Genomic DNA, 105,561 nt, shown 5'->3' with positions numbered 1-105,561 from the left:
TTGTCAGAGGCACGCACCTGGGAAGCGGCGGAAGCAGGATGCTGTCAGTCCGGCCGTAGAGCCTGTGTCCCTGGGGCAGAGCGTCTCGAGGGCCTCGAAGGGAGGCCGGCTGAGGCCCAGGTAGGGCGGGCCTTCTCCACAGGGCAGCCGCCCCATGAACGTGAGCCCACTCCAGCTGACCTTCATGTGGTTAGCACGGTCCCAGAAAAAGAGAGGCTGCTGATTTTCAGATGCGGGCCTCACATGCCCCGCTCTGCCACGGGATGCAGCCAGACCAGAAGAGAAACAACACTGCCGGCTGGACAGCATCTGCTGTACGGTGTGGACGCGCTGCAACTAAAAAGAACGATGAAGAGTCTCATGTGTTGATGTAAAATGACGTTTACGGTGTACCGTTGAAGAAGGCAAGTTGCAGATCATGATACACAGCATCATTTATATGTAAGAACAAGACAAGACCATATATTTTTATATGTACATTTATACATATGGAGATACACAGAACGCATTCTTGAGTTACATAAGCCAGGTAGAAGAGCAGATACTTCTCAGGAGGGGAGTGGGATTGAGCTGGATCAAGGGGTGTTTGCTCTAGCTATAGTTAGAACTTGTTATCATGGGGACGGGCTGCATTAATACATTATCTGTGTAACCCATCATTTATGTCGTCTAAAAATATATAATTTGTATATTTAGAAACAAATTTAAAGAAGAGAAGGAAGAAAGCAATCTGTTAGAGTGGAGTGACCTGCAGTGTTTGGGCCCTGACTCCTGTGTCCTTGGGCAAATCACCTTCCCTGACAACGGCGGCTTCCTTTTCTAGAATATGCTGTCAGTAATCCCTCCCTGCAGGCTGCCGTGAGAGGCCCAGGGACCTTGCTGGGGAAATAGAAACTATAAAGTGCCCGCAGTGGTGAGCTCCTGGGACAGAGGAGCCCATCCAGATAGTGGTCCAGGTTCCAACCACAAAATGTGGCAAAGTCAAGTTGCCTTCCACTGGAGCCACTCCTCCTCGTCTGCACAGCCCGGGGAGGGTCTGAGATACAAAAGAGGAGCGCTAGCTCTGGCTCACACCGCTCTTTCTCAGGGTGTGCAGTTGCTGGTTCCTCAGTAGCCCGAGAATACTGGCAAGAGTAGGAATGATCGGTGCGGGAGGGCCTTTCCTCCGGACCAGTCATCTACTGAATTCCTCCCTTGTTTAGAGACCCAAAGTGAGGCTCAGAGCGTGGAAGGGAGCCAAAGAAGACACTAAGCAAGTGTCGGGCAGGGCTGCACACTGGAATAGGCAGGTCCCGGATTCCTGTCCAGGCCCCAGGCTGAGGCAGGAGGGTACTTCCTAGGCAACAGGAGGGCTTGCTGCTTGCACCCCTGCTTGCTCCTACTCTCTCCCAACACCGTGCCCTACATGGGAGAGTGGAGTAAACAGCCTGGTACCGAACCTTGTGCCCACGGTTAGCGCTGCAGGCTTGCCGGTCCCATTGCCTGTGGCCGGACTCCCGCCCTGGGGCCTGGGGCCTGGGGCCTCTCGGCTGAGGGCCGCTCTGCTGCAAAGCAGGAGAAATTTGGCTACTTCTCTTGCTAGGATTTTATGAGGATTAAGATAATCTAGGTAAAGCACTTACCACAGTGCCTCGCAAAAAGGAGGTCATTAAATGTTAGCTTCTCTTATTATTGCTACATGATTATTACGATTATTATTATTAACAACTTAGCTATGTTCTGGGATGAGCTAAAAAAAAGGAGAGGAAGGGAAGGGAGGAACAATCTGAATCAAATATAAGAGCAATGAAAAATATCATCAGTTTCACTTTCCTTCTCTCTGTGGTTCCAAAAGGTATCGAATTCCACTAGTGATTTAACCACATTCACGCAGAAAGTTTGGAAGATCCTCTCCGGTGACTTCCCTCGCAGCCCTTCCCAGCATCAGGAGCCCCTGGACCCGCCAGCCCTCCAGCACTCAAATCAGTTCCCTTGTAAACACATAAGCCCTGGGCTTAAGTTAGAACTTAAAAACCTTGTTTTCATTTCTTTATCTCTATGGCTGCTTTCTATTTTTGGCAAGTGATACTGATTTTCTATTCTGGGATTGATATAATGTTTCTCAAATGTTTATCGAAGTGAAAATTTATTGACTTAAACGAAAATATTAAGTAAATTGCAGTATAGGCAGGACACATATTTGGGGAAGATCCTAACAGTGGCCCTTGGATGCATGTTGGAACACTCCCAACAATCCTACTGACTCAAGAGTTTCTCTATTTTGTGGCTGAGACAAGCAAGACAAGAGCTGGTTAAGGTCCAAAGCAGCACGCTGTCCCAAACCCAGGCCTTCAAACGCATCCCTGATTTGTTTAAATTTAAGCCAAACACGCGACCACAGTTTTCTAGACTGAATGAAAAAGAGATTGCAGATTACGGCTAGAAAAGGTAAATGCATTAGTCTTTTCCACCCACAAGACCCAGAGTTTACAAGGAAGAAGTTGACCAGAGCAGAGCAGAGTAACAGAAAGACAAAAGCAACACTGATCTCTCCCCGGAGAAAACTGCAACACCAAAGAGAAAACGGGCAGACAGCACAGCACCAAGAAAACATTACTTTGTTCTTACTTGAAGACAAAATTGAAGGCAGTTTAGTTATAGCCACTCCCAGCCCGTCCCTGGATCCCCGGATCCCCTCCTTCATCCGCTCTACATCCCCCTTCTTTCCCCCCACCGCCCCCCGTTTCCCAGTTTGCTTCAGGACAGAGCAAGTGAGCAGCGTGAAGTGGAAATGGTGGTGAGCTGAGAAGGTGAAATCTCAGGAAGAACGGGGTTGTCTACAAACACATACTTGGGGGTCAGTTGAAGAAGTTGGTTTTGGTCTCTTTCGCTCTCCAGCTGCTGACCAGGAGCTGGACAGGGAGTTTGGGGCTTCTACCCGCACAGACCTGTGAGCTGGAGAGTCATGTGGAGAACAAGCACAGCTGGAGCGCCTTGATCCCAGGCGTGGGGTAGTCTGGCTGCAGCGCCGGCACCCCTGTGATTGTCGAGGCTGACCTGGCAGATGTGGCCAGAGGCGTACCCCCCCACCAGAAGCATCTCTTCTTGACACTTGGGGCTACCTGGAAGAGGGTGGCCTTCTCAGAGAAGACAGCAGAGTAAGTCTCCTCCTTCCTTAGACAAGCTCTATCTACATCTCCTCCTTCTCCGTCTTCCATACACATGCTCTATTACCTGGACTCCAGGAAGCCAGACCTCTAAGTAATGTCAGGCTAGCAGCTGTCTAGACAGAGCGCCTCTGGTCCTGTCCTATAAACTTCCAATGTGCTGTTGGGTGCATCACCCACATCATCCCAGCCCTGGTCCAAAGCGAGAGCAAAGTTTGCTTGTGAGGACTTGTCTGCAAAGGAGACCATCTTCTTGACAACGGCAAGGGCTTCTAGTTCCTCAATCACTACTGTTTCCCTGGCCCAGGGTGCTTGTGACCTCCGCAGACACCAATCAGGGGCTGGCCCACAGAAGCGTGTCCCGAGAGTCCAGAAGAAGATGGCCTGAGGATATGGCAAGATCTCATTTTCCCACACATGCTATAATCTGTGGATCCCTGTTGAATCCAAGCTCCCACTGAATACGGTAGACCTACCACGGAGAAATCATATTTTACACAAGCAGATAAGCTTGCCAAGCTCCTGGGAAAAGAAGCATTTCATAGGGAACACATCTTACTGGATGTATGCACGTGTGTATGCATCTACGTACTCAGTAGTAGATACTGTCAACTTTGGGGACATTCAACAAAGCTTACCAGTTGCCTCAAAGCATTAAACCTCTTCCTCCTCATGATGATCTGGTTCTCATGATCTCTTAGTCTTTCCCTAAGAAGTTCTTTGTGCTTTGAGATCAGAGACCTCATTCAGACAGCACAGGAAGAACTCTAGAGCCCCGAATTTACTCAGCTCTGCCTTTTTCATGGAAAAGTGTAGAAAGAAAATGCAACTGTGAGGAGGCCTGTTAAACCTCTCTGAGAGGGTCCCATACCTGGGGTGACCAGCCAGCTTCCTTTGCCTGGAACTGATGGGTTTCCTGGGATGTGGGACTTGCAGTGCAAAAAAACAGAGTGTCTGATTATCCTTCCCACCGTTTCTGGGGATGGAGAGAAGAGGGAGAGCCAGTGGGTTCTGCTTCCAAGGATAAAATCGGTGGTAAGGAGGCAATTGTGGCTTCTGGGATGACTTAGGAAGGAAAGTGGGGTCAATAGATCAAGCACAAAGGCAAGGAGAACTGGTGAGGCTAGAAACTTCAGGCACATCTTTATCTTGTAACCTCCCCCCCTCCCCACCCACATTGCCTGTTCCCTGGGCTGGGTCCCTAAGAACCAGCAATCCATCTTTGCAATAGGATTTTTATCAGCAGTCAAAAGAAAGGCAACTGGAAGAAAATTTGCCCTCAAGAGTTTCAACCTGGGGGGATAATTCACCCCAAGACAAAATGATTTGCTGGTAGCTTTGACATCAGGGGAGCATCTCCTGAGGAGCTTGGAGGAAGTGAGATGCTAAAAAAGATGCAGAAAAATGGAGCCCCAGCAGCTTCACAGGCAGGGGACAGGGAATTTTCCCAAGAAAGTAAGTTGGTCTGTGATTATGTCTTCGCCCCAGCGAGCAAAGTGCCGGGCCCGAGACCAAGCACTGCCTCAGCACAGGGCCCTGAAAGCCCCTAAAAGGTGTCTTATTGGAGTAACTTCATTTCCTCACCAAATATGAGTTGCAAGACCATCCTTAATCAGCATTCTCAGTAAAGGTGCAGTTCCTTCTCCCATTGTCATGGAAGGAAAATGAATCAAGATTCATTCCACGTGACCTCAGAGCCAGTATGCCAATGAGAAAAATGTCATCTCTAAACACACACACACACAAATTAGACCAATAGTAAAGATGCCTTTGGGTAATGGATCTAAAATCAAACCCTGAGCAGTTTCCAAATCTATCCCCAAGAAAAAAGAAAAGAGAAACGTTCATATCTATCAACCAGAAAATATTGATGTTTCACTCGTCAGCTCTTTAGTGCTTCTGGACAGACATCTTGGCATTGATATCAATCTGACTTCATTACAAGAGCCTTGATTAATTCACCCACTATTGCATGTCCAGAGGATGGCCACAATGGAGAGGAAATTGGAGCTGTTTAGATTGGAGAGAAGACTTAAAAGGGTGGGTGGATGGCAGATCAGTGTCTCTCCCAATATCTAAGGGCTCTCAAAGGGAATAGGGAGCTAACTGCATGACCCCCGATGGAAGATGGAGCCGAGACAGGATTGTGTTCCAACAAAAGGAAAAACTTTCTTATAATTAAAGTTTCCCTACAATAGAAGGAACTGCATTAGGAGGTAGTGAGCTCCTATCCCTGGAGGTGTGCAAGCAGAGACTGACCAACTTCCAGGGATGCTATGGAAGATGCTACTCCTGCATTGGATGGGAGGCTGGATCTGAGGATGCCTGAAGTCCCTTCTCAACTCTGAGATCCTCCATATTCTGGCCTTGGTCCTGTCCAACACTGTGTTCCATGTAGCTTCCCTGGGCCCTCGGCCCCACTGCTTCATGCCTCACTGGTGGTGAGGAGGGTCAAGAGAGATGCCAGGGAGTCCTGTTCATGCGGACGTGAATGGGAATGAATGGCTTAATCATGAGCCATGTTCTCAGTCAGAAGCATGATTCCAAGGATTCTGGGTCATTGTGTATGGGCAGTTTCTCAAGTTCCTGGTGATGTCCACTGTGCAGAACTGTGTACCTAGAGAGGAAGGAAAGAAAACATGAGAACTCTACAGGCGTCCTTCAAATGCACCGAAGAGAGTGTTCCCACTACTGTTGACTTCCTTTCTACTGTCTGTTTCTGAGAGCATGGTGAGGTGGGGCTGGGCATCAACCATTTGAAACCTTTGTGAAATCTTACTATGCAAACCAATTGAAAGCAGCAACTCTGGTTGAAAGCTAAAAAGGAGCCTAAGCGTTCTACCCATCGAACTTCCTCTAAAGACCCTGAACCCAACCAAAACCCTGGGGTTCCAGAAAAGATTCGAACTATTGATCTAGCCAACCCACTGAAGGCCTTCTTCCATAGTATTCCCGAAGGAACTTCATGCAAAATCTACATCAAGAACTGAATCCAAATTGCTCATTTTAAAAGTAAGGAACTGAAGGCCTGGAGGAAATGACAGGCCCAGAATACGCAAAGAGTTAGTGGCAGAGTTTGGACTAGAACCTAGATTTCTTCTTTCCTCCCAACAAAGCCTAAGGCTCTTTTGTAATCATCAAAATGGACTTTATGTACTACCTCAAGCACTACGTACACTAAGTTTCCTCTACCAGGGAGGGTTCTGGATCCAGTACTATCAAAGTGCTGAGATTCGTAAAGTACTCAGGGTCTGAAAGACATAGTCACTGTATTCGTTTCTTTGATTCCTTTTGGTGACATTTGGGAGAGTAAATCAATTAGATGAATCAAACAGCCTGTTGACTCTAAGCATCACAGTGAAATTTCCTACTTGACAAGTGTTTATTATTTGTCTGCAGGATCACACAGTTGCACTCATATGTTAACTGCCTTTAAATCAATCTCAGTTGCAAGTGGGTCTTATCATCAGTAGCCCAGATTCCAGCATCTGGCAGTTATCCTTACGAAATTTCTACAGAGTTTCGGAGCGCTACCACTTCCCTAAGGCCAATGTCAAGCCCATTCAGTAGAACAAATAAACACATGCCAGTTACTTGGCATCATATGTTGACAGTCAACTTGGTGGTGATTTCTCATGAATTACATTAATGCTTTGCTTTGAATTATAATAAATTGTTGCTGACTTGTATTGATCGATTGGTATTTACCAGGTACCGTACTAAACCCAGTCCAGCGTTACCTTATTTCATCGTCACAATAGAAGATAGTATTATATTCATTTTGCAGTTGAGCAAAATGACACAGAGCTTCAGTGACTTGCCCAAGAGAATAAAGGTTAATATGTGAAGGTAAAGTCGGTCAAACTCTATCTGATGCCACTGCCCAGGTTCTCACACAACCCATGGACCAGGTACGAACCTAGAACAGTGGGTCTCAACAGGGACAACTGGGAGACATTTTTGGTTGTCCTGGCGAGGGCAGCTAGTGGGCAGAGACCAAGGGTGCTGCTTAGACACCGTGCAATACACAGCACAGTGTCCCACAACAGAGAGTTACCTGGCCCCAAATGTCAACAGTGCGAAGACTGAGAAACCCTGATCTAGAATAAGAAGTCCTCTGAGCTGGCTGGAAGCAGAAGGTAGCTGAGGAAGAGAGACAAGGTGAAGGGCGTGAGTCTGACCTCTCCCAGAATTGCCCACTGTAGCTGCGGCTGGGCTTGAGGCTAGCGGAGGGCATGGGACTTGGAAAACCACAAGCACCTGCTGGATGAGCGTTGAGAAGAATAGACTGGAAATGGCTCTAGAAAGGAAGAGGGCATACTTATAATGATGGTGACCAGGGAGGGTGCCCCGGGGAGGTATGTGACTAAAGACCTCGGGAAGTCAGTGTTCCAGCTACGGAGTCATTAATGCTCAGCCTCAAAACTACTCTTCTACGCTTGGCTTTGAAGGATGCTGCGAACAGTGTCAGCTTTGTACGGGTCTCCGGTCGGGCTTCTCCAACAGGGGGCGCTGCAGGAGGATGGCATCCTGGAAGAAGGAAAAGGGCCTTGCTCCTCCTGCGGCCACCATCCCAGCCAGGCTTCTTGAGCCCGGCAGCGGAGTCCAGTTGGCCGTCTTTCCAACTCTTGCGAAAGCAGCTTCATGGCAGCCCCTCAGAGATGGCAGCGCTGGCTGACAAGTGCCTCCTCTCCGGAGGTCTGCCTCTCTGGTCCGGGGGGTCCCTCCTCTACGTTTCGGTTTCGTTTCTTTGTTTGTTGCCTTGTCCCCTCAACCCTGAGGTAGCAGTAGCTTCAGACAGAGCTCACATGACTGAGGAAGTAAGATGTACTCCAGGCCTCATTTTCTGTAATTACATACATTGTTTTCATTGGTATCATTTACTCGTCACAACTCTAAGCGGTACCTACTCTGCTTAAACCCATTTTATAGATGAGAAAACCGAGACTCAGAGAAGTTAAGCGATTGATATAAGGCCACAGTGTCCACGATGCCCACACTCTTGACCTCAAAACTCTTAACACTCCTGACCCTTTTCCCTGACTGGGGCCAATAAGTTCCTTTCACAGGCCATCAAGGGCACCTTCTCCTACACCAAGTTCACATGAAAAGGGTGTCCTGGTTGAAAAGGCAAACTGATACATCCGATCACGTAAATGTGCTTTCATGGAGTATAGGCACGCCTGTCCAGCAGCCATTCCTCTCTCCCAAGCATCAGCTTCTCATGTGCCAATGAGCAGATTGTTCAGGAATGACTAGAGAAGAGGTGTGGAACTGGAGGGGATATTGCAAGTGGAGGTTCCCTTTTACCCAGAGCACAGCTGAAGGGCAGCAGCTTTTTGAGAGATGGGGGGTAGACAGAAGGGTATGCTTTCTAGTTACAACACCTGTGGGGTGGGGGGTCCTCACCATGGTGTGGTGGGTGGGACACACAGGATGGAAGAACCGCTCTGAGATTTCAGTGGCAGGACTGTCCCCAGTGTGTCCCCAATGGAGTCTGGCCCACAGAGGTACTCCCTGGGCTTGGGTATGCATTCCCGAGTCTCTATGAGATATAGATCTTTAAGTCAGTGTTTGCACTTTCATAGTATATGACGGGTATTTAAGCAGATCTGGGGTGATCTGGATGGCTACCCTATGAACTCACACCGCCTTGTGAATTCAGATCACACATTTGCGTGAGGTCCACCCTCATGTAGCACTGACAGTGGCCAACTTTATGCTGTGTTTCTTGAAGTAGGATGCATGAACCTCCAGCAGTCTATAAGCATATTCATGGGGATCTACACATCCTCAATTTGAGGAATAGTGGGGAAAAAGAAAGCACACGATACTTTAGACAAACCGAACAGCATTCAAACTCCGACTCTACCATCTACTGGGTTGTGTGACCTGGTCAAGGAGATCAGTTCCACCTACTTCACAGCTTCTTTGTGATGATAAAATTACCATCTCGAAAGGGCTGAGCAAAGGGCTGGATACATAGTAGGTACTGGTATCTTCACTGTTAAGGAAACCAAGGTTCAGAAAAATGTGACTTTCCCAGGGTCCGAGAAGTACGACACATGGGATGTTTAAGAATACAGACTCTTAATGCCTGGGTAAAGCCCGGCTCTGACACTCACTAACTCTGTGAATTACTACAAATGTTCTGGGTTGTTGCGAGCATTAGATGAGATAATGCACACAAAACTCTTACTAGATTAGTGACGGCCAAGTAGTAAGCACTCCATAAATATTTATGAGTACTGTTGCTCCTTGACATTGGATGTAAAACTTGAAGCCAGTACTTGATTGCGGATTCGGTGCAGAAATCCATTCTTTAGTAATCGACCAGATGTTTGTTCACTTAGCAATCGATCACAGAGCTGAAAGAAAACTTCATGATGGCTTTACAGATAAAGAAAGAGCCCCAGAGACAGCCCGTCATCTGTCAGAGTGGCAAAAGCCTCTCGGTTCTGTTTGGTGTAAGATCTTCCTTGTCGTTTCGCAGCTGTGCCGGTGGAAGGCAGACCCCAGATGTGTGGGTGTATACCTGGGCATTTTCAAGCCCAGATGAAAAAACTCACCGCTGTTTCCCAAGCAACGGCGAGGCAGGAGGCAGCTCCCTTCAAGCGGGGTTGCTTCCCGCCTGTAGCATTAATTTACTCAAACATGAAGGGAGCCACATTAGGTTTGGTAATTACCTGAGTCTACAATTCATTCACTGAGCAATTAGCATCGCACTTAGAGCAGCTTGGATGCCATAATTAGTCGCATAAAATAGCCCCTTCTGCCTGCCCAGCCTGGCATTGTAAGGAAATGATTAGACTTTATTCCACATCACCCCAGCCGTCCCCAGCATGGCGGTGCTCACATGGGGTGCCTGCAAGATGTTTTAATTATTAAAATATAACGTGCATGGGTTTAAAGGGATTCAACCCTAAAGCAGAGTTTCCCGAAGTTGGAGCCCCATCACCTGGGAACAAAGACCTCACATTGGGTGTTTTCTTGAGGCTGGGAGGAATGAGACTTTCAAGTCTTAGGCGTTTATTCATTCGGCCACTTGTTTATTTAAAAACATATTTTCAGTGCCTACCACAGTCTAGGCACTGGGCCATGCCCCGGAGACAGGAGGGTGGTGAAGACAGTCTGCACAGTGTCTGTCCTCCTGGAGCCCGCAGAGTGGTGCAGGAGACCCACAGTCAGATGCAAAGTCACAGCCACAGGAGGTGTTGGGACAGGAGGCATTTGGGCTTGCCGTGAGCGCTTGTCACAGGGACAGAGGTGAGGCTGGGCGTCAGGGTCCCATAGCCCGGGAAGAGATGGAGATGAGAACTGAAGGGTAGGTAGGGGTTAAGCAGGCAAGGGGAGGGGGAGGCTGGCCAAAAGACGGCTGCCACAGGGCCAGGTGAGTGCTTCTCGAGTAGAACAGGCTATATCAGTCTAAGATGAGCACAGGGACTCGGTGAGGCTCAGCACACCCTGGATGGCTTCACTCAGCCACAAGCCACAGAAAGCTGTGAGCAGAGCAGGTGCACGAGGACTTTCTGTTTGGAAGAACGTTCTAGCTGTGGTGTATAGAATGGACTGGAATGAGGTTGGAGTGGGAACCCAGAGGTAAATTAGGAGGTATATCAGCTTCCTATTGCTTCTGTACAAATAGCCACAAATTCATTGACTTACAAGAGCACAAATTAATTACCTTACAGTTCTGTTGATCAGAAGTCCAATATGGGTCTCACTGGGCTAAAGTCAAAGGATGGGGTTGAGCTGCATTCTTTCTGGAGGCTCTAGAGGAGAACCCCATTCCTTGCCTCTTGCAAAGGCTGCCTGCATGCCTTGGTTTATGGCTACATTGCCCTGCCCTCTGCTTGCATCAGCACACCTCCTCCACTGAAGACCCTCCCGCCTCTCGACGTAAGGGTGCTTGCGAGTACAGCGCCCCCCCACCCACCTACCTGCCCCGGACAATCCAGGATAATCTCCCCATCTCAAGATGCATAGCTCAATCACATCTATAAAGTCCCTTTGGCCATGTAAGGTAACAGATTCCCAGGATTTGGGGGTTAGGATGTGGTCCTCTTAGGACAGCCATTACGTTACATGCCACAGATGATTCTCAAGGTGTCCAGAGGTGGCTCAGAGATATTGGATGGGACCAGTGGGGGTGTTGAGAAAAAGTCAGAGTCAGGATATATCTTGAAGGATCCCCTGATGCATCAGCCATGGGGGCAATGGGGGAGTTTGAGGCCCAGCATGAGCGAGGCAAAGGCGTGGTGGCAGGACAGAGCACAGAGTGGTATGCTTTGTTTGAGGAAGGGCGGATGTTCTAAGAATATATCCTACATGGTGGGTGAGGGTGCTGGGAGATGAGGCTTAAGGGAGGGTGAGGTGGCATTATTGGGGGTCTTAAAAGCTGGGCTAAAGAGGTTGGGCTGAATCCTTAGGTGACAGAGACTGAGATGAATACTGGCTGCACCGTGGAAAGTGGGAGGGATGACCAGGGCACTGAGACCAGCGTGGAGGCTCCTTCCTCCAAGAAAGATGAGGTCATGAGCAAAGGCTAGTAGCAGTGGAAGGAGAAAGAGAACCTTACAGAGAGTGATGGGAAGGACGCCATCATGGATTGCATGTGGGGACCCACTGAGAAGGATGTCCCAGTGAGCCTGAGTTTAGGGGCAACTAAGTGGATGCCATTCACGAGAGGGCCCTGACCACCCTGAGCCTCTCTTCTCTGCTAGAGACACCTCCAGTTCCTCAACATTCCTCACAGATCAGTTTCTACTCTCCTCAGCTCCTTGGTTGTTCCACTCTGGACTAGCTTATCTTTGCCACTTGAAAACAGGTATTGCAGGTGGGTAAGGGACCTTGGCCTCAGGCCCTCCCCTTGGTTATCAGTGGAGTCAGGATCAAAATCCACATTATGGTCCAGGTGTCCATTTCTATACAGGTATTTATAACTATTCCAAAACAGGGAGTGTTTCCTTTAAGTGGGTTCCCCTCACACCCCCACCCCATACCTTCAGGGGCCCGCAATCTCCCAAATGTGCTTCTTCACCATAGGATGCAGCTGTGGCATCAGCCCTTGTTCCCCCACAGTCTGAGGAATGATCCCCACCCCTGCAGCAGGCTCACCCTGGTCATAGTGGAGGCCAAAGCTAGAGCACTCTTCTTCCATCTCCAGAAAAGATGTGATGTCAAGACACTATCAGGCTCTTACTGCTTGAACGGAGAATGGGTGGGGCTGTCTGAGGGAGCCAGGTTTGACCCGTGTGTTCATAGAAGAGAGAAAGGTGGTCCAGAAAGAGAAAAGAATGAAGTTGATGTGTAGTGCAAAGCAGGCCAGAGATTATGGCCTCAGAGAGATGGAAAGAGGACTACTAATCCCTGAAAGCACCCCATTCCTTATTTTAGCCCCAGTGAAAGCCAAGAAACTTCCTGCTCTGGAGATCCACGAGCTGTCTCCTTATCTCTCCAATCTCTCTTTGTTTTTCTTCAGGAAGCATGAACGGATTTACAGCCTGTGGTAGACACTATGAATTATGTCCTTTAAAGCATGTGCCCATACTCTCTCTTTCTGACAGAGCATGTCTCTTAGTGGAGGCAAAAATGCTTGATGCATTGCAGCTAAGGGCTTGGCCTGTGATCTTCTCCTGGTAGATAAGACCTAATGGTCTGCTAGGGGAGTCTGCTGAAAAATGTTTTCCTCCTGAATAAAACACAAGTGCAAGAAGAGTCTGCCTTATCTTCTAGCATTTGGTTATGGCTATGGTTTTGTGAGGAGGATGCAGTGTTTGGAGCTGTTGCAGCTATTCTGTGACCATGAGAACATCATCCCAGGATGAAAACGAACAGGTTGAGAATGGCAGAGTGGAAAGATAAAGAGCATCTGTGTCCTCCATGCTGCTGTTGACTCAATGGATTAACCTAACCTGAAACTACCCAACTCTGGACTTTCTATCTTGTATAAATGACCTCTTACGTTAATTTTAGTTAGGCATTCTAGAATGTCCTTGTAGGCAAAAGTGTTCTAAATGATGTAATGTCCGTGCTCCTTGTCTTCCATGTCTACAGTCACTTCCCAAATTCTGCCACATTCCAATCCTACCCATCCTTACAGACTCAGTTCAATGTCCACCAGGAGGCCTTCCAGAAGCCTTCGAAACTATCCTTCAGCATTTATTGTCTGTAGAAATACAAATTATCTGTTAATGTCAGGTGCCTGGACATATCTCTGGCCTCCTAACACTCCTGAGAGGCAAGGTCCATATCTTATAAGAGGTAACAATCTTTTAGCCCTCTGTACCAGACCCTATGCTAAGTGCTTTGAAAATCTTATTGCATTTAGTGCTTACACTGACTCTATGATGTCAGCGCTGTTATTTTATATATCTCCATTTCACAGATGAGGAAACTGAGATTTGCCAGAGGTCATTCGGCCAGCAATGGGCAAAGCCAGAGGTCTGTAGATTTGCCAGAGGTCATTCGGCCAGCAATGGGCAAAGCCACGATTCAAATCCACACGTGTTAGAATCTGAAGCCCTTTTTGCTATTAGCACTTTTCAACCTTATTCCTTCTTAATCCTTGCTGCAGAGCTCACAACACCTCACACAGAGTGCAGAATATCATGGAATCTATAGAAATGGAATGAAATGAATGGATTACAGAATGAGACAATCCTCCCCGACATTGCCTGGCATTTGTATTGATCACAAAAGACGTTGAACTCTTCTGTCCCTGGTCCTCACTCGGCTCTGTGTGTTGCACTGCTCAATCTCTGCATCTGTGATGTGCTTTCCATTCTTTTATGTTCCATTCCATAGCTCCTGGGGGGGGGTGTGTGGTCCTTTCCACATTTGGAAATGGCCCTGCTTGTAGGTAGTTCTGGTTCTCAATCTCTCCATGGGTAGGAGACTGAGAAAGCCACCTTAGCACGAAAATCACATCATGGGCTGGGGTCGTTCTGTTGGAAACACCCTGGCAGAGAAGATGGGAGTCTGAAGATGAAGAAAGGGATATTTTCCAGCTGGTAGAGGACCTAGGGTATTATGGACTAAATGCGTCCCACCCTAAATATGTCCATAACCCCTGATGGGATGGTATTTGGAGGTGGAGCCTTTGGGAGATAATTAGGTTTAGATAAAGTTTTGAGAGTGGGGCCTCCATGATGGGATTAGTGCCCTTATAAGAAGAGGAAGAGAGACCAGAGCACTTTCTCGCTTTCTCCCTCTTTGGTTCTCTCTGCCATGTGAGGACTCAGTAAGAAGGTATCTGCCTGCAAAACAGGAAGAGGATTCTCACTGGGAAACGAATCTGTTGGCTCCTTGATCTAGAACTTCCCAGCCCCCAAAACTGTGAGGAATGAATGTTGTTTAAGCCACCCAATATATGATAGTTTGTTATGGCCGCCCAAGCAGACTAATAGCGGAGATCTCAAGGAGCCAAAGAAAGAATGCGTAGGGAGGGAGAAGGAAACAACAGGATGCGTTGGAAAGATAGGACCTTTTGTCTTTAAGTGACTAATTCAGAAAAACCTGAGGCATCAAGAGAAAATAAATGAACTACCAGAGGGGTGTGAATTAGTGGGAGCTTCTGTGAGTCTTTTACTAACAACATGTCATTTGTCTAGAGATCAAGCATCCAGTGTCGTTAACTATCCAGAGACCTGATTGAGAGGTTTTTGTTTGTTCTTTTTTAAGGCCTCTGAATCATCAGAGTAGTTGTCACAAATACGTTGGCTTCTCTTAGCCTTCCTTGGTTTTTCACTCAGAGAATATTTACACCTGGTTTGTGTATAACTCTGGAGAGCTTGGTACTTCTTCCACCCACGGCAGAGCAGAGCTCACCAGCGGGGGACAGACTGTCTGCAGGACAAAAGGACAGTGAATGTGTGCAAAGAGCAAAGAAACATAAGAAAGTCGACAGAAATCGACCCAGTGAAACCAACAGGGGCCATTGGTGCAGATGAAAACGTTTCAATCGTCTCTTTAGGCCATGACTATACCAGGGTGGCTTAACAAAGGAAAGTCAAAATCACAGCTTTGAATAAAGTGGCTCAAGATCTGTTTTGATACTGGGGAATCCAAATAAAGTCTGTAGTTCCGCTGCTAGTATTGGGAAAATGCTAATCTTTCCAGCTTTGATAAAAGATCCATGGTTGGGTAAATTGTTAGCATTAGGGGGAAGCTGTGTGAAAGGTATAAGGGAATGTTCTGTAGTATCTCTGGACTGTTATTCTACAGATATAAATGTGTTTCCAAATAAAACATTAATAAACTACTACAAAAAACTCCCCTCATCCTGATTTAGTCACAATCACTTGTTTAAGAAAGATGAAGGGTGGGGTGCCTGCGTGTGGCACAGTCTGTTAGGTGGCCGACTCTCGATTTCAGTGCAGGTCGTGATCTCGGGGTTGTGGGATTGAGCCCCGTGTTGGGCTCAAACTCAGTGCGGAGTCTTGAGATTCTCCCTCCCTTTCCCTCTGCTCCTCACCCCGCTCGCCCTTGTGCTGTCTCTCTCTCTCTCAAATAAATAGATAAATATTAAAAAAAAAAAAAAAGATGAAGGAGTTCACCACTTATAGCCAAGGAGAGACAGCACGAATGGGGACCTGGGACTACCCAGATGACAGAAGCTCTAGGACCACGATTTCACGGGTTGAATCGAGCTCTGGCAGGTGCTCATCTCCCAGAGGCCTTGGGAAGCCTATGCTCCCAGGACAGGGAAGAAGCCTCAAACAAAATCTAAAAATTAAAGAATATAAAATGAAATAAACCTCCCAAACCATATGTATCCCTGGCCTTCGGATCAATAGCAATCAGGGTCCAGAAGGAGCTCTGGGCGTGGCGGGCGTCTGCCAACAACTGTGATGTTTCCATGGCAGGTGATGTGTCCATCGGACAAGCTGGCCCAGTGAAGACAGAAGAACAGGCAGAGACCAAGGACGTTGTGTAGGAAGAAGTGACGAGACAGACACAGACAGACTCATAACACAGACAGTGACAGACTTACAGAGCACGTTCAGAGTCAGACAGGAACTGGTCTATTGCAGAAGAGCAGGAGGAAGCTGGAGACAGAGGGACAGCCACTTTTAGTTGAAACGGAAAACAGCCACAGAGGAGGGAGAGCCAAGCAGAAGTTGAGAGAGAAAAAAGAAAGAAAACACAGAAGTGAGTGGACAGGTGATCTTAGCCTAAAGGAATATTCCAGTAGCCTCAAAGTGCCTGTAGGGGAGGATAAAGTGGGGAACATACTTATTGCCCAACATGGTTACGTCACACTGTTTGTCTAGAAAGCACTTCTCTAGCTGGCATCTCACGCGGGTCTCACAGCAGCCTGGGAGGGTCACTGTGCAGGTGGCCACCTGGATTTACCAAGGAAGGACCCAGGCATAGAGAGCTCAGTCTCCTGTCCACAGGTACCCAGCAATGAAGACAGCTGAAAGCCACCCTCCTCCCTCCTCTTCCTCTTCCTCATCACTAGCTGCCATTTCCCGAGTACTTATGGGGGCCAGGTCCTATCCCGCATTGTTATGTGAATGAGGAATGATCCCACGTAATAGTCACCACCACTTATGAGGCAGGGAGTACTGCTCCCATTTTCTGATGAGGAGCTAAGGCTTAGAAGCAATCTGACCAAGATAATCTGGTGAGCCAGAGGGAAAACATGACTTGACCCCCAGGCTCTCTGACTCAGAAGCACACACCTTTAAACTGTGAGAATCAGGAGTCTCTAAGCCTCGCTTCTAAAATCCTGGACTGCCTGTGTCCCCACCCCCCAGGCAGATTCTGGGCCAGGCAAGCAATGAGGCTCTTTTTTTATTGAGCTCTGGGTCCCATTCCAAGAAGGAAGAGCCGTCCGTGGCTCCCTCCTGTTTGCCAGAGACACCCCCAAACCCCTGTACTAGAAACCCCACCCGAATATCTATCCCCTTCAGGGCTCTAGGCTCTAAAAGGCTCTCTTAACTCTGCCCATGTCTTCCCTTAGCAAACATCAAATTCCACTTCAGATGAAACAAGAGGCCAAGCAGAAAGCCAGGATCCTGCAGTTGGGATTTTTAAGGGCAATCTGATTAAAATAATTCACCATAAGGTTAAAAAGCACAGAACATACCCTCTTCAGCTCTCCTCTCTCTTCTTTAGCTCATCTCCTATGATATGTCTCCATCGAAGAATCTTTGAAAATATCGTTGGGCATATATGGCCACTTCCTCCATTCAGCTATCTCTGACCATCCCAATATGATAATCCCTTTCTTTCTTGTAAACAAACACAGCGCTTCCTGCTTCTGTAACTTATTTGACAATATAAGCTGCCTTGTGACAGTCCTTGATGTAGCTTATTAAGTGCAACCTGTATGTGCATTGACCTGGAATGTTTCCAGATAAATTACAAGCCTCTCGGGGCCACTTCCTCATCTTACTGATCATTATTAGCTAGGCAATGCTGATTGAGAGTCAAACGTCCAGAATTCTAATCTCAGCTCCACCACTCAGTAGCCCCTCAACCTTAGACCTCCCTATGCCTCAAGTTCCTCATCTGTAACACAGAAATCACTGAGCAAAGCACAGCAAGTGTTAACTGAAACAGAGCATGCTCATCACGTGCATGGTGCTCAGTAAATATGAGCTGGCACTACTCTAAGCAAACTTTAAGTTAATGACATGATTAAATGGCAACTTGGACCCCCAACTTTTTCTTCCTTCAACTGGTTCTCTCTAGCCCTTCACTAGCGCCATGACACGCCTCCGAATCCTTCACTAACAAAGCTCTCTAAGGGTTACCGTCAGAATATTCTGAATATTCTGTGAAATTCTTCAGTTTCAATAATACACATGCTGGAATGAAAATTTGAGAAACTCGGAAACTTTCATTAGGCCATAAATAATCATTTGAAGACTTAAATGTCTGGGTATCTGTTTGCCTGACATACTTCCCTGGAAGTCAGACTATCAGAACCCAGCCGTTCAAATACTGGAAGCCATGGTGTGTTTTATGCAAGAGGACCCGAAACCACTCCTTCACTCTGGGTCTTCCACCCCCAATTCTGTGCTTCCAAGTATTGGTGTAGGGCTGGGATTACTCACAGCATCACAGAACTATAAACTATTACAAATAACTAATACTTGGGGGGGGTGTATATGCATGTGTGTGTGTGTGTATATATATATATATATATCCTCAATTATTTAATTAAAATTTTAACTACTCTTACATATTTACTTTTTATTTTTTTTATTTTAAAGATTTTTATGTATTTATTTGTCAGAGAGAGAGAGCACAAGCAGGGGGAGCAGCAGAGGGAGAGGGAGAAGCAGGCTCCTCACTGAGCAAGGAGCCCGATGTGGGACTCGATCCCAGGACCCTGGGATCATGACTTGAGCCGAAGGCAGACGCTTAACGACTGAGCCACCCAGGCGTCCCACTCTCACATATTTACTTTTTAAATGCAAGCCACATACTGCTTTTCTTCTCTATAACCCTTAATGAGTCCAATGAGTGAACTTTTGAGAGTGCAACGTGGGGGGAAGTTTATAGACATGTCTGAACATAGCAGATTGTGGCCAAAAAACAAACAAACAAAAAAAACCAAAAAATTTTTCTTGTGAAAATCTTAGAATAGAATGTAATTCTTAACAAACACGTTTTTGCACGGCCCGATCCTTAGAAATGGGAGATGTGATTAATTTTACACCCTGAAGTAATGTTAAGATGAAATTTAAAATATTAACAGGAAATAAAAATTTAGATTTTCAGAAATTTTATCATTTGTACTTAAAGACCTTATGGACTGTCCCCTGTCCATGTCACCCTTGCTGGATTAACAATACAGTCTTCCGGGGACCTCTCGCTGTTTGCATTCTCACTGGCTGGACTGATCGCATAAAACCACGTCCGATAGAGTCTGCTTTTATTTACAGAGATTGTTCCTTATGTTTGTACTGCAGATCATGATCTTACAAAAACCCTTTCATATCCATTATTATTTTGTACTCACCACACACCCATGAGGTGGTGTGAAGATCTGAGTGAAAAATACGTCACTCATTGCCTTCCTCTGCCCAGACAGCAGGGGAGACTTTATTTTTTTTTATTTTTTTAAAGATTTTATTCATTTATTTGACAGAGAGAGACACAGCGAGAGAGGGAACCCAAGCAGGGGGAGTGGGAGAGGGAGAAGCAGGCTTCCCGGTGAGCAGGGAGCCCGATGCGGGGCTCGATCCCAGGACCCCGGGATCATGACCTGAGCCGAAGGCTTTAAACGATCACACTAGACCCCGCTCACTGGTCAGGCTCACCTTCCTTAAGTTCACGCATGTTCAGTCCAGGCAGGGCCTCAGCCCCGAGCTTGCGACAGACACAGGAAGCCGCACGAGGCGAGCTGCCTTGGCGGCCGTTCGGAGGGTGACGTGGCCGGCCGGGCACTGGTTGGTGGTCAGCCAGCGGCCTGGCAGCAGGTGTTAAGAAGCTCAAAGCGGAGCAGACAAGGCTCGGTGGCAGACAGGGAGAAGCGGCCTGGCCGGGAGCTGGGATCCGGGAATCATGGCTCAGAGCTGCACTCCTGTTACTCTTAGAGGAACGCTTACTTAAAAGGGTCTTACTCACAAATACTGAGTTAATATCCCGACATCATTGCCACAGGCTCTTACGAGAAGACTCCATCTGGCTCAACACAGCGACCCACAGGGCTGCCTTCCCTGGGCAGGGAGGTCATCTCGTCCTCCTCCTCCTCCGTCTGACGTTCTATGTAAGTCTCCGGGACAACCGGTGGGGAACAAGTCGCACGGCTGTTTCCAGAGCACAGGGGCTGCCGCGAGCAGAGGCAGGTCATTAGCTCTCCCTCGCGGGCCAACGCCCCTCTACAAAGCGCACCTCCAGTTCTTCTGCCCTCTGCGCCAGGGGCAACGCGGAAGCTCCTTAAGGGTCATTTGCACGACTGTCCACACCGTCCAACAACAGAGTCTATTTGCATCTACGGCCTTAAAGAGAACCTGAGTCAACGCTGAATTACAGTTGATGTTGGTCGGAAATGACAAGGACTCTTTCCATGAGCGAACTTTGAAATGCTCCCTAATGGTATAGTCATGAATTCACTCTCAGGCTATAGACCACTACGATCTTAACAACCTGCTTTACACATCACTCCAAGGGCGTACTTTTGCTCAAATGTGTTTTGGCTTTTGCCCAAACCAAATAAAATACAGTACTCATCTGACCACACCAGCTCTGTTGTCAAAAATGTCCTGGCCCCTCCTCTCATGCTTCCCCACGGCAGGTACCTCGGCTGGTCCCTAGTGGCAGACTGAAGTCTGGCACATTCTGAAGCTGGCTCTGTCCTGGATGGAACTATTGGGAGGGTGCAGGCTGCTGTTGATGGATTTCACTCTCTGCAGCATAAACAATGAGGTCCTAAAGGGGGGCTGTGTTTGTTTGCTCAGGGCTTTTTCCATTAGGCTTGGTCATCAGCAGTTGGCTGGTTACATATGCAATCCTAAGATCAAATGGCTGGAATCCAATTATCCCAGCCTCCTGTCTGCAGAGCCTTGCCAGGGAAGAACACAGTAATGTCTGCCTGTCTTGTCAGGCTCCCTGGACTCAAAGTATATCATTTGGAGAAAACTAACAAACAACAGATCCTCAGATGTTTTATGAGACAGGCAGCATGGTGTGGAGAGAGGACAGGCTGGTCCAGAATGCAAAATCTACACTCGTCCTTATTCTCCCTCTTCCGGGCTCAGCATCTATCCCTTCACTTCCCTGAGCTCCAGTTTCTTATTTATTAGCAGGGGATCCTAACACCAACTGCTGCGTTGATGGGAGCTTCTGGTAAGATGATGTATGCAAAAGAGCTTTGAAAACCACAACAGTGATGGGGATGAGAGTAACGAGGGTAGCTGACATTTACTGAGTGCCTTCCATGAGAAGGGCACCGTGCTAGGTGTTCAAGAGAGGCTGTCTCATTTGATACTCTACAAACACCTTTGGTATTGACAACGTTGGTGATGACAGTCATATTGATTTTAATAGCAATGGCTAAGACTTCTTCAGTGTTTACCCTAGACCAGCGTCCAGTCTCAGCTTGGTATGTAATCCTGCATCATGAGCAATAAGTGCTATTATCACTCCTTCCCGACATGTGAGGAAAGTTAGAGACAGAGGTTGGCGAATCAAACACAGGCATCCCGATTCTAGAAGAGGAGTCATAAACTTTTCCTATACTAGGGCTAGACGTAAGTATTTTAGGTCATCTTAGTATCATAGGGCTGACTTCCTCAGGCAGGGAGGTCCTATCGTCCTCATATAATCTCTGTTGCATACCCTTCTTCTTCTTCTTTTTTTTTTTGTTCTTTTTCAGTTTAGTTTTATGTTGTTGTTGATTTTTGCTTGTTTTTATACCCTTTGCAAATGTAAAAAGCACCCTTAGCTCAAGGGTGATAAGAAATAGGCCAATGGCTAGATGTGGCCCACAGTAGTTTGCTGATGCTTGCTTTAGAAATAATTTTACTTTTCCTAATAAAAAACCCTAAAGCTCAAGTGTTTAAGTTCCTGAAGTTCGTATTTGAATCCAGTTTGTCTGCTTCTGGAAACTGTCAACAGCTTTCATGGGTGCTATTAAAATGTAAGGTATTCTCACTGGGTGAGGGATGCTGTACTCATCCCAGTGACTTTCCAAAGAGAACAGTCTTTTTCCTCTTGGAACAGACTTGGGAACAAGCTAGCAGTCTGAGATTTGGCAGACCCAGAGCCAAGTACAGTGCCCGACACACAAATCTCCACTGAGTGAAAGAATTCTGACTTCGGAATGGATTCAGTGATTCCCCCAAGGTCTCAGCCATTTGCTCAGACTCTTCTGGACCTTGCCTTGGAGTCCGTAAATGAAGGCAATGACACACTCCTTTATCTAGCTCAGGGGGAGTCTGTAGCAGTTTATGAGAGAATTGCCACAGAGCTATTTGGGGGAAAGAAAGATGTTCCAAGAAGAAATATGATCTTTACGACAAATCACTCGACACACGACAGTGGTACTGGAGGCTGTATTTACAGCTTTGAAATAAATATCTCACCAACTGGAGGCAAGACAGGAAAAAGACTCTATGATGTCACCAAGTCAATATTGTCATATCCACCAACACAGCCTCGCATTAAGCAGGGATTTTCATCCTGACCCTGGGTTTCTACTTCAGAGAATAAATGAGCTTCTTGGAAATGTATCTGACAATCTGTGCATACGTCCAGATCTTTAGGGGAAAGGCCAGAGATTTTATCTGGCTCTCAAAGAGTTTTATCGTGCCCTAAATGTTAGAACTATAATACATTTTTGCAGTGTAGTTTACACGTGATGAGGAGAAGGGAAAGATGAAACTTTCTGATGCATAGTGAACAGTATTTGGTTTTGCAGATGACCTTGTCAATATGATGCTTCGTTAAGCTCTCAAGATGCCCATGTAGGGTCCTCCCCAAAGCAACTCACCAGTTCTCCACTGGCACTGGTGTGTGGGTCTGCACATCCAGCCAGAGGGTTAATCACCAGTCCAGGGTGGCTGCAGTGAGGGTCACTCATGGTAAAGCAGACCCACCACGCAGCAAGAGAGTCTCCTCTACTTTTTATTCCGCCCCAAGATAGGGCTCCCAGAGACCACCATAGCAAGCCCTGAGGTTTTTCTCCCCATTATTAGCGCCTAGCAGAATTTTATTAAATAGCAGGTGTTTTATAAAAGTCTATCTGAATGAAGTTCAGGGTAATAATGAAATTGATAGCAATTACTCCTTACATTCCTAGGATGATTAATAAGGTTGTTTCCTTTTATATCTCTTGAGATACTATCTTAAGTACACTGTCTATATGCACTGGTCGGTCTTTGTCAATTAGAGGGTGTTTTTACTTGCTATTGTTTGTTGTTGGTGGTGGTTTTATGCTGAGATCCCTGGTTTGGAAATTTCTGTTTTGTGTGCAGATCTGAGAGCATCCTTCCTCAGGGACTGTGGGTTTAGCTCCAGGGAATTAGGTTCTATGGACCAAGACGAGGGTGGCCTGGATTAGGCTTCACAGACAGGGTCACCCATGAACTTTTGGCTTTAACTAGGGTGCGGTGGGAGAAAAACACAGTGGGCTGCAGCAGAGCAGGGAACGGCCACGTAAGGACCTGACCATTGGAGAAGGAAGTGGGACTTGGCCCACTGGTACTCGTTCTGTTCTGAGGTGGGACTGTGTTGTGGGCATGGACGACATACCGATGAGCAACTGGGAACCACTTTAAGTTTCTCAGGAGCGTTGTTGAATATGGAAAATGTTCAGCATATGGAAAATTGGGAGGGGATGTTACTTTATTTTTTGTTTTTTTTAGTTATTGTATGTATGTGTGTAATTTAAAAAACACATTAGCCTAGACAGATGTAAAGGGAAAAGAATTAGAAAACAGTGTAGTTATCTGGTATGAGGGAACAGGGAATGACAGGTGGCAGAGAAAGGGAAGACAAGATAAAAGACTTCTCAAAGGAAGAGAATTTGGAAACTGAATGTAGGAGGCATAGAGGGTAAAGAAATAAGGAATGACTTCCACCGAGAGTATTGGAATAATGATGATGATGATGGTGATGATGATCATGATGGTGATACTTGGCATTTGTTGCCCAATCCTATACATTTTAGCATATGGTTTCTTAACCTCACCGGACTTAGCACTTTTTGCCTGGCTTTCTAGTTTTAGGGACTGTATCTTTTCCCACCTATTAACATGGAAGCCATCCAAGGCCAGTGAACAACATTAATTTATTTCTCTCTCTTCTGGAAGCATAAAAACCCTTCTCAAGTGAATAAAAAATATTTGGTATCTGTGCAATAGGCTAGGGCACCTGTTTTGGGAGAAATTTGAGGCTCAGAGAGGGAAGTGGCTTGCCAGAAGCCACTCAACTGGTGGCAGAATTCCAGGGGGAATCAGAATCCATGTTTTTTTTCCATCACACAGCCTACCGCAAGTGAAATCATCAGCCGCAATAGGAAGGTTTGAATAGCAAATAAATGCCAGGAAATTAGAAAATAAATAGAGACTGCTCTCCACAGAAAGGGCTACTATTAGATGAGACAGAATTCTGGAATGACTTTGGCCTTTTACTTTTATAAGCTCAATGTTTCCGGAAGGCTCTGTGTTGAGGAGAGGAGATGCAGTAATAAGGGTGAGCCCAGTAAGACTACTCTTTCCTGGTTCCTTCCATTGACTCACATCCCCTTGACCAACTGCCCACTCTCTGGCTGGATGGGACAAGAAGTCCCACCAGAAATGGTGCCTCGGCTCAACCAGTAAGGGGCTTTTCACTTGAAATTAGAAAACCCTAGCTCAACTTCCCTTTTACAAAGCCTTAGTAATGGATGAATCACAGGCTCTTCCGTGGCAAGTTCTGAGGATGATAAAGAGACATTGTCATAGGCTTTGGAGGGAAGAATGTGGGGTGAAGAGGGGGTCAGCCTGTATTCTGGCCAAGAACTTCATCATTAAGCAATGGCATATGAGCCCCCATTTAGACCCTGTTGACCAGAGACTATATATGCATGATTACCATGCTAATTCAGGGGACTGAGGCTGGAATGAAATGACGTAAGCCCCTAATGTCATTCAATACTGAGAAGGACTCAACTGAAATTAAATTATCTGGTCTCAACCAAGTTTTTTTTTAAAAAACACAGATAATGTCTGACCTTTCATCCAAGGCTCCAGACCAATTTAAATGACTATCCATCCAGGCTACAGGTTACCCACATGTTGTAAAATGTCTTCTGATTTCGGAGGGAGTGTCTCTTCAAATTTGATGGCCTTGCTTCTGTCTCTTACCTTCTACACAGGCAGGAAAATAGGGTAACGATCCTCAAGACAGGCAGATCTAGGTTTGTGTCCTGGCTCGGCTCATTATTATTTGTATGACGGCTCAGGAGCTCAGTGTCTCAGGACCTCGTTTTATTTATCCACAAAATGAGGGTTATCACATAAAATAACCATGAACATAATAATAATAAAAACTACCAATTATCTGCCTGGGGGTATTCTAATTGTTAGCATATACATAGTTTAAATTTAAATTATACAACCCTGTAAGTTTGGTAACATTAACGCTATTTTACTCCTGAAGAAATGGAAGTTCAGAGAAGCTAATTAACTTGCCCAAACAAACTGACAAGTTGGGAAGCCAAGATTCAATCCAGCCAATACTTTTTCTGAAGGTTGAATACGATACGTAAAGGGCCAAGGAGGCACTGCCCTATCTTAGGTGCTCAAGTTGAGTCTCTTCACCTCTTGGCAGGGGGAGTGTGACTATTGCCTAGGAAGCTCATGAACTGGAGCAGATGAAGAGACATTTAGGTGTTCCATAATAAGACAACAGGGTGACATCTCGGCTTCCTGGCCCTGCTCATCACGTTGTACATTCTCCGATTCTGCAACCAACTCCCACATCATCTGCATCTTCTCCTGCATGGGGGTCACAGCCTGTCCCTTTCCGGGTCCCACGACTGACACAGACACACCCAGCACCGCCATTCTCACCACTGCCCTGCCCCTGGTGTCTCAACACCCTTTCTATAGGACTCTCCATGTGGCTTCGGAATTTCACATTTCACGGGATCCAGAGTAATAATAGTAACAGCTCCCCCTCAGCGAGCGCTTCCTGCATGCCTATGCTCTACTAGTTATGGGCTTCCACCCTCCCGGGGCTCACAACAACACTCTGGGGGATGCGTCATCATTATCTCTGTGCAAGAGAGGCTCAGGTAGTCAGGAGCCTGCCCAAAGTCACCCACAGTCAGCACTTGGTAGAGCCTGAATCTAAACCCATGTCTCCCTAATGACAAAGCCCAGCGCTTCTCAAAACTTAAGCCAGAAAGGGGCAGCCATGTAGCAAGTCCGTTAGAAAACTGAGGGACGAGGACACAGATTCTGCCATCTCTTGAGCACGCCATACCACATCTTAGCCTGAGGAACTCACTGTGGCCATCCCACACCCACAGTCCGGCCCAGCCATCAATCACTCTGTGCTCTGTGCTGTCTCAAGAAATGTCACTATCGGTGACATGGTGGCCAGGGTTCTCTAGTAGGTCACACGGCTGGAGCAACCTCAGTCTGATTCCCCACTGCATTCAGCAAATACAAAACTTTAAGCTTAACTTCTTTTTCAAGAGACAGACACGAACCAAAAGAGAAAAAGAAAACCTTGCCATAAATCAGGGAAATAATGGTATTTTAAAACCCTAACCCTTTTGCTCCTTATAAGAGATATGATAAACATCTTGATTTTATTCAAGACTGTCACAGAGAAATTCTCCTCTTATCAGAAGGCTGCAGCTTTTGCAGTGGGTGGAGGGTTACACGGCCGAGCGGGCGCGCGATTGGGAGAGCGTAGCATGGACTCTGCTGACAACGAAAAGCTCCAAATTCTTCCAAAGGAGCAAATTCAGTGAATTTGTTGGACAGCTCCAGGGCATAAAAAACTTGTGTTGGGCACGAGAACAAAAAAATGACCCACAAGGAATTGGCCACTCCTCCAGGAGCTCAAAATCCGGTAGGGAAGCTCAGAATGTACATAATTAATGAACCATAAGGAAAAGCATAGGAGAAGAACAAATAAAGTGCTTTTGGGGTTGGAATAGGTCAAAAACCTCATGCTGTTCTGGAGGCTGGAAAAGACGTCTAGTAGAAGGTGTCCTCTGAGAGGGACCATGTAAGGGAGTTTGGGGTCCATGCGCCCAGAGGAAAAAAGAGCGGGACCAACAGCCTGACCATGAGATGCAAAGGGGAATGCACAACATGCTGTTTGCTTTGCTGGGATGCAGAGGAATGACTGGAGATAAAACTACACAGTAGGCTTAGAAAAGTGATGCGGGGCCCAGCATCTGGTAGGCAGTGGAGAATCCTTGCGGGGTTCTGATCAGGGAAACAGTGTGTTTCAGAGCTGAACGCCCGGTCCAGATGAGGATAACATCAGTTGTAGAAGGATGATGTCAGGAAGGATGGAGATAAGGAAATGCATGAGGAAAAAAAAAAAAAAAAACCTGATTATCTAACCAGACCAAATTTCCTCTTATTTCTGATACAATGAATAGTTTTCATAGGAAACCACTTTCTGGCTGGCCAAGAATTGGTTTTTACTTCTAATTAGATGGTATCTGGAATTAGCTTATTTAAAATCAATGAAGAACCACTGAATAAGTGCATCTTTATTTGTCTGGACAGCAAACACTCCATGGAGAAAGAAGGGAGGCAAAAGGGAAAAGGTGTACAAGAGAGGGATTCGTCGGTTTCAGGGATGGTTCTTGCTGCTAAAGAGCAAAGGCCTTGGGTGGGTCAGGCTCCCTCAGCAAGTGACGTGGGGGAGAAAGGCTAGCCTGGGCAGGGTCTGGGTCCCACTTCCAGCTCCCAGGAATCTCTGCGTCCTTTGGGAAATACCAGGTTAACTTCTCAGCTCCGCTTCTCCATCAGTACAGTAGGAAAATGATACTTACCCCACAGGGTCTCCTATAAAATGCTTCCCACCACGCCAGTACCTAGTCAGTAACTTGACTAATAACATCTAAAACTACTGAATCGCTATCAGCTTTGACTTCCTCCACTGACCCCATTTCCTATCACGTTCCACACATTCACTGAGCACCAGCCACACACGCCAGGCTTATTTCTGTCTCAGGGTCTTTGCATGCGCCGTTCCCTTTGCCTGACATCACATTCCCCCAGATCAACACATGACAGACTCCTCTTCGGCATTCTTGTCCCACGTCACGGGGCTGACCTCCTTGAAGCTTTCCCTGACTCCTCCAGATAAGGTACACACCCGTGCCCCATCTCTATGTTCTATGTTCTTTACGGCACTGGCGAGTATCTACACTTGTCTAATTCATGTACTTTTGTCCCCTTGTTTATTTTCTGGCTCCTGACGGGAGAACAGACACCTTGTCAGTGGTCCTTATTCATGGGCCTCTGGCAACAGACCCCTGCCTGGCACATAGTAGGATTTTGAGAATTTTCTCTTTCTCTAAAGGTTGTAGCACTGTTGGCAGAATTAATCTATAGAAACACGTAGAAAACGCAGTGAATACTTAATCACTGGCAGTCCCTATTCCTTGCATGGGTCGAGAGAACGGCTGACTCCAAAGTGAAGAAAGACAATCTGGAAGGAAAGCAAGGAAGGGGACAGGGGTCTGAGGCTAAGTCAGTCGGGTTTCTGAGGTTCGTTCTTTGCCGGGACACAGTGGATGCTTCACAGGGGGTGGAGTCTCAGATTTTCCTTTTAGGATAGAAGTTTTAGGCAAAAGAGGTTTGAAAGTAAGTGGACCGGCGTGATTCTGAGGCAAATCATCTGGAGAATTAGTTCACAGGAGTCTTATGAATGCTTTATAAAAATTAAGGAGGGGGAAGACCAAGCACCATCATAGATTTAGAAGAAAAAGCCCAGCCCAGTGATGCCTGGGTGGCTCAGTCACTTAAGCGTCTGCCTTCAGCTCAGGTCATGATCCCAGAGTCCTGGGATCGAGCCCCGCATTGGGGTCCCTGCTCAGTGGGAAGTCTGTTTCTCCCTCTGCTCCCCCATCCCTACCCCCACCTCATGCTTGTGCGCTCTCTCTCTCTGAAATAAATAAATAAAATCTTAAAAAAAAAAAAGGAAAGAAAAAGCCTGGCCCAGCTGCTTCGGGTTTTAGGCTGCAAAGAAGGCTCCTTCCAGGGATGTAATTATTATATTAGAATGGATAATACATTACAACATTATAATATTACATATTATAATCACTATATTGTCATTATTGTATTATAATATTAATGAGCAGAGATGGGGGATCCAAATCTACCTGTTCCCCATCCTATCGTATGTGCGATGGGGTTCCCAGGAAATTTGTGTATGAAGAAAGGATTTTGATTTGAAAACCTAATTCTTGTCCACCCCCTGCATTTTATATATGAGATGATGAAGGCTCCAAGGACTAAACAGAAAAGTTGAGATGAGTACCGTGTCCTGAATGCTGACGGCATCTTTCCATTGCCCCATACTCAGAAGAGATTGAGCCTGGATTTCACAAACACTTACTCTAGGCCTAACATCCCAGGGGCTCCAGGGTAAGGGAGCTGGACTCCAGACTCTTGGATGATTCATGACACCAAAAAAGGTTTCAGTCAGGAAGCACATGCTTAATGACCTCTGGATATAACGCTGTCCAGCTGCCTTGAATGGTTCCTATAGTGCGTGCCCCCTGAGAGTGGCTGGGCCAGACCCTTCCCCATCCTCTGCTCTTAGGATGACCATCTTAGATGCATCCGTCCTAGGGCATGAGGCCCTAACGAAGGTGGCAGACAGGCAGACAGGTAGAAGCACACTATCTAAGAACCCTGGGCTTCTGGCTTTACCTTTAGGAGACCCTGATGCTGGAAACAGAAAATTCTCCAGCTTCAAGCACCAAAGCTTCTAAGAGATGGGCTGGGCTACCAAAGTTACAGAGAAGCTCCACAAAACTGAGGCATGGGATTGACTTTGGCATTTTATTGTATATTCAAAATTCAGTTATTAGTTTTGAGACTTAAGATTTCCGTCAATATATTATTTACATAAACATGTACAGAATGCATAAATAGAAACAGATGTGTAATTTATCAATATTTGTCAATAAATAGAGAGAATTTATTTATTACAAAAACAAGTCTGTGTTGGTTCCTGTTTTTTCCAGAATGCATTCCTGGGAACTGCATTAAAAGCAGATCATCATAAAGCCAAGGGTATTTTCCATAGAGACAAATTAGAATGAGGGATCCCAGTACCTTCAAAGCTTAAGCCTCAAATAAATCATAGGTATAACTAATAATTTCATAAAACCAAAGATACAACCACCATTAAAATTTGCAATCCTTTGAAATTATATAATTAAGTTCCATGTTCTATATAACAGGCACACGTGTACATTACATGTTGATTACACAGGACACTCAGTGCATTGTAAACAGTAAGAGTGACCCCATTCTAATTCTACTTCACTGAAAATGTAAACAAAATTTAGGTGGTGACTAAATAGCATTAAAGCATAATTAACAATAATTTACACTGGCTATCAGATTAGAAAAAAATTTTTAAATTATCTGATTCAATAGCTCAGTAGATTCTTTATGTAACAGCCTTGTCAGCTGCTCGTTCATAATTAATTCATGTTTGAGTTTTTTATTTTCACAGAATTTTTATTTTCACAGATAATTTCGAAGACCCAGGTCTTCTTTCTCCAAATAAATGTTTTCATGGCAAAAAGGCATTTGAATTTTTGTCATGTGACTTCAAAATTTCATGAAAGCGAGGCTCATTCTTACCAAAATTAGCTTGTGGTCACCATCTCCCTCCACCGACTCCTTTAAGACCAATATCCCATCAAATGAGAATGTTTCTGCTAAATAAATTTGCAGTGAGGGTGTATACAGTAACCAAATGAGGAGGGGTGGATTTGGAAGAAAGAACCCCTAAAAGGTGCTCCCTTGGTATTGTTTTTCAACATGGGGAGCTCTTTCTCTAAATTGGTTCACATCTTGGTGAGGAAATTCTTCCTTGGGAGCCCAGGAGCATGCAAAGTAATCCAAAGTAATACTAAAAATACAAAATGGCATTTTAGGATTTACAGGATGTTTTCACAAAAATTACCTTATTTATCTCCACAACAACTTTGCGAAGTAGGCAAGAGGGATTCTTTCAGAGGCCAGAGAGGTTGAGGGTCCCACAGCGAGTCAGCAATGATTCACTGCCCATAGCACTTCTCTACCACGTCCATCTCTCCCTCCTGCTCACAGAGGTAATGGGTAGCATGTAAAGTGGAGCAGAGAGTTTGGGGGTCATCGCCAGGTTCAGGGCCTTGGGACTCAGAGCTTTGCTGCTCCCTCTTTTGTATTGAGAAAAGACCATCCTCAAGACCGTGGTTGCCCCCTAAGCCTAAATGTAGTCGGCAGAGAACAGGAACTTGAAAAAGCGGAGGAGATTGGTCTGGCCAGAGTCAAGGTGCCAATTAGGACTCACATAAACTGTCTTCATCCTGGATGAGACTAGATCCCCAGTTCAATCTGATCTCCACTGACGGGCAAAAGTTCCAGCCTGGACAGGGAACATTTCAGCGTCGTGCAGTATTTCTCAACAGCAGTCAGGAGTACTAAATAACATTTCTCTTTAGAGGCTTTTTCCCTTCCCTAAGGCATGACTTTCTCCCCAATAAAAGTAAGTCTTTACAGGACAGAGGTGGGGTTTTGGGGGTTTTTTTTTTGTTTTTGTTTTTGTTTTTTTTTTGCATGTAGATGGTTTGGGGGCAATCTTTTCTTCCTTATTCCAGTCTCTTTCCTATCCGGTTCAATTCCAGAACTAAAGTCAACATCAGTGGAAATGGTAACTGGCATCTCTTAAGCAGCAGGAACAATGAGTATGATAAAGTCCTGAGATGCTATCAAATTACTGTTAGGATCACTGTTAGAACCTCACATGGCTTCGGGACACGGCAGTGTTTATTTCCCTGGGACTTTTACTCTTGGGCAGTTGGTAAGAGCCAAAGATTCAGCTTTGAATAAAAGACATCCAGGTTAATCTGAAGGGCAAAGTTGGCAAGTTCAAGAGTCTAGAAAGCCCAAAGGAGGAGGGTGGTTCCTTTGAAACAAAGTCAAAAGGCAGGCAAGCCATGGCTTTTTGAGGTAGCTGAGGGATGTAGCAGCATCCTTGGTCCTAGAAACAGAAAGGGATCTTGGAGATCCCCGAGTCCAAACTTCAGTTGACAGATGTAGAAAGTGAGGTCCAGGAATGGAAGAGCAGGGGCCAAGATCCCACAGCATGTTAGGAGCAGAGCCAGGGCTGGAATCGGGGTCCCTGACTTCAAGTCAAGCACTGGTTTCCCACCCCAGCACTGCTTCGTCCGGCCCTCCTCCACCTGCAGTGAGGGTCAAGTCTCCCCAGTGTGAGCTGCCAACAGTTCTCTCCTTTGGGAGCAACAAGGCCAGATTCAAGGCTTTTAAGCTGCTACTGTGGGCTTTGCCACAAGTTCAAGGGAAAGATTCCGAAGTCTTTAATAAACACGATAACGTTGTTGGCCCTGCCCGAGGCTCTTTAGCAGAAGATGCCCGGTTCTAGTCCAAGAGGGAAGCAAACATCTCCGAGCAGCAGGGCCCAAGGCCCCGGCACTGGGGGGAAGCTGTCTTTGGCCAGCCTCCTAGGGTGCTGCAGAGACTGTTCTCCTCGGGTAGATCTCTGCTCCCATTTCTTCCACGGTAAATAAATGGAGCATGTCCTGAAGAGGACTGACACCGGCCTCAAGGAAGAGTGAGTGGGGGTCTGCAACTGACACGGTGGCTAGCCAGGAGGACACAGGTTTGGACCCAGGCGCCGGGAAGAAAGCGTATTAGTGTCCGGCCCAGAAGAGGACGGAGACGAGACAGCGAGCAGTTTGCACATGGCCGTATCAGGCATGAACAAGCAGGAAATGCGTGCTTTTGGAACACGGCTCTGACCAAGACAGGCGCCTGGAGGACGTGTTTGACAATGTCTGTGAGCAGACACAGCAAAGAAGGCGTATTTGGAGACATCTATGACTGAGGACACAATGAGCGATCATGTTTGGAACATGAGAGAGACAAACCAGGAACAGGAAGGGGACATATTGGGGACAACAGAGAGTGTGAGGCGAGGGCAAGACGCCAGGAAGAGGGAGTGCTGGAAAATGAAAAAAAAAAAAAAAAAATCCCTTTGCAGGGGATCTCTGGAGGAGAAACCCCCCGGAACAAGGAGGCCTCCTGTCCCCTGAGTCCCTCCAGCGCCACCTGCTGGAGCCCCAGAGAAAATCCCCGGTGGGCGTGGCTGCCTGGCGGAAGGCGTGGCGGAGAGTGGCAGGAGCGGTCCCATACACGCAGCAGCTTAGAGCCTGCCCTCTCTCGGAGGGATGGCTGTCTTCTGAGTCACTGCCCCACGGCCTAAGGGTCACTGGACTGAGCAGCCACCAAGGACGAAGTTGCTGGAGGGTGGCAGTGACTCTCCCATTGGCCACCACACTCCACCGCATCCCTGGAGAGGGGAGATCATAGCGCCTTAGATTTGGAACGGACCTGCCCGATGATCTCAGCAAAGGGCCCACCCGGTGCAGACGAGCCCCTCGTGCCATGCAGATGGGTGGTCGTTTAGACCCTACTTAGGAATCTCCAGGGACCCGCCAGGCCTTTATTATTTTTGAGCAACTTTAGTTATTAGAAGAACTTATTAATGTTCAGCCAAAACCTGCCTCCTATGATTTCAACCCAGAGGAACTTCTGTGCCCTCTGGGCCCACTCAACATTCTTCCCTCTGCTAATTACATCCTCCCAAGTTTTCTCTTCTCCAGGCTACACATTCCCATTTTCTTTAATGGTTCATTATATATTGTGGTTTCCGGATTATTGCCCATAATGATCACTGTCCTCTGAAAACCATCCTTATGATTATCTCTTGAAACAAAGTACCTGGAAAGAGCACAAATCTACACAATGAGCCTGACACGTATATATCATGTACATTTCGTCATCCGTTTGGTTTACCTCTATGAATGTGGTCAACACCAAATTCATTCCTGTTAATGGCAACACGTTCTTGGCTTACACTGAGTTTGTTGCCAGTCTGTATCTTTTTGACACAAACAGCTGTCCATTCCTGTGGTTCTTTATTACATTGGTGCAGCCTATTTTAATTTAATTTAATTTAATTTAATTTATTTATGCCAAAATACAGGCCATTACATTAATCTCAGATAAATTTTGTTTTACAGGTTTTAGTCAATTGAGATCATTCTAAGTTGTAACAACTGCTACATTCAAGATATGATTATTTAGCACCCATTCAAACTAGACGGGTTTCACAAGCACAAAGAAGATCAGATAATGTATTGCTACCTAGATCTTTCAGTTTGGTGTCATCTGCCTGTTAGGTCTTCAGGCTTCAGTCAAGATAAAAACAAACAAACCAAACAACAACAAAAAAAACCCTTGCTTCGGACAAGGCTAAAACCAAGAATTGTTTTAGGCACAGACTGTCTTCCCAGCAAACAGCTATCATTCAGTGTGCCTGAGAATAAACCCACCCATGGAAGGCTTTATCCAGTGCCTTGCTGAAATGTCTCTGCCACGCAGTAAATCTGTCCTGATAATGAAATTAGTTGGCATGAATTGTTTTTTTAATGAAACAACATTGACTCTTGCTCACAAATCATTTGTGTAATATCTGTCTTAGAATTTTGGTAAGGTCTATTTCAAGCTATGAGTCTATAGTTTCTGGAGTCTAGCTTTAGTCTTTTTTAAGAACTGGGGCAATATTTACTGGTCTCCAGGCTGCCCTCATTTCCCCCGCCCTCGAAAGAATACCAGTCAGAGATCTTATCAACCAGTTCCTTTAATCCCCCGAGAGAATACATCTTGGCTCAGAGACAGTTAAATACTTTTCATGACTCTTGGACAGCAACCTTCTCCCTGTAATATTCTCATCTTTCCAGTTGGGAGACTATTCTTATTGCAATAGAACATGCAAGATTTCTTCCCTAAATATTGAGATCTAACTATTTCTGGGTTTGCTACTTGCTCTGAACATAGCTTTTGATTCATCCTTGGCTATATATTCCTTCTTCCATGCTATTTTCAAGTATAAGCTCTCTAGATAACTCAAGATGCAGCCTCAAGTCTTTACATAGCTCTCCCCATTTTTATGCCTCAATCATTGAACATATCTATTAAAAGGAAAAAAATAAAGAACAGAAAGGAAGGAAGGAAAGAAAGAAAGAAGGAAGGATTTCTCCTTTCCCATTGGCCAAATTTCCTTTATCATACTTATTATTACCATTATTAACAGTAATAAAAACAAGCCAGGCACTACGCTGTGTTATATGCATTAATCTGTGAATTTTACATCCATTTAACAGACAAGGAAACTGAGTTTTAGAGAGTTTAAATAATTTGCCCAAGTTTCCTCAGTTAAAAATTAGTAGGATCAGACCTCACATTTCGGTCATTTTTGATACCAAAGCCTATGCTCTTAATTGTCCTGATATATCGTCACTCATGATCTTGAGAACTGCCACAGCTAAGCCCAGTGTTCAGGTGCTGCTAGGTCTCCAGCATTTCCTTGTCCCACTGCGACACATTCCAAGGTAAATGAGGCATGTGCAGAGGTTCACACTATGTTCCACCTGTGGGAAGCCCGCAGGGTGATGTGGCTCCTCCTTGTACTGAAACACAGCGTACCTGGGATGTTAACGCAGGACTCGTTCCTGTGAACCCCTCCTGCTCACTAAAAGAGAATCTTTGCCAAGTGGCACATATATTTTCTGTGATGCGGAACTGGGGAGATGAAGATGAAAAGGAAAAAAGCCCCGCAGAAGGCAGGAGAAAAATCGGGAGGACAGAGTCAGAGAGAGGCATTGGGTGAATACCCATAGCAAAGAATGAGGGCAGAGGATGGGCAACACGGCGGCAGGATGAACAGGGCTAAGGGAGAGCCACGGAGTCGGCTACGTGGAAGGCTCCAGAGGAGTTGGGGAGAATGAAGGAGGCTCTTTGAGAAGTGTTTCCAGAGGCCACATTGGCTCTCTCACACAATCCTGCCAGGGAGTCAAATAAACATTGAGAGGACCATAGAATCACTGTTGGATGTCTGCGCCCCTCCAATTCAGGCTACATGAATGCTCAGAGTGTAGCCACGGTACCAGTAAGCGGGACACAGGGACCCGGGAGCAAATGCATTTTGGGCTTTCATCCGCACGTGCCTCTGATGACTTACACCCTTTGGTGTGCCTCACTTTCCCCAACTGCTAAATGGGGAGGATTATCTAGAAGATCCTCTGCAGCGCTGACATTCTGATTCTAGGAGTAGCAGAGACGGTGGGTGACAGATACACACTTCCTGATTGGGCACCAGCTGTGTGTGGGACTGTTCTCCAAAGCTGTGGGTAATTGCTTGAATTTGGCTTTTAATATTCTATTGTTAGTATCTGATACTTTATATTCTGTAAGGAGCGAAGAGGTTTCGCTGGAAACACACTGAGGGTAATTTTTGGATTTGTATTAAAGAATCTGAAAGACCTCAATTTCGGAATCTGTGAAATTACACTGCAAAGCTGTTAAATGGATCTGGGTGGGCCAGGCTAGGACAGCTGAGATAGCACAACTTCAAATGCAGCGAGACCACAACTGTCTCTCCTCAAACATATGCTTGAGCAGAAACTGGCAGAGCTGCTCGTAATCCCTGACGCAAAACATCGCTGAGAAAGAACCTCTGACATTTTAACACAAGTTTTTCAAGTGCAGTTTCTTGTTTTAACCATGTTAGTAAAATATTCTACAATTTACAAAGCATTTTTGTATCTTTTTCCGTATTTAATCTTAAACCCAAATCCCTAAGGAAGGAGGGTACAGAGTATCATTTCAATTTCAGAAGAGGAAGAAGGTCAATGTAGGGGCATGGACTGACTGATGGGGAGCATGGTGGGGCCAGTGCTATAAATAGGCGTTCTGCCTCCCAAACCAGGAATTCTGTCCTCCGGGATGTGGAAGTCATCTGTGTGGAGGGAAGAGTTTTGTGGTGAAGTTTAATATTAACAGTTCATGAAACAGACTTACAATTACCTGTGTTCCAGAAGAAGGAGGACGAGGGGAGGAGGAGAAGGGAAAGAGGAGAAAAATCACTAGCTAAGCCATCTTTCACAAAGTGGTCTAAAGGTTATGTGTGTCAGAATTATCTTGGGAAGCTACAATAAATTCAGGTTGCCAGGATCCACACCTGGTCTCTGTCAGTAGGGGTGGGAAGGCAGGGGTCAGGTGGGGCAGCAGACATCTGCATTTTTTTTTTAAGATTTTATTTATTTGAGAGAGAGAGCAAGTGAGCGCGAGTATGTGCACACGAGTTGGGGGAGGGGTAGAGGGAGAGGGACAAGCAGACTCTCCACTGAGCAGAGAGCCCATTGGGGGTCTCTGGACCCTGGGATCACAGGACCCTGGGATCATGAACGGATGATGCTTAACTGACTGAGCCACCCAGGTGCCCTGACATTTGCATTTTTAAAAAATGCTCTTGGGTAATTCCCGGGCACATAGGAGTATAAGATTCCCTGAGTAGGTGTGTAATCCAGTTATCGTACTCACACCTGAGGCAGCGCTTCGGGCCAGAGACTTAGGGGGCTGCAAAGAGGAAGGAAAGGTGAGCAGTAAGGGCCAGAGCTATAGCAACAGGCACTCAGAGATGCTCCACAAAGATGAGAGTGGAAGCACTGAAAGGCACACAAATGGCGCATTTTAGCAAAGTGGATGGGGGGATAGTTTCTGGTTTTTATGACATTGACGATGAAGTAAGATTTGATGGTGAATCATAAATATGAGAATTTAAAAATGTAAAGAGCTACACAAAGCAATTTTTTGTAGGTGTTCTTTATGTGATGAAAAAATAGAATGCTTGGGTACAAATAGCTGATAAAAATTAATTGAATTGTCTAGAAACAGTGAGCACAAAGACTTGTACTAAGTTATCAGTAAGTTCAATCACTCAAAAGGCAAGGTCCTAGGCCAATTTCTTAATTTGTTTTTAGATTTACTATCAACCAGAATAGAATATGGACTCTGAGAGACCCAGTATTTCCCAAACATGGGATGTGTTGCCCAGGTGATATGTCAAACAATGGGCACAGCATTCAATAATTTGAATCACACTAAGGGTATTTGATACTTCTTCCATTCTGCTTATTTTATTTTTTATATATTTTTTAACGGTTTTATTTATTTATTTGACAGAGAGATAGAAAGCACTAGCAGGGGGAGCGGCAGATAAAGAGAGAAGGAGAAGCAGGCTCTCCACTGAGCAGAGAGCCCGACGTGAAGCTCGATCCCAGAACCCTGGGATCATGACCCAAGCAGAAGACAGCTGCTTAACCGAGTGAGCCCCGCAGGCGCCCCTCATTCTTCTTATTTTAAAGAGAAAGACTCAGTTGCCCCCCACTCTGGCTTTAGCAAGCTTCTGATACCTAACAAATGGAGAGCAGGCCTTAGGCTCAGAGCCTGTGGCAAGCAATGGGAATCAAATTATATTTTAGTAATAATAATTTATACAAATAATAATTTTTGTTTTCACTGCATTTACATTTAAAGGAATCTTCTCTATATGATTTTTCATTCAAGGTCATGATACAGTTTCCTTTACAAATACATTTATTTAGATTAAAAATGTATTTAAGGGAACCTGGGTGGCTCAGTCGGTTCAGCATCCAGCTCTTAATTTTGGTTCAGGTCATGACCTCAGGGTTGTGAGATCGAGCTCCACGTTGGGCTCCACACTGGGCGTGGAGCCTGCTTAAGATTCTCTCTCTCCCTCTCTCTCTGTCCCTCCCGCCCTTAAAAATAAATAAATAAAAAATAAAGCCTCGCTTCCCCTGTTCCTGTCTACTTAAAAAAGAAAAAAAAATTGCAACATTTAAAAAGAAAAGAAAAAAAAGAAAAAAAAATTGCAACATTTAAAAAGAAAAGAAAAGAAAAAAATGTATTTAAAAGTAAATAGTAAATAATAGCATGAGTAGAATGCTGATATGGTAAAAGCTGTGAAGGTCGCAGGCAGGTGACAAAAATTCCTATCAGACAGATGAGAAAACGGACTTGCAGGGAACACAGAGTCCTAGCAAGGACAGAATGCAACACGTCCACAGGGTGGAAACTCTGAGATCACAGCCAGCACGTGTTCTGCTATTTTGTGCTACTTGTAGAAAATACCCAAAGAGCTGAGTCTGCACAGTTGGAGATGCCTACCCTCTGGCCTCTGGACAAAATGTGTTCCCAGAGCTTTTTAAATTCCATCACTGACCTCAGACATGCCCATGTTTCAGCATGCCAAAGGGCAAGATTGGATCGGTGGGCACGGCTTGTTCCATCCTAATGCACCTCTTAGCCCACTTCTCCATGTGCACATATCACTATGGTCAAGCCACTCTCCTGGTGAGATTTTCTTTTTTTCCATCATCAACCACAATTCCTAAAGGACAAATAAAAGGACTAGAACTTTGAGTCTTCGGGGAATCAGCCTGACTGCCCGCTTTTTCCGCTGAACTCTTTCCGTATGACTGAACCTAAAAATATACCTAGGAGAAAGTGCCCCAAAAGTATGAACCCCTAAGAAAAACAGCCAACATTTATTATGTGCCATTCACTGTGCAAAACAAATCGTGACGTTACCGGATATCATTTTCACCACAATCCCCTGACCTAGGTTTTATTATTTACAGGTTCTGGTGGAGTGGCACGAGGCCTTGTAACTTGTTCCAAGTCAAACATGTGTCACGAGGGGAGCCAGGATCCGAACCGGGCAATCCAGCGAGAGTCTCACTACTCCAGCATGCACCTCCAAATGTGCGCCTTCACTGGACCAGCTCCCTTGGTCCCGCCCAGCCACTTCAGGTAAGAAAATGGTCTGCTCTTGACAAGCTGCCCAGGTGAGGAGAGAGTGTGTCAGGTGCATAAGAGTACTTAAGATCCCTCATGATGAGCTAAGCTTCCAAGAGAAGGAGAAGCAGGTGGTAAGGGAGCCCCGAGGGGGAAGTGACTGGTTATTGCTCAGGGATTGAGGGGGCGGGGATCAGGGAAGTTTAGAGTGCTCATGTTGGAACTGTGCCTTGAAGGATGAGTAGGCTTGTGCCAGGCAGGAAATCGAGAAAGAGCTTTTAAAGCAGCAGAAATAATCCAGAGGCCAGAGAACTCACTATTTATTTGGGGAAAACTGATCAGTCTCGCATGTACATTGCACAGGGAGTTAGGTCAGGAAAGAGTTGAGGGAAATGAACTGGACAACCAGATTGGGTCAGGCAAGAAGGGCTTTATATGCCCTTCACTCTCTATCCACTGCAAGTCCCACTGTGTTGCTCAAGGTTGTTCTATTATAACTCAATCCAGCTGGCATTTTACGGTTAAAAATCCTACATGCCTGAATGGCCTTTCCACCCTCTTGAATGATACACATGAAATAGGCTGCCTCACCTATATATTCCACACATATACCAGAAGAAAATCAGAGGCAGAAAAAACAAATTATAATTTGCAATACTGTCAGGAAAAGGTCACCCTAAGATTACCAAATATGTGCATAGCTTTGAGTTGAATCCTAGAGCCCATTCTTTTGGAAAGGCATGGGCAAACTGGACTGAATGCAGAGGAAGTTGCCCAGGATGGTTTGATTGTGTGTGTGTGTGTGTGTTGTTGTTGTTGTTGTTGTTGTTGTTTCCAAGGGCTCAAACCATCAGAAAGAAATGGGATGGTAATATCTTGACTATGAGCTCCTTAAAGGCAGGGATCTTGCCTGTCTAGATCTCTGCCATGTTCCCACTGCCTGGTCCACAGTAGACGTGTAAATAGAGGCAACCAATGTATGAATAATGAGAATGAGCTAGGAGTTCTGAGACTCAGATTCATATCTTAGTTCTGCGGATACAGCAGCATTCTCTTTAGCAAACATCTTAAGTCTTTGAGCTTCAATTTTCTTGTCTGTAAAATATTGGGTTCATCAGTCTATTTCAGTTATTCTCTTAACAAGACTAACAACCCCATGGAGTGGCCACAGGAGACACTGGAGGGAGGGGGTTGATGGCCGTGTGCACACACATGCCCATATGAACATTTGTTTTAATCAAAGCAGTCATGGTTTCACTATTCACAATCCCAAGTAAGATTCCATTTGAACAAAAGATTTCCACACCTGAAAAAAAGTGTTTAAGAACTGCTGGTCTACTTGAGCTCTGTTATCACTTCCAGCTATATAACTCTAAGTTTTTATAATGTTATGATATAGAGAAGTAAAATTTGACCAAAATCTGCAACGGCGAGGGCTGTTCAAACAGTAGAATATCTCGCTTTGGATCATAAGGAGCTGCCTCTCCTCGGGAGGGGAGATAGACGGCTATCAGATAAGTTGTAGAAGAGATCACTGCCCGAGCTGGAAGATGTGACCAGATCACTTCTGAAGCCTTTCTTGTGTCTAGGAACCAAAAGTTCGATATTCTTTCAAGAGCTTTCAGTTAATTAGTATGGAGCTTAGTGGTTTACAGCAAGGCCTTTGAAATCAGATGAATGTGTGAGAACCCTGGTCCTAACCCTCACCAGCTGTAAGACACTGGCCAAATTAATCTCTCTGAGTCTCAGTTTCCTCATCAGTAAAATGGCAATAATAATAATACCTGCTCCATAGAGTATATAAAGGACTCGGTAAGATGGCACATGTAATACACTTAGCTCAATATGAGGCATATAAAACAATGTACTATATGTTGGCTAATTGAATGTAATAATAAAAAAAATAAAGCAATGTTCAGTAAATGGTAGATGCTACAATGATGATGATATAGAAGGAGAAGGGGGGAGGGGGAGGAGGAGGGGGAAGGGGAGAAGGAGGAAGGAGGGTGGGGAGGAGGAGGGAGGGGAGAAGGACGGGATGTCTGGACCAGGAAACCAAATTATGCCTGAAGCAACTAAGTATTATACATGACAATCATATATATGTATATGTGTGTGTATCCACGTACGTATGGGCACACATACATGAACACACACACACACACACACACACACTCCTTTCCCAAAAGCCAGAAACTTAAAAGCAGCCAATACCAATTCACAAAGAGAGGAACAAATGACATTAAACCAGCCAGCAAAGGAAATAAAAGTCTGGAAAGAATAAAGGAACAGGAGCAGACACCAAATATATTTGTTCGTCAGGTTTATCAAAATACAGATTCACTCATTTCTTAGAGAATAAAAGGCTCTCCAAGAACAATTCTTACTGTGAAATGTTTCTCAGAATCTTGTTAAAAATAACCTGAAAGAGGCATGGAAACAAGAAAAGACATTCAGAAATCATTTTGTGAAAAGCTGGTTCTTGGCTCTTTCCTTGAATATAACCCAGAACGCACACAATTGTTTGTTTCTATAACCAGAAGCTGTTTGCTGGGTTTCCTCACTCAGGACTTGGAGACGATTTCACAGCATTTCTAGTAGAACAGCAGCTAGAACTTTCTGCATGCCTCCCTTCCCCATAGTTCCCCTGTCCTTGCCGGTGAAGTGCTTCTGAACCTAGTGCTCAGAAACTATCCTGCCCCTTATCAGGAGGGTATTACGATGGCACCAAATCATTTCCCTTCACCACCCGTTCTGACGATAAACCAGTGTTCCAGCAATAGGAGCCTTGTTCTATGAACCTGTGTTCCTGAATTTTTGCCTCAAAAGATGATTATGATCATGAGAACACAATTTATCAGTAATTTACATGTTCCAGGATCCATACATACAGGATCTCACACAAGCCTCACCACAGTCTTATGAGGCAAGAACCATTTTGCCCCAGAAGAAACAGAGGCACAGAGAGGTCAAGCAACTTGCCCAGGGTCACACAGCTTCAAGGTGGCAGGACTTGAAGTCAAACTGCTGTCCATCAAATACCACGTCCTATGCTTTTAGCCACGACACTAAACCATTCTACCGGTACTCTGGTTCCTCCTAGGTTGTGATCCCGCCTTGTTATTTCCAGAGCCTGAAGTCCTGGGCTTGACATCTCTATGTGAAAAAGGAAGAACATGAAGACCACATTGAAGCGGGTGTCTCTTTAAACCCAGCCTCGGGGTCCTTCTCCATAAACATATTTAAATAGCAATTGTGTTCTTATGAAGGGCTCAAACGATAGAAATTTATCCTGACGGGTGGATGACAATGTTTACTTCAAATGGAGTCTCAGGCACCAAATCAGCTATGTAGCACTGAGCATCTATCGAGCCTGGGGAGGAATTTTCTTCCTCAGATATGTCTAAATTTCCTACCATCCACAGACTACCAGAGGAATCGTAAACCAAAACAAAATGGCCCCTGAAATTATCGATATTACCTCTGGCACATTTCTTCCCACTGGCAATCTTTCCAGAAGGTCTCCAGCTTCAACCAAAGGAAATATTACGCTGGTTGAAGTAGGTGTTGCTCCGTCTTGAGTTTAACTGAACAGTGAGAGGGCTTCTTGCGGTTCTGTACCTCACAAAACCACAGAGGAAGGGTCTCAGGGTGTCTCAGACAACCCACTGCCTCCTTGGCCATGCTGACTAATTCAGTCAATGCCTCCAGTGACCGATGTCCATCACCACTCCAATGTGGCTGGCGGTCATCCAAGTTTCTCCTTCTGTTTTATTCTACTTATTCTCTACTTGATTCTCCTTATTAAGAATATCCTAATAAGACAGTCCATTCCATTCTATGCTAAAATACATACTCTTAAAACTTCTATCTTCTGTCCCTACTTCTCTCCCCTGGGACCTTGCAGAACAAGCCAGACCCCTTTCTCCTGTAACAGTCCTTAGATAAATAAAAACAATGCTTATGACCTGAATCTTCTTTATGCTCTAAGCTTAGCATCCCTTGTTCCTGATGTGGTTGCTCCTATGTCATTAATTCTGTAAGGAAAATCACGGGGTTTGCCCTCTTCTGGACACACTCTAGTTTGTCGATGCCCAGTGTAAGGTGGAGCTTTCCTGCCTCTATGGGCCAGGGACCTGCATCCGTACGCTGTGGACCGAACACACGTTTACAAGGAGTATGGTTTTCCGGTGGGTCTCTTGTGTGCTCTGGAGGCAATTCTTTCCTGAGCAGCTGCTCTGACTAAACTGGGAGGGCTGTGTCCCTGCCAAGTACATGCTGGAAGGGAACAGGCTCAGAGAGCCTGCCTGCTGGAAAGGGCTTGTCTGCAAGGTGACTGCCGGCACACTAACCTCAGAAATTCAGGGCCCTTCTTTGCAGCAATAACACCAACTGCCTTCTACAAACAAAACTACAAGGTGTTTTGGGTTTTTTTTTTTTTTTAACCTGTCTTGTCTTGGTAACGGATGTGAATTAAGAGGAGCCACACGGTGCAGGGGCCACACTGACGTGAGCAGGTAAAACACACTCCCCTCCTGGCACTGAGAAAAGACCCCTCTTGCCGGCCCCTGGCTGTGGAAAGGAGATTCTATGTTGCGAAGCCCAGAGGATTCGTTTACAGCAGGGTTTCTCAACGTTGGCACTATTTTGAAATTTGGGGCCAGGCCATTCTTTGTCCGGGTGGGGGCAGGGGGCTGCCCCATGCATTGTTGGAAGCTGAGAAGCAACCCCAGCCTACACGGACTGGGTGTCTGTAGCGCCCACTGGTTGTGGACACCAAAGGTGCCTTCAGACATTGCCAAATATCCCCCAGCATACAAAATGGTCCCCAGTTGAGAACTAAGGGGTTATACCCACACTACCTCAGTAGTTTAAGACACGGAGCGAGCCCTAAACCTGAAGCATTACCTACAACTTCCCTGTTTTGCTTTTTTTTAAAAAAAGACTCTATTCATCCACCTGAGAGAGAGTGAGAGGGAGAGTGAGAGAGAGAGCGCGAGAGCTGGGTGGGGGGCAGAGGGAGAAGCAGGCTCCCCACTGAGCAGGGAGCCCAATATGGGACTCGATCCTGGGACTCTGCAATCACGACCTGAGCCGAAGGCAGAAGCCCGGCCGAGCCACCCAGGTGCCCCTACAGCTTCCCTGTTTTGCTTTTTTTTAAAAAAGACTCTATTCATCCACCTGAGAGAGAGGGAGAGAGAGAGTGAGAGAGAGAGCGCGAGAGCTGGGTGGGGGGCAGAGGGAGAAGCAGGCTCCCCACTGAGCAGGGAGCCCAATATGGGACTCGATCCTGGGACTCTGCAATCACGACCTGAGCCGAAGGCAGAAGCCCGGCCGAGCCACCCAGGTGCCCCTACAGCTTCCCTGTTTTGCTTTTTTTTAAAAAAGACTCTATTCATCCACCTGAGAGAGAGGGAGAGAGAGAGTGAGAGAGAGAGCGCGAGAGCTGGGTGGGGGGCAGAGGGAGAAGCAGGCTCCCCACTGAGCAGGGAGCCCAATATGGGACTCGATCCTGGGACTCTGCAATCACGACCTGAGCCGAAGGCAGAAGCCCGGCCGAGCCACCCAGGCGCCCCTACAGCTTCCCTGTTTTATTGGTGTGGAAAGAGATGACGGCTGCTCGGTGATCAGCACAGGCTTCCTGCTCTCTCTGCTATACCAGGGGTCCTCAGTACTGCTGTACATCAAAGCTCCTAAAACACGTGCACTTCTGGCCCCCAAGTGAACCCATTAAATAGACCCTCTACAAGTGGAATGCAGGCTCAGCTCGTAAAAGCTCCCAATGCCATCTTTGGATCCGGCTGTGCTCGGGAGTCTGCGCCGTGGGCACCGATCGCGGGGGCCTGGTACACAGAACCCTAGAGCCCTGGCCACCCGTGTGCCTGCAGAGCCGAAGAGGAAGAGCAAATACACACGGACCGCACCCGACTTGTTGGACATGGTTACCGTGTTTTAGTTTGGCTCGGAGACGTGCCTACAGGCAATTTAAAAGCCAGAGGCGTATTCAACATGACAGCCCCAGTTGTTCGGCACAGGGCACAACGTACCCAGGAAACACGTCTCATCTCATGGTGCTTAAACAATTATTTATAAACAGCCTGATTAACTTATCTCTGGGTTTTTCTTCTGGCAGAGGGAGCTCTGCCTTCCTTGTCTGAGGGCAATGTTTGGAACAGAGAGATTTCTCTTGACTCATTTCTTAAGAAATGCTCATCAGGAAGCTGAGAAAATAACTGGAGAAGTTTGTTTAGCCAAGACATGAATGATGTTGTACATACAATTATAGCAACAGCCATTGCACTGGCTTCCGTTCAGGGGGCGCTTTCTGTGCAACAATACGAGCTGGACTCAGCTCTGCACATCTCTTATATTTCACCTTAACAAAAGCCCGAGGAGATGGGTCCTAAGGGTATTCCTATTTTACAGATAAAGGAACGGAGACCCAGAAACGCCGGGGCTATGGGTTAAAGGTGGTATCACCAGTAAATGACAAGTCTCGGGACTGAAAGCCAGGCGTGCCAAACCTCAGCACTTCAGCCCTTATGCTTTGGGTTACATACCAAAGTTCACCTTCTTCTAAGTCAGGGGTGGGAACTTTTCCTTGAAAAATGTCTCCGTGGAGGGAATAACGCTTAGGCCTCAGCATTTCGGTCCAGAAGAGGGCATCCTGGAGGGCAGCTTAAGCCACTTGATTACTGAACGCAAGACAAGGGGAGCTCTTCTGATGTTGTTATTCTGCCCGTGTTCCTGGTGTGATCCCAACAAGCACGACGTCTCCTGAGAGGCTGCTTTAGGTTGTGATTGGGAAGGACTGGGGACAGGCCACCTCCTTGGCTGTGTGACCAGCGCAGCCAGACAGAAACCCAGACCTTGGTTTAATGCTCTGCTTGTCGCCATCTTGAAATTCTTCAGAAGTTTATCTTTGAACCTGTGAGGTCTGAAGGGACAATGGAACATGCGCGGGTGACAGGTGGGCACCGGTGGGCACAGACTACTTGTGCATATGTGTATACGCCATAGCCCCTTGCTGCCTCAAAATGTGAATGACGCCCCATGAGCACACGATTCTGGTTAAGATTAACCATCGTAAAGATTAGTAACTAGCCTCCAAGCAAGTATGGTGAACACATTATATATAGAAAGCACTTTCCCTTTTCCCATGGTCTCTCTGTCAGCAACTTCTACAACATGTTTACCACTGAGTCTTACTGAATCTCCACAGATCATGGGTCCACCAGAATCCGGCGCTCATGCTTCTTATCTACACTTCTATGACTGAATGACTGGGAATGCAGACAGCCCCGAGAGGCCACGGTTTCTGATTGACTGGAACTTGGCCAATGCAGGAGGAAGGCAGTGCTGTGCTAAGAAGAAGGAACCAACAAAAAAACCCTGTCTTTTCTCACTCATGGTGCTCCCCCGTATTAGCCAACCACTTCTGCTGAAAATACCAGCACAGAAAGAAAGGATAAGACATGGCCGACCATGGCTCCTTTTCCCTTTCAGTGCTTCCTTACTGATCAGGAAGCTGAAGGAGGCAGAGTGTCAGCAGAATGTGCGTGTTATCAAGAGGTGAAGTAAAAACAGTCGCATTAGTTTTGTGCACTGTCTGGTAAAAACAAAATACATACGCACGCTTGAATTGAGAAATCCGATTCGTGTGATTTGTGTCACTTTGGTGATTCCTTATAAACAAAACATTCTCGTATTTGCACTGAAAACTGGTACTGCATACTATACAGAAGAATGGTAAATTTTTGCTAATAATTTAAAATTATATTTTATTTTTCTCCTGGAGGAGAGGTGAATAGCAAAGAAAATACACCATGACAAGTTGAGAGAAAAACTGCAGATGAAAGAAAAAGGCTTTACGTTTTAATACTTTCGATGAAAAATCTTACCTGCCCTTTGACCAAGGGGCCCTGTATTTGCATTTTGTGTTGGGCCTGCAAATTATGTAGCGAGCCCTGGAGGAGGCTGGAGGAGATAAGGCAAGGTCATCCTCACCCATCTTTGATTCACCCAGATTAAGTCTGGCATTGGCTCAAAACAATGAGGTAAATGTTGAATCCAATTGTAACCTCCAAAGTTCAAGGTAATAGCCACAAAATAGCTTTTAAATGTCAAACAACTTTTCAACATTAGCAGAAACCTCTAAGCATCCAAAGTAAAATCAAACCTAAATTACTGTCTCATCCATGGGTAATCTTCCAACCCACAGTGTGAAAATCTGTTTAAAAGGGAAATTCTGGTGTGTTGACATTGAAAATTGGCAAGTGATGTGCCAGTGAAAAAAAACAATGATTCTGGTTATGGGATTAATAAATATTTGTTTAAAGTGATGAAAACTTATTCGACTATACACGTTCCAGGTGAGCAACAGAGTCTGATAAAAGCGTCCATTCATTCAACCAATAAGCATATGAATTGAGCCATGTGCTCTACCCTGGGGAAACTTTTGGGAATAAAACAGAGATGTTACCTGCCCTCATGTACGGACAGTCTGACTAAGGAGACAGATAATAAACAAGTCAACAAAAAATAAATACAATGATAAATTCTGATAACTCTTATTTATAAAGGAAACAACAAAAAGCAATAGCCCAGAAGAATTTTTTTCTCCTACTGTTTTTAGTAGAACCCTCATTCTCTTTCCCTCTTTCTCACTTTCAATCTCTATCCTCATATTTACCACCTCTGTTGATTCCATATTTAAACCTGAGCATACTAATCTTGTGCACGGGAATATCAAAGACTTCTATAACACATCCATTAGAATTGGCTTATTTTTTATTGAGCTTTGGTTGGTAAGAGTAAGTCCAGGGAAAAGCATACATTGCCTCATTCCAGAGAGAAGGCTCTAAAGCTGTTTTGTCCAATAGAACTTTTTACAATAATGAAAATATTCTACTTATAATATGCAGTTACTGAATCCTTGGAATGTGGTCAATGGTTACCCTATCGGATAGCACAGCTCTAGAGATCCCCAAGTCAACAGAAAAACTGTTTATCAGGGGGGATTGAGGGTAGGTAATGGAGGATAGTAGCCAAGAGCCAATTTAGATAGACAAGAAGTTCTTTGGGAAGTGCTTGCAGAAGTTCTCAGGCTTCTGAGGAACAGGATGCGTGTCCTAGGTTTGGGCAAGGTCTAAACTTGGAGAACCACAAGAGCTATCTAAGTCTGGCCTGAGAGCAGAGAACTCCGTCCCGAAAGCTAAACTCTGTGTGCCATCTCTGCATTGCTAAGCATGCAGTCTTAGCTATTTACCTAACTTATAAATAGTCTGTTCTCATAACATAATTATTTCTCCCCTGAGGACAGAGCTTTGCAGTTAGCAAAGAAATTTCACCTCCATTACCTCGTTTGATTTTCACAATGAGGTAGTAAGATAGGCAGGGCAGGGATTATTTACCCAAGAAACTAAAACTGGAATCCTCAGTGGATTTCATGTAGAGAAAAATATCTGTTCTAAGATTACCATCAGCGCCACAAATCCAAGATCAGAGGGGCTAATCTTCATAAAGACAGTTAAACAGAAGAGAAGCGAGACCAGGGAAAAGGGACAGAAGCATTCCTTTACTCCTTGCAGGCACTTTTTACTAGGCTCTGAAGACTCCGAAGAGAACAGCCCCGGCAAGATCCTTGATATTTATCCAAGGATAATGGACAAAGAACTCCAGAATCAAACCCCCAAAAAACTCCAAATCACATCAGGATGGCTTGTTCCTATCTCCTGCCACACTGTGTGGTCACAGCCTATGTGATCACACTTCACCTCCCAAGGGGCCAGAGTCACTTGGCTGGAAGAACGGCTGAGCTGAGGCAACTTCCAAAGGAATTTTACTAGTTCAATCACATAAAATTATCACCCTTTAAGAGACTCTAAAAGGATCTAAGAATTATAATATGTGTCATAACCCAGAAACACAATCAATGCCAGCATACGCTGGACCATTCCGATCCACTGGAGTCAGAGTCTGTGGTGTTCCAAGTTTAACACACGTAAGAATCATCTCGGCAAAAATGTCATTTTCCCTAACTTGCCCGAGTTCCATGAATGGGGTCTGGGATCTGTGTTTTTACTAAGCTCCCAGGTGATTTTAATGGCAGTGGTCTACTGACCATATTTTGAAGGAAAAATGATCAAAAGAAATAACAATAAAGATTACAAATAAGGGGACGTGATCGTGTTCTCCAAACCTTTAAGAATATTGCATGGAGAGTAATGGGAGAATGAAGAAAAGCCTCAGAAGGGACATAGAACTAAAACATACAGGAAGATGTAGCCTTGTTTTCTCTTGCTCAAGGCAGAACTAGGGCCAGCAGGCAGAAGGCATAGGGATGAAGATTTCAACTCAATATAAAGAAGACCTTTTAAATGCTAGAGTTACTCAACCATTGAGCAGGCTCATCAAGTACTATGATTCTCTCGTTGCAGGAATTCAAGCAGCGATTGGATGACCCTCATCAGTGATGAGGAAACTGTTGGTTAGGTAGCAATCCCTTCAGCTCCCATTAAACCTTGTCCACAACCCCAGCGATGTTCACTGTGCTGTAATTATTTACTTATGTGACTCTTTGTTCAGTTAGGCTGTGAGCTCAGGGAGAATCCGACTCTCCTTTATCTTTCTGTCTACCACCTCATACACAGTGCCTGGCACATTAGGTGCTCAGTACACAGTTACTGTGAATCAAACCTCAAAACCTAATAAATCAAGTCCCAGAATCTGCAAACCTGGTTTTTGATGAGTGTCCCATAACTTCCAAAGAAAAATTTGGATTTTTTTAGTATTCTCTTCTGCTTTCCACAGTGAACCCTTAGGAATATCTCTGATTTCTCCTTCAGTAAAATTTTAAAATTTCCTTCAACACATGTCTTATGTTTTCATTTTGTACTTTTTAGTAACTTCAATTACTGCTTCTGTGGATGATGGTATTTTTCCTAATCCACATTCCAACTGGTGATTTCTAGGATGTAGGAGTCACTGAATGTTGGGTTAGTTATTCAGTATCGGGATTTCCTTGTGAAACGTCTTAGTTTTCATGGTTTATAGTGGATTTTCCTGGTAAAAAATCATATTGTTCATAGTCACAGTTTTGCTCTTTTTTTCTCTGATTTTTATATTTCATATTTCTCCTTTCTGTCGTTTGGATTTTATATGCAATGCTGAACAGCAGAGGTGACAAGGCAACCTCGTCTTGTCCTGGACTTGAGTGGGAATGCAGCCAATGTCTCCTCACTAGGTTATTTCTTCCTTTCTCTGCCATTATGTCTGATGGGAGTTTCCTGGAGTGGGAAAGGTGACTTCTATAAGACTGAGAGAGAGGTTGGTGGATGGGGAAAAGCCATAGAGCCAGGTTAAAGACGCGACAAGGAGAGAGAAGCTGACTCCAAAATCTGCTAAGAATCAGTTCACACCCATGATGAACCTCTTAGAATCCACTGCCCACATGGTGGCATCATACCTCTTACTAATATATGTGGGTATACAAATTAAAACTGCCCAAGAAACATATATTATGACAATAATTCATGTTTGGAGACTATTTTTTTTTTAAAGACTTTATTTATTTGACAGAGAGCGGCAGTGAGAGAGGGAACACAAGCAGGGGGAGTGGGAGAGGGAGAAGCAGGCTTCCCGCTGAGCAGGGATCCCGATGTGGGGCTCGATCCCAGGACCCCGGGACCATGACCTGAGCCGAAGGCAGACGCTTAACGACTGAGCCACCCAGGCGCCCCTGGAGACTATTTTTTTTAAAGATTTTATTTATTTATTTGACAGAGAGAGAGACAGCGAGAGAGGGAACACAAGCAGGGGGAGTGGGGGAGGGAGAAGCAGGCTTCCTGCCAAGCAGGGAGCCCGATGGGGGCTCGATCCCAGGACCCTGGGATCATGACCTGAGTCGAAGGCAGACGCTTAACGACTGAGCCACCCAGGCGCCCCTGGAGACTATTTTTTTTAAAGATTTTACTTATTTGACAGAGAGAGAGACAGCGAGAGAGGGAACACAAGCAGGGGGAGTGGGGGAGGAAGAAGCAGGCTCCCTGCCGAGCAAGGAGCCCGATGCGGGGCTCGATCCCAGGACCCTGGGATCATGACCTGAGCCGAAGGCAGACGCTTAACGACTAAGCCACCCAGGTGCCCCTGGAGACTATTTTTAAGAGGCTATGTAACCTACATATCTACACAAACTGGTTCATCAGCCAATCAAATGGTATGTTCACTTCTATTTTGATCATGAGCTGGATATTCCAAAGATGCTTATCTCACAGAAAACCAAACACAACCACAGACATCTCTAATTCGTTCAGTTTGAGTGGTCAAAGTCCACTAAGACTGTCTGGCAAAAACACATTTTATTTCATTGGCTGACCATATGTTTGTTCAATAAGATGTTGCAAATAAATCTTAAAAAAAAAAAAAAAAAAAAGGAGGGCAGAGGCACCCAGGTGGCTCAATCAATTCAGCAGCCAACTCTTGGTTTTGGTTCAGGTCATGATCTCAGGGTCCTGGGATCAAGCCCCTCGTGGGGCGCTGAGCTCAGGGAGAAGTCTGCTTGTGGATTTCTTTCTCCCTCTGCCTCTGCCCCTCCCCCTACTCATGTGCTCTCTCTCTCAAATAAATAAATAAATCTAAAATAAATAAATAAATAAATAAAATAAAATGTTGCATAAGTCAAAGGATTACAAGAATAGGACCAAGACTGGAAGGCCTACTATTTCAACCACTGAGGCAGACTGTCCTATTTTTAGTTCAACCTGGAAAAGTAAAATTCTATTCTGTCAAAAAGACTTTAAAAGAAAAAGGCCCCACAGTTTTGGAGCGTTGTCATGACCTGGCTCTCCCCAGTGTGATTCTTGGGTTGCAGACTAAGTCCTCTATACGTTATAGATTCTCAGGGAAGATTTTTTTTTTAAGGGCAAGATAATTTTCAATTTTGAGTGTTTTAATCTTTCATTAACCTGAAGATAATCATGAAGACTTTGTGGGACCTTGGGTCAATTCTGTACCCTCTTTAAACCTCGGTTTTCTCATTGTTAAAATAATGGTAATTATAATGGCAACTTATTTGGTTGCTGTAAAAATTAAATGCAACAGTGCATTCAAAGTTCTTAAATACAGTAACTGGCACATTTTTCTGGAATTATGCTAGGCATCATAATCATTATTATTAATAACATAGAATGACATAAATTTGTCAGTGAATGCTTTGCATGAGGAAAATGAAGTTGTACTTATCAAATTCCAAATTCTATTCTATTCTATTTTACTTTACTTTATTTTTTTAATTTTATTTTAAAGTAATCTCTACCTTCAACGTGGGGCTCAAACTCATGATCTCAAGATCAAGAATCGCATACTCTACCAACGGAGCCAGCCAGGTACCCCTCAAATTCCAAATTTTAAACATGCAGCAGGATGTTCAGGCATCATCCTACACTTCTGTGATTTACATTCTGTCCCTGTGGTTGGATTTCGCATTTACTTAGATTGAACTCCATATTTTCAGTATCAGCTGATTGGTTCTTCTTTTTCAAAGCTTTAAGTCTGCAGTTTAATATGATAGTTCTCCCTAAGAGTGACAGAAAGTGTCCAGATTTAGTAACATGGTAGATGACAGTTCCACTTATGGACATAGAGGAGACTCTGGAAGCTTGGAGTAGGTGGGTGGGTGGGATATATAAGAGAATTCTGTTTAAGGTACATTAAATGTGAGATTCCTAAGAGGCACCTATGTGAGGCTGTCAAGGAAGCAAATTGGATATTGTGGTCTGGAGCTTAGAGGACGGCTATGATCTAGAGCTATTAATTAAAGAGAGATTGATGGCACAAAAGCTATGGATGGTCAAATCACATTAAGTGAGAATGTCATTTGAGAAGAGTATAAAGAACCGAGCCCTGAAGAACTCTAACATTTAGAGGCCAGAGAGAGAAGGAAGAACCCACAAAAGTTACTAAGAACGAGTTGCTGGTGAGTCAGAGGGCAAACCAGGGAAGTATACTTTTTAGGAAAATTAATGTGAAAAGTATTTCAAGAAGGAAGACGGGTTAACTGTAAGAAGTCAAATCAATAGTGCTCTCAAAATTCGAAGTTAGCCCGGTGATGGGTATTAGGGAGCGCATATACTGCATGGAGCACTGGGGGTTGAACGAAAACAACGAATCGTGGATCACCGCATCGAAAACTGGTGATATATTGTATGGTGACTAACATAACATCATAAAATAAAATTTAAAAAAAAAAGTTAACCAAAGTCCAAAAGTAAGCAGAGGAGAGGAAAATGTATTTGCAAATTATATAACAAAGGATTATTATTTAGAATATAATAAATCTTCAAAAATTAATAAGAAAAATACAACAAGGTTGTCACACAAAGCACCAAATATGTGAAGGTGCAGTTTCTACAAGGATAAATATATGTCAACACTTTTAAATTAGTCAATAACTAACTTAAAAGAGGTTCAACCTAACAAATCATCTGGAAAATGCAAATTAAGTGACAGCATTTCTGTAATTAGCAAAATGGTAAAAGAAAAATAATGTATCGCGTTGATGAAAGGATGATGAGAATGCAAATCACTACAGTATTCTGGGAGGTCGATCTTACGAGAAACCTAATATTTTTAAATGCACATATATATCAATAGAGCAATTTCACTTTGGATAGCTATCTAAAATAAGATACACAAGGAAATTCAAGGGCATTAAAAACAATACAGTTAGATATAGCAAAAGATTGGTAACACATATTCACTGATGGGAAATTAATAAATTAATAAATAAAATAAAATAAAATAAATAATTAATAAATTTTAACACGCTTATGGAAGAGTTAAAGAGAATGAGTTAGATCTAAATGTCCTGAGGTGCAATGATCTCTAAAATACATTCTTCAGGGATAAAAAGCAAGGTGCAAAAAAGTACATATAAAATGACCCCATTTATATAAAATAAAGGGAATAAGAAAGTGGTCCCGTTTCATACTTTTGCATGTGGCTGTCCAATTTTCCCAACACTATTTGTTGAAGAGACTTGTCTTCTTCCCATCGTATAGTCATTCCTCCTTTGTCAGAGATAACTAAACTCAAAATGGAGGAAAGACCTATATGTGAGACCTGAAACCAAAAAAATCCTTGAGGAGAGCACATGTGGTAATTTCTCTGACATTGGCCATAGCAACCTTTTTCTAGATATGTCTCCAGAGGCAAGGGAAAAAAAGCAAAAATAGGGATGCGTGGGTGGCTCAGTCAGTTAAGCATCTGCCTTCGGCACAGGTCATGATCCCAGGGTCCTGGGATCAAGTCCCACGTTGGGCTCCTTGCTCAGTGAGGAGCCTGCTTCTCCCTCTGCCTGCCACTCCCTCTGCTTGTGCTCTCTCTCTCTAACAAATAAATAAATGAAATCTTTTTTTAAAATAACAAAAATAAACTATTGGAACTATATCAAAATAAAAAGTTTCTGCACAACGAAGGAAACAATCAACAAAACTAAAAGGCAATCTACTCAATAGGAGAAGATATTTGCAAATGACATATCCAATAAAGGGTTAGTATCCAAGATATATAAAAAACTTATACAAATCAACACCCAAAAAGCAAACACTCCAATTAAAAAATGGGCAGAAGACATGAACAGACATTTCTCCAAAGAAGACATCCAGATGACTAACAGACACATGAAAAGATGCTCAAACATCACTGATCATCAGGGAAATGCAAATCAAAACTAAAATGAACTGTCACTCGGGGTGCCTGGGTGGCTTAGTCATTAAGCATCTGCCTTCAACTCAGGTCATGATCCCAGGGTCCTGGGATCAAGCCCCGCATTGGGCTCCCTGCTCAGCAGGAAGCCTGCTTCTCCCTCTCCCAATCTCCCTGCTTGTGTTCCCTCTCTCGCTGTCTCTCTCTCTGTCAAATAAATAAATAAAATCTAAATAAATAAATAAATAAATAAATAAATAAATAAATAAATAAAAATCACTGTCACTTCACACCTGTTAGAAAGGCTAATATCAAAAACACAAGAAGCAACAGGTGTTGGCAAGGATGTGGAGAAAAAGGAACCCTCATGCACTGTTGGTGGGAATGCAAGCTGGTACAGCCACTCTGGAAAACAGTATGGAGGCCACTCAAAAAGTGAAAAACAGAACTACCCTGCGATCCAGTAATTATACCACTGGGTATTTACCCAAAAAATACAAAAACACTAAATCACAGGGACCTACGCACCCCTATGTTCATTGCAGCATTATTTACAATAGCCAAACTATGGAAGCAGTCCAAGTGTCCACTGATAGATGAATGGATAAGAAGTGGTCTATTATTCAGCCGTAAAAAGAATGAAATCCTGTCATTTGCAACAACATGGATGGAGCTAGAGAGCATAACGCTAAGCAAAATATGTCAGTCAGAGAAAGACAAATACCATATGATTTCACTCATATACGGATTTCAAGAAACAAAACAAATGAGCAAAGGGAAAAAAGAAAGAGACAAACCAAGAAATGACTATTGATTATAAAGAACAAACTGATGGTTACCAGAGGGGAGGTCGGGAGGGGACGGGTGAAATAGGGGATGGGGACTAAGGAACGCACGTATGATGATGAAAATAAATAAATAATAAAATACAATGAACAAAGGGAGACGAATCTATGAACATGTATGTTTTTATGAATGTTTGTAAATGCATTTAAAAAATCACCAGACTAGTTTTAATTGTCTCTGAGGTGAAGGGTAAGATCAACAGGATAAAAGCTGATTTTACTTTTGATAGTTTAGGTTTTATATTTCTTGAATCCATCTGAATTTGTTGATGTCCTGCTTACAGGATTTTTAAGAAAAACATACATTGTTCTTAAGTGGTGCTCATACAATAGATCTAGAGAATTAACTGTATGCTTTATTAATTTATTCATCAAGAGTGTAAGTTCCTATTGTATATCAGGCAACATACTGAGTATCTCGTATGAAGCAGTGAATGAAACAGGCAGGATCCCTGTCCTTGCAAAGCTTACACTGTAGCAGATTCAGGCTGTAGTCTTCTCTGTGTTGGCTCCCCCATGCGTAAAAGATTCCTCACCTGCCCCAGAACAGTATCTCAGACCAACTTCCTGCACTTTTCATTACCTCATGCAGAAATACAAAAACTGAAGTATGGAGAGTACATCCAAAAGCCGCCTCGAAACTACCATCTCCGCTTTACAACGCACTGCAGGTTCCCAAATGCAGCAGGGAGAAAATACCGTGTCAGTGAAATGGGTCTCTTGGGCTGCCCCTGAAGCCCCCAAACACTTTCTGTGACTGTTTCTATGGGGGAAAATGTCCCTCTGGTTCTAAACATCTGACTTGGCAAAGGCACTGTTAAAGCATCCTCTGAGAGCTGTTGACCGCCTGGACTCAGGCAACTGCTAATTCAGACAGCTTTTAGGCCCCCACACAGAAGTTCCTGCACACACACTTTATGGCTGGATTCTTCCTAGGACCCTCGCTTAAGGCCCAATAATCAGGAGAGAAGGCCAGCCTACAGGAGTGGTCTTGGAGGCCCTCCCACCGGTTGGAATCTCAACACCAGACTAGGCTTTAACTACAAGTCTGCCCACACTAGTAGCAGTAAATTGAATTCAGGCTTCTGAGCAGTCTCTGAGGCAAAGTGTTTACATTTCACTGCAGACCCTATTTTCTCTTTTCTTTTTTTACACATGCAAATGAAAATTCCCCAATTTTCAGCTGCCAGGACAGCTGAATACTGTCATCAGAAAAACTAAATGCTTGTGTCAAAGAAGGAACTTTTTAGAAATTCCTGTGCATCTTGAGGCAAAGAAAAAAAGGCTGTTGACAATTTATCTTTGCGACAGGATGAATGTACTTATATAACACATGGTTTTTCATGGCTGAGAACGACTCTAGCCCAAGGGAGCCAGAAAATTCTCAGGGTTTAGAGAGAGGCATCATGACTGCTCACTGAACATCTAGCTCCAAAGTTACTCCCACCTCCATCAACCCAGGTAACCTTGGGTAAACCACTTGACCTTCCCATGCACTTTCACATTCCATTTCTTTCCTCATGCTGCTCAATTTGCTAGAATGGCTTCCTTGATCTCTCCTCCAAGTCTCAAATTCTTAAAAAATGCTGTCCTCTGAGGCCTTTCCTGATTTTCTTAAGCCAAATCAGCTTTTTTCCTCCTCAGATTCCCTTTCTTGATTATCCATACCTCCATTATATCATTTATCATATGGTATTACTGTTGCACATTTATCCTATTTATTTCATTTATCACATTATTTTGTGGCCATCTTGGGTATCAGGCCATATGTTACTCCTCCTCCTCCTACTAATCATATTAATAACATTGTTAGGAGAATTATGAGTACTTACTGTGTGTCAGGCCCTGAAAAAATACATCATCTCTAGCTGTCACAAAAGCCCTATGAGATGGATGTTATTCCTTTTTTTTTTTTTTTAACAGTTGAGTAAAATAAAACCAAGAGAGATTATACAAATGGTTAGTAGTGGCAATGAGAGTCAAAATAGAGTCTATTTTACCTTAAAGCCCATGCTTTTAACCACTACCTATAAATAATAATGGATAATATTTGCTACATGCTTACTAGGTGTTGGGATCTCTACTATGTGCTCTACACACATTAGCTAATTTGATCCTCACAAAAACCCTGTGATGCAGATACTGTGATTGGGATCTCAATTTTTTAAAAAATGAAATTGAAGTTCAGAGTGGTTAAACGACTTGCCCAAGGTCACAGAACTGTGGAGGCTAGATTTGAATAAAGGCCAGTCTCCCCCAGAGCCTAAGTCCTTATCCACTATTCTGTTTCATGACCAGAGAGTAGAATTTTCTTTATTCTTTGTAAACACTGCACAGGTTTTCAAGAAAAACCCCCTGGAAACAAAACACTGGAGGGGTACCCGTTACGAGTCATGCAAATAAACAAAATCTATCAAGCCCCTAAGCACTCACCTTAGCACATGTGTGGATCCATTAATGGTTGTGGTTGAACAGGGGACAGTCTGGCCCAGAATGGAGGGTCTTCGGTAGCGCTCATCATCACAGCAGAGGATGATGAGGAAGGCACGTCTAAAAGACTTATTCAAGAAGGCGTAGAGAAAGGGATTCAACCCAGAGTTGATGTAACCAAGCCAGAGGAAAGCGGTCCACACCTGTCCAGGAACGGTGTAGTCTATGAATGGATCCACGATATTGGTGACAAAGAATGGAGCCCAGCAGAGGCAGAAGCAACCCATGATGATGCACAGGGTCTTGGCTGCTTTGGTCTCTGTCCTCATGCGATGAGTGCTGTGCTGGTCGGCTGGCTGGGACCTGCCTTCTGAGGAGGCTCCTGCCCGTTGTAACATCTGGATCTGGTGGGCATGCTCCTTCGCTGTGACGTAGATGCGGTAATAGGCCAGCACCATGAGGAGAAATGGGATGTAGAAGGCCACCACAGAGCAGGTGATGGCGTAGGGCTTGTTGACCATGAAGATACAGTACGTAGAGTTAGAGTTCTGGTTGAACTTCCTTTTTTCTATCTGAGAGTTGGAGGGAGAGAATAAATGAGGAAAGAAGGGAGAATGGGAAGGAAAAAGTGAAGAGAAAGAAGCAGGAGGGGAAGGAGGAAAATTGTGAGAAAAGAAAAAGGATGAAAAAGCAAAGGAGGGATTGGAAGGCAGAAAGAAAAGGAGGGGAACAAGGAAGGGCAGGAAGGAAGGGGAAAACACAAGAGGAAAAAGAGGAGGAAAGAGAGAAGAAGGTTTATCAGCCAAGTTCTCTTTTCCTAATAAGCCTATAGCACATAGAACCACGAAGGTAGAAAGGAATATGATTGCATCCTGGGGGGCAGAGGGACTGTCTCTGCACAAGGGGTTGAAGGCCCCAGGGAAGAGGAGAAATAACATAGGGACAAAATCATCCTTCAATCTCTGTACCCAACTGAGAGCTGAGTTAGCGTCTCCTCCCTCCCCCTCTGCCTGCACACAATATATCTGGTAGTAAAAGTCTTTGAACTGTGGCCCGTCTCTTTCAAGACTGTTCTTACATCTCAGCATTTCCTATATAAAATTTAGAATTAGCTTATCAATTTCCATACAGATCTTTGGGGATTTTGATTGGAGATAGAGTAGAATGATTAAGGAAAACGGATTTCTTTCCCATGGTAAGCCTTCCATTTCACAAACATGGCAATTCTTTCCTTTACTTAAATCTTTTAAAATGTATTTCAGTAATATTTTACACTTTTTTTTCTGTAAATGTTTTGCACATCTTTTGTCAGATTTATTCCTAAGTATTTGACTTGCTATCCTATTGCAAATGGTACAACCTTAAAGTCCTTAATCCTAATTGTTTGTTGTTGGTATGTAGAATTCGGTGAAAATTTTTTTGTATGGCAACGTATCCAGCAACTCTGTTAAATTGTTATTAATATTTCGTCTCTCGATTCTTATTATTTTTCTTCGTAAGTACCCATCTGATCTCCAAATAATAAAAATTTCACTTCATCCTTTCCAATCTTATCCCATTTTTCTTGCATTATTGAACTTGATAAGACCTCAAGTGTAATCCTAAATAGAAGAGGTAATAGTGGACACCATTTTACATTCTCAGTTCTAGGAGGGGAGTTTCAACATTTTACTATGAAGTATGATACTTGCTGGAAGTTTTTTATGGATGCTCTCTTCTATTTTTAGTTTGATGAGAATTTTTTAAAATCATGGATACCGAATTTTGTTAATGAATTTTTGGCAGTAAAGAGATGATCATGTGGGTTTTCCCTCTTTCTTTTATTAATATGGTGAATTACAGTGATTGTGTTGCATTCCTGGAATAAGCCTCACTAGTATTAGATACTGTGATGCACTGAACCTCTTTTAAAGATTGAAAGACTTCTCTCCCTACTATAAACTCTGTCTGCTGACAGCTCTGAGTTATCAGCCCTGCCTAGGAACAGCCCTTGGCTGAAGAGAGCTGTATAATCCAATGACACCTCCCTGCTGAGGTCAGCCCTCATCCAGTGTGACTATACACATGAACAAATGTATGAATAACATATGATACACACGTATGGTATTTTATTTGTGTGTTAGTTAGTGTCTTATCTCATAGCATATTATAAGATTATTGTATACCTTCCTATTGAATTGACCTTTTTCTCATAATGAAATATTTCTCTTTACCTCGAGCAGTATGACTTGCCTTAAATGTATTTTATCACTGATAACAGTACAGCTACACCAGCTTTCTTCTGATCAGTGTTTGCATATTATATATTATTATATGCATGATAATATATATATTATTTTATATCAACCTGTCACCTTACATTTCATGGGCCTCTCTCACAAGCAGCATATATTATGTATTGACTAGGTGATGAAAATATTGTGACCAGAACCTGCAGGAACCTAACCCTGTATTTCTCCTAGGAGCAAAGAGTATTTGCTAATTCGGCGCTTGTGGCAACTTTATAGAACGTACTTACTGCGACTGGTGAGAATCAACTGCCTCTGTATTGTGAACACATGGGTTGTGCTAGTGTCTCTCTAGGCCAATTCAATGTGCAGATGAGTGGAAAGATGCAAGGCCATCACAGCACCACGGAGCAAATACTAGGCATGTTCACAGCAAGCAGATGCCCCATTCCCCAGGTGCATGAAGTAGAGAGGGGATGCCTCTATGTCCCTCCACAAATGCACAGCAACTCCATTCTCTAATTAATTTCCCTTAGAAACTCTATATCCAAAGGTAAGACTGCTGCACTCTTTTTAAAAGTGCCCATGCACGAAAGCTTAGGCTTCCAAATGTCTTCTCCATGAGGGAGTAAGTTTAGCACAGAGATTAAGAGCATAGACTCTGGAATGCAGCAAGCCTGGGTTTAGCCAGAGTCACCACCACTCCCTGCCAATCTGACGTTAGCTAATAACTTAAGCTCTCTCATGCTCCGTTTCCTGACGGCAATGATAGGATCAACCTCATGGCATTGTTGTGAGGCCTGAGTGAGGTTTCACAGAAATGATGATTATGTGAACCTGGACTCGGCAAACAGTAAGTGTTCAACATTGGTTGGTCATAATTATTACTCTGCTGGTCGTCGGAAACTTGAATTTCATTTCCCTTGAGAATGGTGAAATTGGAAGTTGGAAAGAAGAAGGATAGGATTCAAGAAAATATCCATACAGTCTCCCTGGTATGAATCCCTTTTTACTTCTCCACTCCTTTGTCCCCAGCATTTCTTTCAGAAGCCCAAGGAACTCTTGTTCTGACATACCACATGCAAATCCTGGCCCAGCCTTGGCTTGGATATCCTTTCCTGGACAAAGAACAAGGCAAGATTAGGGGCTGGGAATGTGGTGGAGAGAAGAACAGGCAGCTCCTACTCTAACTGGTCTTGTTGGGCTGGAGCCTGTTCTCAATCTCTCATCTCCAGTCCCCTTCCTACCTCAACATGGTCCCCGTTGCAAAGTGACTGCCTGACAACCACCTTAGGGAATAGATTTCGCTGCCGGTGAACCCCACCATAACTTTTGATCTTCACTGCAACTTTGGTACTATCAACATGGTGTGTCAGAGCCGGAAGACTCTTGAAGATCACCTGGACAGGGGCCGGCAAATGCCTGGCACACATGCTGCTCTCCGACACCCCTGCAAGACACACTCCTCCACTGAAGACCAATGCACCTTCTCATTGCAGTCCTTCAGGGTCAGGGACAGAGCTGGGCTCACGGTCCAGTTCTCTCAACTCCCGGCCCAGAGTTCTCTTCATTTTCTGGAAGCCTCCACCCATGTGACATGTTTTCTGCTGGTCACTGGAAGCCATGAGATAAGGTGAAGGCCGCTTGGGGCACCTCACATACCTCAGGCTCTGTAGTCTGAACGCTAAGCTTTGAGTACCTGTTCTGCTATTTACTGGGCATGTTATTTCACCCTTTTGCACCTTGCTTTTCCCATCTGGACGAGATGAGAGAAGGATGTTTTCAGGATTCTATGTAAAGTCTGAGCATCCTTTCTGGCATACAGCAAACATTCCAAAATGTTAGCTTGCATTTTTTTTGTTGTTACTGCTGTCACTCCAACCACTATCAGAATCTTTCTTAGAATAGCCACCCAACCTGATATTATTTGTTTATTTAGAATCCCAAGCAAATAAACTTCATCAGAGAGTAAACCAGCAGGGTCTGCAGAGGTACTCACCAAATCAATTATGCCAATATTATTCCAGCCTTGCATTATAGGGAGAAAAGAGATAAACATAGGGATGACCCAGCAGCCTCCCAGCATTAATGCGATGCGCAGAGGGGTCATCTTGTTCCTATAGACCAGAGGCTGACAGCAGATGGCATAATACCTGGAGAGAGAATAGAAGGCGTGGGTGCCATGGGAAAGGAGGAATGAGAGGGAGAAAGAGGGAAGAATGATTGAGGAGAAAGAAGAGTGGAGAAGGAGCAGAGAGGAGAAGGGGTGTAAGAAGAGGAAATATTGGGAAAGAGGAAAATCGGAGGGGGGAGTAAAGAAGAAAAATAAACAAGGAATAAAAGAGAAAATAATGGGGGGAAAGCAGAGAGAGTGGGTAACAGAGGAAGGGAAGATGACACCAGGAAAGGACAGAGGAAAGAAACAAGGAATTACATAAGGAGATGTGATATTGGCCCATGAGTTCTGCAGACATAAATATCAACCTTAGATCACATCTGAGAGTCACGGCTGGAGTTGGCCCCGTATCTCTCTTCCTCTCCCTGTCGCTGAGAATCTTGATACACACCTGGGGACCTGCTCTGTCTCAGGCATGGTTCCAACACTTACCTTCATGCCTGGGCACTTCGGAATCTTCTGTCCAGCCCTCTGGACTACAGCGTCCAGGCATCTGTGGCCGCCTTTGATAACAAGGTGAAGTCTCCCAGGTTTGGCCCTACATCTGAGCTCTAAGAACTGGATCTCAGATTTGCCCCCATCCTCTTGGTCATCTGGCTATCCTGAGGTGAAGTTCTAAGTCAGTGTTCCAGAGACTCCACTCTTCTCCCCTGCATCAGACTCACCTGAGGAGGCCTATTTAAAATGCAGATTCCAAGGATCTCCTGAATCAGAGTCTGTTGGGGAAGGAGTTTGTATTTTGACAAGTGGAAGTCATTGCAGCTGCTTGCTAAATATGTCCAGCTCCCCGTTCTGGGCACATGTACTTCCTGGCCTCATTGTGGTTGGATGGAGCCAAGTGACTGGTCTGGCCAAGGAGTTGTAAACAGGGTTGACATGCATTACTTCTGGACTAGGCCATTTAATTGTTTCTTTGATGCCAAGAATGTAAAGTTTCAAATATTCCCTGCTCCATCGTGTCCTACCTACTGGTAGAGACCACCTCGCCCTCATTTATCTGGGTCTGCTCTCCCTCATGGGACTCACTGCTTACCAGTTTTTGAGTCCATGTTCTGCCAATGTATTAGCTTTCTTCTTTCCTCTAAATAGAGATGCAACCTGCTCCACTCAGTGATCTGGTCTCTAACTCCCAGACTGCTTCTTGCATGTCTTTCTAGTCTTGGAGATCACCACTCCCATGCCCAGCAATTCAGGGAATTTGACAACAGGCAAAATACTCCAGTAGACCTATCAGCTATTTGTCTTTGGAAGTGTCAAAGAATAAGTGCAAACAGAAAGCCTGGGTGATAAGTCTATTCTTTAAGATTTTATACCATTTAATGATGAGACACCCCCATATATCCCTCGTTTTATGCAATCTGCTTTAATTTTTCCCACCTCTTCTTTTCTTTTCTTAATTCAAAGCAAAACTAACATAACAATGGCTATGTTCTTTGAAGAGGTGGTGGTAGGATGAGTTGGGAAAGAGGGTGGAATAAGGAGAGCCCCCTCAGTGTCGAAACATGAGAAGTGGGTGCCTCAGGAGCTGAGAGGGGAGAATTATACATTTCCCTCCAAGGCATCAGGGAGCAGCTGACCATAACATGCCAGGAGGCTTCCTGTGGCCAGCAACACAAGCGGGTGTCCTGACCTGGATCAGAGTAAAGGAACAACAGACCAAAGAATGGGAGAAAGGCTCACTTGGGGAACCCATTTTCTCTATCTATAAAGCTGATATGATAGCAAAACATAACTAATGGTAGTGCAGTAAAAGAATCATGATTAGCTGGAATTCCCTCCATGATCTTGACTTATAAGAAAGGCAAATCATATCAGAATGACAAATTTTTCTGAATGGCTGTATTAATAATCATCAGGGTTTTATTATGTACATAGAATTAATCATGAATTTGGAGTATATGAAAATATTTTTTAGTCTCAAATTGTGCTCCCTTCCTCATTTCCTGCTAGAGGGTCTAAATTAGACATTTGGTTTTATCCATTTAGCATCCTTCAACCTTTTTTTTGGTAATAGCATCCCAAAGCCTTTGGGAATTATCTCTTCTCTGTTGCTTTCGTGTTGTTGGGAGAGGAAATGATGGCGCTCCCAAATTTTCCGGCCACATAGTGACCCAATCAGACTTTCTTCTGGGACTCTGAATGCCATGTGAAGTGATGCAAAGATGGGGAAGTCAGTGGAGGTCCTTTGATACAACAGCCTCCTAGTGGGGCTGGGAGTAGGTCCTGCCTGCTTCTTGGATCGTTGGGCAACCACGCTCTTGCCTTTTTAGGTCTTCTTGCTTCAACTTTTCCTTCAATTAAGTAAGTCACCACATATCTTTCCAATAAATTCCTTTTTTGTTTAAACTGGTGTCACAGATTGAGTTGTGTCCCCTCTCCCTTTCCTAACAGGTATGTTGAAGTTCTAACCCTCAGGCCCTTGGAATATAACCTTATTTGGATACAGAGTCTTCACAGAGGTAATAAAATAAAAATAAGGCCATTAGTGTGGGCCTTGATCCAATATGGCTGATGTCCTTAGGAAAAGGGAAATTTGGACACAGATTCAGATATGCTCAGAGATGGAGGATTGGAATGATGACTCTGCAGGCCAAGGAACACCAAAGACTGCCAGCAAACCACCGAAAGCTAAGAAGAGCCAAGGAAAAATGCTTCCCCTACAGGTTTCAGAGGAAGCCTGGCTTTGCTGACACCGTGACTTCTAGCTTCCAGAACTGTGAGACAACACATATCCTGCTCCAAGCACCCAGTTTGTGGTACTCGTTATGACAGCTCCAGCAAACTAACAAAGTTGGCTAAAGTCAGTCTCTTGCCAGCAAAGTTTCCTGCCTCAGTAAAAATGGTTTTGAATGTCAGACATGTCCTTCATAGATACTTTGTTCTAAGCAAGACTATCTTTGATTCAACATACTTTCAAATCATAGCTCAAAGTTATAACAGCCCTTCATCTACCATCCCAAAGAAGGTGATGGAGGGCTAAGTGAAGAACGGATGTTTCCCTATCTTTGCTGTATAATTTATGATTTTTGAGGTTGAAACAGATGATAAACAAAGACAAGATTTCAGGAATTTTGGTTGGATCTCCAATGTTACAGAAATCCAAAAGTTCAAAAGACAAGGCAAAACTAAGGAACTTGTGGGACAAGAGGTAAGTTTGAGGAAGCAGGATATCTTAGCTGCAAAGAGTCTTTAAACTTTCATATGTGGATACAGATATTTAGAGGGTCATGTTGGGAAGAAAACAGAATTTACAGAAGAAGACTTTAGAATATATAGTTATATTGGTTCTCAGAACATTTTTGTGAAAGTCTTTCTAAGTCTTGCTTGGCCAGGGTGATCGCCTGATGAATTGCATGATGAATATCCTGTGCACAATAAAATCTCCTCATGTTCAAAGTGGGTGGAAGGATGGGCAAAATAGGTGAAGAAGATTAAGGGATACAAACTTCCAATTATAAAAAAAATAAGGCATGGGAATGTAAAGTACAGCATAGAGAATATGGTCAATAATATTGGAATGACCATATATTGGAATATATGGTTGGAATAACCAGAATTATTGTGGTGATCATTTCATAATGTAAGTTTCAAGTCACTATGTTATACATCTAAAAGTAATATAATATTGTATTTCAACTATGCTTCAATAAAAAATAGTTAATTAGATTTATTTTTAAAAAAAAATGATCTCTCCATGGTCTGCTGGTCCAATGTTCTCACTTTATTTGCATTACCCTTGGTTACTAGGAGCTCCTGCCACAGAGAAGTAAATAGTGGTAGCAGATTTCCTTTTGCAGTTCAACTTCAAGGGGGATACTGTGGATGTCATACACATTTTATCGATCTTTTCCCCATTTGACCTATGCAGTCAGTATGCTGGACAATGGATGCCTGAAAGAAAGTTGCTTGGATAGCTCATTCCATAAGGGCTCAGGTGGGATGCATCCGTGGTCTCTTGCACAGACAGTTGTAGAAAGTTACTCTTGCATGATGTGGGGTGGTTGGGTAAGCCTGAGAAAAGTCCTTTATCTCCTACTTTAAAAATCAGCAATCAGTAAAAGGAAAAGAAGAATTTTATTTTTATTTAAATTGTATTGGCTAAGTTGCAAGGGATATGTAAGGATGAATGAGAAAAATACCAAATTTTGTCTACATATCTGTTGGACTTGAATCTTCCCCTCTACATCATATTCAGCCTGATGCTGTCTTATGATAGACAAAATTTGATTTTTAAGTGTAGAAAATATGAGGCTTTTATTTGGAGCTCAGATCATACCAGCCACTTGACTGATGGGTTCAACATTCTTACCCAGGCTTTGGCACTCTTGAGGCAGGTGCCCTGAATAAGCCACAGTATATGCTTCTATCCTTCCTGATAGCTTTTGAATCTTTGCTTTCTAGCCATGAATCGAGAAAAATAAACATCCTTTTGAAGTCTGCAGTCAAGAATCTAAATTAAGTAGGTGAAGATAAACATCACTGAATAAAATGATTAATAAAAATTGAGTCCGAGTGTTAATTGACTAATGGAGTTTCCTTAAAAATTCTAACCTTTGTCTACTGATTAGGGACCAAACAGAAATCTAATAACTTGACTGTTACCTGTCATGGTTGCTTTTTAATTCCTATATTTGAATTATATTACCCCTGCAAATAACAAAAATATTTATCCTTTCATGAACTGCCCCCAAAACACACATAACAACACCACTAGGCAGAAGTAGCTGACTTAATAGTTACTATACATTTACTTACCAAGGGCTCTCCCTGTATTATCTCATTTAGTCCTCACAACTACTCTTGAGACAGGAACTATGAAGGCACCCATTATATAGATGAGGAAACAAACACACAGAAATCTCAGAATGTGCCCAAGGTAAGAGCTGAGCTGGGATCTAGTCCAGGCAGTTTAACTCAAGGGCCAGAACGTCAACTTCATCACTATCACTTCACTCTGCCACCTTCCCTAAGTCCCCAAGGGATTATTCTAATTCTTTAAAAGCCACTTTAGAAACAATCAAAACGCTGTATCTCAGAACTTGTAGGATCCTCAGAATCCTGAAACCCCCAAATCCTCTCAAAAATGAAGTGTATCCAGGCCTGTCTGAATGTACAAGGGACTGTGAATTCACCACAGCCCACTGCCCTACTTTCTAAACTTAAGACTACCCTGAAGTTAAGAAAGTTCCTTCCACAGTTGATTCTCTGCCACCTCCAGCTTTAACCTCTGGCTCAATTAAACATTTCTGTCTCGAATTCTTTTTCTGCATAGTGGTCCTACAGACATCTAAGGAGAGCTTTTACATTTTTCTAAAGTCTTACTTTCTGTAGGAAACATATACCCAGTTGGATTCAACCCAGGTTGATTTTGCTCACCAAGGGGGTACTTGGCAATGCCTGGAGACATTAGTTGTCACAACTGGGAAGGATGATGTTATTGGCAACCAGCGGGTAGAGGTCAGAGATGCTACAAGTCTCACCATGGACAAGACAGCCCTGCACTCCCCAACAAAGAACCATCTAATTTACAACATCCACAGTGGTAAGGTTGAGAAAGCTTGCTTTAGAGGAGGTGAGCGCACCAAGAGCAGGGGCTCCATGTCCTTGGCATATGCTACAGTGTGCCATTACCTCCTAAGTGTAGATGTCACAAGTGTGGATGACAGCACAAGACTCCAGTGCATTCTCTACAGACCAGAGAAGACCAGTACATTGCTTTCCACCCTGCTCACCATAACTTAGTACAGCCTGGGGGATACCCAGCAGTACAAGACACCTGCACTCCCTCAAAGAGCTAAGATCTATGACCGGAGGTGAGAAAAGTCCACCTTACCTGATTTATAAGTTCCAAAAATGTTTGCCTCATTTACCGTTATATCCCCAATGCCTCCTACAATGCTAGATAGAGTGGATGCTCACAGAATGGGTTGAATAAATAACAAACCCTTAGTCATTACCATTTCAAATAAATTCCATTACAATGTGGGACCAAGTTTTTGGGATGTAAGGGTCCTGTTTAGTAGAGGGATGGAAAGGTTTTCTCCAACAAGTGTCTTTTAAGGTGGACACCAGAGCCAGGGTAAAGATGGTAGAGGAGAAAGTGTAATCCATGTACTATAAACAGCATGGACAAAGGCCAGGAGACAGAAATTATATATATAATAAATCCATAAATCTATATCCATGTATCTACATAGCCTTATAAACTTAAAAAGAGTACAAATTAGCTGGACCACAGAGTGTTTGTAAGGAAGTAGAAAAAAATACGTCTAAAAAGGCTGGCTGAAGGGCAGTGGTTCTCAAACTGTAGCATGCAATAGAATCACCTGGAGGGTTTGCTGAAACAGGTTGCTGGAAGATCTGGAACGGGGTCCAAGAATTCGCATTTCTGTTATGGTCCTGGGTGACGCTGCTGGTGGTGGTTTGGGGACTCTGAGAACCACAGTCTCAGAGGTTCTTGCATGCTATGCCAGGATGAGTCACCAAAAGTTTTTTGAACTGGAAAATGTCCATTGCAATCAACATTGCTACATGCTCCGCTAAAGAAGCCGAATTACAACAAATTCAAGAGAAAGGATTGTTGGTTCATAAGCTGGGTGGACAGTGTTCATCAGGGAAAGCAGTTTTGTCTCATCTCAGGAATAGACTTATCTGCAAGATCTGTTCTCTAGACTTCCTTTGGACAAGTCCCATTCCTCTTTAATCAGAAAACTTTTACAAAGTGGTTAAATGAATGTTCAAGTGACAAGTGAGGTTCCAGATGGCCCGGATTAACTAAGATGTGGCATGGGTTTTTGCAAAGAAATGTCTCATGCAAAAACATTTCAAACTATTGCTTATAAAACTCCATTAAAATCCCCTTTGATAGACCAGCCACCAGCTTCCCTAACTGCAGCCATGTGTAAATGTGTGATCAAATTGCTTTTAAATGTCTCTGGGGACCAATTTACTTTGACAACTCTTACAAGACAGTCATGTATTTTAGGCTCCATGCTAATCTCTTCCCCACTCGTCCTGCAATTAAGGAAAATTCTTCCCCCTCACTTCCTGCCATCCAGCCACAGGGAAAGCAGAAGGAGCAAGGAGAATAACTTGGAACCTTAGATTCTCAGAATTAGAGGTGATTTTAGCAGTCAACTTTATGTCTTGATCTGGGTATCGTCTCCCTGCCTTAACCATTTATTAGCTCTGTGGTCTCAGCAGAGCAGTTATGTGACGTCTCCATGATCCAGTTTCCTCATGTGTAATATGGGAAACATTGTGTCCACCTCCCTGATTGACGGTGAGAACTGATGAAATAATGTTTTAATGTTTTCCTGGCACATAAAGATTAATAAATAATAGTTATTATTTTTACCTCTATTCCTTCTGATCTTTTATGTATATATCTAATATCTAAGCATGTAAGTATATATAAGTATACATAGATATGTAAACAATCAGAGGATATATATATGTATATATATATGGATGGATATATATTGATATATGAATTCAAATAGATTCAAATTCATTTTGGAATCAGGGGCTTTAAATTATTTAATAAAATGGAAGTCACCTGGTTCAGTATCTCTCCTAGTAGTCAGTTATAAGAAACAAAATGGTGAATGAGTTGGTCCCTAAAGATGAGTTGGTCCCTAAAGGTGAATGGAAACACTGAGACCATTGCAAGCAATAAATTTGATTATGCGTAGTATTCTCTTATGGACTTAATCCAGGCCCAGTCCTCCTACCTGAAATGATCAAAGACAACATCCTAGATGGTCACTGAGACCAAATGTCTAATCAAGATCAACTAAAGAAAGAAACATTAAACCACAAGCGAGAGAGATGAAGTAGCACCTGCCTGCTAAGACCCAAGTACTGCAATGGAATCAGGAAAACAAACCTTTCACCACAGATTTTTCCCCCTACAATTCCTAATTCACAAAACACAAGCTAATGGTCTTCAGGACTTTGGACTAAGGGGATAAAGAGCTCCACTGAATCAGTAAATTTATTAGTTACAAGGGGGAATTTTGCCTTTGGCAAGAAAATCAGTTCTAGTTTCAACTCTTTCATGGATATTCCTTCCAACATTTGACAAATCATTTGGTGTCTTTGGGTCTGTTTTCTTATGTGTGAAACATCTCAGTTTTTGTAAGAAGTTGTAATTGTGTTGGATTAAAGAAGGCCATGAGTTCTTTGACACTTCCCATCCATAGGTGGAGAGTCTGCCCCTTCCCGTGGATCTGGGCTGCCTTTTGACTGCTGTGACCAAGAGTTCATGAGGAAGTATTATATGCCAGTCCCAAGACTAATTTTTAAGAGGACTCTTGGTTTCTCAGCGTCATGAGCTGTCATGTAAGAAATCTAACATGTATTAATATGAGATCATATATAAAGACCTGGGACCACGTGGACAGGGAGAAGAGCCCAGCTGAGCCCAGCTTTCCAAATGACCTCACCAAGGTGCCATGCATGTGATAAATTGCCTTGGACCCTCCAGGCTAGTCCAGTCTCCAGCTAAACATCATCAAGAGACTTTAGCCAAGCCCAAATTCCTGATGCACAGAATTGTGAGATCTAATAATAATACATTGTTGTTCAAGCCATTAAGTTTGGGGGCAGATGTTATATAGAAAACCACAACAAGTAAACAAGTAATATATAGTCTGGTTTATCTGTGGGGTTCATTGGCTGGATATCAGTCCTCCCTCCAGTAGGGGGATTTAGCCAAACATTTTGTGGCAGAGCTCTGGATAAAGAGATTTGTCTTTCTCCTTGCAGTAACTGGTTTTGTAATATTCCAGTTGCTCTGGTTCCCCTTTGAAGAGATGGAGAAGCAGCAGCAGCTTCAAGAAGAGCTAAAGGGCTTTCCTTATGCTCCCCAAGAGGCTTGGCAAGTGACCAGTCACCTGGACGATCAGTGAAGAAGACCCCAGCAGGGATTCATCAGGAGCCAGGGACATGAAGGGGGACTGAGAATGTAGCCAAGAGCAGAGGGAGAACTTGGGTTCCAGGAAGAAAAAATTGTGGGGGTGGGGGGAGAGGAAGAGATGCCTTTCCATCAGAGATCTGAAGGGCATCAGACTGGGCTTCTGCAGGAGCCATAACCCCTTGTGCAATCTGCAGATTAATGCTTACTGTGCTCCTCTCTGTTAAACATTCTTCTGTACCTTCGAGATTAGAAAACTTACAAGAAAGGGAATATCAGCTGTCTAGGAAGGGGTCTCATTGAGTTATTATAGACTAAAGAAAAAGGGATAATCTGCCAACACTGTCATCTGAAAACACCCTGGCAGGGTTTTTTCAGAAACCCTGAACACACAAAAGTTCCTAAGGTATATTTTAGGACATGTATGGATTGATCAATCTTCCAGCAGACACTGGATGACTATCCCACCTACGCTTCCAGACTCAGCTCAAGGGTCCTATCGCCTTGAAAGTTCTTTGTACCCCCCAAAAAAACACTAGGAGAGAGTTCTTTCTGGAATCGGTTCCCCATCTCCGGCCTGGTTTTTCACAGTACTTTGTGCCTGTGACACAGCACGTCTCCAGTCGTACCGTAATTGTCTGTTTCTTCTCTCTCCTACAACTGCCACTATTCCTACTAGACGTGACGCCCACTCACTGAGGGCACACTATGCGGCAGGAGGTGTATTCTATGTTGTATCTAATTCCTATAGCAACTCTACAAGGGAGCTCTCATTAGCCACACTTTTCCCCCTCTTCTTTTCTTTTTTTGGGGGGGCAGGGCGCAGAGGGAGAAGAGCGCAGAGCCCGTTGCGAGGCTGGAGATCACGACCCTGAAATCATGACCCGAGCCAAAATCAAGGGCCACCCAGGCACCACTCATTATCCACACTTTAAATATGAGGCAACTGAGCCCCAGAGAGTTCAATCCACTTGCCCAATATCATACGGCCAGGATACAGTAAAACTGGGACTTAAACCCATATCTGCCAAAGTCCATGCTCTGGTAATGCTGATAAATAAACGGGCAAGTTTAGACCAAAGCAACCCTATTTAGGAAGAGGAAGGAGAATATGCTGTGCCCTGTAAGTTTTTGAGCTAGGGACACATGGAAAAAATTCAAATATATTTAAATAATTTAAAGATACACCTGAAAAATAAGATAATATACAGGAATAATAACTAAAACTGCAACAATCAAGAAATGGGAGGGGGAAAAGGAGTGAAGAGGAGGAAGATGGATCAGAAAGATATTTATGAAAATACATCTATGATTTGGCATCCAGCCGGTCATGATAGATAAGTCAAAGATGACCTCAAAAAATTACATTTAAATGACTAAAAGATGACTAACAGATGCACCTTTGATGTACAAAGTAGAAGAGGATCTTAGTTTATGATGGAAATTTGCACTTTGAGCACACTGGAAATTAAGAAGAGAGACAGAAGCTTAAGGCAAGATGCTGAACAGGCAGGTAGAGACAGGACCCCAGAGCCCAGCATGGGACAAGACTGCAGGAGAGAAGAGAGCAGAGTTGCTGCTGAAGCCACTGAATGGGTAAGCTCTCCAAAGGGAATGGGGGAGATGCCCAGTGCTGGCAGGCTGAGGGGCTCTACTTGAAGGACACTCAGTCATTCAACACAAAGGAAAAGGCAGCTACCAGTGTCTGGGAAGGCACCCACAATAACCAGTAGAAATTTGCATTTGAAAAGGAAAACAATAATGGAACGATACCGTGGCTAACATTTATTGAATCCTTATTAGGTACCATGAACGGATTTATGTTCTCTGCATGCACTCAGCTATTTATTCTTCATAAACTCCAAAGAGAAGGTACTATTATTAATACAATGTTACAGCTGAGTAGATAAAACCCAGAAAATTTAGGCAACTTCTCAAGATTATACAATTGATAACTGCTCCAGCCGGGATTGAATCCAGGTAGTCTGGCACCCCAGACCTCGTTCTTAACTATCTGCTACATTGCACGTTCTAGAAGGGTAGGAAAATGAACACCAAAGTCTGCCCAGGCAACCTCAAATCACATCTCAGAGCATCAGCTAAATGTGCCTGGAGCAGCTACTGGGGACTGACCAGAAGAGCACAGCACAGGTGAGTTGAAGGCTGACCCTCAAGGAGCTTCTAGTCTAGGGTGAGAAGGACATAAGCCAATGATTAAGGTAAATGATAACTGATACTTAACATTCTATGGGCCCCCAGAGGAAGAAACAACAAATCTTCGGGACTGAAGCCTGACCAGTTGGTAGAGAAGGTGACACATCTTGTCTGGATATTGAAAGGTGAGTGTTCATCAGGAAAAGAAAAGGAACGCAAGATACAGGCAGCAACGTGGGACTATGAGGAAATGTATCATACTCAGGATATGGTAACGGATCCCTCGTGGATGGGAGCTGAGGTAGGAAAAACAGACTGAGGACAAGTTGGGAAAAGCACTGAAACACAAGGTAAGAATTTAGCCAATAGTTGATAAAGTGTCACTGAGAAATCTCTGGGACTTTGCACATGCTGTTTTCTGGAACCTCCTTTCCCCATGCCTCCTCTTCTTCCCCTTTACCTACTGACATCTGCATATTCCACAGATCCCAGCCTCACCATTACTTCCTCCCAGAGCTTCCCCTGCTTTGGAGGCCAAGTTCTCTTTGATTTCAGTGACCACCATTTTACCATAATTCCTTATTTACTACTTGTATTCCCCACTAGGCTAAAAAATCTGTGATTCAGAGCTTTTTCTGGTTGTTCGCCACTGCACTTCCACTGCTCTGCTCAGCTCCTAGCAATTAGTAAGTGCTCAATACATATTTGATGAAATGAATATAAAAATAAATGGGGCGCCTGGGTGGCTCAGTCGTTAAGCGTCTGCCTTCGGCTCAGGTCATGATCCCGGGGTCCTGGGATCGAGTCCTGCATCGGCCTCCCCGCTCCGCGGGAAGCCTGCTTCTCCCTCTCCCACTCCCCCTGCTTGTGTTCCTTCTCTCGCTGTGTCTCTCTCTGTCAAATAAATAAATAAAATCTTAAAAAAAAAAAAAAGAGTTCATATCCTCTAGCATGAGATTCACTCAACAAATGTTACTATTATGTACAAAGCATGAACCAGGCCTCAAAGAGTATGTGAGAACGAGAAACATAATACGCTTTCCTTACAGATGCACATTTTAATCCCATCGGGAATACAAATATAGCTGTGTGACACAAATTCACAGTGACAGACACTTTTCACGTATATGTTACAAAGTTGAGTGGTGCCGCAGGGAGATCATTAAGAAGTGCAGACACTTTATCTCTAGCGCAGGATGAAATATGCAACCTTTGAGTCAAAATCATATGTTTAACAAGTAAACTTGCTTTAAAAGAAAATCTGTGACTGAGAAATGGTTGGAAGAGTTTGTGCAGATAAAACACGTCAAGTTCTTGGGTTGCCAAGGGAAAGGGTGACAATTTGGTATCAACCAGGAAATCTTGCAATGCCGTAGAGAATGGTATACTGAGTGAAGTGGAAGATTTTAAAGGGGCTTGCATTTGATGCCAAATACGACAAAGGACAGCACTGATGAGGGAACGGGGATCAAAATGGTTAAAAGTCTAACATGTCTGACCTATAGAGCCTGTGGAAGGATCTAGGGATGTTTGGTCTAAAACAAGAAGAGGTGGGAATAGCAAACCTTTGTCTTGTTGTGGAGGCTCCATAAAGATATCTGCACGTCCCTCGGCCAGCCTAAAAGAAGCTGATGTCTGTTGTTCTTGTCTGCCCAACATCCCTCCTCCAGAGGGAACTGCTGTTCTCCTGTGCCATATGCTTCTAGTAAAGCTGACAGTCGTGGCCCCTCACCTCTGCCCAGCAACCATGATTGGTCATCCCACCATGGTGACTGGTCAAGATGAGAGTGACTCAAGCAAAGGCAACCAAAGTTCTTCCATGAGAAAGAGTATTTAGGTGTCTTATCCTGTGGACTCATGAGTTAAGGATGGTTTTAGGCTCATTTTTCTAACCACCCCCCGCCCCAAGACTGAATCCACTAAGAACACAGCATAGGGACAGAGAGGACAGATATAAAGAGAAGAACACAGAGAAGTGTACAGAGACAGAAAGGGAGATAGACAGAAAGAGAAGGAAGAGACAGAAGAAAGAAGAGAGGCAGAGACAAGAAGGAGAGGGAGACAGAGACAGAGGGAGGGAGCGAGCCTAGATGGCATTGTTCAAACCCTGCAGAGAGCCATGTCTGAAGCCGGACTTTTTAGCTACCTGAACCAATCCATTTATTTTCTGTCACACGCTGCTGAAAAAGATCTTACCAATGTATCATCTGAGAAGCAAGTTGGTCAAAACACTACATCCAGGAAATTCATTGGGATATATACAGGGAAAGCCCTTTTCAAAGGCTTATTTAAAACATAAATCCATTTGAGTAAACTAAAAATATATTCACTGAAGTCTGCTTCTTGTATATAAAATGACTGGAACTGGCAGGAAGCTACCATTTACGGTGGTTATCTCTAGCGCTTACAGCTGTGGAGGTGCAGAGGGAGAATGGAGACCTTTTTATGTTCTACTTGTAAACTGATGGCTTTTTTTTTTTTTTTTTTTTTTTTTTACAATGCTCAGGTATTACTCTCATGCTCATTAAAAGCTGTGATGATTAGAAAAGAGGCTGCTGCAGTGGGTCAGGCGGAAGGTCATGACCTGGGGTGGGACCAAGGAAGATGGATGGGAGGGTCAGAGGGGAGGAAGAGTGTGCTGACCCTGGGAGAAGGTAAGGGCTCCCACCCAGGGTGAATCCAGGTCATCCTGTGAGAAAGCAGAGGGGACACGTTGGCCAAAAAGATGTCTGTGCTCTCTGCCTTGCTCAGCCCTCAGAGGGAACTCCTAGACTAATGTCAGAATGTTCTCAGTGACTTGAGAATGTGCTGGTCTAAGGCTATCATGTCAGCCAAAGGCTATCATGGATACTCCTACGTTCAAGAAGTGTCAACATCTAGCAAAGGGAAAACTGAAGTTTAAAACATATTTTAGAAGTTAGTAAGAGTGATGTCTCTCTCGACCCCAATCCAACGGGTTATCCAGTCTCGCCAGGACCACTCCCAACTGCCCCCCATATAACTGTTGTTAATGGTTTGGTGCAATTTTATTCATAATCAACCTCTCTCTCTCTTTCTGTCTCTGCCTGTCTCACACTCACTCAGGTACACCTAGATAGAAACATCTCTATATTTATTTTACAGAAGTAGAATTATTCTGAACATTGAAATCTGACACTTTTTTTTTCCCCCAAATAACACACCAGTGATATCTTTCTAGGACAACACACATAACTATTTCCCATGGTTTTTAGTGGCTGGATTAAAACTAGTACTCTATGACAGATACTTGGTGGTTTTCATTCACCACAGAACCTTAGATTCAAAATAATCAACTGTACTAGTACATAATGCTTTTAATGCAGTTTTCTGGTCTCCCATGACTATATGATGCATGTCATTTAATTATGCTTTGGAAATAATTTTTAACAAGGCAATAAACTTTTATTAATAGGATTCAATTCTCCAAGCACCAGGAAGCACAGTGGATGGAGCACTGCAGTGGGAAAAAAGCATTTTATAATATTAATAGAGTCCTACATCTTGCTTTGATCCAAAGGTCTGCCATCTGGGTGAGATTAAGAATCACAGTGAGCGTTCTTGTCTGGGAAGCACTACTCTAGATCAGTTGTCCCCACAGACTCATGGTAGCTCCAGAGAGGAAGACAAAACATCTTGCCAGGAATCACATCTCACTGACACACTCACTCTGTGCTCTGGCCCAGCCCAGCCCAGCCCAGCCCAACTGTCAGGCTGGGTGGGACAGAGAAAAACAGAAGCTAGATGATAAATAAAAGCATACTCTTCCAGGCTAAGATGTTGTGTTGTCAAGTTCAGGGTGGACCTTCCATCCCAATGAGAATATCACTGTAGGGACAGGAGATGCTAGAGACAACTGGCAAATTTCCCAGGCTCCCTAAGGAAAACAAACCAAACGAAACCATCTGACTCCATCTTATTTATGGTATCAGATGTTTTGATGTCCATTATCAGAGAAGGAAATGGAGCTAGTGGTGGCACAAAAAGAGAATTTTTGAGAGAATTCCCTCAAAAAGAGGGTGTACTAAACACCCCATTTGTTGAACAGTGTTTCCCAAATACCTAAATCAATATTTATGTAATTACTGGCTAATTGTTAATTTCCCCATTAAAAAGGTAAGTTCCATGAGGGTGGGACCCTGTCCTTATTCATATCCTTGCACTTTCTCCCATCAGGGGAGATAGTCCACATATGAGTGGAATATAAGAAACAAAACAAAAGAACAAACAAACCAACAAAAAAGGAGGCAAAAAACCCCCAGACTCTTAAATACAGAGAACAAACAGGGAGTTGCCAGAGAATAAGTGTGTGTTGCGGGGGGGGGGGAATGAGTGAAATAGATAAAGAAGAATAAGAGGTACAAACTTCCAGTTACAAAATGAATAAATCACAGAGATGAAAAGTACGGCATAGGGAATATAGTCAATAAAATTGTAATAACGCTGTAGGGTGACAGATGGTCACTATACTTATCGCGGTGAGCATTAGGTAATATATAGAATTGTTGGAAGCACTGTGTGTACACCTGAAAGTAATATAACACAGTATGTTAATTATACTTCAATAAAAAGAGTATAAATGCAAAAAAAAAAAGTCAAAGAATTGATTTAAATCACAATTGCACTAAATTTTACAAAGGAGAATTGGTTTGATGAGGTCAGAGCCAGCTTCTGGAAGGAGGAAAGGATTGAGCTAAAATCTGAAAGACCGGCAGGAGAGGAGGGGGCAAAGGAGCTTTCCAGGCAGACGGTGGAGCGAAGGTCCTGGGATGGCTGAGCACAGCACTGGAGAGAGAAAGAAGGCCAAGACAGCTTGCAGCCCAGGGAGTGAGGCTGGTGAAGGGCATCAAGTGAGGCTGGAGACACAGACAGGAGACAGATGGCACAAAACCCTACAGGTCAAGGAGTCTGGTCTTGATCTTCAGTACGATGACAGCCATTGAAGGGTTTCAGGCAAAGGAGCAACAAGATCAAAGTTGCATCGTTGGCTCTGGCAATGAGATCTTGTAACAGGCAAGCAGATTGGAGGAGGATAAAGTAGATGTGCGGAGAACAATTAGGAGGTTGCTGAAGTGGCTTATGCAAGAGATGACATTAGTTTGGACCAGGATAATAAAGATGGAGAGAAACAGAGTTGGATCTGTTTAGGAAGGAAAATCAGTAGGACTTATTGTTTAAATGCAGGGGATAAGGAAAGGCCACATTAAGAATAACTACCTGATTTCTGGATGATGCATCTGCTGGAGCAGCTATTCACTGAGGAGGTCCAAGTTCAGAAGTATCATGAAGTGCATGGATAGTTGCAGGAACTGAAATGAACATCCACTAGCATTTTGTATGGTGCCTAGTGGGGCCAATGCCATGCCTTCGATGAACTATCTGACTTAATCCTAACTGCAATCCTATAAAATAGATGCTATTGCCCCCATTTTTAGAGATGAGAAAACTGAGACTCAGAAAAGCTTAATAACTTACCACCATTCTCAGAGCTGAACATTGGCAGAGCTGGGATTTGAACCCAAATCTCTTCCGTTCTAAGGCAGATGGTTCTTAATGACCAGTCCATACTGCTTCATGACAGCTCCTGCCTACCTGGGGACAATTTCATGATTTCAAAAGAACCTGATTGTTAATCTGGAACTCTGAAGCCAAATCTCCCTAGGTAACCTGCAGTCCTTTCCTCAGGACTGCTCAGAGTAAGTTTTCCAAATCAGGAAGATGATTCTACATGTCTCCCCCGTTCTTCACTCGCTACTCAGCTCTTTTTCTTCCCTTTGCTTTTCCCCCAAACTGAAGGTTAACTCCAGTTGCCATGATCCCCTCAGTTTTGCCTTCTCCAAGTTCCTATAATACTTTGTCTTGGCACTCATTTTGGCAGTGATCATAGGCAGGCTACCCCGCAAGATTTCCATGCATTTTTTACTCCCTGACATTTCATTTCTTCTCATGCGAACTTCCATACAGTATATAGTGACTGCCTGTAAGTCTTTCATGTACTGAAGTCAGATTGTTGTAAATAAGCTAATAAACACAAATTTCACACTATGACATGCTATGGGTCTGGCTGCCAACCGACAGCTCAGTTTTACCAGTGTCACTATCTATAGCTAGAGAGTCTCATTATATGTGCATTTAACTTCAGCACATTCAACTATGTGTTCTTGGTAGAGCAAGAGAGAGAAAGAGTTCACACAATTTAAGCAGAGCTGGCCATTATGCTTGCCATTCCCATCAATAAGCACCTGTCCCATGAGATAGGAGATGAATCCACTGTTCCTGCAGCTGGTTCCAGGCCCTCAAGACCTTCCCCATTGTGAGTAATTCTCTGGACAGACTCTGATTTTCGTGTTTAAAGACACATATTTTAGATACGTCACAATCTCTAATTTTAGTCAACTGCTTTTCCTGTCCCACAATTAAAGAAACAGTGACTATCCCTAGACTGGAGGAGAAACTGGGTCTGTTGGACTCTTCCAGAGATAAAAAAAAAAAAAAAAAAACAAAACTTGTCCCTGCTCATTCTGATAACATGTGACTTCCACACCACACTTTCTTTTGCGAACTACCCCTAAGATACGAATACCATGATGTCGGTCTATGATCCTGTAATTATCTGACCTTTAAACTGCATTTTCTGGGGCGCCTGGGTGGCTCAGTTGGTTAAGCAACTGCCTTCGGCTCAGGTCATGATCCTGGAGTCCCAGGATTGAGTCCCGCATCGGGCTCCCTGCTCAGCAGGGAGTCTGCTTCTCCCTCTGACCTTCCTCCTCATGCTCTCTGTTTCTCATTCTCTCTCTCTCAAATAAATAAATAAAATCTTAAAAAAAAATAAATAAATAAACTGCATTTTGCTTTTATTACTGAATATAAACACACAGGAATTGGAAAATAAAAAGTCCTAATACAACTAATAAATATACATCGCAAACAAAGAAGGCAAAGATAGAAATCATTAGGCCTGTTGAAGTCAAATGTGAAGAAAAAGAACAAAATTCTGCAAAAGAATTAAATGTTAGCTCCACATCCCCCAAACAAGCAATTATTGGGGATTTTACAATTAACTTTCTGGAAAAGATTCTCCAGGTTGCATGCACATAAAATCATGATACAGACACATTTTTGGGGAGGAGGTCATGTTCAAACATCAGACTATCATTCTGAACCAGCCCTGCTGCCTACGGGGCAGGTGTGTTAATTCTTACTCCCTCAGAGTTTTGTTCATGCCATCCGAATAAAAATGTAGAGCTCTACAGTGAATCTGATTGCCACTACCTGTCACTGTCTAGATTGTGAGCTCCCCACAGGCAGGTTCTAAGCCTTACAAACCTCGGCGTCTGCAGGACCTCAGAGAGGGCCTGACTAAAAAGGAGCCCTCTGCAGAGACTAGAGAGTGGGGAAACCAGTGAGTAGCCAGATCTATCACTCTGAGATTCATCGCTTCTAATGAACTAGGGAAGAAAAAAAGGTGTGGTCCAATAGCCCTCAGGTCCTTGTGCCCAGCATGGAGCTCCGCTGTGCACATTGCCCTGCCCTTACCTATCCAGAGAAATGCAGCACAGGTGAAAAATCGATGCCGTCGTGAGCAGGACGTCTAGAGATGTCCGGACGAGGCAAAACATCTCCCCATAAACCCAGATGTCTTGAACCAGCTCGATGGCACCAAAGGGCATCACCAGCACCGAAACCAGAAGATCCACAAAGGCGAGAGATACAATGAAGTAATTGGTTTTTATCTTCCTGTGAGTGAAAAAAAATAAGGGAGGAGGCAGGGGGAGGAACAAAGGAAAAGGGGAGAGAAAGGAGCAGGAGAGAAAAAAGGAGGAGAGAAAAAAGGAGGAGAGGGAAACAAAGAAAGAAGGGAGAGAGACAAAGGAAAGGAAAGTCAACTGTCCAGTGCATTCTGTAAGACCCCCTTTCCCTTCCGCCACACAGCGTGCACGGTCCAGCCGCCCCTGACTTCTCCAGACCCCCTTGCACCCAAATCCCTCCCATCTTCTTCCCTGAGGCCACACGGGCCTGATTTGAGCCCCCATGCATGGAACCCCTCCCTAGGGCCTCTACACAGGCTGTTCTCTCTCCACATCCATCCTTCCCTTGAGGCCATGGTTTGGTTACTCTCAGGGGACCCTCCCAAAGGGCCCTCCTCACAAATGGTGTCAAATTCTACTGTTTTCCTCTCTGAGATTGATTACTGTGTGCCTCACATTTGTGACACCGGTCAGAATTGTGCTTTTACACTTTCTTTGCATCATCCCTGGATTCGTGCATGCCTTGCTTAGAGAGGAAGGCCACAGAGCACGCAGGACTGCATCTTTTATGCCCCCTTATGGCCTGGTGGCTCTCGATCCAGGCTGAACCCTAGAATCGCCTGGTGAATTTTTATAAATATTAATGCCCATGTCTCTTCCCAGATCAACTAGTTCAGAGACTTTGGGTGACTAACCCATCCAGGCACCCCGCCCCCAGGGTTTGAGATAAAATAGAGGACTCCTAGTTAAATCTCAATTTCAAAAAAACAACGAATAACTATTTAGTAGTATGCTCCAAATACTATATGGGACATATTTACACTACACATCAGCAGTTTTCAAAAGGTCTTCAGATGATTTTAATTGCGGCTGGGTTGAGACTCATGAAGTGGAAAGAGCAGAAAACACACATTTAAATACTAGATCAGTCACTGGGCAGCCACCCTTTTTCTGAACCACTGATGAAGTGGGGGGGTTAGATTAGATATGTCCTCAACAATTGTATGTATATATATAGTGATCACACCTATTACCAACCCTCCCCCACCCCCAAAACCCGAAGTTGAACACAAGAAAAAAGATGGGACAGAGATTGCATGTAAGTGCTTACATTGGTTATGTTAGTCATGGGAAATTATGTGTGATTTTTCCCTGCTCTATTTCACAACATCATTTCCCTTTCATAATTACAATTATAAAGGAATTCATAGTTCAGACCCCTGCTGTCCAGGGAGATCCTAGAACTCTACCCCGGTTTCCTCCTGAGGTTTCCTCCTGCTACTCACCTGAGCTGCCTGTCCCTGCACACAGCCACCATCACCAGCAGGTTCCCCAAGATGGCCATCAGGATAACCGCTGAGAGAAATGTGAGCAGCACGACCTTCTCCACTGACCCAAAACCCTCCTTGGAACTGGAAGACACACATGCACACAGGAACACGCACATACACATACACATACAAAGAATTAAAGGAAACTCTGAGACATGGGAAAGAAAATCAATTTTTCCCCTCATTTATCTTCAGGGAGGTAACTTTAGCATCAGCAGCTGTAATACACATTTATTGTGCACCCGGTGTATTCCAATGTCTGTACCTGTCACTTTACATGTTATCCTAGTTAACTCCTACAAAAGGAGGAGGAGGCTCAGAGAGGGGAATTAACTACCCTGAAACTGCACGGTTATTCTCCATCAGAGAGCCTGTGACTTTCCTTCAGAGCTCTTACCTCAGCTTGTGCTCAGAAATGTATTTGGTTGATTCCTGTTTTGTGCACTTCCCCAGCTAGAATGTAAGCTCCATGAGCAGAGACCTTGTCTGTTTTATCCACTGATCAATTCAATTTCAATGCATCACTCACACTTGTCAGATGAAGGAAAGACGGCATTGGATGAATGAATGGCAGTAGCTTGAACCAGGGTCTGCGTGAATACAAGGACCACCCTCTCGCCAGAACCCTATCCCTGCCCATGTGGAAGCTGCGGTGTACAGATGGGCTGTCCAAGGGATAGGTCATGGCTTGAAGATTGTTCTAATAAAGTTGACCTGAATAAACAGATCTCGGATTCTGTGAAGTCCATCGCAAAGACAGCAGCCAGTCAATATGCTCTGGGGGCTCCTGTCACTGCCCTGGACCCTATTTCTTTTGGTGCCCAACATCACAGCTCAAATCTGTGTTCTTGTCAATTTCAGCATCTGATTTGGTCCTATAAACCCTGCCCTCCTAGTGCAAACTCAGCATTTTGTTTTTATTAATTTGGAAACAAGTGTCCACATCAATGAAAGCATAAAATCTGAAGGTTATTAAGAAGCTATAAGAAAAAGTTTTATTTTTAATAAAGTAGTAATAAAATTCTCTTTCTTAATGAAGTTTCAAAGGATCTCAAAACTCTCAGACCCAAACCCTACATTACAATATGGAGAAACTGAGGCCCAGAGGGGAGAACTGAATTGGCAAAGTATATTAGCTTCTGATCTGGGAACAGCTCCTTGTCCTGTGAGCCCACCACTGGAAACACAGGGTCCCAAGAAGCAAGAAAGAGCTGTCTTTACTGAGCTACTTCAACGGAAAACCAAGATGGCTGCTGGCCCCAAACAGTAGCAGCCCACCACGTTCTAGCTCTAGCCTCCTCCAGAATTTTTTCCCTTAGGCATGGAAGACAAGATGCCAACTGGAACAAGGAACCAGTATTGCAGTGGTTGGAAAACCAACAAGTTCCTCCACTCTGCTGACAAGTGTTTTGATTGAATGATTGAAGTTGTTATGGCTAAGGGTTCATGAAAAGAAATTCAACTTATGTTCATCCAAATCACTCTTCCACACCTAAATTCCAGCTACCAACATGTTACAAATATTGGACAGGGCAAGATTTAACTCAGGAGGAAAAGGCTTCAATAGGGTGATATAGTTACCGCGAACTAATTTGATCTTAGGCCATGTGGATGCAGGTAAAATGTCTAACAAAGGAGGTGACAGTGGTTTTTCTCCTTGTCCTTCTCAGAGGCTCTGACTGAGAGCACTGCTGAAACATGTGCCTCCCCCCAAAGCCTCTGTACTTGCTGTGCCTTCCTCCTGGGATGCTTCTTTAGCGGCTGGCTTCTTCTTGCCATTCAGGTCTCAGATTACAGTTAAACCCCATTTAATGTGCCACAGCCAACAAACATTGTGCATTTTCTTTATAGCACTTGTTCTCTGAAATGACTTCTGTTGTTGATTACTGTCTGTGTCCCACTCCCATAGAATGACTTTGGTTCTCTTTTTCACTGCAATTCCCAGATCCTAGCACAGTGTCTCATCTGCAATATGTGTGTACAGGTCTGTGTAGTACATGGGAAGTACTCAATTATTTTCTAATTTAGTGAAAGGAAGACAATGTATTCGTAACGGTGAGGTTTATTCTTCAATGTCTTTGAAGACTGGCTGAAGGAACAAAGAAGATTCTGCCTAGAGAAGAGAAGACCCACAGATAAGACACAAAAGCTATTTTTAACTAACTGAAGCACTGTCATTTGAAAATAAGAGTAGATTTATGCATTCATTCATTCAACACTATTTTCTGAGCACCTACTCTGCATTAGGCATTGTTGTATGTCTTATAGAAGCAGAGATAAGTGAAACAGAGAATAGTCAATGAATAGATAAGGGAGAAAAACTATGTAAAGTATCAGCCGGCAATACACACTATGGTAAAAAATCTAGGAGGGAGAGGAGGACAGGATGCCAAAGGGGGATGAAAGGCTGGCTATTTAATAGGAGTTGTCAGAGAAGGCACTGTGATAGGGTCATCACAGCTGATGCCCTCTAGGCTGTGGAACTAAGTGGGACCAGTGGTCAGGTTGGAAGCCGTGGTTCTCAACTTTGGTTACATAGTAAGACAAATACCATATGATTTCACTCACATGTGGAATTTAAGAAACAAAACATAGGGGAAGGAAAGGAGAAAGAAAATAAGATAAAAATAGAGAGGGGGGCAAACCAGAAGAGACTCTTAACTCTAGGGAGCAAACTGAGGGTTGCTGGAGGGGAGGCAGGTGGGGTGATGGGGTAACTGGGTGATGGGCATTAAGGAGGGCACTTGATGTAATGAGCACTGAATCACTAAATTCTTTTTTTTTTGTAGTTTTTAATTTTATTATATTATGTTAGTCACCATATAATACATCATTAGTTTTTGATGTAGTGATCCTAAATTCTACCTCTGAAACTAATAATACACTATATGCTAACTAAATTGAATTTAAATAAAACTTTTTTTTTTTTAAATCACCTAAGGAGCTTTCACAAATGCTGACATATGGGCTCCAATCTCTAAGACATTGATTTAATTGGTCTGGGTTTTGCAGCCTAAATATTGGAATTTTTAAAAGCTCTCAAGTTATTCTGATGTGCAACCAAGGTTGAGAGTCACTGCTAGAGAAAGGTAAGATTTAGTAACAAATAGTAAGAACTTTCTAACAACTAAATATGGTCCGCACCGCAATAGCTTCCTGGTGTTGTTTTGAACTCCCCAGCTTGGGACAGAAATGTTTAAGAATACCTATTATACCACTTTGCACCCGTTAAGATGGCTATTATAAAAATAAAACAAAACTAAAAAATGACCAGTGTTGATAACCATGTGGAGAAAGTGGAACCCTTGTGCATTCTGCTGGAAATGTAAAATTGTGTGGCCCCTGTGGAAAACCATTTCTCAGAAGAAACTTTCTCAAAAGTGTCTCAAAAGACTAACCATAGAACGACCAGATGATCCAGAATTCTAGTTCTAGGTATAACCCCCAAAGAATTGAAAGCAGGGGCATAGATAAATACTTGTATATCTATGTTTATAGCATATTATTATTTTTTTAAAAGATTTTATTTATTTATTTGAGAGAGAGAGAGAGAGTGAGAGAGAGAGCACAAGAGGGGGTAGGGTTAGAGGGAGAAGCAGACTCCCCGCTGAGCAGGGAACCCGATGTGGGACTCGGTCCCGGGACTCCGGGATCATGACCTGAGCCGAAGGCAGTCGCCTAACCAACTGAGCCACCCAGGCACCCTGTTTATAGCATATTATTCACAATAGCCAAAAGGTAGAAATAACCCAAGTGTCCATCAATAGATAAATGGATAAACAAAATGTGGTAATACATATTATGGAATATTATTCAGCCATAAAAAGAAATGAAGTTCTGATACAAGCTACAACATGGATAAAACTTGAAAACATTATGCTTAGTGAAATATGAAATAATCCAGACAAAAAGACAAATATTGTATGATTCCACTTATATGAAGAGCCTACAATATGCAAATTCACAGAAACAGAGAACTGAATAGTGGTTACCAGGGACTTGGGGGAGCAGGGAATGAGAAGTTATTTAGTGAGTACAGAGTTTCTGTTAGGAAGAGGAAAAAATTCTGGAAATGGATAGCGGTGATGGTTGAACACCATCGTGAATGTACTTACTGTCACTGAATTACACATTTAAAATGGTTATTTTACATATTAATGGTAAATTTTATGTTATGTATATTTTATCACAATAAAAAAAGGTTACATGGATGACCACATATCAGGATATTGTATAGGACTCCTGTGTTGGAGGCAGGTTGAACTAGCTGATTTGGGGTTGTTTTCTTGTCTATGGACAATGATCTGAACATATTCTTAGAACATGGATTCTCCATCAACCACATCCTCATCATTAGAACCATCTCCCCTGTACTGCCTTTCCTCTTGTAGGAGAAAAAGCCAGATTCAGGAGATGTGGTGAACACCTCTGGCACCAGAGAATGTATATTTCAAATCAAAAGGCTATGTCAGGGTCAGAGAATCCCAAGTTCTGTGTTATGGTTCATTTGTGATGCCAATTAGGAACTAGAAATAGCTAAACTTTAAACTGTGAGTGACAAGCAAAATTCAAATCATGAAAGGAGCTTTTCTAATTAAACAGAACTGTCCACTGAACTAAATGTAAGTCCAGTAATGATAATAAAAATAAATCAGGAACCACTTCAACAAAATCCATTTTAGATCCCTAGGTTACCTCTGACAGCCTCCAACCACTCCGTCAACTGCGACCAGGCAGTCCTCATCTGCACAAAGAGCTGTCCACTCCACTAAATTGGTTCTTTGACAATTATGAGAAATTTTCCTTTCTCTCTTCTTTTAATATTTACTTATTTTAGAGTGGGGAGGAGAGGAGGGGCAGAGGGAGAGGGCAAAAAAAAAAATCTCAAGTAGACTCTGCTGAGTGCAGAGCCCAACACAGGGCTCGATCTCATGACCCTGAGATCGTGACCTGAGCTGGGAAACCAAGAGTCAGACCCTTAACTGGCTGTGCCACTCAGGCACCCCTCCTTTCTCTTCATTTGCTTTTTTCAGTTATCTCTTGATCTATTAAGAAATACCACAAACTTGTTGGCTCTGTGTACCATTTTCTCTGCTCTTAATAGAAGAAAATGTTATGACAATAATTCTGGTTAAATTTCCACATATGTTAGTGTATGTGAAAATGGATTATAAATGACAAAGTATAATATAAATAAGTAATCATTGTTATTAATATCAGAAGCCCATATACGGACAATAGCTAAGGAAGTTTTAGGTTTGTTACATCATCCAGAACAATTGGTTTCAAGGTCACATACACACAGAAACACTTTCTCAGGAGTCAAGAACACTTTTCTCTTTTTTTGCACTGGCCATGTTAACAACAGCCATATAACTTCAAAGAAGTCACTAGCCTTCTCTGAGCCTTAGTTTCTTCATGGATCAATTGAGAAAGTTACATTAAATCTCTCATTTATCAAATACGTGTTGATTGCCAGCCATATGCCAAGCACTGGGATACAACAGTAAAGAAGGTGACCAAGACCCTCCCTTCATGGAGTTCAAACTATTAATGAGCAAAAACAATAAGCAAGTGCATAGCTAAAGAAATACAATTGGTGATCAGTACTTCAAAGTGACACTCTCAAACTTTAATGTTCATGTGAATCTATGGGGGGGATCTTGTTAAAATGCAAATTCTGATTCTTTCAGCCTGGGATGGGGACTGGGGTTCTGCATTTCTCACAAGCACATAGGCTCATGAAGAGCATCACGGATGCCCATGCTGCTGGTTCATGAATCACACACACTAGACCGTAAAACTATCAAGGGTATTGACAGGATAATGGATAGAGAACAACTGAGTTGGAAACTCTAGATGATCAGGGAACATGGGACATGACATACATGCAAAGAATGCATGAGTTAGAGGAGCCAGGAGAAGAACAAGTGCAAATGTCCTAAGACAGGAAAGACATTTTGTATTCACTATTGTAGGAAGGGAATGAGCAAGGAATAAAGAATCTGGGGTAAGTTCTGAAAAGTAGCCGGGAGCCAGGTTCCTTGGGCTTTGTATGCACTGCTGAGAAGTTTATCTTCCATCACACAATAATAGAGAATGCAATGAAGTGATTTAAGCAGAAAAGTGGCCCTGTGGATGCAAATGTGATAGAAAGAGAGTAAGCCTGTCAGGGGCCCTTGCCCAAGTTCAGGTAAGTGAGAGCAGTGGCTTGGACTACGGTTGTGGCCATGGGTGGAATAAAGCTATATTTGGGAAGTCAAGGGATAGGTAAAAACAATAGATCCATGGATGGATAAGAAGAAGAAATGGAAGTTCCATTTCTGAATTGCTTATCTGGGTAATGAGATAGAAATTTCATGAGATGGGAAAAACATGTTGTATGAGATACCTATACGACATTTAAGTGAAGTAGTGCCTGGCTGGCTCAGTCGGAAGAGCATATGACTCTTGATCTTGGAGCTCATGGGTTCAAGCCCTACATTGGGTGTACTAAAAATTACTAAAAAAAAAAAAAAAGGTTTTTAAAAGACATTCAGGTAAAGATGTCAAAGACGCAATTAGATATGTGTGTCTAGAGTTCAGAAGGGATGGCTGGGAAAGAGATACACTTGGGATTTCCAGTATTCTATGGGATTTAGATCCTGGGGGAGAGATGCAATCACCCAACAAGAGGGCCAGGGGCTTGATGAACTCTAATACTAAGCCATGCAGGAGAGAAGGAGGAACCAGCAGAAGAGAATGAGAAAAAATGCCCAGGGATTATCTGAGGAACATCAGGTGAGTATGGTACTGTGGAAGCCAAGAGTGAAGAAAATGTCAAGTGGGATAGCTCCCCAGAAATACCATGGGACCACTTCCGGGAATAAGGAGAGACCAAGAGGCAGGGCAACCAGAGCAGTTCTTCTTTTTCTTTTTATGTATTGAATTGTGCAATAAAATTGTATCTGATGAGCGGGGTCCAGCCCTGGACCCTTGATCTTTGGAGAATGTCCTCCTCCTCTTCCACTCCTGGTAAGTCCCGGTCACATGAGAAACATCTTTCCCAAAAGCACATCCACACGAGATCCCAGGCAGTTCAAAATACTCCCTATCCAAGGCTTCCTTCCCCCATCCTGTTCACCACTGCATGGTCCTCCGGAAGAACTGCAGGTAAATTAGAGAAGACAGTATTTATTTTCTTGCCAATTAACAGTCAGCACAAAGGATGCCAAGGTACTCTGACTTAAAAGAGAGACCCTGACTAAAATTGGATTGTTTTTCTAGTGTGGATTTTATTAACCTTAAATGTAAGGTCCCTGTTGTTTTCAATAAAGATAAAAGATTGGGTATTGGGGCGCCTGGGTGGCTCAGTCGTTAAGCATCTGCTTTCGGCTCAGGTTATGATCTCGGAGTCCTGGGATCGAGCCCCACATCGGGCTTCCTGCTCTGCAGGAAGCGGCTTCTCCCTCTCCCACTCCCCCTGCTTGTATTCCCTCTCTTGCTGTATCTCTCTCTGTCAAATAAATGAATAAAATCTTTAAAAAAAAAAAGATTGGATATTGACCAAGGCGGCCTTAGCTTTCTACTCAGCTTGACTAGACTTTAGACAGACTTCTCCCTACTCTAGGTTTCTGGCCTCCCTTTTCTTAGAGTATTTGCTTTATTTTTTTAAATTTGAAATACAGTTGGCATACAACATTATATTAGTCTTAGGTGTACCACATAGTGATTCAACATTTATGTACATTACGAAAATGCTCACCACCATAAATGTCGTTACAATTTGTTACTACACAAAATTATTGCAATATTATTGACTATATTCCTTATGCTGTACTTTGCATTTCTGCAACTTATTTATTTGTTGATTGGAATTTTGTGCCTCTTAAACCTCTTCACTTATTTCACCCACTCCCCTCACCCCTGCTCTGGCATCACCAGTTTGTTCTCTGTACTTAGGAGCTGCTTCTGATTTGTTTTTTTTGTTCATTTATTTTGTATTTCAGATTCCACATACAAATCATATGGTGTTTGTCTTTCTCTGTCTGACTTATTTCACTAGCATAATACCCTCTAGGTCCATCCATGTTGTCACAAATGGCAATATTTCATTCTTTTTTGTGGCCGAGTAATATTCCATGGTATATATATGCCACATCTTCTTTGTCCATTCACCTATCCATGGACACAGGCTGTTTCCATATCTTGGCTATTGTAAATAAGGGTGCAATCAACATAGAGGTACGTGTATCTTTTCAAATTAGTGTGCTCATTTTCTTTGGGTAAATACCCAGAAGTGAAATTACTGGATCCTATGGTAGTTCTATGAGGACCCTCCATACTGTTTTGCATAGTGGCTGCACCAATTTACATTCCCACCTGAGAGGGCACAAGGGTTCCCTTTTCTCTACAAGCTCACCAGCACTTGTTATTTCTTGTCTTTTTGATGCTAGCCATTCTGACAGGTGTGCTCTTAGAGCATTTACTTTAGAAAATTTGTAATTGTAAATTCTTTCTCTGGCCCTTTGGGATAGAAATATTTTTAAAAACCTTTTTCTAGTTTTACAAGCTAGAACAGCCTATTTTATTTATTTTATTTTTTATTTTATTTTATTTTATTTTTTATATTTTATTTTATTTTATTTTTTATATTTTATTTTATATTTTATTTTATTTATTTTATTTATTTTATTTATTTTATTTTATTTTATTTTATTTTATTTTATTTTATTTATTTTATTTATTACATTATGTTAGTCACCATACAGTATTGTCTTTCTCATGGACCTAGCAGCCATCCCTTTGAAAGGTTACCATTAAGGAAGACAGAGCCCCTACCTCCCCGTTTCTGTGGGAGGGCAGGAGCCTAACTTCCACAGACACATTGCTCTGAACTGTAAAACTACCCCCTGTTTCCTTGGGGAAGGCCAAATAGCAAACACAGATGGCCTGTGAGCCCCACCCCCACTCCATTCCTGTAAAACCTCTCCTGTCCTTTGTTTCAGCGAAATTGAGTTCCGACTGCATTCTGGTTTCTCTCCCCAATAGCAACAGCCTTGAAAAAGTCGTCCTTATCTGTTTAATTTTGTCCAGTGCAATTTTGGCTTTGACAGTATACATCACTTTTACAACTAATTATGTCGTGTGTGTACTGTCTTCATTACCTTTATTAGTTGCCACTAACGAAACCCGCAACAGTTGGAGCACATACATGGGGCTTAAGCTCAGATAATGTTTGTGTTGGTGATGTTTCTTATGTAAATTAATTTTTAAATGCCTTTTTAGGTAAAGCAGAAATAGTAGAGCCCATGGGTACGTTAACTGTTTTCCTCTATACCAATAACTTCAGAAATATTTAACTGTAAACTTTTTAAAGCATACCCCATTTCCTGCAAATATGTGCACTTGTTTTCTGGGTTTCTTGAGAGCCTAATGTACAAACAATGGCCAGACCCTATATAACAATAAAACTCTGACAGATAATATCTGCCGCAACCAGCCCAGAAAGGTCAGGCCTTATTCAATGACGGCCAACCTCCGTATGTTTTCCCTCCAGACCAACCACAGAAAGACAAATATGCCCCCCAAACAAACATGAGAGGCTCCCCTTCTTTTTAGCTCACCTCTTGCTTCCCTGTGCCAACAACTTCCAATCAGAGAGCAGCTAAAGCCCTCCTGTTTTCACTATAAGCTTTTTATTTATTTATTATTTTTAAAAATTTTATTACGTTGTGTTAGTCACCATGCAGTACATCATTAGTTTTTTATGTAGTGCTCCCTGATTCACAGCCAGTACTATAAGCTTTTCTACTCCCATGCCTGACTCTGAGTCTTTGCAAACTGCAACTGATGATGGCTGGGCCCCTGGCCCCCATGTTGTAGCCTCTGCAGAATGCCCCTGTTCCCATTAATGTGGTCTTCATTTATTCCCACGTTCTAGATATGTTCTAGGTGGTCCACGTACTTGGAATCCTATTATTTTCAAATAATCTGGAGGAGTATTTCTTATTATTTGCTTTACGTTACTTTGGGCTCTTAATGGTAAGTTTTCAGGTCTTCCAGCTAGCTTTTTTTTTTTCAGGTATTTTTTTTTCCTTAGAAAACCTTTTTTATAGAAAGACTAAATATGATAATTCATATAAAACTGTTCCATCATAAGAGCATCAGAGCATGGTGCCCCAAAATCATCAGGGAGTAGCAAAGCTTGGTTAAAACACAGATTGCTGGGTCCACCTACACAATTTCTAATTCAGTACAGATGGAATGGGGCCCCAAATCTGCGTTTCTAACAAGTTCCTGGGTGATGCTGATGCTGCAGGTCTGGGGACCACACTTTGGAGACCACCGACCTAGAGCATTGAAACAGGATGTCCTTTACCCCGCCCTCATTTCTCCATGGCAAGTTACTTTGTTTTGCCCCTAGGTGTGGAACTTCCTACTTGGAAGTGGGGAAATTGACATTGATTTATTGAGCACCTACTATATGGCAAACAATGCACTAGGGAGGTTTTCAATGCTGCGTCATTTCATCCTCACAATTACCATGTAATCTAGTATCAGGACGTCCTTTGTCGGAAGAGACTGGACCTCAGTGTGGCCAGGAAACTTAAGATCCTACAGCTATCAAGTGGTGCTTGGGGGACTTAAACCTATGCACTCTTGATTGCAAGCCCAGTGCTTTTCCCACTAGATTTTAAACATGCTCATTTGAAATTGAATAAAATTCCTTTAAAAAAAATCAGCTAAAGTTTGACTTTTTGTCTACAAACTTAATATCCAACATGATGATGGCCGCTAATATGCCTTGTGAAAATATGCTGGCTATAGAAAATGGTAGGGATAAAAAATCTTTCCGGGAAGAAGATTAGGCAAAATGGAGTTTCTACGCAATTCTAAAAAAATCCCCTTCTTTTGATTGTTTTTGAAGACCCTACAGAGGAGGGTGGGAGGGTGGTGGTAGTGGTTGATGCACAGCTGATGAAGGTCAGGTATTTTTCAAATGCAAACTTGTGGAGGAAAATTCTAGTGGCAAGCTTTTAATAGGCTCTTCAAGGTCCTCAAAGATCACACATATGAGGCATGAGAAAAACTTCAAAGCCCTGAGAAGTTGTATCTGGATAGAGTATAATGGGAGTTCAAAGCTGCAAGGAATACAAAGGCTATCAGGATCAAAGACATTGTGTTCCCAGGCCAGGCCTGAATGCAAAGCCAAGCCAGGACTGACGTGATAAGGGGAGACCTACATTTGGGAAGCTTCTCACTGCTGCACAGCGTGTTAACTATTGGGGCTTCCATTCTTTGTGGAAATAAAATGCTAAATGACAGTGCCAGTAAATTATACCTGAGAGGAGAGTCTCATTTCAAGAAAATCCATCCTTCCAAAATTGGAACTGAGAAAACAACTTAAGAGATCATTTCTTTTTCTTTACAATATATTTTTTATCTATGTGCAAATTCGATGTAGGGTCTCTGGTCTGTTTTGCAAACACCTCTTTGCCCACAGTTGCTGAGGGTCCTTAATGCCCATCAGGTCCAGAAATGTGTTCCTTTGGAAGAAGATAAGTGGCATGTGTTCAGTATTTGGCTGATCATTCCCTTGAAATTATTCTTGTGGTTATAAGAAATCCAGCCCAGGGGAGAAAAAAAAAATGTGGGCCACATGAGGCCTCTCCCCTGTAGTCAATCATTTACCCCGAGGATAAGGGCTCAAGGAAAAGCGGAATTTCCCATACTCTGATAACAACCTGCTCCCCATCCTTCTGCTATAGTTGCCCCCCTGTCCCTGGGCCCAGCTGCTAATGGAGCCAGCTCTGCATATTTTGCCAGGGTCCAGGCTGGTTGTTGCTAAGTATTCTGATTTCTCACCTCACCTCTGCTCTGACAGTATAAAACTTTTCTGCTCAAGATGAAAGAAGAAACTGCTTGGGGTTGCTCTATTATGGGGACAGCCAAACCATGGTCAGTGGGCCAAATCCAGCCCCCTGCCTGTGTTCGTAAATAAAATTTCATTGGAACACTGTCACCCTCAATCCCTGATGTATTTTCTATGGCTGCTTCCCACGATAAAGGCAGAGTTGAGAAAGTATGATGGAGACTGTGTGGACTGCAGAAGCTGAAACGAGTTATTCTGATCCTTTCTGAAATGAGTTTGATGATCCCTGCTCTTCTGGAACCCACAATGAGTTTGGCCTAAAGAAGAATACGGTATGGAGACACTCAGATCTATGAGAACCTATTAAAAGAAACCTAGGTCACTGGGAGTCATTCATTCCTCTGGATTTTTTCACTAAGTGAAAAGAAGCATCATTCCACTTGACCACACCAGAAACCAGGCATCTGACTCCATTTCTCCTCCTTTACCTAAGTCACTACCTACTCTGAGTAGCTCTTAAAACTCTTCACTCCTTTCCAGTCCACCGTCAATACCCTAATGAAGGCCCTTCTGTTACCTTTGCAGCAACTACTGTAGCTACTCATGTCCCACTACCTACTGTGTCTTCACTTAGTGGTCTACCATTGAACTCTCACCTCACCTGGGTGATGGCAAAGGCTTCCCAACTGGTGTTCCTGCTTCCACTCTTTTCTATACACAATCCACTCTTCACCCAGTAGACAGAGTGAGCTTTGTAAAATGTTTCGGTTGGAACATGTCACTTCCCTAACCACTGCCCTTGAGATGGCTTTCAGGACACTCACAGTAATACCCAGAACCCTCACCATGGCCTACATGGCTCCACAAAGCTGGCTCTTGGCCGTTCTGTGATCGCCACCTTTACCACATTCTCCTTTTTCATGCTGCTCCAGCTCTAAAGGCTTCCTCATTATTCCCAGAAGGAGCCAAGCAGGCTCCCCCCTCAGGGTCTCTCATTTGGTACCACCTCCATCTGGATCTCTCGAACCCCAGGGATCAAAATTACTCACTTCCTCATTCAAGTCTCTGCTCAGATTCACCTCTGAAAAGATGGCTTTCCTGACCACTAGATTTAACACAGGACCTCTCCTCTCACTCTCTATTCCCCTCTCTTGCATGATTGATCTTCATCGCTGTTAGCTACTAAGTCCTTCTACACACCAGAATGTCTTGAATGTAATCCCACTGAGGACAGACTTGGTCTGTTATGTTCACTGATGGTATTTCTCGCCCCTAAAACAGCACCTGGCACATACAAGTACTCAAAAAGATGAAGGAATAAATGAACAATTGGATGAATGAATGAATGAGTCACCCTTTAATTGGTCATCTGCCCTGACTCTTCCTCTTCCCAACCATTAGCAGCACTGAAGTTAAAATGTGTCACTTTGTTTATTCCAGAAGGTACTAACTCATGTCCCCCTATTTATCCAAAACCTTGTAATGCCCCCCCAATGCAATGTTGGTAAAATACCAAATTTGACCTGATTTAACCTGGGCCCTACTTAGTTTTCCACCTCTATTTCTGACACTATTCCATAACCAGATCTACCACAGAGAAACACCCAAATCCCCACTCAAGGAGGTGGGACGCACTTACTGTTCCCCTTTCTCTCCCTCCCCTTCTTTCCCTGGCAAGCCCTTGCATGTCCTTTGGAGCTCAGTTAAACATCTTCCTCTCTGGGGAGCTCCAAGAACTTCCTCTTCCTATAGGTTTTACAGCACCTACAATTACATATCATAGCTTTTAGCACACTATATTTTGATTATTCACTTAAATATATGTGTCACCTCAACCATACTGTCTTATTCACTTTGGTATCTGCAGTGCCTAGCACAACAAATACCTATTAAACAAGTAAAAAAAAATGTGTAAGTTAACCCATGCCTGAAAGATGCTCAAGCCCTAGCAATCAACATAAAAACGTGTTTTGGTTTGTTTTTCTTCAACTCAGTATTTCTACTTAAGCTATATCTAAACTATTGTCTGAGTCAGGTATCCTAGGGCCACCAATCACTTCTTTGAGTTACAACTTATAGAATTGTTGACGCCATGGGCAGACTTCCAATAGTTAACTAGTTTCCCTAGAGAATATTAGAAGCCTTTCCCAGGTACTCTGAAGGCTGACAATGCTTTTAAATCTATTTTCTAGTCATCCCCTGGGCACTGGAGTTGTTGTGAGGATTAATTAAGGAAATACATGTAAAACACGCAGGATATTGCCCGGCATATACTACATGCTCAATAAATGCTAGCTATTATTATTCATCTTCTCTGTTTATTTCAAATATACATACATGACATTCACACGCATCCTGGTCCTCTAACTCATAGCATAGACAGACACCCAGCCTGGTCAATGACTGATCATTATGACAGCATGTTGTAATTTGGCTGGGGGGTTGTTGAAATAACAACGAAAAATATAGTCCAGAGAAAAGAGATAATGAATAAGAATACACTGGAATTTTTCCAGACACAGCTAGGGGAAAAGCAAATATGATAGAGCAGAGAATGAAGAAAACGTGCTAAAAGTGGGAATGGAGTTTGGAAGGTGGTGTGCAAATGTAAGAATTGGGGGGCCTATCGAGCTGCCATGAGCCTAAGAGGAGTGAAGGGTATCTAATATCTTGATGGGGCACAAAGCTTTGAAGAGAAAGACTCCGCATTCAAGTTTACCAGCATGTGCACACCCATTCACACTTACACACCCTGTCAGGTACAGAGTCCATAAGAGCAGGCTGGGGAGTGACGGGAATAGGGGAAGGCAGGCGGAGAGTAATTGCGGGGTCACCTGGATTCTCTACCTGCATGCTAGCAGACATCCCTAGAACAGAATCATATAAAGTACTGCTCATAAAGATGACCACTTGGCATTCCAACCTGGTATACCTAAAAACTGTACTACAGTCCATAAATGCGTGTCCAGACTGCACATGACAAATGTAGAAATAGCCTTAAAAATTCATGCTCCAATAATTCCACTTTTAAAAATTCATCCTAAAAAAATACATTATTAGAACTGTTCTTTTTTTTTTTAAGATTTTATTTATTTATTTGACAGAGAGACACAGCAAGAGAGGGAACACAAGTAGGGAGAGTGGGAGAGGGAGAAGCAGGCTTCCCGCGGAACAGGGAGTCTGATGTGGGGCTCAATACCAGGATGCTGGGACCATGACCTGAGCCGAAGGCAGACACTTAACGACTGAGCCACCCAGGTGCCCCTATTAGACCTGTTCTTAAAGACTTTGGTTTTTCATGGGGGCGCCTGGGTGGCTCAGTTGGTTAAGCATCCGACTCTTGGTTTCGGCTCAGGTCATGATCTCAGGGTTGTGACATAGAGTTCAGCATCAGGCTCCACTCTCAGCGTGGAGTCTGCTTGAGATTCTCTGCCTCTCCCTTTCCCTCTGCTCCTCCTCCCATTTCTCTCTCTCTCTCAAATAAATAAATGAGATCTTTAAAAAAAAAAAAAAGGAAGACTTGGTACATTATAACTCACAATCATGTTGTTTATAATTGGAAACATTGGAAACAACCTAAATGTCTAAATTTGGGTATCAGTTACACAAACAGTCTCTTATTTATTTAATATTTCACAGCCATTATAATCCAGGTTTGAAAAGAATATTTAACAACAGGAGAAATTTCTCATAAACATTGTTCAATACTAAAAGCACGTATGACAGAGTAAAGTACAAGTTCAATTTTCTATAAAAATGTTGTTTTACATATGGGTCCAGAAAAATATCTATTGAGAGATTAACTTTTGACTCTTTTCTTAAAATCACACACACACAAAAAGACTAGAAGCAATGAGTGGTTATCTTCCTCCTCTATCCCAATGAGATAACTAAAATTTGTGTTTTATCAACAATGTTGGTTATGGGTTTTTCAAGTTGCAGGGCTGAAGGCAGAAGTTTCTGGCACCAGAGCATCATCACCTGACATAAAGGCAGAAACAGCCAATTAAGGAAGGAGGGAGGTTTCAAGAGCTATGACATGAAGAAGCCAGAGGTTTGCAGGCTCCAAAACCAGCAAGAAGGGACACAGCAGTCCCCCTCAGGACTCACAGACACCAATCACTAGGATCAGAGACCCCGGGGTCAAGGTTGACATAGAAGCAGCAGGTCCCTGCCAGGTACCCAGTAGAGGTGGCCAGCTATTCTGGCAGTGGTGATCACAGTGGACTGGAATGCAAAAGTCCCAGCTTGGTCCAGAGAGAAGAAGAGGTACACAAAATATCTGAGATTGACTTTCCCCTTGAGATCCATCTTGAAGGGCTCATTAAATTCAGAGATTAAAAGAAATGGGGCATTTCTTACAGCTGAATTTTGTAGAGTAAAATCCAAATGCAAGCCTGGTAAGTACATGTGTACCACAAACACATAATCTATATACTTACACACACACACACATAGGTACAGGTAAGTGATTCATATATAGTACCTACTATTTACATATGTAATAATCTATAGATTATACTACATATAACCCATCTATTGAAATTATATATATACATAACAGTTATCTCTAGATAATGACACTCCAGAAAACCTGAATTACTTCTTTATACTTTTCTACCACTTCCAGTTTTCCACATCAAATGTGTAATGTGTCCCTAATGCACAAAACTTATTTTTCTCAAAACACAGTGCCTATATCTAGATCTGCTCCTAAAATCACCTTGATTAGTACATTGCTTCGGCAAGTATTGTTTCTCCAACCAGTTATTCAACTTACTAACTGGTGTGCTTAATTTCAAAAGAGTTATTAGTTGCAAATGTAGCTGTAAGCTGTGGAGCTTACTTAAAGGAATCGGTTCTCTCTTAGTGTTTGCCCATCCACCTGAAGCTGCTATAAAGAAAGAATAACGCAAATACTTTTTCCAAAATTTCCTCCCCTCTTCCGTGGATGTTTGGGTGTCTCCAATTTCCTCTGGAATCTGACCACTTCCCATCAGTGGCACCATGAATATTAGTCTAAGCCACTATCATCTCCAACTTAGTCTCTTTCAAAAAACCCTGGTCTTTGATCCCCAGCCCCTATGGCCTATTTTTAACATACAAGACAGAGTTTTCGCCCTGAAACTTAAGCATACAGTGTGTGCTCCCTGCCCTATATTCGTCAATGGCTTCCCAGCTCATGAAGAATACCTGAAGCTTCTACTGTGACCCCTTCGTAAGAGCCTTCTCACTATTTCTTCAGTATGTCAAGTGCACTCTGACCTTTGCACCTGTCGTGTTTTTCCCCAGAAACACCCACAGACAACCACTGGGTTTCCTCCTGGCCTTCAGTTAGGTCTCTACTCAAAGCAACCTCCTCCAAGAGGGCTTTCCTGACCATCCTAACTGATGCAACATGCGCCAGCGTCTCAGATTCCTTCCATTGCTTTATTTTGCTTCAGGGCATTTATCTAACATATTGTATGTTCCTTTGGTTTTGGGGTGTCTATTGACGGTTTCCCCGTCAACAAATTGTAAGCACTGTGAAAGTGGAGATTTTGTCTGTTTTCTTGGCACACAGTAGCTGCAGCCGTCCCCTCTTGCCCATGGTTTCATTTTCTGTGGTTTTGGCTACCTGCAGGCAACCGCACTTGGAACAGATGATCCTCCCGCTGACAAACCGCCCGATGTCAACAGTAGCTAGCATGACGTCACAATCCTCCATCATTCCCCGGACTTCATCCATCACAAAGGCATTTTCTTATCTCACATCATCACAAGGAGGGGGAATGCAGTAGAGTAAGATATTTTGAGAAACCACATTCACATAACTTTTATTACAGTAGATTGTTGTAATTGTTCTATTTTATTTTTACTTATTGTTGTTAATTTCTTACTGTGCCTAATGTATAAGTTAAACTTTATCATAGGTATGTACCTATAGGAAAAAACATAGTACAGATAGGGTTTGGTACTATCCGTGATGCCGGACATCCACTGGGGGTCTTTGAATGCATCCCCCGTGGGTAAGGGAGGATTACTGTACTCAACAAATACAGGTTGTTAGGAAAATATCATTTAAAACGTTGAGGGATAATTTTCTCCCATCAGATTGGGAGAACACTTAAGTTTGAAATCATTTGAGTTGGTAAGTGCCTGAAAGGGCACTCACAGGACTAGTGGAGGGAAGATACATTGGCAAAGCTTTGTGGATGCTACTTTGGTAAAATCTTTGAAAATTCTGAATGCACATTTTTCATGTATCTATTCTAGGGACATGCTTGAACACTTGCTTAGGTGTAGAAGGACATGTGTCACTGTATTGTTTAAGAATGAACACTTGGGGCGCCTGGGTGGAGCAGTGGGTTGAGCGTCTGACTCTTGGTTTTAGCTCAGGTTGTGATCTCAGGGTCATGGGATCGTGCCCCAGGTCGGGCTCTGTACTCAGTGTGGAGTCTGCTTAAGATTCTCTCTCCCTCTGCCCCTCATGCTCATGCTCTCCCTCTGAAATAAACAAACTTTTTTTTTTAAAGAATGAACACTTAAAAATAGTATAAATGTCCACCATTCCAGGAATGATTAATTCAATCACAGTACTTTGATACCCTTAAATATTATGCAGATGTAAAAAAGAATATGAAGGAATCCACATACATGCAATGAAAAGTATGAAGACATGCATTGGTTTGATAAACAATGAAACCAGGGCAGGGACTGTGGGGTAGGGGCAGGAAGAGGTAGCTATTTTATTAGGGGATTTTGATTGTATTTTATACCTTAAGGTGGGTCACAGGCACACAGGTATTCTTTCACTTTCTCCAGTAGCTTTTGCTATATTTGAGATATTTTATTTTTTAAAATGAAAAACATACATATGCACTTATATTTCATATATAAACAATAAAATCATAAATAAAATATTAATGAAATAATATCTACCAGACACATGGTTAAATGAAAAAATCACAGAGCAATACACATGATACCATAAGAGTCTAAAGGAAGATAAAAACAGGGAGAGAAGGAGAGATATGTATGCATATATGTAAATTCAGAGATTATGGTCATTAGATTGTACAACCAACAGTTAATCATAAATATTTTGGGAGCGCCTGGGTGGCTCAGTCAGTTAAGTGTCCGATTCTTGATTTCAGGCCAGGTCATGATCTCAGGGTCATGGGATCGAGCCTCATGTCAGGCTCTGCACTGAGGGTGAAGCCTGCTGGGATTCTCTCCCTCTGACCCCCCCCCCAAAATAAATTAAATAAATACATATTTTGGGCAGGGAGGTGGAGGGTATTGGAAGACTTTTCTATTTGGGGCATTATTGGAATTTTAAACTATAAGAATATGTTTATGTTTTACTTGTTCAACTGAAGAATAAGGAAGTACTACCCTCTCTCCTGTGAATCCCATCTTCTTTTGCACTTCTAGCAAACTCACAACTTTGTCACTTCACACTAGGTTAAGGGGCTATTCCTGCCAAACAGGTCATACATGAGAGCGTTAATTTCTCTAAGCAGCTGGGCGTGAGCTCTGTTCTAACTAGAAAACAAATAAACTCACTGACTCATCGATGCCTCGCCAAGGAATGTCAGCTTAGCTATAGGCTTATGTTGGTTCTCTTGTTCATTCAACCATCCCTCTGTCTACTCAGCCATATAACTTGTATATGCACTCAACAGAATATTTGAGGGTCTCCTCTATTTTAGTCACTGAGAAGAGAAAGGAGGCATGGCTCCTTCCCTGATTGAGCTCAGAAGCTACCGGAATAGATATGAATCCAGTTTTTAAGTGCATGTATGTAAAATTAGAGCTGTTGTGGAAGCTACGAGAAGAGGTACACACAGCGGTGTTGACGCCGGTGGGAGATCAGAAAACACTTTCCTGAGGGAGTGATAACTGAGCTGTGATTTGACGAAGGAACAGAAGTTGACTGAAAAAAGGCAAGGAATGTCAGGGCCCTGGGCTGGAAGTGCAGCAGTGAGAATGACATGGTTTCCCCTAGCGGCTGAAGGAAGACCAATGTAACACGAATGCAGGGAGCCAGAGAGGCACCATCAGATGAGGCCAACGGGCAGATTGGGAGGGGACTGGACGCTGGGCTAAGTACTTAGGTCTTCATCATGACTTCAATGGGGAGTCACAAGCTGTTTTTAGAAGGTTGGCACTGGGGGTGACCTGATCAGAGTTGAATTTTGACATGTCTGAAGCGTAGAAGGACAACTATAGTTTGGGAGGCTTTTTTGTTTGTTGTTTGTTTGTTTTTGAGGATGGCCTTTGGCTGTAATAAGACTCTTCCTTGCAGGTACATCAGTCAACTTATCTAGAACGTGGTTCTTAATAAAAGAGGTGTTACCCCAGAGATGCTGTTTGAGAGATTTGCGGGGCATTAGGTCATGGTTATGACTGAGGAGCACTAGAGGGGAAGAAGGGATGACATTACGAGAGAAAATCTCTCATTAAAAAAAAATCATTCCACATTTTCCATGATTCTAGAATGTTCTACCAGTCATTTGTGTAAGTGAAAATTTTGTTTATAATTACCTAATCTAGAACTTAACTCCTTTTCCATATAAACACAAATAACTTTTTTCATGTTAATTTATACACACTCAATGAAAGGAAGATTATGCTTTCATTTTGTTCAGAAAAAGTATTCTCTACATGTCACCAACAGCAATGCCACTCATGGTACTAGAGTCACCAGCACAACAGGCCTGGACTTTGTTGGTAGTTGTTGCGATTATGGGGATTTAACACACAAGTGCAAGTGTCTGACTGCTTTATTATATTTTCTACTGTAAAGGAGCCTGAGCATTTATATAATGAAATACATATTCTTTTATCATAAATCACCTTTGTTTTATTGCTTTTTTATATTACAATTAAGGCATTATGTGGATAATTTATAAAATCGTGTCTAGATTATATTAATCATGTATTTCATTTCAGCATAATCAAGGGGTATTACAAAATAGTTATTTAAAAAAGGGCAGGGTAGGTGTGCCTGGGTGGCTCAAGTCAGTTAAAGCAGCCGGGTCTTGATTTCAGCTCCGGTCATGATCTCAGGGTCCTAGGATCGAGCCCCGAACTGGGCTCTGTGCTCAGTGGGGAGTCTGCTTGAGATTCTCTCTGTCTCTCTTAAATAAATAAATAAATAAATAAATAAATAAATAAATAAATAAATAAATATTAAAAAGGGCAGGGTAGTGGTTGATCTGATATGATTATCACTCGTCTAAAAAAGTAAAGTAACTTTCAAGAGCTTGACTGTTTCCTCTTCTTAAACTTCAGACGTCTTGTCTCAGATGAATGCACTGAAGTGTTCCTGATTTATCAATCCTGGACATATGTGCTTAAAGATCAGTGAATGTCAAAGGTTGGAAATAACAGAGCAGAGGCAGAGGCAGCATACTATTTCTCTATCAAGAAAATTAGAAAGATCTACTCTAGCTTCAAGCTTTTCTCATTCACAGCCCAGAAGGATTTTAACAGCTATAATACACACCTTCCATGAAAAGCTGTATTTCATTATCTCATGAATATCTAATTTGGCAATATTTGCAAATCAAGTTTGTGGAATTCTGCGTGTGTGTGTGTGTGTGTGTGTGTGTTATTCTTTCTCGTAATAATTTATGGGGTAGAAATGCTTCTATACACTAGAAACTGCTGAGAAAGAAAAATTAATTTTGTGGTAGCTTGAAAATAAATGCCCGGCTGCAATATGTAAGGTAATAATGTAATGTGATCTAATGTAAGTAGGTAACCCCTTAGGGCTGACACTTGGCAGCTGTCCAATCCATCAGGCCTCTTTGGCCTCTCTGCTTTAATAATAATGGGGTAAAGAAGAGCTATCACTACCCGTGCTGAAAGAACGCTACTTTTGAAGCATTAACTCATTCAGTTGTCACAACGAGCCTATGGAGATAGGTGTTACTACTGCATCCAATCTTCAGATGAAGAAACTGAGGCTCAAACATATGACCTCATGTTCCCAAAGTCATATAACTAGTAAGTAGTAAACTCAGGATTTGAACCAAGGTGTCCCTCACTCCAGAACCTATGATGTACTAAGGTGAATGTTCTAAAATGTTAAAGAAAATTTAATAACCAGTGCATAACTTCTGAAGAGAATCTAAAAGTTCAAACAGGTCCTCTGGAATACAGATGGATGTAAATGCTTATCTCTTCAAAAATATTCTGATGACTCCTTTGAGATCTATGAGTTCCTAAACCTGCTCTCCTCCAGTGAGCTTGTGTTCCATACTGCCTCACTTACTCCCTCCAATGTTCAATCCTTGAATATTACTGATAACTCTAACCCCCAACAACTGTGTTTTCAAATATCTCACTTTCCACCCATCTCCTGTCTTTAGAACTCATCCCGTTAGCCCTCTGACTCCAACAATGCTTTGACTCTCTCAGGACATTCAATCCATTGACCCAAACCAAACGTTTTTCACTCTCCCTCACCTTTCTCTCCTTTAAACATGGCACACCCTAACCAGGTTATGGGATCTTAAAGCTATGGATGCTAAAGTTTCTAGAAGTCTGAGGATACCCTGAGAATTGTCTTGGATAATGATTAACCACAGATACTCGAAAACACCTAGACGGGGTTAACCAGAATTAAAA

At 43.3% G+C, this 105,561-nt stretch overlaps 1 protein-coding gene across 1 annotated transcript; it reads right to left on the bottom strand.

Annotated features, from left to right (window-relative positions):
• Positions 1 to 5,675: 5,675 nt before the first annotated feature.
• Positions 5,676 to 95,891, bottom strand: HTR4 (5-hydroxytryptamine receptor 4). The gene is made up of 6 exons (XM_045864686.1): positions 95,797 to 95,891; positions 83,043 to 83,168; positions 81,545 to 81,745; positions 62,743 to 62,896; positions 58,519 to 59,087; positions 5,676 to 5,763 (listed from the first exon to the last, which is right to left on the bottom strand). The coding sequence occupies exons 1-6, from the start codon at positions 95,889 to 95,891 to the stop codon at positions 5,676 to 5,678; spliced, it is 1,233 nt and encodes a 410-aa protein (XP_045720642.1).
• Positions 95,892 to 105,561: the final 9,670 nt, after the last annotated feature.

The sequence above is a fragment of the Mirounga angustirostris genome, unplaced genomic scaffold, assembly GCF_029215605.1.
Source record: "Mirounga angustirostris isolate CCGP_5_RB_7025 unplaced genomic scaffold, mMirAng1.0.hap1 SCAF_7, whole genome shotgun sequence".
Taxonomy (NCBI): domain Eukaryota; kingdom Metazoa; phylum Chordata; class Mammalia; order Carnivora; family Phocidae; genus Mirounga; species Mirounga angustirostris.
The sequence above is the reverse complement of the archived record's forward strand: the minus strand, read 5'-3'. Positions and strand labels throughout refer to the sequence as shown.

What these genes read in the sequence shown, in the direction of transcription:
- HTR4 (XM_045864686.1), bottom strand. Translation starts at nt 95,891, where the DNA reads ATGAGGAAGCCTTTAGAGCTGGAGCAGCATGAAAAAGGAGAATGTGGT. An exon ending in TGCTGCATTTCTCTGGATAG is followed by an intron (nt 62,897 to 81,544) that starts GTAAGGGCAGGG and finishes TTCTCTCTCCAG; the next exon opens with GTATTATGCCATCTGCTGTC. An exon ending in ATATTGGCATAATTGATTTG is followed by an intron (nt 59,088 to 62,742) that starts GTGAGTACCTCT and finishes TCCAACTCTCAG; the next exon opens with ATAGAAAAAAGGAAGTTCAA.